General features: G+C 34.9%; 2 protein-coding genes across 7 annotated transcripts; one reads left to right on the top strand and one right to left on the bottom strand.

Moving 5' to 3' along the window:
- Positions 1–10,468: 10,468 nt before the first annotated feature.
- On the top strand, positions 10,469–57,312 carry DHX9 (DExH-box helicase 9). Of its 2 annotated transcripts, XM_003767493.4 has the most exons (29): positions 10,469–10,614; positions 11,911–12,038; positions 12,682–12,822; positions 13,920–14,025; positions 16,400–16,527; positions 17,138–17,286; positions 19,993–20,039; positions 23,163–23,299; positions 23,800–23,889; positions 23,976–24,137; positions 24,284–24,361; positions 24,711–24,902; positions 27,204–27,345; positions 28,704–28,786; positions 30,544–30,700; positions 34,207–34,307; positions 37,181–37,394; positions 37,611–37,705; positions 39,230–39,303; positions 39,730–39,882; positions 42,125–42,285; positions 42,675–42,786; positions 43,754–43,915; positions 44,050–44,177; positions 45,732–45,961; positions 46,085–46,200; positions 46,764–46,964; positions 49,673–50,977; positions 55,800–57,312. In XM_003767493.4, exons 2-28 carry the CDS (start codon positions 11,928–11,930, stop codon positions 49,983–49,985), a joined length of 3,783 nt encoding a protein of 1,260 aa, XP_003767541.1. In that variant the 5' UTR covers positions 10,469–10,614; positions 11,911–11,927; the 3' UTR covers positions 49,986–50,977; positions 55,800–57,312. The 2 variants fall into 2 exon arrangements, with proteins under 2 accessions (XP_003767541.1, XP_012403182.1); XM_012547728.3 differs by lacking the exons at positions 10,469–10,614; positions 11,911–12,038; positions 12,682–12,822; ... (1 more) ...; positions 16,400–16,527; positions 17,138–17,286 and adding an exon at positions 19,035–19,163.
- Positions 45,227–99,525, bottom strand: SHCBP1L (SHC binding and spindle associated 1 like). Of its 5 annotated transcripts, XR_004229302.1 has the most exons (12): positions 99,077–99,525; positions 96,316–96,465; positions 87,974–88,188; positions 85,894–85,980; positions 85,237–85,455; positions 78,506–78,611; positions 69,265–69,418; positions 64,541–64,791; positions 63,291–63,413; positions 60,985–61,047; positions 52,741–52,876; positions 45,227–45,388 (listed from the first exon to the last, which is right to left on the bottom strand). XR_004229302.1 is itself a non-coding variant. In XM_031937012.1 (11 exons), the coding sequence occupies exons 1-11, from the start codon at positions 99,485–99,487 to the stop codon at positions 45,329–45,331; spliced, it is 1,839 nt and encodes a 612-aa protein (XP_031792872.1). In that variant the 5' UTR covers positions 99,488–99,525; the 3' UTR covers positions 45,227–45,328. The 5 variants fall into 5 exon arrangements, 4 of the variants coding, with proteins under 4 accessions (XP_031792872.1, XP_031792871.1, XP_031792870.1 ...); XM_031937012.1 differs by lacking the exon at positions 52,741–52,876; XM_031937011.1 differs by lacking the exon at positions 52,741–52,876 and having other exon boundaries at positions 60,880–61,047.
- Positions 99,526–129,468: the final 29,943 nt, after the last annotated feature.

Here is a 129,468-nt window from a genome sequence, read left to right on the forward strand (position 1 = left end):
TAGGAGCTTGGGGGGTGGAGGAAGAGGAAGAAGCAGAGCTGTAGCCATAAGGAAAGTAAGTCCTTCTGCTGCTATGACGCCCCCCCACATCAACTGAGATGGGCAGAAAGGATGAGATGTGGGAAAAAGAAGGGAAAGGTACAACAGTGGAGTTGGGCTAATTTTCTATAGGGCTGGGAAATTAGGAAGGGGGGGATTGAGGCTAACTTGGAACCAAGGAATGACTGCTGAATGTAGCTTTGCTGTAGCCGCCCAGGTTTATCCAATGTAAAATCATGATCTAAACCCTGTAATCTGGCCCTCCCTATCACTTTAATGCTGTTCTCAACATGTGCAGACCCTGGCCCCACCACCATATGCTGACTGTAATCAAATACCTGCAAAGAAGCCACGTATAGAATAAATAGGAAATAAGTGGAAGCAGTAAAATTGGGAAAAGCTGACTGCAGAAGTGCAACAATAGGAGAGGGCTCAATGATGAGTGCCCAACAGGATTTTGTATTTGATCCTGGAGGTAATGGGAGACACTAGTTAATGAGGTAGAATTTAGGTCACTGATGGAGAACAGACTGGACTGGGGAAAGATTTGAAGCTGGCAGACCCAGCAGTAAGCTATGGCCATGATCAAGCCCCAGCTGGTGGCAGTGCCCAAGAGGTGTATCCAAGAGTTAGGGTGATCGTGACAGAATGGGTAATGGATGTGAGACGCAGGAGGCAAGGGTGATACCCAGATGACCAGTCTGAACGCCTAGGAGAATGGGGTTTCTTTCCACCAAGAAGTCAGGAGGTAAAAGGAAAGGGGAAAAGATGGTCACTTCCCTCTGGAAAATAGATTACTATTGGGCATTTAGGGTGAGGTGTCTGAAAAGTAGTTGGATATCCGAGATTGAAGGTCAGCAGAAAGGTTGGGGGCAAGAGTGGTAGATTTGAGAATCTCAGCATTAATTACCATCAAATGTAATTAAATCCATGGGAGCCGATGATATCACCAAATAAAACAGAAAGAAAAGCGGTTTTAGCATAAAAATTCAATGGGACCCCTATGATTAAAGGGAATTCCTAAATGAGGATCCAGTAAAGGAAACAGGAGGGATGAGAAAAGTAGGGAAAAAATGAATATCCTGAGAACTTAGAAAAAATTCTCAAGGAGATGTCTGTCAGTGACAAAGCTTGCAGAGGAGTCTGGGAGAATAAGGATCCGGAAAAGACAATTCATTGGATAAGATGTTTAAGAGATAATTGGTACCTTTAGAGGGAGAAGTTTGGATGGGATAATAAGGTCAGAAGCCAGATTATAAGTGGTAAAGAGAATGAAATGAAAGGAAGTGGAGGAATCTTTCATAGAAAACCTTTTCAAGGATGTTAGCTACAAGAATAGTTGTAAGGTGATAGCAGGGATGAAAAAATTAAGTGAAGGCTTTTGAGAATGGTGAAAATGAGCCCCAATAGACAAGGGAAAATCTAGCACCCAAATTTTTTAGGAAACTAGATAATATAAGAAATAAGTGAGGAGAGAATATATGGGAGATCATTTTTTCAAAGGCATCAGAGGGAACGTGGAATATAATAAGTATATGGAAAAAAGTTTAACTGGAATAAAGAATAGAGGAAATAAGATGAAACAGGTCTAGAAAGGTAGCTAGCTGGATAACAAATTATGAGTGTTTCAAATGCTAGGAAAAAGAATTTGAATTTTTTTTTTCCCTAGAAACAATAGAAAGCCACTGAAAAATTTCAGGTTCAGGGGTGACATCGTCAGATCTGCATTTTAGGAATAAAAATGTTGTATGGTGGAGGAAATGAAGAGGAAGTTCATTTGGAAAGCTACTGTAATAGTCCAGATTAGAAGGTCAAGACAGAAAAGTGTCTAAGCAGATACAAAATCCATGTTTGCAGTTCAAGGCCTTTCATAACTTAGCAGCCTCCTACCTTTCTAGTTTTCTACCTGCCACATATTCGGTCTTATACTCTTCAGTTCAATTACATTGTCCTCCCTGGTCTTCCAGGAACTAGACACTCCTCTTATTCCAACTTCTAAAAAGCTGTTTTGTTTTTTCTAAGTGTCATATTCTATATGAGACTTATTATCTCTTCCCTCCATCTCTACCTCCCCTCAGATACTGGCAATCATCCCTCTTGAAATTACTTCATATATTATACAAATCATAAAAATCATATAATTCATATATTATACAAATTTTTGGCTTTAAATGCTGGGCAGAGTATATTGAATTTTATCAACTTTTTCAATATACCCAAGCAGCTAAGTGGCATAGGGGAGACAGCCCTGGGCCTGGAGTCAGGAAGATCTGAAGTTAAAATCCTGCCTCACTAGCTGTGGGAGCCTGAGAGAAATCCTTCTTTCACTGAAATTTAACCATACAGGTTTTGTGACCTGCTTGAATAAATGCTCAGAAAGTTATTGTGAGGATCAAATGATATTTCTAAGTGCTTAGCACAGTGTATGGTATATAGTAGGCACCATATAAATGTATTTTTTTTCCCTTCATTTTCTGGTTACTAGCTCCTTGATTATATTCCCATTAAATGGCATTATACTCTGAAAAAATGTATACTTTTAACTTGCTCCTTTTCTTATAAGTTTTTATTAATATCTTGTCCATAGTTAATAACCAAGTATTCCTTCCATTTCCTCTCCCAGAGAGCCATCATGTATAACAAATCATATTTTTATAAGATGAAAAATAAGAGTTCAATTGATCAATACAATGAAATATCCAAAAACATTCAATGTATAACGCCTCTGGACCTCCCACCTCAATAGAGGATAGGAATGTCCTATCATATTTCTTCTTTTGATTCTTGCTTGATCTTTAAAATTTTGTTATAATCACTTTTGGCTTTTTGGTGTTCTTTCCATTTACATGGTAGTTACTGTGTATATTGTTTTCTTGACTCATTCATTTTACATCAGTTCATTAGTTCTTTCCATGCTTCTCTATATTCATCACATAATTTTTTTTTTACAACTGACCTTGTAATATTCCATTACATTCATGTGATATAACTTATTTAGGCATTTCTCAATTGCTGAGTACTGTGTGACAGTCCTGACATAAGGAAATCCCTCCTGAACTACTTCAGTACTCTTATTGACCCTTGCTTTCTACAACTGGGTTCACAATGCTATCTTCCCAAGTCTAGGTGCAGCTGTCAATTGGTTAAGTTCTGGTCTGGGTACCAAGTTTATGTCTAAGCAAAGGCCCTGGGTCAGCCAAAGACCTGGGGAAAATAAACCCTCAGTTGGGTGCTGAAAATAACATGTTTAGTCAAAAACTTTATTATATGCAATGAAGAAAAGGGGGAACAGAAGAGAGGAAAAGGAGACCTTACATACAAATCAAGCAAATTACATACATTAACAGAATATACTTTGCATGAAGGTAACACTGCATTAGGAGATGCAGAAATATGGGTCCATTCATCAGTAAAGGGGTGCTCCATCAGGAAGGAAGGATATAATCTAAATTGTCCTTGTGAAAGTTGGGTTCTTATATTCAGATTTTAGGTAGTTTCCCTGGAATTGGCAAATTTATATGTCAAAGGATAGGACAAAATAGTAGGGGGGAATTATTATCAGTGAGAAAAAAACAAGCTGTTATATTATTTGGGGGACACAGTTGTACTAAGTCTCAAAAATGTTATGTTAATATTTTTCTGTGAGTATGTTCTATAAGCTTACAGCCTCCTTTAAAGGGAGACTGTCATAATGGCTTCGAAATCATCAGGCCCAATCTTATAAAAATGGTTTCCACACATAGATTCATAAGCTAGAACATCCCTTAAGGAGAGATTATCATGGTAGTGTCAAGACAACCATTGGGGTTTTTTTTATTATTGTTATAGTTTTTTATTTACAAGATATGTGCATGGGTAATTTTTCAGCATTGACCCTTGCAAAACCTTCTGTTCCAATTTTTCCCTTCCTTCCCCCCCATTCCCTCCCCCATATTGGTAGACCAATACATGTTAAATATGTTAAAGTGTATGTTAAATACAATATATGCATACATATCCATACAGTTATTTTGCTGCACAAGAAGAATCAGACTTTGAAAAAATGTAAAATTAACCTGAGAAGGAAATCAAAAATGCAAGAGGACAAAAACAGAGGGATTGGAAATGCTATGTAAAGGGACTACCATTGTTTATAACAATAAACATCTACTTTTTTGTTTATAATTTTTTGCTATTAAAAAGAAGTGCTGCTATAAATATTTGGTTATATAGAAAGACTTTCCTCTTACTAACAAATTCTTTGGGATATAAGACCAGTAATGGAATTTCTGGTTCAAATGTATGAATATTTTATTTGCATGATTTCAAATTTCTTTCCAAAAATGTTTGTATTATTTCACATCTCTGCCAACAATTTATTAGTGTATCTATTATTCTATAATTCTTTTAATTTTGACTATTGACTTTTTTTATCATTTTTGCTAATCTGCAGAGTGTGAGATAAAACCTCAGGTTGGTTTTATTTGCATTTCTTTTATTACTAGTAATTTAGAGGAGTCTTTCATGGGTCTGTGACTATTTTGCAGTTCTTTTGGTCACTCTTTGTTCATATTCTGTGACCATTTATCTATTTGGGAATGGTCATTAATTTTGGGGATATCTTACACATACATCTTATATACCTATATCTTGGATACCAACCTTGTCAGAGAAATTTGATATAAAAGTATTTTTCCCTACTCTACTCTTTCCCATCTCATCCTAAATGTCTTAAATTTTGTATGTAAAGAAGCTTTTCCATTTCCTCCTATGTTTTTTGGTGAATACAGAATAGTCTTGCATTATTCAAATTTCTTTTCCTTTGTATTTCAATATTTTTTTTTCCTGTTCGATTGTAGAACTTGTTTCTGAATTGAAGTGTAAAACAAATTTAACTACTATGTGTCTCAGAGTTTGTAGTCTTGGACTTTTTTCTGGGGGTGACCAATTTGTAAACTTTTTTCAATTGGTATTTCTTTTTTTTTTTTTTTTTTTTTGCTCAGAACTCTGGGTAGTTATTTTCTATTATTTTCTGCATTAGAGTATGGGAGGGTTTTTTGTTTGTTTGTTTTCCTTTTGTCCTATTGTGTTGTTCTAGGAGACTTATGATCTTTAGGTTGTCTCTACATGGCCTGTTTAAAAAATCAGTATGTTTTTCTTGAATAATAATGAGCATTTTTTTCTTTTACATTTTTTGCTCTTTTTTTTCTTTCACTTCTGTATATTTGCATTTACAATGTATTTTTTTCTCTTTTGGTTGATGATACTTGCCATCACAGATGCCAGTTTCCCTATTCTGCTTGTCATTTTTCTTTGCAAGTCATAAATTCTACTTTAATTCTCTTCTCTTTTAAACCAGTTAGGGACAGTGTGTTGTGTTTCCATGTTTTCCTTCTATTGCACAAGGTCTTTTACTTCATTAAGCACTGGATCATTTTCTTTTGTATTTTTTCTTCATAGATTCCCAAACTAATTTCCTTTATCTAAACGCCATATTTCCTTCTGTTCTTAATATTTCCTTGTTGTTTCCTTGCACAGTGACCTGTGGGTTGGCAGAAATGAACACAGTTCTATGCTGAGCCCTTTCTCTATGGCTTAGTGAAACGTTACACACTACCACTATACACATAGTATATTGTTTCAACATCCTATCTCATTTCTCCTGTTCTTCTTTCTTTGATCTAAAACTGGCAGTTCAGAACTTTACACTCAGATGGTTCAGGATTCTCTGCCACAGCAGGTTTCTGCTTCTGCAGGACTCCCACTATACTGTCTTGTCTGTCACAGGACAAGTGAACTTATATGATAACCTGGAGAGAGTGTCTCCAACGCACTGGAAAAAGGGAAAGGGGTACCAGAGGGTGAAGCTGGGTTTTGTTGCAAGACCATGTGTTGGGTCTTTGAGTTTCTAATGTAGCTTTACTGCCAGTAGCATGGGAGGTAAGGGGAGGATGTTGGGTAAACTCAGGGTAGACATCAGTTCATGGTGAAGTTTTCTGGAATCTTGAGCATGGGGGAACAGTTCAGGTTGTTTTATCTTTGATAGATAATTTCTTGTTTTAATGAGGTTTCAGCAGTTGTAGAGATCAGAAGAAATATATAGTCTCTTCAACCTCACTTGATACTTGATTTAAATCTTTCTAAATCATGGGATGTTCTGCATTATCATGAATAGCTAGCATGTATATAATGTTTTAAGGCTTGCAAAATGTTTTACATCTCTAAGATAACTGGAATATGCACAGAGTAACACCATGAAATATAATGGAAATGCCTTGGAGAAACTTGACCATACATCTCATTCTGAAACTAATATTGGTCTGTTAACCATGTGCTTAAGAGAAGCCTTTTTTGTTTGTCTGTGTAGCCAGAATTGGAGATGTGCTCAGAAAGACCAGAGCCAACCTGGAGTGTTTCTTTTTTTTCTGAGGCAATTGGTATTTCTGAGGCAATTAACCAACAAGGAATTGGTATTCTGAGGCAATCACACAGCCAGGAAGTATTTAAATGTCTGAGGTCAAATTTGAATTCAGGTTCCTGACTCTGGGGCTGGTGCTCTATCCACTGTGCCATGTAGCTGCTCCCTGGAGTGTTTTATATATATATATATATATATATATATATATAATTGTTTCAATATTTGTTTCATTGTAATCCTATATTTTATTTTATGCACTTAAAGACATTCTGAATCCTACCCAATTCCTTTTATGACACAGATATGGTGTTGATACTGAAACCAGATAGGGTCAAAACACAGAAAGAAAATAATAGTCCAATTTCCCTAATGAATACTGATGCAAAAATCTTAAATAAAATATTAACAAAGAGATTACAATCAATCGTTCCTAGGATAATACACCATGACCAAGTAGGATTTATACCAAGAATGCAAGGCTGGTTCCATGTTAGGAAAACTATTAGCATAACTGAGTATATCAATAACTAATTAACAAGAATCATGATTATTTCAATAAATGCAGAAAAAGCATTTGACAAAGTTCAACACCCATTTCTATTAAAAACACTAGAGAATATGGAGTTTTCCTTAAAATGATCAGTAGCATCTATTTAAAACCATCTGCAAGCATCATATGTAATGGGGACAAACTAGAGCCATTCCCAGCAAGATCAGATGTGGAACAAGATTGCCTTCTATCATTATTAATATTTAATATTGTATTAGAAATGTTAGTTTTGACAATGAGAGAAAAAAAAGAGAATAAAGAAATTGGAGTAGGTAATGAGAAAACTAAATTATCACTTTTTTGCAGATATGATGGTATACTTAGAGAATCCTAAAGAATCAACTAAAAAACTACTAGAAATAATTCATAACTTTAGCAAAGTTGCAGGAGACAAAATAAATCCACATAAAGCATCAATTGATTAATTCTGATGGATGTGACTCTTTCCAACAATGAGGTGATTAAGACCAGTTCCTGTGATGAAGAGAGCCATCAGTACCCAGAAAGAGGACTGTGGGACGTGAGTGTAGATCACAATGCAACATTTTAACTTTTTGTTATTTGCTTGCATTTTGTTTTCTTCCTAATCTTTTTCCATTTTGATCTGATTTTTCTTGTGCAGCATGATAATTATATAAATATATATACATATACTGGATTTAACATATTTTAAAAACATGTTTTATATTGGATTACTTGCCTTAAGGGAGGGGGTGGGAGGGAAGGGGGGGGGAATTTGGAACAAGATTTTGCAAAGGTCAGTGTTGAAAAATTATCCATGCATATGTTTTGAAAATAAAAAGCTTTAATAAAAAAGTGATTAAAATAAAAATTATTTTAAAAAAAGAAAAAGAAGAAAGCCAAAGGAATGTCTTATGGAGGGAGCTGAGGGTGGTGGGTTAACAATCAGACCCAAATGTCAAAACAATCTGTATTGGAATGGTTTAAAAAAAAAGACATTCTGAAAGAGACCCATAGACTTTACCACTCTGCCAAGGCCCTAATGAAAAAAGGTTAAGGACTCCTAATTCTTTTAACAGTCATCATATTTGACTTTTTCCAGTTTGAAAAGTTCCAAGAAGAAGACATCTACCACCTATGGAGGTAGCTCATTTCATTTTTATATAGTTACAATTATTAGGAAATTTTGACAGGCATTAAGATGAAATTTGTCTCTTTCTAATTTCTACCCATTGTTCTTAACTCTTTTCTTTGGTGGAATAGGTCTTCTAACCAAGAGATCAATTCACAGCCATGCAAAATAGTTTAAAATAAAATTTTATTGATAGCTTTTTAATGTTGCTTATATTTCCCAACATATAGGAAGCTATCCCTTACAACAAAGAATAAAGAGAGTAAACATTTTGGGAAGACTCAAAAACTTATAATATCCATATTAACACACAATGTTCCATACACTTAGACCTTCACCCCTGCAAAGATTAACTGACACATACTATCACTTAACTACTCAGGCACTTGAGACAACAGGTTCCAATATTAAAAGCTAACTTTTTTTTTGCATCCTTCCCAGAGCTTATTCTATGAAATCTCAGAATACAAGAGTTCCTTACACTGATATCTAGAAAAAAAAAAATTAAAGTGAAAAGCATTTTTAACTTACATTGTAAATATAAATAGTAATGTACACTTATCTTTTCTAGTGAAAACTTTTCATAAAATGGATTTTTTTCAAAATTGTAATTAGTTTATCATGATTATGAGATATGATTTTTTTTTTATTTAATAGCCTTTTATTTACAGGATATATACATGGGTAACTTTACAGCATTAACAATTGCCAAACCTCTTGTTCCAATTTTTCACCTCTTACCCCCCCCCACCCCCTCCCCTAGATGGCAGGATGACCAGTAGATGTTAAATACATTAAAATATAACTTAGATACACAATAAGTATACATGACCAAAACATTATTTTGCTGTACAAAAAGAATCAGACTATGAGATATGATTAAAACACGATTACAGGGCATCTGAAAAGATAATTGTTCTGAGTTGATTAGTTAAAAACACTTAATTTTTTAACGTTTTGGTCAAGTATACTTATTGTGTATCTAATTTATATTTTAATATATTTAACATCTACTAGTCATCCTGCCATCTAGGGGAGGGGGTGGGGGGGTAAGAGGTGAAAAATTGGAACAAGAGGTTTGGCAATTGTTAACGCTGTAAAGTTACCCATACATATAACCTGTAAATAAAAGGCTATTAAATAAATAAAAAAAACCACTTAATTGTTGATTACAATGTAAACAATTGTTTACAATTGCAAACATCTTCCCTTGTTTACAATTATTAAAAACATTTTGTTATTTTTTATTTTTGTATCTATGTATCTTAAAACTGCCTCCACCGCATTATACCTCTTATTGCCGTTGTAATAATTTACACCAGTTAGTAGATATTTAGTAGTGGCAGCCTCTGTATATCTTAAGCCAACCGCAGCGCATTATTCCCTTTACTGCAGTTGTCATAGTTTGCCGTAGTTAGTAGATACTTAGTCCTTGACAGCCTCTGATTACACTTTTCTTCTTCTCAGCACTCTGCGTTCCGTTATCGCGGGCGCCTGGCCGTGCCCTTGTCCAGCACAGCCCATCTTCCGGCTCCTCCTCACCTTATTCTTTTCCAGGGCCAGCTTGTCCTTTTCTGCCCACTAGTACCTTTGGCTTTCACGTAGCCCGGCCCGGGGCTGTCTGGTCCTGGACTTTCCCTCGCTAAGTACCTAGAACAGCTCCCAGCAGCGAGCGAGTCCTGCACACGGGCCGGCGTGGGTGCCTTAAAGGACGCCGGGAAATGTAGTCCCCTCCACGAGACACCGCCAGGCGGTTCCTGCATTTGATGCGCCATCCGGGGACCATAATTAGAACCTTTTTCCCTGCGACTTTGACGAGTCCCTCAAGTCTCTCTAAGCCTGTTTCTTTATCTGTAGAAATAGTGAGGAGGGGGTTAGTCTGCTTCACTAACTTCCCTTCTGGTGCGCACCTCCGTGGTTAGTGTTTTAGCTTGGGGAAAAAATCGTGGACATTCGGACCCTGGCGAGTCGGCACTACTCCGGACAGAGGAGGAAACTGAGGCCTCGCTCGCCCAAGGTCACGTGGTGGGCCGGCCTTTTCTTGGGCCTGTGCTCGCTCCGTGACAAATGTAGGCCTGTCTTAGTACTTTATGTAGCACGCAGTCTTATAAAGGCAATCTTAAAGATCACAAAAACGCGCTTCAGTTGAGGCAGTGCGACTGGGTCCGATGTCCAAGGTCCTCCCCCAAGGGAGCGGCTACAAACGGACATCGGCCCCGCCTCCAGAGAAATAACGGGCTCTACCACGTTGATAGTCCCGCCCACCCGCGACGCAAGCTCTCCCTATTGGCTTCGTTCTCCCCACTAACCCCGCCCACCGCCGCGCCTTGGGCGTCTTTAGTCCCGTTCCCCGCCCCCCAGGCCACTTAAGCGCACGCGCAACTTTTCTTTCCGCTTTCCGTCTTCCGCTGCAGTAGGAGCCATTTCGCGACGGGCTGCGCGCGAGTGGCTGTGTGTCTGTGGGGCCTCTCTGAAGGAACCGAGCCACGCGCGGCTTTCGGAAGAGCAGCACTTGGGGAGACGGGGAGGAAGACGGTAAGAAAGGGGAATCCCTCCCGCCTCCTGTCGTGGTGAGAATGAGTGGGCGGACACTGTTGTTGTTTTTTATGCTCCTCTGCAGTTACCGCTTTGTCGCTAAGCGCGGGTGAGGGGTGGGGGCTGGGGTAGCCTTCGCAGAGTCCCGGATGTTACTGTGCATGCGCGTTCTCGTGCCTCTGCGCATGCGCCGGCAAAGTACTTCTCCCCCAGTTCAGTGACTTTTTTTTTTACTACCTCAAGTTTGGTGAGAGCGTGCGTGTGTTTTGGGAATCGGGGACCTCTGCCGGCTACTCTTTCTTCCAGATAAAAAGCCCCGTGGTTTGTTTCCCATAAGCTCCTAGCCTCTGTAGCACACGCACAGTAACAAACTCCCGTTGCTGTGGTTGCTGTCACTTACCACTCCTCTCCAGCCTGGTCGGTGAGAGCTCTGGTCTGGTTTGCATAGGTAAATATGGCTCTCGACTTGCTTAAACAGCACAGCCAGCAGTAGATTTAGTTTGCAATGGGCCGCACTTACTTTGGTCCAGCTCTTTATTAACTTTGTGGCAATATTAGGGCTCAAAAGTCCTGTCCCCACTAGATTTGTAGCTAAGGGAAAACGATAGTTTAAGACTTGAGCATAAATTTTCTCTTTCTGTAACATAAGAAAGTCATATTTCTCAGGATTTTGAGATATCCATATTTTGGAGCCAGGTTTTTGGCATATTGTCTCTTGTATAGTGTAAAAGTCTTATTTTTGCCGAGGAAAATCTCTTATACAATTGGTAAATTCACAAACACGTTAAAAAATTAGTTTTTTGTAAACTGAGTAACAGATGCAAAGGCATTTCTTGATGCCATGTAGTTGAGTACCTCTCCTTCCCCCAGGGTATCTCAGTCAGGTATCCAATGTCTTTTAGAATAGACTTCTCAGGTGACTGCTTTACTTCTATTTATAATATAAAATGATGTACTATGAGTATCCTTTTTCTGATTTCGATAAATGTTTCTGATGACTCGGGTGTATGAAAGGACAAGATTTCTAGTATAACACAGGAGAAAAAATTTTAAAGCTATTCAGAATCTGTAGTTTATATACTTAATGCCCTAAATACAAAACTTGTACGTAGACATTGTCTTAAGCCTTAAGTTAGAATGAAAACATAATGAGGTGACACAAAATATTTTATATATACATTTCTTAAAATTTACCAAGTTTGTACTTTTTGTGTTAAAGTGCATCGTGAATGATAGTGATGGGCATTTGGCTGATGTTTTGAATTTATTTACATTTTTGACATTTTCTTTCTCAAGGTTTAACAAGACACATCATGGGTGACGTCAAAAATTTCTTATATGCCTGGTGTGGGAAAAGAAAAATGACCCCAACCTATGAAATAAGAGCAGTGGGGAACAAGAACAGACAGAAATTCATGTGTGAGGTACTAAAAGAATATGATTCTGATTTATGAGATCTCTAAGAAATAAGATTTAAATTTAAAGAAGGGAAATCCTATCTTTCCAACTATTTAAGAGAAATAGTTCAGAAGTGGGATATAGAGGGTAAGAGGGGGTTTCTACATGTTGAATTGTCAACTTAGAAATACTTAAATATTGGCTAGACACTTCCTTGTCTTTATCAGTAGGGTGGAACTAGGGAATTAAGACTAATGAAAGTGCAATTGGCTATCAGCTATATGGTAATTTGTTCTATAACCTAATTTGTTAGTTTAAGTACTCCTGATATACTATCTGCAGAAGTTTTGCTTTGTAAGATACTAAGAAAGTTTTCTTTTACTTGATTATTAAAATTTTGGTGTTAAAGTGTAAGAAGTTTGCTTTGTAAGATATAAAGAAAGTTTTCTTTTACTTGATTACTAAAATTTTGGTGTTAAAGTGTTGTTCAGACACTTTCAAGAGTGGATCTATAGATTTGCCAAGCATTGTAGAGACAAAGTTGGTAGAGAGCTATCCTAGAGATTAACTATTGTTAACATTGGCTAATATATAGATTTTTTAAATTAGTTCTTGAAGTAACTTTTTGTGTATGTGTGGTTTTTTGTTTTGTTTTGTTTTGGGTTTCAGGTTCGAGTGGAAGGTTTTAATTATACTGGAATGGGCAATTCCACCAATAAGAAAGATGCTCAGAGCAATGCTGCCAGAGATTTTGTTAACTATTTGGTTCGAGTGAATGAAGTAAAGAGTGAAGAAGTTCCAGCTATTGGAGTAAGTATAAAATTGCCATTTCCTAATTACGTGGCAGAAACTCTAGGATATTTGTCTACTTTTGAGGATTTAAAATTTTCCTTCAGATACTTTAGCTCACTACAAACAGCAGCAAAGGCTTGAACTAGGTCTCAAAAGTTTTTTGTTTGCTTCTATTTCGGTTTTTACCTGCTTTGTAATCTTGAGGAAATTCCTCAATTTCTCTCATTTATTACATGTTATCAAAATAATATTTATTAAGAGCTTCAAAATGAAAAAAATAAGTTAGTAAAATATATTTTTATCATAAATTAATAATCTGTTTTAGCTTTGGGGGGGGGGGGTTCTGTATGTCTGTTATACCTAATGTGGTTGGAAATAAGCATTTGTTCCATTCTCTTAAGCTGTTTCTTTTTTGCTGATACTTTCTTAAATATAACTTCTTTCCAGCTTTGTTAATATAATTGTCATCATCCTCCCAAACATAACTTACTTCCTAGCTTTCTCTCACCCAGAATAGAAATTTTGACAGCATTTTTTTATTCTTCACCCTCCTCACCTCCAAAATAGATTATATCTATTCAATATTTCCTATATCTTTCCTTTACTACAAGATCCTCCTATTCTGGCCGTTATCTCCTCTTGCCTTGGATTAGTTAATTGTAATAACCTCTTAATTGTTCTTTCTCCTTTCTAGTCCTTTCCTCATGTTACTAATCCATTAATCTTTCTCTGTACCATTCAGAGCTTGAATACAAGACAGTGATCAAAAGACATTTTATATTTTGAAATATTAGCAAGTAGATTTGGCTCTATCAGTGACATCAAAGTAGTACTTTAAAGAAGTTCTTTTATCATACAATAGATTATCTCAACTGAGTTCCCAAACCCCTTTATTTTATAGCAGTTGCTAACCAAGTTGAGGAAAACAGGAGTGTCCAGAATGTTAGTCTTCAACATACTGTACATATTTAACATTATTCACAGCAAATATAATGAGAAAACTTAAAATTTGTCATAAAAATTTATCACAAGAATCTTCTAAGCCAGGATTTAAAAGGATTGGCTATTTTTTTCTAAATTAAAGACACTTAAATTTATAGCTTTCTCTTCTGCAGATAGCACCCCCTGTTACTGATACAACTGACTCAGCAGAGGGTGGTGGTGGAAATTTACCAACTACTTTGGGAGGACCTCTTCCTCCTCATCTGGCTCTCCAAGCAGGTAAGGGTCATAAATTTGTGTCTGTATGTATCTTCCCTTATTGAAAATACTTCTTTCTCAGTATAGTTCTATTATTTAGAAAGATAATAGATAGAGGCTACATTTGTGTTTTAAGATCGTGAATTAAGGATTTTCTGTAAGATGCTTAGCATGATACTTAGTAATTTACTAATAGATCACTGAATGAGGTGGAAAGGATCTTAAAGATTGATTAGTCCAGCCCAAATTCATTACAATATTCTTCATCAAGTGGACAATTATTCCTCTATTTAGAAAGTTCCTACTAAATTGGAATGCCATTAATTCCAAAACAAAGTAACTTTTGAAGAACTCTCAATTGTTCTGTAATGTTGATCTAATTAACTCCTGTGGATTTAATTGCCATCTCTTTTGTCTTCAAATCTACTTAGCCTGCCCCAACCTTTCTTCCAATCCCAGATCTCCAAGGTATCTTGAATTGGCTATTCAGTAAACATTTTAAATTTAATCTGTCCAAAGCAGAATTTAGTTATCTTTCCTACCTCCTACCTTCCATTAACTATATAGGACAACTCCATCCTCCTAGTCAGTTCCTCAGGCTTGCAATCTGAGTGTCATCCTTGATTTTTCTTTTTCTCACCCCCATATTCAATCTCTTGCCAAGATCTGTCACTATCACCTTTATAACATCTCTTGAATATATACCCTTCTCTAACATTTCTACCTACCTGGTACACATTCTCATCACTTTACACCTGGACTACTGCAGTAACCTGCTAGTAGAACTGCCTGCTTCAAGTTTGTCTACAGTCCAGTCTCCATCTTCCATTCAACCATCAAAGTGATATTCCTACAGTGCAAGTTCAACCATACTCTGTAAACTTCAAATTGCCCTATTGCCCTTCAAATCAAACAAAATCTTCGTGTATAAAATCGTTCAGAACTTGATCCTTCCTACTTTTCTAATCATCTTATAACCCTCCCGCCCCCTCCAGATACTTAAGAGGTAAATTTAAATTCTCCAGGAAAAGTCTTCCCAGTTTTTTCAAACAATTCTAAAGTCTCTAGTTCTGTTACTACCCCAGTCATTCTCTTGATAATATTCCTAAATCTGTCATTATTCTTTCATACTTTATGGCATCTTAAACTCAAATTGCTTACCATGGGGCAGTCATGTTCTCAGTGTTGAATATATTATCTCAGATGTGATCTGATGGGAATTATACTGAGATTCTGAATACGGTGCCTATAGGGTACATCGTAAAATAGCTGTAGCTTTTTTGCTTTTATGTTGATTCACTAAGTGTTAAACTCATTTTTGAGTTTTGAGCACTTATTTTTTTCCCTCTAACAAATGGGATGTGGAAATTTACCTCTTTGAAATAATCTCAAGTTGTTTGTTACTTACTTGTATAATGGTTATCCTCAAAGTCTTATTGGAATTAAAACTTTGGGGACACCCCAAATGTTCCTGATACCATTTCTTCCCCTCTTACATTATAGTCACCTTTGAATTAATGCTTTTCTCTTCAAGTACCCGGTACTCTGGTGTCTGGCATGGTGATTTTCACATATAGGTAATTTTCTTTCTTCCCTTTCCATTTTGAAGGTCTCTTAATTAGATCGTCTAGATACTCTAGAAAAATGTCTGTCTTCTGACCTTTGTCAGGTGCTTTTCATTGTTGGTAAAGATCTTGTCATTTTTTTTTTTTTTATCTCATTTCATGGACCAAAAGTCCAAATTCCATTTCCAGATACAGTCTTCTATCAGCTCCTCACTAGTTTAGATCTGCTTCATCTTGATATTTTGAACTCCTACTTTAATTGGATGCAGTGATTAAAGCATTCCTTAGGTCTTCCAACATTTTTCTTTTTTCCCTTCAGTGATTTTTCTAGCTTCTTTATAGTCTGACTCATCCCTCTGATTTCCTACAATTAGGTAAATTTAAGTGTGATGGTTCTAAAGAGGCTTTCTAGCTTATCTTTCAACATGCTCCAGGAAGCATTGTTTTGCTTTTGTTGCACATTGACATGACTTCTTAAATATATCCCTTTAGTCAAGATCATTCCTTGCTGCTAGTTTTTTCTTCAGATAAAGCACGAAATGCCATTTGTTTTGAGGTGCCTGTCGATCTACACTTTTAATTCCTGGGAACCCAAGAGCTACTCAGAAAATTCTTCTTCACTGGGGAAGAATCTGTTGCAAGTTCCAAAAGTTCAGTGATCTCTGCCTTACCTTTTCTTTACTATTCCTACCCTCCAAATACATGACACAACTACAGTGAGATTCCTTTACCTTTTGATTTTCTCTTTCAAATATCTAATTGCTTTTTTCCCCTGTTTTATGACACCCATTTTTACACTATCTGAAAAGTAATCTATTTTTTCCTTACAGATGGTACCCCAGGTTCTGGACTTGGAGGCTCTGGTTATGGTCCTGGTACTGGTCCAGGTGGTACATGGGATCGTGGAGCCAACTTAAAGGATTACTACTCCAGAAAGGAGGAGCAAGAAGCACAAGCGGTAGGCTTGGTTCTCTGGTTTTTATTTAAATTATTTATTAGAGGTCTTAGCTAAAAATTAATGATATTCACAGATTAAATGGGTAATTCTTTTAAATGGCAGTTTGAGAAATCACTTGATGTACTAACTATGCATTCAAACAGAATTAAGCACAAAAGATTTGATTTCATTAGTTTTCTTCATACCATTGTAGATTCCAACTAGATTATAACTTGGTTGAAAAGTCCTATGGAAGTACATTAGAAACCTGGAATTATTCAAGAAAAATTAATAAAAATATTTAATCTGGTAATAGACAGTAACAGTTCTAACTAGTCTAAAAATTACCCTTTGAAGACTTACTATTCTGCTAGTGTAAGTATCTTTAAAGGTAGAATTGTCTAATTGCTAAACTAAAAATGTTGAAAAAAATTTTTTTAACTTTTTCTAGGTTTGTTACTGTATGACATTAACAGTATATTAGAGCCAGATTAAAACTTGCATACCATCAAAAGTGTTGTAAACTTTCAGTTTGACAAGAGTAAACTATTCAGAGTGTTGAATATAAACTTGGACAACATAGCTAACGACAGGGGACAGTTATAATTGCAATAATTGTCTTACTCCTTAGACTCTGGAATCAGAAGAAGTAGATTTAAATGCTGGTCTTCATGGAAACTGGACCTTGGAAAATGCTAAGGCTCGGCTGAATCAATTTTTCCAAAAAGAGAAGGTCCAGGGAGAATATAAATACACCCAAGTGGGTCCTGATCACAACAGGTTTGCTTGTTTCGCTCTTTTCCTTTTATAGTAAGTTAGAATTAAATTTAGGGAATAGTATTGTAGAAGTCTATTTTGTGTACACGTTTGGCTGGTTTGGTTCCTGGATCAGCAAAGGTGACATTTGAAAAGATAATTTACTTAGTACAAGAATTTCCATTGGTCTTTAATGTTCAAGTTGTCATGTCGGCATTTGGAACACATGACTTTAGATGTGATGGAAGTCCATTTCTCAGCAGAAATGCTATCTGTGATGTCAGACCTTAAAGGTGCTGATTTGGGGGATTGGAGACAAAGTTGATGGATCTGAATGGTTTGGTCCTGGCTGACTTAAAAGATTTATAAAGATAATGCCTGTATTGTTTGTTTCCACTGACCTTCATCACAGCCTGGCCATTTTAGATGGTCAGAGGTGACCTTTAAAAGTGGTATTTCCATTGTTTTTTTCTTAACTTCTTAGGTTTCCCAAACATAGGTTAGATTGCACCTGGATGTGCAACCAAATGGCACTTTAACATTTTCCACTTTCAAAGTGGCCAGTCCTCTTACAGATCCCTGTTGAAATTGAGGGCCTTGTTTGAAAGGTGAATAAGGAAAGCCTTGTTTTTGCATGTGTGTTTAATTGGCATATGTAGGGGCATATGGTTTTGTCTATGTTAGTTGCTGGGCTGTTTTCATGAGGATTTTAGAGGCAGCTCCCTCAGTAGTCTTGATAATGACATTGAATACTTTTCAAAAATCTATTGCTGATTATCAGAATTGTAAAAAAAGCTAGATTTGGTGAAGCCTTGTGGTTAAGGTTATGTTAAAGTCATCTATGCTATAGGCCTCCTGTGTGTGGCAGTATTGTTATAATGGTGAATGTAAGGGGGAGGTGGTTGTGGTGGTGACAGTATGTTTCTCAGCCTGCTTGCTGTTCTTCCAGAGAGCATTCCAGGGTGTATTAATTATTACTCCCAGGAAGGCTCGTATGGATTAGACTCTTATGGGGAGCAGCATATTGTGGAAAGTGGGGAGGTTGTGATGAAAATACACTCTGGCATATCCAATAATATCTGGCTGTCTTTCAAAATTTTCAAAATTTGTACATTGAAAGATTTTCCTTGAAAAAGGCAAGGAAAATTAAATTTATGGGGTTATGACTCCCTGAGATGCATATTGCAAACCCAAAAAAAAATTGAAGTAAATTTTTGGATTAAAAGTATATAAATGCTATGTTGAAAGCATGGCTCCCCCCAACTGTTTTGTTTAATCCTGAGAAATTTCAAAACATTTTCTTTCTGGTATCAGAAGATTAAAATAATGATGGAATAAGAAGGTATGTAAAAAGGAAAGATGTAGATCTTCATTCTTAATGATTTGGTTCTCTTGCCTGGAGGAGGAGAAAGAATATTTAGTTTTTGCATCAGAACTGAATGAGCTTAACGCTTGATGGCTTTAACAAGGTATACAAGTGTGACTGAAGCTCATTATTGTAAATATGGTTTCATTATATTTTATAAGTAACTTCTGATACAAAGAATGTGAATTTAAGAATTGGAAGCAGCAAATGGGAAACATAAACAATTTGGGGGATCCACTAACAATCATGGGCATGACTCTTTGTCCTATACCAAAAGCATAGCAGACAGCAACACCAGAGGTCTGTGTTAATCACACATGTGCTGCTGCTTAGGCCGTACTAAGCAATCACATGGGAGACTATTGTAAACTGATTTCTGGTGTCGCTGTTCCCCCTAGGTGGAGGAGAATGAGATTGAGTGCTGACTATAAGCCTGGCTGAGAAACATACTGGCATCGGTGTCATTAATGAAAGGGTGGATGTTGTGCCCCTGAGAGCCAGTGGCCTTTGACCCATGAAGCCGCTGTGCCTGAAGGTCAGTTCACAAGTGGTACAGGAAGGAGTCTAACATTGGTTTTAAAGCCTCATGAAACCTGTTTTATTCACAGCACAACGTCAAGGCTAGGTCCCACCTGAGTAGGAAAAGTGCCAGAAAAGTTTTCAGAGGGCAGCTTCTTTAAACCCTGGATTGATGCCCTATAATTCCTTAGCCAAGTTCAGATATAGTTTCTAGAAACTGGTTTTTATTTTTATTCTCCAGGACACTAAATTAGTGGAATATTACTGGTGCTTTGTGTGCTATCAAGGGCTACTTCCAACTGCAGGCAGATCCCAGAATCGTGTCTCTCTCTGGAGCCACTGATGTGCAGCCTCTGTGTGGGTGTGTGTGCGCGTGCGCGAGTATGTGTTTTGTCTCTAAACAGGTCACTGCTACAGTCAATAGTAGGCTGTATCATACAGAGGAATCTTGTTGAAAGAACCACAGTCTACATTAGCAGAAGAATTGTCAGCCTGCTTTTATTCCTTAGTCCCAGGCCATGTGGAAAGCTCTTTTTGCGCTGAAGCCATGCTGGCTGTTCACTCTTTTCTTTGGGATTGGAGTTAAATAAACAACCAAAACCCAGATTATTTCTTTTCAAGAACAATTGGTTCTTCATATAGACTACAGTTGTCTCGTACTGTTGTATTATTTGAGGCTAATGCACATAATTTGTTCTAGGGTTGAACAGGAGTAAATTTGTTTACAGTGGGGTTTTGCCAAGATTTGCCTAAGCAGTTGGAAAGCCTGGCTGTTTGGGGAACCCTGGGTTCAGTCTTTCTTAGCAGTGGAATCACTAACCTTGTTTGTGTATGTGTTGTTACAGGAGCTTTATTGCAGAAATGACCATTTATGTCAAGCAACTGGGCAGAAGTAAGTGCTTCTATTCCTCTGCTCTTTTAGGGTGGTATTTACAGTTCCTAATAGCTGGCATTCCTGTATTACTTTAAAGTTTACAAACTACTTGACATAGATTCTGTCAAGTTGAAAAATTATTAGTTGAAAAAATCCCATGAGGTAAGTATTACAGGTGTTAACTGTCTTTACTTTATAGGTGAGGAAATTGAGACTCTGGAGAAGTTTAGAGACTTTCCTGTGGTCACAAAACTAGTCTGTATTAGGAAGGGTTCAGACTCAGTTCTGCTGACTTTTAAGTCAGTTTATCAGTTTAACATCAAGAGTGTTTATCATGCTGACTCCTTAAGACACTTTATTGACCTTTGTTGCCATCATTCAATTACTTGACTATAGTATATACTATAGTAGTATATTTATTACAGAAATTCAGAAAAAAATAGAGCCTCATTGTATGTTGAGACAATTACGAGTATATCATTTGTGTAGTATATCGGTGGAGTAAAAGAGTGATGACAGCTATAGATTTTCATATCTGCTAATCTGAAACCTTCAAAGGAAAAATCTGAGTTTATACTTACTGTGTATAAGTCACAGTCACTCTTTTAATTATTTAGGCATATTGAATCAGTTGAATCCAGAAAAGAATCAAAGAGATTACTAACTATATATGGTGCAGAATATTCTCTGATAGCAAAGGGAAAGAGGCAAAATTTTTGAGAGGAATGACCTTAGATGAAACAACAGTGTTATTTATGACATTGAAGAGAGATCTCCTTTAGTCAACTGAGTGTTTTTGTAATTTTAAGAATTTTCTCTTTATGGGCTGACCAAAAAAATGGGGGGATCACGTGACAGGACCCTGGTCAGCAAGGACTTCTAGAGAGTACCATCTATATTAAATGTAACTGGCTACTGATAGACTACAGTTTGTTTAGGCTGAATGAAGAGAAGGTTGCCAGTAATGATGACAAGAATGATAAGATAAACTGCTTTTAAAGAAATAAGGCATCAGATTTTACTAAATGGGCAAGACTGAATTTGTGAAACAACCTGGACAAAAATAAAAGCTCCTTTTCCCTCTGCTTTTAGAGATTATAGGTATAGGACCCTGATACTCAGATATGACTAGACTATTCTTGAGCACATTATGTTACTGAGATTTGATAATCATAATAACGATTTCTGTATCTTCCTAATTTTGTCCATGTTATACTTATGTCAAAATTCACTGTTTACTTTTATGATTGTTAGTGTTAAATGTAGTAACCTTTTTTTTTTGGTTTGTTTTTTTGTTTTTTTTGCTGAGTCAATTGGGGTTAAGTGACTTGCCTAGGGTCACACAGCTAGGAAGTGTTAAGTGTCAGGTCAAATTTGAACTCGGGTCTTCTGACTTCAGGGCTAGTGTTATATCCACTGTGCCATCTAGCTGCCCTGTATAGTAACTTTAAAAAAATGGACACTAAGACATTTTTTCCCTTTGATTCTTTAGTTGACCTATTTCTTGGTGTTGGTATCCTTCCCTCTTTGGACTTTTTCTTTTTTTAATTACAGAATTTTTTTACTCATTTGTCTAGTTAAAACTTTCCATGCCAATTAATTTCTCTTTCATTTAAAAGCTAATGATGTTCTTTCTACCCCAAATAGATTTTTATTTCAATTTGAGAGAACAGAAAAGATACTCATTAAGTTTTCAGGTGACATTGTTTTATAGAGTTTGTTGAAACTTTGTGGGTAATCTCAGTTCACATATAGTTAAATAAATTGGTTCCATGTTCATAATTAATCCACATATAGTTCAAGAAAAAGTAAAATAAAACCACACAAACCTAGCCTTTAGGCTCAAGGCTCTGGCTCTGCCACTAACCAGCTACGACCTTGGATGATGGGTGTTTAATCTTCCTAGGCATTCCTTCATCTATGGAATCAGAGAGTTGAGCTGAATTATCTTTTAAGTCTATTTCATTTCTTAAAATTCAGAATAAAGGATTAACAATGATGGTGGACAAGAAATGACTGAGTTAGCAGTCTGGGGAGAGTAAAGGTAAGCAAGGTGCCAAGATCAGTTATGAGTGGACCCTCTATCACAAGTGCCTGTTCTGGGCCAACTTTGAGATGATTTTAATGTTTCTAGTTGTCCCAACCAATTGATACTAGTGTGACATAATTTAAGCTTCAGAGGAAAGCCATACATGTAATAATAAAAAAAATTTTTAATTAAGCATTTAGATCTTTGGAACAAACACCAAATCATTTAGAGTTGCTTGAGAAAAATTGCTAATGTGATTATTGTACTTACGTTGAATATGCAGACAGATCTTAAGGAATGCCTTTATCACATTTACTAGTTTTGTGACCATGGGCAAGTCATTTAACTTTTTTTGAGCCTCAGGTTTCATTTGTAATCTAAATATACTTGTGATCACTGCCCCTTATTTTGAAGAAATTCTCTTGTAAAATCTTAGAGCATTACATGAATGAGAGTTGTAAATGAAAAGGAATACTGGATTGGGAGTCAAGTGGTCCATGTTCTAATTCTAATAGTATGACTGTGTAGTCTTTTAATCTCTCAAACTTGTCTCATCTCTCATCCGAGAGTTTGACTATGTGAACTTCTGAGGCTCCTATCAAAATTATGATTTTTTTTTTAACCCAAGAGCTTTTATTTAAATTATTTAAATGGAAGAATTTTTGATAGAATAGAATATTGGAATGGCTTTTGAAAAATATTATGTAATGTTTTCTGCCTTGGGGGAAAAAAATACGATGGTGCCCCTGTACTTGATTTGATATCTGTCAACATCTTGATTACGAGAGTTAATTGAAGTGATCTGGCCATTAAATGGGGTTATTTTTATGTTCTAATTTTTTTAATGCCATATGTTTGCATAATAGTGATTTGAACTAGAGAAACAGATTGTTTATATAAATTATGTTTTATATCTTAGATGATACTATATTGTGAAGTTATCTGAGAAGTTTTGGTTATCTAATTAGACAGGAGAAATCCCTCCTGTGCTATGTGCCTTGTAATACTGTCTAAATGGTTCTTCTGAACATAAATACTAATTACTTGGGAAAAAGCCTGTTGACTCAATAACAGTGTCTTTGTAGATTTTAAAGCATACTGTTATGTTACAGGGATTTTTGCACGTGAACATGGTTCTAATAAAAAGTTGGCAGCCCAGTCTTGTGCACTGTCCCTCGTTAGGCAGCTCTACCATCTTGGGGTAGTTGAAGCTTATTCTGGACTAACAAAGAAGAAGGAAGGAGAGACGGTGAGTGCTGCAGATGACAAAGAATGAGGGGTTTTCTACTTAAGAATGTAATGCAGAAAAAGTTGTTTTTATCATCAGAATCTGAGTTCAAATCCTGCTGCTGTTGCTTATTTGTGATCTTAAATAAGTCACTTAACATCTATGGGCTTTAGTTTTCCTCATCAATAAAATGAAGGGGTTGGACTAGAAGATCCTAAACACCCTTCCAACTCCACATATGTAATCTTTGAGATACCAGGTTTTCCCTCTTTTTGTTCTTCCTAGGAATTGATAAGGTACCAACTTTCTGAAAAAAGAATATTGTGCGAACTGTTCCAAGGAATAAAATTGGCCCTACCAATTGCCACAGGAATATTAATAAATACTTCTTACATACAAGGGATGGCTCTGAGCACAAATATTTGTTGAATAAATTATCTTAGTGAAGTATTTTATAAATAGATCATTCAGTGTAGTCTGTGAGCTTTGGAGTTCATGGTCATTGTAATGCATTTTCACAGGTAGAACCTTACACAGTTAACCTATCTCAGGACTTAGAACATCAGCTGCAAAATGTTGTTCAGGAGTTATGCCTAGAAATCCAGCCTCCAGTAAGTATGAGTACTTTGTGTTTTATTGGAGTCAGGTGAAGTACCATATATTCATAACATGACTTCTTATTTTTCTAAACTCATAGCCTGAAGATCCTAATTTTCCAGTTGTACTCAATATTGGCAAACTAGCCACTTTTGAACCATCACAGCGACAGAATCAAGTTGGGGTTGTTCCCTGGTCACCTCCTCAGTCTAACTGGAATCCGTGGACCAGTAGCAACATTGATGAAGGCCCTTTGGCTTATGTGAGTACAGTATGATATTAGAAAATAAACTTTATTGAAAACCATGTGTTCATTCAAACTTAAATATAATATATTTTTTTTTGTAAAACCCTCTAGTGAAGTTATTAATTGTCAGTTGTGACCAGTACCTTCATTGTATTATCCAGGCCACTCCTGAACAAATAAGCATGGACCTGAAGAATGAACTCATGTACCAGCTGGAACAGGATCATGATTTACAGGCAGTAAGTCCGCAAGTATATTTAGAAAAATGTAATGATTAGGGCTTTAGAATTTCCTTAAACATACCTATGTTTATGCTTTCTTTATTATAGAGCATTGTGGGAAGTTGTTACATTCTAACTCTGGAATTCTTCCCTTTTTGGGGGAACTTTAACTGGACTAGAAGATCTTTTCTTCAGCACTGCAGGAGACTTATTAGTGAAATGGCATGATCTGTCGTTCAATGGATTATGCTCTTATTTATTTTGGTTACCAGTCATTAAAAGAGTATGGGAGTTATAGCAGTCCAAGTATTGGTTTAAAAATAAAAGTAAAAGATTATTCAGACCTTCCTCCTCTTTTCCCCTTTAGATCCTTCAGGAGAGGGAGATGCTGCCTGTTAAGAAGTTTGAAAATGAAATCTTGAGGGCAATCCATCAAAATTCAGTTGTCATTATTCGTGGCGCCACTGGATGTGGTAAAACTACACAGGTTCCACAGTATATTTTGGATGAATGTATTCAAAACAACCGAGCAGCTGAATGTAATATAGTAGTGACTCAGGTAAGTTATGTCTTGAGTATTAAAATATAATTAAGTTTTAGGATATAGTGTCTCATGTTTACTCATCTTTAAATGAATGACCATCCATGTAAAAAAGTGGACTGTTTCTGCATATGGGTCTTGGATCCTGTTTAATCCTTTTAGGATTAAAAACACACTTCAGTTTGGTTTCAACAAATCTCCAGCTAAGGGAAAGGGAGAAAGAGAATTCCTTTTTTTCCCCTCAATGCCAAACAAGCGTAAATGCTGACTGAGTCTCTTGTAATGTAGTTCATGTCTTATTGATTGCTTTCACATTAGGATTGCCACTAATCCTTTGGAAGTACATTGTTAGATTTGGTTGAATGTCCTATAAATTCTAAAGGTATCTTTTATTTCATGACTTTTAAATTAGTAACTGGGAATTCAGAGATAAATGGCACAAGCATTACCCAAAGAATTTACAAATTCCAATGATTAGCAAAGAAATACACAGTTTGCTGCAAGGGAGGTAAAAATAATTCTAAAGCCAAAGAAGAGAAAGTTCCAGACTATAACAAATAATGAGAATATCATTACTTTCATAAAGGTGAAATAGGAACTGCTTCATCCAGAAAAATCTTAAATTGACTCTTGAGGGGACTCATTACTTTCCAATTCAAAAAGCATTTATTAGCCACTTAGTATATAAAAAAATTAAAACAACAGTCCCCTCCCCAAAGTTTATGTTACATATGGACAAACAAAAATGTGAAATAAAACTTGAAGTGAAAAAATCTAAACTTAGAAGCATTCTTTTTGGGTATTTCCAGTGTTGAGGCTGTCCTTTTCAGTTTGGATAATTCTGTCCTGATATTCAGTTAGAATTTGTGTATTTCATTTGTGAGTTTTTTGATCCCTGGAGTAATAAAATAAATAGGTATTTGAAGATTGCACAAAAACACTACCTACTCACCTCTTGTTCCCTAAGTTCTTTACACATTGTTCATGTGATGTGCTATCCAGACAATTTAACATTCTGGTCACTGCAAATAACTCCAATGTACCTCTATGCCTCCTAGTACATAGCAACAAGAAATGATTCCTGATGTCATTTAAAGTAGTGTGAGTACATTGAGATTATTTTGGAGAACTAGTTTTTGGAAAAGCCATATCGTTATGTTTGACTCATTTAATTGAAAGTCTAGTGAGACATGTAGATCTTTAGGGGAAAAATAGCTTTTGTTCTGTATTTGGCAAACACCAATATGAGCATTTCTATACACAACAAAAAGGATTTGTGTATTAAATCACAAATCTCTATTATATACAACTTTTTGAAAAAAAAAAGTCCTTTGTGATGGAGAAAACCATCTGCATCCAGAAAGGACTGTGGGGGCTGAATATGGATCACAACATTTCCAACTTTTTGTTGTTGTTTGCTTGCATTTTGTTTTCTTTCTCATTTTTTTTCCTTTTTGATTGGATTTTTCTTGTGAGCATGATAAATATGGAAATTGTATAGAAAAATTGCATGTTTAACATAAATTAGATTACTTGCTGTCTAGGGGAAGAGTTGGGGGAAGGGAGGGAGAAAAATTTGGAACATAAGGTTTTGTATCGAGTTGAAAGCTATCTTTGCATATATTTTGAAAATAAAAGACTATTAAAAAATATGTATTGTCTTAATGTTAGTCATCCCCTCTAAATTTGTTGTCTTGTGAGCATATTTTTAAATACTTCATTGGTATTTGTTTTTCCAGTTTTTTGGCATTAGCACAGTTGGATAAATTACATATAAGAGAATAACTCTCTCATCTTGTCTCCAGATATTATTTTGATCAGTGTTCTTACTTAGTAAGGCAGGATTAACCAGTATTAGGAAAGGTCCCATCAAACTATCTTTCTATAGTATGAATCATGACTTTGTTTTGAGAAAGCCACGTGTCCTGATTATCCTTTTTTAATTTATGTTGGGTCACACTGGAACACTCAAAAATTCCATAAACTTGAATTCTCAATTTCTGCATTTCATATTTGTTTCTCATCTTTAAATTTAGTGGTAAAGTATCAAAGCATTTCAAGAACTATTTGTTTGGCATATGCACTGGGTTTTCCCATGCAAAAGATTCCTTTACAACATAAAGCATGATGCCTTAATTAATGCTAGATAATTTTTACATTTAAAAAAAAGTTTGCATCATAAGGTTTTTTTCAACCCTTGTCCTAGATCGCATTTTTAAAAAAATGTATTGTGCAACAAATTGTAATAATTCTGAAATGCATAGCAGTTGAAACAAAGTGATTGAATGAGTTAATTTTCATTTTACTTTTTCACTTCAGCCCAGGAGAATCAGTGCAGTTTCTGTGGCAGAACGTGTTTCTTATGAGAGAGGAGAAGAACCTGGGAAAAGCTGTGGCTACAGTGTACGATTTGAGTCCGTGCTTCCCCGGCCTCATGCCAGTATTATGTTCTGTACTGTAGGTTCGTACCGGCTTTTTGGAGTCTTTGACTTTGTCTTGTCATTGTCTTATAGTTAAATTGTAATGTGTCCCTAAGAGAAATAGATAAGTGTCATAGAAAGGTAAATTGGGGTGAGAGGCCTTAGTTCTAGTCCATTCCCCTTATTTTTTTTGAGACTGGATCTCCCAGGCTGCACATTCAGTTGCCTTTCATAAATCTGTCTTGTTCTTTTTCTGATTGGCTCGGATCTGTCAATCTCTCTTTGAGCAGTCTGATGATGTACTTCTTCATTCCTTCCTCAGGGGTGACCACATGAGTACCAGACTTGGTATGACCCCTAACTGGTCATTTCCTAACCCAAGTGATCCATAATCTCAGTCTTCCTTCGTAGCAGGAATTATAGGCATGTGCTATATCACATATTCCTTTACTTTACAGATGGGAGGCTCAGAAGTGTCTAAAATCACATAAGGGAGGAAATAAGTGGCAAGATTAAATTCAAGGCTTCTTGATTCTCCAAAATCTTACACTATAATGTCAAATGATGTTAAAAATAGTGTGGGGGACCCTGGTTTGGAATTCATTTGAGAATAAAAAATATAACATTCATTCAGATATCTTGCTATCATGTTGAATAAACAGTAGGATGGGCTGACTTGAGATAATGAAAAACTTGGTCTTTTTACACATCTTTGCTGGATCACCACTTGTCATGTATATTGGAGGAAGCATCCTTTTTCAACTTATAGGTTGAATAGATTGAGGTGTTTTCCAGTTTTCATTCTGTTAAATAATTTCATTTCTACTAGAATATGTAATAAACCTATTGGACATGCTTAAATTAGAGAAAATAAAAATGAAATTGACTAAATTGGGGCTTCCTGAGTACTTTTCAAATCAGGCTTTCATTTCAATTTTGCTATTTTCCAACCACTTGAATATGTTTGTTTTTTGTCCCTTTTTCTGTTCATAATGGTTTAGATTGTTCATCTATTGTCCAATGGGATTAACATTAACATCTATCAATTTTCATCATTGGTTTAGATAAAAGATTTGGAATTGTCATTGCACATCTAATTTTTCTTAAATGATGTTAATATTATCTAATAATAATAGCATATTTATAGTACCTTCATGTTTGCGGAGCACTGCACATGTTTGCTTGTTTGATCCTCAAAACAGCCCATATAAGCTAAATGATATCAGTATCTATATTTTAAACAAGGAAACTGAGATGCTCAGGTTAATTGACTTGCTTAGTTAGGGTCACTCAACTAGGTTGGAGTTAGAGATTGAACGTGTGATTGATCTAACATTGGTATGCTTTTAAATATCAGTCAATGACAACTCAGTTTATTCTGAATTTTTTTTCCCCCAAGGTGTACTACTGAGGAAATTAGAAGCAGGCATCCGTGGAATCAGTCATGTAATTGTAGATGAAATCCATGAAAGAGACATTAATGTAAGTAATTTTGAGGTTTTGCCCTCATCTTCAACTTCAAAGAAAACAAGTGATGCTTTATTAAATGGGGGAGCTATGGTAGAAATTTCCTTATTTTCTAAAGGTGCATATTGTCTCATCTTTAAAGATTTTGTCCTTAATGTGAAGTTGCCTGATCTGTTGAACAAGATACCTAGTATTCTTTTAGCTTTTGACATTTCATAAAGGAGTGGCATTTTTTTTTTTCAAACAGATTATTAACCATGCGTTTTGATAGTTGATAGTATTTTATTGCTGGTCATTTTAAAAGTTTTTTTAGACTTGAGAAAAGTAATTTTTCATTATAAGTTTTAGTCATTTTCTACATCGATGTAAATTATAAAGTGTAATTGAAGTAATAATAAGCTCATTTAAAAAAAACTTTTGATTATTGTCTCTTTCAAAATAGTGTCCTTTGGAAACTATATAGTTGTTCCAGTGGTGTTATTAGAATATTTTTAGACCTTTGTCTGGAAAGCCTATGTTGTTCAATTAAATTTTATTTTCATAGCAAACCAATATTTTCTCCTACTTTGCTTCCTCACTAAAATTAGGGAGAAATGAAATATCTCTGTAACAAATATTGTTATGTAAGACAAAATTCCCAAATTGAAATGTTTTAAGATTTCTCATTCTCTATATTGAATTCATCTCTTCTAAATAGTTCAGTAACAATTTGCCTTCTTTTGAATTATAATTCATTAGTGACAGATCTTCATTTCTTGAAAATGAGTTTGGTTTTGATTCATAGTTATGTCATTATCAAGCAGATTATTATCATACACAGAAAATCCATGATTTTATCATGTATAATAATTCCTTTCATATTGCAATTCATCTATGCCTTAGAATAAAAATCCTGGTAGTTTTCTTGAGGCACAGAGAGGTTGAATTGAACTGCTGGCCCAACTATTTTATATCATAAGAGGGATTTGAACCCAGATCTTTGTTAATCCCATTGGACATAAACTATGCCATTCTACTTATGGTAAATATCATATTTGGCAAAAAATTTCACAGAATGTGTGACCAAGAGAGAATTTTTTTAGTGAATAAGGCACTTAGAGAAGGCACGAAAGTTTTTGCATAAACCTGATCTCAGAAAAGTCAATGTTGATTGCGTTTTGTCTGTTTTCCTTGGAGTTTTCATTTTCATCTAAGCTATGTTTGTCCTCATGAAATATTTGACATAGTTTTATTATAAATTTTCTTCATAGTCATTCTTTCAATATGATTGTTATTTTACCTGTTTATTTGATTCAGGAATTCTTAACCTTTCTCAGAATGTTTTTAAAGACAGACTTTTTTTTTTTAGCCCTCTTTATCTTCATTAACTTTTATTTGGTGTGTTCTGGCTTACATATTTGTTTGACTTGAATCACATTTTGGTATTCTTCCAAATAAAGTTATTGAATCATTTTTCTGAGACATGAAATAATATATTCATCATAACATCCAGTTCACCATACCACATTGTTACAGAATTGGCCAGTCTTGAAAGTACTGTTGGCCAGAGGTGAAGTATGTTGCCATGTTGCTTTGTTATAAGTCACTTGCAAGACATGAAAAAATTTTCATTAATTTTACATCTTTATATAACTTTTTCAAGAAATAATATACATGACTAGGGACAGAAATACTGAGAGAATTAACTGACGAGTAGCTTTAACTAAGTAGTTTTTGGTATTAAAAATAGTGATATGTTCTTTTTCTGCCATCTCGCTCTCCAATTTCTACAGACTGACTTTCTTTTGGTGGTGTTAAGGGATGTAGTCCAGGCTTATCCTGAAGTGCGCATTGTCCTCATGTCTGCTACCATTGATACCAGCATGTTCTGTGAATATTTCTTCAATTGTCCTATTATCGAAGTCTTTGGAAGAACTTACCCAGTTCAAGGTTAGCTATTAAACTGAAAATACAGTGGTCTTTTTTTTTCTTTTGTAAATTATTGTTTAAAACCTCTTCATCATATAGTGATACTGATAAATTTTTCTCCGACTCTGTGATGCCATTTAGAGTTTTCTTGGCAAAGATCCAGGAGTCGTTTGCTTATTCCTACTTCAGCTGATTTTACAGATGAGGAAGTGAGGTAGACAGGGTTGACTTGACTTATCTAGGATCATACAGCCACTAAGTATATGAGACCAGATTTGAACCCCAAAAGGAAAGGAAGATCTTTCCTGACTCCCAGCCTGGCTGTTCTATCCACTGTACCATCTAGTTACTCTTGTACTAATAAACATGGAAGATTACAGTGTTAGAGGTTAATTGCCTTTACAGTTGCACAACATTATTTCTGTATAATATATACTTGTTATGGTAGGTAAAGAAGTTGAAGTCACAATACTGATAATGGCAGTAGAAATTTAATTTGTGAAATTAGTGAGGACAAGTGTGGTCTAAATTCTTAAGAACCTATGACTTAAGATTCATGAGATCAGGGGCTTAGTCTTGGCTTTGCCTCATTTATTGTATCACTTTAAGGAAGTTGGACAACTTAAAGCTTTTTTCCTTTGTCCACAAAAAGATGGGCTTAGATTAATAGTCTCAATAAATTCCTTAAGGCTTAAAAAAACCCAGCCCTTTGTAATTGTAGACCAATATTATCAGTGGCACATTAATGTCTAACATATATAAGTGGATAGAGCAATGGGCTTGGAATCAGGAAGACTTTTTTAGTTCAAATCTGGCCTTAGACTTACTTTGTGATCCTGGAAAAGTAGCTTAATCCTATTTGCCTCCTTTTTTTCATCTTGTCAAATGAACTAGAGAAGAAAATGGCCAAATAACTCGTGTTTGTTTGTTTTTTTTAATAACTTTATTGCCAGAACCCATGCCAGAGTAATTTTTTACAACATTATCCATCCCTTGCACTCACTTCTGTTCCGATTTTTCCCCTCCCTCCCTCCACCCCCTCCCCCAGATGGCAAGCAGTCCTATACATGTTAAATAGGTTACAGTAGATCTTAGATATGTGTGCAGAACCGAACAGTTCTCTTGTTGCTCAGGGAGAATTGGATTCAGAAAGTATAAATAACCAACTCCAATATTTTTGCCAAGAAAACCCCAAATTGGGTCACAGAATTATAAACGTCTGAACAACAAACTACCTTAAGTGGAGGCAGTAAAAGAATAAAATAAAGTTAAGTAGTAAAGTCGTTTTAGTTGTAACTTTTTCTAACCATTACTTGGAAACAGTCATTTTGTTTCCAGCTTTTTAAACTGATTGCATCCCCATATAAGGTTTCAATGATTGTGGATGTTGCAGAATTATGGTTTATTATTAGTAGTAAGTTTTGATTTGCATTTGTCATTTATTTTATATTGCATTTTTAAATTTTTATTTTATATGCATCTGTACCTGGAGTCATAAAAATTTCTCGGACAAAAAAGGGGTCATGAGTGGAAAAAGTTTAAGAAGCCCTGATTTAGTTCATGTAGTAGTATTGATTTTATACTGTTCATAACACTTCATTGTAAGGATAAAAAAAACATTTTTATCTTCCCTTCATAATATTGTGAGATATTGTAATGAAATTTTAAATTACAATGGTTTGAAAAATTAGTTAATCTGAGAAACCAAAGGTTAACAGTTAAAAAGAAGAAAAGTATTGGTTAGCATGTAGACATGGGAATTTTAAACCCATCTTACTGAGAAATTTTAGTTTGTATCCATTGTAAGTCAAGTGATAACCTCTAAACAAAGATCTCTTTAAAAATCTTGCATCTTTATATCACCTTCATTTCCCAGTATACATCTTCCTCCTCTCAGAACCATTGATTTTGTACAAAGAATAAAAAAGAGAATAATGCTTTTGACTTAAAAAGCTTTTTATTAAAGGCTCCTCTGTGCCAGGAATTGTTCTGTGTGCTGAGAATACAAAGAAAGCTTTGTCAAAGAGTTGCTATCAAAGAGTTCACGGTTTATGGAAGAGACAACTCTGTAAAACAGATAATTCTAGCGCTTTCTCTTTTAATTATTTCCTATTTATCCTGTTTTGTAAATTTGTACATATGTTGGCTTATTGTCTCCTCTGGTAGGTTGTGTTCCTTGAGGATGAGGACTGTCTCTTGTCTTTCTCTACTCCTTAACATAGTGCCTAGCACATAGCAGGCACTTAAAAAATGTTTATTGCTACTTTTAAAAATAAAGAGGATATTGAACATAATCAACAGAGGGAAGAGTCCTAGCATTCTATAGGGTATTATAAAGTCTCATACAAGATGAATTTAGGAATATTTATGTGAACAACAACATGGAAGCCTTTGCCATAGTATAATTGTAATAAATGGTGTAAAAAGAGACAGACCAATCAGAAACCTATTTCAGTAGTGTAGGCATGAGGTGATGTAGGAAAGGGGACTAGTATAAGCTGGGATGTGCTGCTAAGTGGTTTACTTCACACTTTAATTTACTGTCATAAATCTATACAGTCAACTAAGTCTAGTCCTAATTTTTAATATTTGCTCATTTTCAATGTATAAATGCTCTCCCTGAAAATTTTGATTTAAAACTAGTTTTTGAAGTTTCTTGGAGCTGATACCATCCAGAAGATTCTTATATATAAGAGATGATAGAACTTGGTAACAACAGAGATCAGGAAGAGGGGTGAAAGAAAGGGAGGAGCTGAGAATGACATGCCCAGTTTATGAGCCTTGGTGAGTGAGAAGATTGGTGCTCTCTGGAAAGCTAGGACATTCAGGAAAGGGAAAGTGTTGGGGGAGTTTTTGGACGTGTTGAGTCAATGGGACATCCAGTATGAGATCCAATAAATAAGCAGTTAGAGATGCAAGACTGGAAGTCAGGAGGCAGGTGAGGGCTGGATAAATAAATTTGGTAATTCATCAATATAGGATCCTAAGGACTCCTTGACGATTAGGAAATGCAGGAATAATTTGACTAACTGGGATGATAAAGATTGCTGTTCAGAAAGCCAGGCAAAGTCAACTCATAAATAACAACTGATAAGAATTTCTTTAGTAAATGATTTGGCTTCTTGAGTATGTCCCATTGAATGAAAGGCAGAGATGTTAGTTGAAAGGCATTGCTGAATGGAGTTGGATGTTACAGACCTTTCTGCTTTATACAACAGGGTGTCCCAAATGTCTTGGTGAAGTTCTAAGCTTTAACAGATTAGAAATGCATTAAGATTTATCCTTGTTAGTTTAAAATGGCCAGTAGGGTCAAATAAAACATGTATGTTGTTCTCCAGGAAGAAGAAAACTGAAACATAATCATTAACACTGATATTGAACCAATTTTATTGGACTTGGGGATATAGAAGTAAGATTATAATAAACATTGAAGAAACATTGGATATGATAGGTTGCTAACCTATTGATTCAGAACAGCTTCATTTTGAAAAATGATTGGTCATTTTGTACTGTAACTGTTCTTTCAGAGTATTTTCTGGAAGACTGCATTCAGATGACCCAGTTCATTCCTCCACCAAAGGACAAGAAGAAAAAAGACAAAGATGATGATGGTGGAGATGATGATGATGTAAGTGGATTTTGTGATGTTTTTTAGACTTCATACACACACAGAAACAAAATTATTTAATAAAATCTTCCTTTAAAAAAAAAAAAAAGCCTGTATCAAATAAGCAATTAAAATAATTTTTGTCTGTTAGAATCTCAAAGTATTTCAGAGTTGTGGTCTTGCTCTTTCTGTTAATTCATGTAAGTCATAAGTTTCTCTGAAACTACCTTTAATATTTTTCTATCATAATTTTTTCAGTCATTTTCCAATTAATGGGCACTCCCTTGTTTATAGTTTTATGTCACCACAAAAACAGCTATTGTAAATGTTTTTGCAAGTAAAGATTCTTTTCCTCTTTGGGGGCGGATATTGACTTAGAGCTTTCCTTGGTGAAAAGGAAAGGGATGTATAGTTTAGTAACTTGATTTTCAAAGTTCCAACCAGATTTTCATAAAAGCTGAAACAATCATTTATTTCTATTTATAATGTGTTATAAGTTCTACTTTGTCAAAAGTAGTATAATTTTTTTTCAATGAATTATTATATATTAAGCATTCACTACATGTCAATGCTAAGTCCTGGGAACTGAAATATCCCCAAAAACATATTTGCCCTTAAGTAACGAAGTCTAATGGAGAAAGCAACATACAAACAAGATAGGATACATTGGAGAGAAATCACTAACATTAAGAGGTACCAAGAAAGGCTTCTTGCAGAAGAGAAGGTTGAATTTTAACTAAGGTTTGAAGGAGATCAGGAAATGGAGATATGGAGAGAGAAAATTTTAAGAATGAGGCACAGCTAGTGAAAATATAAGGAGTTGGGAGCTGCAGTGTCTTATTCTCAGAGCAGCAAGGAATCAAACATCATTGGTTTGCTGAGGTGCAGGGGGAATGACATAAATTGTCAGAAAATTGGAGAGTTAGGGATGTGAGGGTACAAAAAAAAACTAAATTGAATTTTAAAAAATTCATTATAGTGTTCTCTTTTTTAAAAAATAAAGTTTTCCAGATTCTCTTTTGCCCCTCACTCATCCACTAGGAAGGCAAAGAATATATCAGTTATACTTATAAGGTGTGCAAGACATAGTCCCATATTAGCCAAATTCCAAAAAAAAGTCAAGAAAAAATAAATGAGAAAATTATACTTTAGTTTGAATTCAAGAGTTCATCAGTTCTCTGGAGGTTGATAACATTTATTCATCAGAAATCCTCTGGAATTGTCTTGGATTACTGTATTGATTGTATAGCCAAATCTTTCACATTTGATTTGCATTACAAAATTGCTATTACTGTCCAGTTACTGGTCTCCCAATTCTTCTCATTTAATTTTGTATCAGTTCATATATAGGTCTTGCCTAAAACCACCTCCAGTGGTTTCTTTATAGCATAATAATAATCACAGTCAAGCCACAACTTGTTCAGCCATTCCTCTATTAATGAATGTCCCAGTTTCCAATTTTTTCCCACCACAAAAAGCTCCTATAAATATTTTTGTACTTATAAGTCTTTTTCCTTAAGTAGGATTTTATAATTAATCTTGGAACAAGTAGGGAACCACTGAAATTTGGATAGCTTGCCTCTCAAGTAGATGATGGACTAGAATAGGAAGATACTTGAGGTAGGGAGAGCAAGACTTGCAGTAGGGTAATAAAGATGTATATAAAGTAACAGAACCTGTAACATAGGATCTTTGGGGTATGAATGTGAAGCTAAGGCTCATTCCTAAATTTTGAGCCTGACTAACTTGAAAGGATGGGTAGTTTCCTCAATATTAATAGGGAAATTCAAAAGAGAGGGAGGCTGTGGAGTAAAAAATAATGAGTTCTGTTTTGGAAATGATAAATGTAAGATGTCTATAGAACATCCAATTCAAGTTGTTGATTAGGCAGTTGGAAATGAAAGCCTGGAGGTCAAGTTTTAGGATTGTTTACATCTGAGAATCATCTCATAGTGATAATTGAACATGGAAGCTGATGAAATCAACAAGGGAAATTGAAAAAAGAAAAAATTAGGACCAGAGATTTGGGGTTCATGTGCAATTAATAGTCATGGGTGGTCTGATCCTAGTTTCTTAAATTGTGGTTTGTGACTCCATGTGGGGTCTCAGGACTCAGTGCAGAGATTGTGAAATTATGATTTTATCATCAGTAAATGATTGATTTGTATGCCTATATTATAACTTGGAATCAAAAGTGAGAAAAGTTTAAGAAGGACTGCTCTAGATGAATATCCATCATAGGAAATAGAAAAGGAATTATCAGAGAGCAAGCAAACCAAGAGGGGACAGTTTCAGAAAAGCCTGAACAATAACAAAAAGATAATTGGCACTGTCAAAGGATGCAGGTGGGTCAAGTATGATAAGATTTGAGAAAAAGTCATTAATAAGGGATTACTTGGGATAAGCAAGTTTTAATTGAAGGATGATGAAGTCTAGTTAGATTATCAACACTTAGAGGAAAATACTGATTGTAGATAGTCATCCTTTAAAAAGGAAAGGATGTAGGAAAATAATCATAGACTTTAGAGAAATGTAATTCTTTGAGGAAGGCCTAAAAGGGGAATATTTTATTTTGTAGAAGGAAGTCATAGTTAGACATTCCAGAATCCAAAAATGAGAGTTTTTTGTCTTGACAATTTTCAGAATAACCAGAATTAACCACTAAGTAAAGAGAACTGCATAATTGTAAATACTATTCTTGCCGGAAGTGTTTTTGTTCTTAGTCCTTCAACCCAGCCTAAGTTTGAAAGATTGTAAAAATCAGAGTCTTTGGAAATGAGTCTTAAATTGTGAAGGGAAAAAAATGTAATGGCTGTAGTCAAATGAGTACACTTTACTGGGTAGACTAGAAAAGGGACTGTGCTGTAATGATAAATTATAAATTTATCTTTCAGGCAAACTGTAACCTAATCTGCAGTGATGAATATGGTCCAGAGACAAAGCGATGCATGGCACAGATGAATGAGAAAGAAACTCCATTTGAACTCATCGAGGCACTTCTAAAGTACATTGAGACCCTTAATGTTCCTGGAGCAGTTCTGGTTTTCCTTCCTGGCTGGAACTTGATATATACTATGCAAAAGCACTTAGAAATGAATCCCCATTTTGGTATGGCTGTCTTAATTTTTCATTTATCTTACAGTAGTAAAGTATATGTATGCCTCTATTGCAGATAGTCTGGGGACAGGCATTGGGAACTAAATATGGAAAAGATGGAATTGGAATTGTCGATTGATGTTCAGTGTATATGAAAGTGGAGCAGTAGGAGAGAAAATTCAAATCAAGTTCTTGGTTTCAACTCAACATATACAATTTTTGTTTTAGGAAGCCACCGGTATCGGATTCTTCCCCTGCATTCTCAAATTCCTAGAGAGGAACAGCGAAAAGTGTTTGATCCAGTACCAAATGGAGTAACCAAGGTAGATATTAAGTAATAAAATTGACAGCATGCAGTGGCTGTTAGTTATATACTTATGTAATATACATAGCAATTTATACTTGATTTTCAATGAAGACCATTGGAAACTCTTTGAATAGAAAGATTATGCTCTTAGCATAATGCCTTGTACATGGTAAATAACAAAACTCTTTCAGTTTTGTTTTTTTAAGAGAGCAATCTATTTTCTCCCCATAAAGTTTTTAGGTGATTTTTAAAAATTGACTTTCTACTCTCAACACATTCATCCTTTGATCTGTAGTCAGCTGACAAGTGTTGGGAATTTTACCTCCATTATATCCTTTTATCTGTCTCCTTTACATATACATTGCCACCATCCTACTTCAGATTTTCTTTTATAAACTTTTGTTTTGGTTCCCTTTCAGCTTTCTCTGCTAATCCAGTCTTCATGTAGTCATCAAAATAGTCTATTCAGCGGTATTACATAGCTTATTCAGAGATATTACAATATAAAAATAATACTAATGGTTAATTCAAATGCTTATTGAGTACTATGTGGCCCACATTTTGTTAGATGCTTGGGATATTAAAAGAGAAAATGAAATCGATCCATTGCCCTTAATGAACTGATCTCACTGGAGGAAAATATTGTGTATGGGAAAAATGTGTATATAGATGTATACACATTTTGAATAGATAGTTCAGGTCTGACATTATCTCCTTTGTTCAAAAACCTTTGAGTATAATACAGAAATTCTTAAGCCTAAATCTAAGATCCTTCACTGTCATTATCCAAATACCTTTTACAGCCCTTGCTTCACCTTAATTTTCTATATTAACTCTGCTCTACCCAGAATTGTGAGGCAATACTTGTCAGGCAGAGGTTTGTAGTATATCAAATGATGTAATGGATGTAACATTGAGCTGATAGTTAGAAATACACACATTCCAATTCAGCCTCAAATGCTTGCTACCTACCTAATCCTGGATAAGTCACTTTAACCCTCTCTCTGCCTCAATTCTTATAATCTGTAAAATGGAGGTGATAATAATAGCACCCACTTCCAAGGCTGGTTATAAGGATAAAATGATGTTTTTAAAAGCACTCTGTAAATATTAGAGCATTATATAAATGTTAGCTATTATTGTCAATCAAACTATATTATTCTTTGTTTCCCAAGTTCAAATTTGGTGTTTTGAAATTTCATGTATTTTTGAAGGCTTTCCTCTATGCCTGGAATGTACTTCCTCATTTTTTTTTTTTTTCCAGAATTCTTTTCTTTTGAGGTTGAGATCAGATGCATTTTTTTCTGCGCCACTTTTCTTGAGCTCTCATAACTGAGTATTATAAAATACTTTGGAATCATTTTCCCCATCATACTGAAACTTGTTTTGTATTTAATTATTTGTTTAGTATGATATAGCTTTTTTTTTTTTTTTCAAGAAGGAACACTTAATAGCCGTACCTAAGTATATAAGAAAATAATGTATACTTGGTAGGGTCATAATGTTTGTTGATTCAAAATCCACCTCTTTTCCTTCACAGGTTATTTTGTCCACAAATATTGCTGAAACCAGCATTACCATTAATGATGTCGTTTATGTTGTTGATTCCTGCAAGTGAGTTCCTATTGTTGTCCTGAAAGTAATGAATTGTGTTTAGAACACATCAATAATTTAACATCTGTGGTTCTTTGTAGTTTCTCATATTTTCTTAGTTATATTGACATTGTAGACTCCTAAGTCGTTGATAAACATATTTCCTATTAGGATTCCCAATTTGTCTCTGAGCAGTATGTAAAAGTGTTTGTTTTAATGGCTTTAACCTATAGATCTCTAGGAAGTGGCATTTGCTGCTAAAGGGTACTGAAGAATAATGGGTTAAGTTCTAATGCTGTCTTGGATTAGTTAAGGAACCCTTAGTAGCATCCTATATAATTATAGTTATCTGAAAGTCTCCTCACATGATTTGATCACACAAATAAACAAATAATTTAGTAATGTTTTGAAAACTATAATTTCCAACTCCCTGTTTCTTATCTTTAGGCAGAAGGTGAAACTGTTCACTGCTCACAACAACATGACCAACTATGCTACCGTATGGGCATCCAGAACAAATCTTGAACAGCGGAAAGGACGAGCTGGTCGTGTACGACCTGGTTTCTGTTTTCATCTCTGCAGCAGAGCTCGTTATGATAGGTAAAACTATACACTGTGTTTAGATACGATTCCATTTTGTTTTAATATCTAAAAATGTAATGTTTCTCTGAAATACAAAAAGCACTACATTAAAAAATATGTTGTGAGATGATAAAAAATTGAAAAGAGAGCATGTGATATATTGAATGATAATTGAGACAACTGAAAAGTAGTCTTTAAGAAAGCTCAAACCAGTTGTATAAAAATACATTATTAAACCTTCTGGATTAAAAAAAAGTAGATATTCACATGAGTTCTATGATGGCAGGTACTGATTTAACAATATTTTGTCAATTCAAAATTGATGGCTTATTTTTCCACTACCTATATTTCTCAATATAATTATTTTTAACTAACCCAGTGCTGTTTCTTATAATAATCAAAAAATTTTGATTCAGGAAATCTAACCTGTATATCAAATAAGTCCATACATATAGTTTCCCACAAAGGCAAAAGGGAGATGCATTTTGATAATTCTTGGGATTAGGCTTCATTAAAATTTGGTAGCACTATTTTCTTGTTAAAAATAAACATTGATGTCATTTAGTTTTGTTATCTGTGTTTCCTACTATAGTTTGTTTTTTTTTTCTCTCTTCTCCTGTCCCCAGAAATTCATGTTATAAAGAAAGAAGAAACATAATTCAGCAAAGCTTTAAAAATCTGACAAAGTATGGCGTGTTTTTATAGCCATATATCTCTTAATGTCTGCAAAGGAGCTCTTTGTATCTTTGGGGAGAAGCTTAGTTATGTTTTGTGGCTTTCAACTAATATTTAATAATAATAATGTTTGTATGGTGCTTAATGTGTGCCAGGCATTGTGATAAGCATTTTACAGATATTGTCTTATTTGCTCTTCAAATTTGCTACCTCCTTGGGAGGTAAGCACTATTAACTTATTTTGTCTCCAAAGAAGGAAAGTGAGGTGGACATATTAAGTGACTTGCCTAGGATCACACAACAAATTTCTGAGGCTGGATTTGAAGTTTGGATTTTAGTCTTTCTGACTCTAGGCCCTATACTATCCATTTGTGCCATTTAGCTGCAATTCAAAATTGTAGGTATCATGTATGTTCTTTACTTTGTATCAATTTATTTTCATCATTTATCATTTTTTAAAGCACTTATAATTCCTTTCATCTACCATTTTATTTAGGTATTTTCTAATTATTAGACGTAATTGTTTTAATTTCTGTTCTGCAGTGAAAAGAACTAGAAATAATTTCTTTTCTTCTTTTTTCTCTTTCCTTTCTTTTTTTTCCTTGTAGTATCACTGGGGCAAAGGGTACTCAGTTTTAGTGAATTTTGTAGCATTAAATTGCAGTGCTGCTTTAATTTTTAGTCACCTTCCAATCAGAAATATTCTTGGATATTTGAACATTAGATGTGAAGTAGACTTGCTTTATTTGACCTGAGGGAGAAAAGGAATTTTTTTTCTTGTTTTAGAAAGACAGCGAGTGACTCAAGCTTCTTGAAGCCCATCTAGCATACCTCTTACCAAATTCGAAAAGCTTTGATTACAGAGATTTAATGCATATTTCTTTTTGAGTTTGCCTAACTTTCTCAGACGATGGACCATTTGATTTTGTTTTTAAGCTACTGCAACTTATAAAAACCCATTAAAGCATGGAAGAAGGGATTATAGGTTTCCTAGTATATACTAAATGATAACATCTCAGATTTTTGAAAGTTTTAAAATAAGGTTTTCAATTATCAGAATCCGTTTATTTAAAATAAAAGCAAATTTTTAGTTTTCTTTTAAAAATTATCTTTCTAGCCATTTTTAAAAGTTTTTTTTCCTAATAATTTAAGAATTTAATAATTCCTAATAATTTAAGAGAGATGTTGAATATAGTTCAGAAGGCTAGTTAGAAAACGTAATACCAAGTGTTAATACCAATACTTTTAACCCTAAGGTATCTTCTGAATCTCATGATATTTCACCTAGCAAAGCTTGAAAATAGTCTTCACTGCTTCTATATCTTCCTACCTGTTGCTTTCTGATGTTGTATTTAGAGAGCTCTAGAAGTAACTTGAAGCTCTGATGATTCTTGAATGAGAATCTCATCTGGAAAATAGGTTGGGATAATGGCTATTACAAACATAACAAACCCATCACCCTGGATTATAGGAAAGTTGAGGGGTGAAAGGAAAGTGGTTAATTTTAAGGTAGAGGGCCTTTGCATCCAAAATGTTGATCACTTTTAGATATAAAGTTAATGTTTAAGTTTTGGCTTTCTTCTAGACTCGAAACTCATATGACCCCTGAAATGTTCCGAACACCACTGCATGAAATTGCTTTGAGTATCAAACTTCTTCGTCTAGGAGGAATTGGTCAATTCCTGGCCAAAGCCATTGAACCACCACCTTTGGATGCTGTGATTGAAGCAGAGCACACCCTCAGAGGTATCAGCATTTATGCTTAATAATTGGCAGTTAAATGTTAGATAATAATTTTGAAAAGTGTTATTGGTAGGGCACTCACTCTAGGGAACCAGTTAACTTAGCCATTCTGTCCTATGTCAACTTAATATGTGTTTGGTATGAAGAGTTGAAAGTATTATGTCAAAAATCAAACATGAGTCAGTATATATAGAAGAGCAAGATCACTTTGGAGAATGGGACTACTTGCATGAAAGATTAATATAGCATTGATTCTGTTTGATAAATATCTAATAGTTTGATGAATGCAGAAATTTTAACCAACCTAGCCTTTCTTCTACACAGCAGAATTTGTATCTTTCTTTATTAAACAATTTACTCATTCTTTTCTTGCTGAAAAAATATCCCTACAGAGCTTGATGCACTAGATGCTAATGATGAGTTGACACCTCTTGGGCGAATCCTGGCTAAACTCCCAATTGAGCCCCGGCTTGGCAAAATGATGATAATGGGTTGTATTTTCTAGTAAGTATTCCTACTCTTTAAGTGTTAACTAAATGATGCCTTGAAAGGGGGCAGGGTCAGTGTGGAGGAAGAATAATTGAACACTGATGGAGTTGCATAGCCTATATGGACAGATACAACCATATCATTCATAAATGGGTTGTAGTGATAGGTTGGGATTTTTAAAAAAGATATTTAGTAAAAGGGAAGAAATGAGTAACTCCAGTTGTTGCCACTAATATTTGAGTTGAATAGAGCTGTGCCAAGAAAAAAATAATACTAAATAGTCCAGAAGAATAGCTAATCTTAGATCAGTAAACATTAAATACCTATAATTTTCCAGGCACTGTGCTCAGTGTTCTGTCAGAGTTTCCAATCTAATGAGGAAAGACAATATACAGAAGGTTAAAAGAGGGGACAAGGTTAATCTATCTGAGGGCATGGTGGAAAGGGCAGAGATAGCCAAGAGTAGTGCATCCTGGTGAGGAAGTAAGATGATCTGAACTGGAGCTCTCTCTCTATAAACTGAAGATTTTAGAATTAATAGTTTCACCCTCCATTCAGAGGCACTGAGGGTGGTAATAGGTGGAGTGGTCCCAAGATGGCTGCGATGCTATAGGTTGATGAGTAAGATATAGAGGTATTCAGAAATTATATATAACAGAAAGAGGTCATGCTGGGATAATATTTTGGGGTTTATTTTGCTGAAGAGATAAAATGAAAAGGGAAAGCTATAATCAGTAATACCTCATTGCTTTTTACATATTTGTGCCTTACATTATTTCATTTGAATTTCCCAACTATGGGTATTAGGAGTAATAGAACAATTATTTTAAGTGGAGAAATTGTGGCCACTGATAAAAGAGAGCTTCTTTTCTTTTTTTGATTACCTAAAATAAGAGTATCATTATGTGTACCCGCTGTTAACAGATCTATTATGGCTGCTGACAACAAGGCTCCCAACCAATTCTCTCTCTGCTTCATTTAGTGTGGGGGATGCCGTATGTACTATCTCTGCTGCCACTTGCTTCCCAGAGCCTTTTATCAGTGAAGGCAAGCGCTTGGGTTATGTACACCGTAATTTTGCTGGAAACAGGTTTTCGGATCATGTGGCCCTTTTGTCAGTGTTTCAAGCCTGGGATGATGCCAGGTATGTTAATCAAATGAGAGAACCATGCCATACAAGGGGTATTAGAAGAATGTCCTAAAATTTCTATTGTGGGAACTTATTAATGTTCCATTTTCACATCTTACTGGGTTTTTTTTTTTTCTTCTCATTTTTAGAATGGGTGGAGAAGAGGCAGAGATCCGCTTTTGTGAACATAAAAGACTGAATATGGCCACACTCAGAATGACTTGGGAAGCAAAAGTTCAGCTTAAAGAAATTCTGGTTAATTCTGGATTCCCAGAAGGTAAGACTCATAAATACCTAAGATAAATATTTGGGTGGTTATGTGTATGACTTAACAGTGCCCTCTGTGCGTTCAGGCTTGGTTGCTTCTCAGAATTGTTTTGAACTGGGTGCCAATGTTCACATTCCTGCTCCCCTGACAAAAAGAAAGCATTGAAAGACCACCACCATAATTGCAGTTATTCTTATCTATAACTACCTTTTCTGAGGAACATTGAATGTGAATTCTGAGGAATGAATATGAGGAGCATTGAATTTGAAAACTTGGGGCATAATTCATTTTTTCAGCAATGATCCAAGAAAAAATGATGTCTTCTGGCAAGTTTTTAGACTTAGTGAAATACTAATGCTGTTATTAAATTTTAAATAGTTTTAAACATACATTATGGTCTCAAACATACTGCCAGGTTTTCAGTTTGATAATAATTAGAATAGTTACCAAATAATGGCAAGTGATTTATAAATTGAGTTGGACCTGAGCTTTTATAATACAACTCTGTAGAATGGCCAATTGAAGTTATTTTGTTTCTATGATCCCACTATGTTCAATCCTGGTGACTGGGGAAAACAGGAAGTAAAATGGTTTTTCTTTTATCTCTGAAATTTATAATCTGAGTACATGTGAATTATAGTGTGATGAATTCAGAAGTGAAATTTGAAGTGGTACGAGCTATGCATTGAAAGAAGCATCATTGCTGGCTAGTGAGATTGAGAATCTTTTCCCCCTGAATATTTTGTCTTAATTGAAAAAAGTTCTCCTAATCCCATTAAGTCATTTGTTTTTAATCCATTGAGCCAGAATATGATTTTCATGTGAATGTGTTGTGGCACTCAGCACTTTCTGTAACTATTTTTAAGAGCCTGGTTTTAAAAAGGCTTATGCAAGACAATAGTTTTTTGAGACAAGTACTGAGATTTATTATAGAAAGAAAGGTATCTTATTTGATTGGGAGGAAAACAAGTGGGAAAATATTTTCGATTTTAAGATGGTGATTTATTAGGTCATAGTAGGGAGCACTAGGCTGACTTCTGTTGGATTTTCATAATTGCTTTTCAGGATCGGGGTTATGTTCTTCAAATCTAAGGTGACATCAGCACAGAATCTTCCAATCGAATCACTTGTTTCGCCAGAAGTTCCTTTAATTATGGTTCTCATTGTACAAACTTAGGTTTTGTTCGGAGAACTGAAGGAATTATTTTGCCAGCTGGTATCTAAGAGAGAAGTAAAGGGGAACAAACATTTAAGTACTTTCTAGTTGCCAAGGACTGTGCTGCTTAAAAGCTTATAAATATGTATTCTTAATAACAGACTTTTTAAATTAATGATAGCTGATAAAATGTAGCATCTAACAGCTTTAAAACAACTTAAAAAGCATTTCCCCTTGACTTTTTCATTGTAAATTGGTTTGTAATTCAAGATCTTGTAACTAAGAAATTTGTCTAAATATCTTTAGTAAACATTTTCCATATTTCTTAAATACTTTGGAGATAATGATATAAATGTATTGGGAAATATCTAACTTTCTAATTTCTCCCCCCTCAATTTTTTCTGCAGAATGTCTGATGACACAAGTATTTAATAATACGGGACCAGATAACAATTTGGATGTTGTTATCTCTCTTCTGGCCTTTGGTGTGTACCCTAATGTTTGCTACCATAAGGAGAAAAGGAAAATTCTCACCACTGAGGGGCGAAATGCACTTATTCACAAGTCATCTGTTAACTGCCCCTTTAGCAGCCAGGACATGAAATACCCATCTCCTTTCTTTGTATTTGGAGAAAAAGTAAGAAAAAGGCATTTTCTAAATGTTTCTGTTAACAAGCTTCATTTGGTCTATTGCATTACTCCCTTGCATAGTAAATTGCTTAGCATCTGTAATCAAAACTGTTTACTTTCCCTTCTACAGATCCGCACTCGAGCCATCTCTGCCAAAGGCATGACCTTAGTGACCCCCCTACAGCTTCTTCTCTTCGCTTCTAAGAAAGTCCAGTCAGATGGGGAAATTGTGTTGGTCGATGACTGGTATGACTTTTCAAGATAAAGTCTTAGCTAAATGTTTGTAGTGTGCGGCTGATAAGAGGTACCTCAGATTTGATTAGATAAAGCCACTAATGTTAGTCTGAAATCATATTCACAATTTGCTGCTTGATAAATGGCCTCAGAATGCTATCTTTATTGAGATTACTAAAGTTTTGGTGTAATTGGTGGTTTGGTTTGAGGGGTTTGTTTTGTTTTATAGCATGCCTTTTAAAAAATAGTAATTGAGCGGCAGCTAGTTGGTGCAGTGGATAGAGTACCAACCCTGAAGTCCTGGGGACCTGAGTCAAATCTGGTCTCAGAAAATGCTAAGATGTCCTTTAAGCATGTTTTTCCAACAGAATGGATAATGGACATAAAATGCAATCATTTTCCTTTATTGGTAAGGAGGAATGTGGTTGCAGGTGTACACATGTGCACATACTCTACATAACACTAATAGAGGATATACCAAAAGTCTTAGTACTATTCTTGGCTATTTAGAATAATGTGGTATAAAGGGAATTAAAAGGCCAGCATTTAAAATTTCTATTACATCTTTAATTTAGGATCAGACTGCAGATGTCCCATGAGGCTGCTGCTTGCATAACCGCCCTCCGAGCAGCCATGGAGGCTCTAGTTGTTGAAGTAACCAAAGAGCCTGAAATAATCAGCAATTTGGATCCTTCAAATGAGCGCATGCTAAACATGATTCGGCAAATCTCCAGACCTTCAGCTGCTGGTATTAGTCTCATGATTGGCAACGCACGGTACGTTCCCATGTTTTTCTCTTTTAAGGTAACGACAAGGATAAACTAAGAGTCAAAAAAGCTCCAGATAGACCATTTATCAAAATCATTCAGCACCCTGCCGCAAACCCTTTAGAGCTTTCAAGATGACTTTTGAGATGACTTCTACTTTGTTGTTTTTGCTTTTGTTTTTTAGTCCTGTACTTTTTGTATTCTATTACTGCACAAAGTGAAAGTAAAATCACATTGTTTTCTCAATTGGTTAAATATGTTTTGAATAAAAAATGTTTTTCTTTAAAGGGATTCTATGTTTTTAATATCTCGAGCCTTTCACAAATATTCTCATTTCATCACAATGGAGACTAAGAAGGGTTGAATAAAAAGTGGTGACATTTAGGAGTATTTTGATAATATTGTTTACTTTTTAAAAGGAAAAACCAGCTGAACCTTTGGTCTTAAGACACTTAACAATGTAAAGACAGCAAGAAATTCACTTGGCAAATATTCTAATATACATCACCAAAAAGTTCCATAACTACTTTGTCTAAAAAGTTCATTTGAAAATTAAGGCATGTGCTGTTGCTTTGTGACATTGTCTTGCACTATTAACTGTTCATGTATTCATCCCAGTCCCTTTTTTTGTACAACAAACATTTAATAAATTTATTGTGCTCAGAACATAAGATGTAAAGCATTTGCAGGGATATAATGTACTTGGTGGAAAAAATAGTTTGTCAACAATATGAAGGGAGGGTTAGAAAGAGGAGGAAGGGCAGGAAAATTGTTACGAGGTGATAATAGGGGGTGCAATAGATAAAAGTCCTGGAGTCAAAAGGACCCGAGTTCAAATTAAGTCCAGACACTTGACACCCCCATGTACCTCATCTACTACTTCACCCAAAAGGGTCAGTCGCAGGAAAATTGTTACGAGGTGATAATAGGGGGTGCAATAGATAAAAGTCCTGGAATCAAAAGGACCCGAGTTCAGATTAAGTCCAGACACTTGACACCCCCATGTACCTCATCTACTACTTCACCCAAAAGGGTCAGTCGCAGGAAAATTGTTACGAGGTGATAATAGGGGGTGCAATAGATAAAAGTCCTGGAGTCAAAAGGACCTGAGTTCAAATTAAGTCCAGACACTTGACACCCCCGTGTACCTCATCTACTACTTCACCCAAAAGGGTCAGTCATAATAGTGTAGGTAAATAAATGATAAAGAATAATATAGTATGATGACTACAGGACACAAAAGCAGGATATCATCATTTGGGGACTAGAATTGGCTAAAATTGATTGATGGGATATTTGAAGTAAAATGTAAAAATCAGAGATCACTTGCCTTCAGCGTGTGTAGTCATAAATTATATAGTCCTACAGACAAAAAATAAAGTCACACAGCAAGCAACGGATGTAGAGGGAAGAACAAACTTGGTGGTAGAGTTTAGGATTCACAATGTAGATGGAGTTATTTATAGGTAGATAGTTGAAGTTGATGTGAATGAATCAGATGATCAAAGGAAAGAAGGCTCTAAGTGATCACATCCTTAATGGAACCACTCACTTCACAGCAGATGAGAGAAAAATGAATAAGGAAATTAAAGCTAAAAGAATGCTGACTGTGAAGGTAAGGAAGTACAAGAGTATAGAGGTATCAGTGAAAATGCAAAGTAGAGATCATTAGTATCTTGTAAAAGCAGTTTCTCTTGAGGGGTGGGGCCCACCCTAGATTGAAAAAGGACAGTAGCTGGAGCATTCATAAATCTAAGGGAAGGCGTTTTTTAGGATTGAGACTAAATATGGTTATAAACATCTGAGAAAGTAGACAAGAATGTAATCTTGGACATGGGGTTTAAATCAATTGTAAAGATCTCTTTTGCTTGAGGAGAAAGCAGGGAGAGGGTGATGAGGTGAGAATGAGACATGTTTGGGATTACCTGTATACTCTTAGGTATCTTTTTAACTAACTGAAAACTTGAATCCAGATGCTTCTTCATTGCAATCAAATTAAGTAACTAACTGCTAGTCAGTGTTAATATTTTTGTGTCATTGAATAGGTGCATTCAATGAAATTTAAATTGCATGGTTTTTCTTTTTTTTTTTTTTTTTTTTTTTTATTTTAACATTAAAAGCATATATTGTGAACTAGGTGCTTGTTTTTATAGGCAACAGAAAAGGTTGATTTGAGTTGTAGCTTCATTGCTAGCTTTTAGATACTGATCCCAGTCTTTCCAGAAAAAAACTAGAATTTAAATTTGTAATTCCACTAAGCAAAACATCTTTTAAGAGGAACAAGTTACTGAAAGACGTCGGTCATTGCTTTTTGGTCCAGCAGCCAGCTATTTGTTTTTTTCCTTTCACTTTTCACTTTTCATCTCATTTCCTCTGGCCCCTTCCATATGTCTGCCTACATACTCAAGTCTCAGTCCTAATAAAAAGTAAAGAGCCCTCTGGCTGAGCTGGTTACTTTCCCACTTCTCTTCTTTGATCATTTGGGTTTTTTGCAATAATACATTAACAATTAGACACACCATTAAGTTTCAGTAAGCTGTTAAGTTTTAATGAACTAAAGTAAAAAATGCTTTTATTGTAATGGTAATTTTTGTCTTGCCTTTTTTTTTTTTTTTTTTTTTTTTTAATTGATCACTAATTGATTTAGTTTGACCATATTGGAGCCTATATTTATATCTCCATATTTGTTCAAAATCTTTTTTTTTGTTTTTTCCTAGGTATGGAGATGGTCCTCGCCCACCCAAGATGGCTAGATACGACAATGGAGGCGGATTCAGAGGTCGAGGTGGTCAGCGAGGTTCTGGCTATCAAGGTGGAGGATATGGTGGGAGAGGATATGGTGGGGGATCTAATTCTTACCAAGGAGGGTATGGAAGTGGAGGAGGATACAGAGGCTCAGGTGGCGGTTATAGAGGATCTGGAGGAGGATACAGTGGTGGAATGGGTGGAGGAGGATATAGAGGATCTGGAGGATTCCCTCGAGGAGGAAACAGAGGTGGCTATGGTATGGGTTTTGGAGGTGGCTTTTGAGGAAATAATCACCTGCTTTCAAAGCTCTCTTCATCTCCCAAGTAGTCAATACTAAAATATGCATGTTACATTTTTTTTCAAGAGATTTGTTTGCTGCCATTAAGGCTAAAATCTATTTTCCACTCACTGTGTTGTTCAATGTAGTTTAAAGAAAACTAAGTATGTAGGTATATTGGTGATTTTGTTTATTATGTAAAATATTGATGATCTCCTATTACAGAGTACCACAGTTTGTATTATTTTGTTCTTAATAAAGTAAGTTTTGTTTTTTGAAATTAATGTGATATTTTCTTGGCTTTAGTTTAATACTATGGAAAATAAAATATTACACTGAACCTAAGTCATGTGTTTAATCATTGCTTTTTACACATTGAATTATGTTTACAAGTTTTTGGGGAATAGTAGTTATATTCTACTAGTCAAAGTATTAGAATTAATCTAACGCAGACTTTAAGACAAGCTGTTCCAAAGCATCTCTTGAACATTAGAGGTAAGCACTGTTGTGATTTTTAGATTTATGTTTTTGGAAGAGAGTTAATAGGGAGTTTAGTATAAATGTCCTTGAAATAAAGATCTAATATTACTAGCCAGTGCATAATTCACATTGTTTTTTATATCTGCAAGAGACTAACTTGACCATAGTCTAGAGCAGAATTTCTTAACCTTAATCCTTTACATAGTCTAGTGAAGGCTATTGATCCCTTATCAGAATAATGTTTTTAAATGACTATACTATTATCAATGTATCCTTTAAATTCTTAAAAAAATTCTCAGTCCCCCAGGTTAGGTCAAGTCAACAACCATTTGTTAAGGCTCTGTGCTAAGCATTGGGGATAGCAAGACAGAGGTCCCTACTCTCAAGGAGCCAATGGGGGAAAACAACATGCAAACAACCATGTACAGACGGCGTCAACAAGATAAACTGGAGGTGATCAGCAAGGGGGCATCAGGAAAAAGCTTCATGTAGAGGTTTGAAGGAAGCCAGAGGAAGGGTGAGTAGGGAGAGCTTCAGGCACGGGGGACAGCTCATGAACATGATCAGAACCAGGTGGTGAAAGAATAAGCCAGCCAGAATCACTAGATTGGGGGGTGGGGGGAAGGAGGGAGGAGGAAAATTTATGGAGATTTTTGTTTAAAAGTTGCTCAGAATTTATTAGTTTTAAATATTGAGAATAGTTACTGAGATTACTGGAAAGCACATGTGTGATTGATTTGGATAATTTGAAAAGTTTAGGGGGGAGAGGGGATTGCAGATTTTTAGCCCCTCTCCCCCCTAAAATCTGCAATTAATCCGACTTTAGAAGTTGCCCAATACTATTATACCCAATACTATTTTTGTTAAGATTAGCTGATAGGCCTCTTGAACCAGATTGTCCACCAGTGATTGCACCATGAGCAAACTGGAATGTTCCCAAGTGCTCTGGGGAGTTCCAGTATGGCCATGAAAAGATGATTTTGCAAAGGTGGTCACCTACTACTGGCCTGGGTTCAGTTTTGGAAGATCAATGTGTCAGAGAATCACTTGCCCAGAAAAGTACTTATTTCTACAGGAGCGTCTATTGAAAGTAAAACTTAGATTCCCTTAGTAGTTATGGGTTGTTACAATTCTTATCTTTGGATAGTATCATTTATTCGTGGGAATGATGTATATCTTAAAACGTGGATGCTCCTGACCTGGCAGTGAATAGGTGAATCTAGTAACATTGGAAAAAGTTTTGCCTTTTAAAAATGCCTTATAAAAGACATTAGAAATTTTAATAAGTTCAAGAAGGACAATATTTGCTTATTTGTCTCTCCTTTTGAAAAAATGACTGATTTTCAGAACAACATTTGGGTTGTTGCATTCTTTCCACTGCTAAGTTACAACTTTCCCTTACCACTCTATCAGCTATGATTCTTGTCTGATGTTTCTCAAGATCTTCATGGAGGATTTACCCAATATGCTGGAAGCCTGAATTTTTGACCTTGTAATATCTTGAGAATATCATTATGACCTTAGCATCATTTAGTGAATTTTTGCTTTCCTAACCTCTGCATCCCCTTTTAAACTTGATCATACCTATACTTTAATACTGTTTTAAACTTCTTGAAGCCAAGCCATCAGCAATTTAAGTCCCACCAATTGCATCTTTCCATTATCATTTGGGTTATTTTTAACATGTGAAGTGGTGATAATCTGAGTTTGTCCAGTAGCTCATTTATGTTGTATTTTGAAAATGCTTTGCTTTCCCCCCTCTCCCCCGGCCCCCCCCCCAAAAAAAAAAAAAACCCTGGGACTTTAGATATGTTCTCTTTTTATAAATGAGGATAGGTTCTTGAAGGTTAAGAAACTTGCCTATTTATCTAGGAAAGAGTTAGGATTCATCCATATTTCAGGACTGCAAGATCAGTACTCACTTTGGCACTTCAGATGAGTTTTGCCCATCAGCTAGTATGTGATTATTGAAAATGCCTAATTTTCCAAATGAATTACAACTATATCAATTCAAGGTATTTTCTTTAACTTGTCATGCTTAGAAATGCTTAAAGGACAAAGTAAATGATCTCTCAAGCAATGTGTGCAAAATCTGGCCTATGTGCATTTTTCATCCATTTTTGTTTGAATGCTTGAGCCAGTCTTTCATATTTCAGGGAATTTCACATTGTTATGGATATGGAGAACCTCAACATTACTAGGAAATCCTTTTGGCCTTTACACAAAGGCCATGAAAACTCCACTTTTGAGGCCAAATCCCTATTGATAATGAAAACCTACCTGAAATTCCTCAGGGATTAACAAATTCTCCTCTGGCCATACAAACTCTTCCCCTCCCAGTGATTCTGAATTTCTCTCATTCAAACCTTCTGGAATCAGCAACTGTTATATTTTGACTTCAAGGAATATCATGGCCCTATGGAGGGAGAAGGGAGGAAACTACCAGGATGTTCCACAAACTTAGCTTCCTTTTTTGTTTTAACCCATTAAGTAAATTGTAAACTCCTTGAGGACAAGGGCTTTTTTTCTTATTTATATAGTAATACTTAAATGTTGGTTCGATTGTTCCCTATTGCCTGATCCTTTATTCCTATTCCCATCTACCTACTCCCCTAATATCTATTACCTCTAAAACTATCCACACCTTTGATTGTTTTGAAATACCTACTCCATAGACAACAAATTTGGTTTCATCTTCAGTCTTTTCCTTTACCCCTTTATTCTTTATTCTGGCTCTCCCTGAGACTTGGCTTCTTCCTGATGACCCAACTTCCCTGACGTGCCGATGCAGCAGGGCCTGCATAACCTCTCAACTTCACTGGTCAAGATAGAAGACCTCGACTACTTGCTTCACATTACCTCTTCTAGATTCTCCCTCCCTCCTACCATCAATCAGTAACCTCTCCTTTGAGATTCAGCTAGTCAATACACACTATCCACAAATTCTGTAGCTGTTACTTGCTACCATCTTTGATGTCCCCCCCTTCTTCAATAAGATCAGTGCCTGGTTCAGTCTTCCATCTTCTGCCTTCATCCTAGAGGACTACAGATATTTCTCTTTACACCCTTAACTCATAGTTCAACTTATTTTCATGTAACCTGCTTCATTTGCATCTCAGCCACACACCAAAATCATACCCCCCTGCTCTTTCACTATCATCCACAACTACACCCTTATCTGATTCACAATATCCCTTTGCCTTGCCACCTTACTCTTTGTTCCCACTATGACCTCCAATCCCTTTAAACCTTACTTCTTCCCAATCAATAAGCATTTAATAAGTGCCTGCAATGTGCTATAAGGCAAAAGAAAACTCCTGAAGTTTACAGTCAAATGGAGGAGACAAGTATGCAAATAATACAAACTATGTGCAGGATGAATAGGAAATGAAGAGGAAAATCTGTAGAATTGAGAGAAGTTGGGAGAGGCTTTCAATAAACAGGATTCTAATTGGGATCTAATATGAAGTCAGTAAGATTGATAGTCAGAATGGAGGAAGGAGAGCATTATAGCTCTTGGGGCTAGCCAGAGGAAAAGCCTGGCACCTAGGAGTATCTTGTTCATGGAAAAACCAGAAAGCCATTGTCACTGGGTCAAGTATATCTCTTAGGAAATAAGTTGTATTGAAAAGACAAGAATTAGGAACAACTAATGCAGAAAATGGAGCAAGAAATCAAAAACTTTAGTTGTCCCTAGTCATAAAGTTGTGAGATTCTGCTTTCTTCAATTTGACATCTTTTGTTCACTTGCTATCTCTGCATATCTAGTGAAAAATTGAATTTCTACATAGTTAAGATATATTATTAAAATACTGTTAAAGTTTTTTAAGTATTAGAAGCCTGGAAAGATAGGGTCAAAGAGCTTGAGAATTTTATCCTCAGTGCTTAGCACAATGCCAGACATAGTAGATGCCTAATGTTTGATCAATTGACATTCCAAGATGACAAACATTTTTAGAAAATATTTAAATATTAATTTGTCATAGATTCCAGAAGGATTTTGTATGATTTTGACATTTAAGAAACGCTTTGAAGTTTATTTTGCCAAATGAAGTGTTGATTTTACATTGATTACTTTTATCATATAACCCCTACACTTCTCTGGTGTAACCTTAACCTTAGAAATCATTCAAGAAAATTGCTTCTCAAGAATATTACATTCCCTTCTTAAGTTTTTGCCAAAAATGGCCTTATAAAATGCATATTATTTGTAGAAAGTTGAAAAGCAACCATTTTAAGTATTTTGTAGGTAAAATGTTATTTCTTATTGATACCAATCGGAAACCAATTAACAAACATTTGGCCATTGGCTTCATTAATAAGGCCAGGAATACAGCCTGGGAAATAATCAAAGTAGGTGCACCAGGCAGAAATGAAAAAAAAAAAAAAGTGCAGCTCTTTGAAAGGCCCAGGAGTCAATGAGAAAAAGGGCACCCAAATGTATTGAGGAAGGAAGGGGATGTTCCTGGCAGAGTTGATGGTTAGATTGGAGCAAGTGACAACATGACAAAAAATACCTTTGTCACTCTCAAGAATAATTTGCTAATAATCTCCTGGCAAGTACCCACGTGATTCTGAGTGTCACTTTCAAGGGAGCCAAAATAATTTATGGTGTAGAATAGTGAAAAGGATGAGATTTCTAATCAGAGCAACATGGATTTGAAAAAGGAAAGATTCTGTTGTGAATGGACTGTGTCACCAGGGGCTTCAGTTTTCAGACCTAAAAAGAGTGTTTAAAATTCAAGTTTGAAGTCCTCTCCAATTCTAAATCTATTATCTAAGTCTCACTCCTAAAAGGACAAAACAGACTTACTTTAAAGTAACAAATTTCTGTATTCTCTGTACGGCCTAGTAAAATAAAGCACTGCAAATAGGCTTCATTAAATGTTTTTCAGGGACAAACTGCTTGGGGGTTAAGATTTTTTTTTTTTTTTCCATTTTCTGTTCTAATTGGCTTCCTTTTAGACATCTTTTAATTTATACTGTTCTGATAACTGTATATATGCGGGGGGGAAGGGGAGAGAATTGTTCTACTTTACTTTGAATCGGCTCATACAAATTTTGTTTCTCTAAATTCATTTTTAGTGCTTAACAACATTCCATTATATTCATATACCATGGTTTTAAGTGGCTATTTTCCATTTGATGGGTATCGACTTTTGTTTCCAGTTTTCCAATATCATAAAAAATGATATGAATATAGTGGATATTTGCTTGTTTATTTAACCTGAGTATATATATGCCCTTTACTTATATTCTTTGCTTGCTGGACACTTCTGGTTCTCAGACCTTCTAGAACCTCACACTTCCCCCCCATTCCTTTATTGTTTCTGCAACAGGTGGAATCTACTGGTAAATCCTATCTCCAATGAGCCTCTGCTTATACTGGTAAACCTACAGCTGGTAAATCAAGACTGTCTTCCTTTGTTAACCCTCAGATTATATTAATTCACAAAGATTGTGAGGTAAGGTTTTTTAAATTATTTCTCCAGATTAAAAAAACTTGCTTGCTTTGGTAAATATTAATAGACAGGATATAAAGCAAACAACATTTAAATATTATTACCCCAATCAAAAATTCTGCTTTTCAAATTGATTTGTGCTTCATCACATTTCGTATATCGTATTTCTGTGGTTCTTCTGTGATCTTTTCTGCTTTTCAACTCAATGCTATTACAGCTAAAACATGAGGTTTACAGAACCTGAATGTTCCTTATAATCTACAAAAATTCCTAAATTAAAACCTTTTTTTTTTCCAAAGCATCCCAAAGATTAGCATACTTTATAAAGTATGAGGGGTAAATTATTTGTTATTTGCAATTTATTAAGCATTCATCGAGGTAGCGGGAATGTTACTATTGGAGTTTCAAAATATATGGTATCTGCTACTGAATAAATTTGGTTATTTTTTAAAAAACATCACACCACTTTTTTATATTCTCATTAATATTCTTCTACTCATAGGAATTACTTTACTACTTTCTTAAGATTGTGGATTCAAAATAAAAGTATTTGAGACTTTAACCAGATTTTAGAATGTCTATTTTGTCATTTATGAGGTGGAGGTTGTATTGGTATATTTTTACTCAGACTTTTATTCTAAAAAAAATCTTTAGCGGAAAATAGCAGAATAGACAGGAAATTACCTGACTCTTGACAAAAATTTCCCACAAATTAGATAAAATAGGCCTTTATGTGAATTCTTGTGTGAGAGGCAGAAATAATTAGGTTAGGGTAGAGCAGTTTTATAAGATGAGGTTTGGCCCAAAGTGCAAAAACCTACTGGTAGACACTACCAAATGTAACAACAAAGGCTGGGGGCAGCTGCCTCAGCTTCAGAAACTTTCACCTACATTGGGAGGAAGGAGGGAAAAAGAAGTTGGTGAACAGAGGAGGGCAATACTGAAGGACTCTCCATTGTCACTAAATGTGAGGTCCAGTTGTGATGAAGTCCTGGGCTGCAGCTGTGAGTAGGCCAAGTATTCTAGCAGAGAGATGGGAACCTTTCTGGCTGGGGACACTTGGAGGAGAATGGAATCCCTGGCTTGAAGCCCAGAAAGAAAAAACAAGGGAGAGCAAGAGCATTTGTGGTGACAGCCATGTCTTAGGCAGAGAAAAGTGCATAATGTCAACCCTAGACAAGACTAAAGAAAACAATAGGAAAAGTCTGAGGCATTATCCCCCATACCACAAGTCTAGAATCTGACTATATAAGAAGTCACTAAAAAAAAATAAGCAAAAAAGAAAAGTAAGAACTCCATATTTACTGTGGAATAGAAGGGATCTGGGTTTTTATTCAGAATTAGATTAGTGATGTTAAAAAAAAAAGCCACTCCAATTTAAAAGAAAAATGTCAGATAAATCACAAGCTTAAAAATAGTTGCATTATTAAAGCCTTTAAAAATCAAATGAAAAGTTGAGGAAAAATTAGGGGGAAAATAAGAGCACTCCAAGAAAATTGTAAAAAGTCAGCCAATTTGAAAAAGATCCAAAAAGGAATATAACTCCTTAAAAACTATATAGTCATGCAAGGAAAAGCTAATGACATGATACCAAGAAATAAAACAAAATCAAGAGACAAAAAAAATAGAAGAAAATCTGAAACGTCTCATTAGATACTATATTTTAAGAAATTGTTATGGAAAAATTGCCCTGAACAAGAGAGTAAAATGGTAAAGAAAATCCATCAGATCGCTAAAAAGATTACAGGATGAAAACTTACAACTTTATACCCAAATTTCAAAATTCTCAAGTTAAGGGAAAAAATACAACAAGAAAAAACAATTTAAATACTGGAAAGCTATAGTTGGGATAACGTAAGATCTAGCAGCTTCTATATTAAAAGACTGAAGGGCTATATTTCAAAGAGCAAAGGAGGTGGATTTGCAACCAAAAATAATTTGCCCAGCATAGCTGAAGGAAATTGAATGACTTTTAAGGTATTTGTGACAAAAGAGTCGATAGAAAATTTGACATATAAGATTTAGGAGAAATGAGGTAAACATTTTATTTTTTTGGTCAATATTTTATTTTCCAAATACATGTAAAGAGTTTTCAACATTCATTTTTGTAAGCTTTTTATTCCAAATTTTTTTCCCTCCCTCTCTTACCTCGACCTTCCTCCCTCCTCCCTCCCCCCCCCCCCCAAGACAGCAAGCAATCTGATACAGTTTAAAGGAGCAATCAAAAGGTAAACATTAAAGACTAATTATTAGACTTCAATAAGGTCAAACTGGGACTTATGTGGGAAAATGTTACCTGTATGTTATCATTACTTAGATAGTATGATAAGAGTTGAGTTGAGAATGACAGGATGATTATAAAAAATAAAAAGGGGGTAGGGAAAGGTAAAATGGAGCAGTTACCTCATACAAATAAGGTGTGAATGGAAGAATTTAACTAGAAGTAGATTGGGAAAGCTGGTAGTGCTATAACTTCTCATCAGAACTTTGTTAAAAAGAGAATTGACATATCTAGGAAGATAGAAAGTCTTCTAAATTTCAAAAGAAACAGGAGGGTGAGGGGACAGGATAAGGGACTAATTTATTTTTTGGTGAAACAATTTGAGTTAAGTGACTTGCCCAGAGTCAGACACAGTAAGTGTCAAGTGTCTGAAGGTGGGTTTGTCTCAACTTCAGGGGCTGGTGCTCTATCCACTGCAGTACCTACCTGTCCCAAAGGGAGGGACTTCAAAAGTGTGTGTAAATGAAGATATTGGCGGGTAAGGAGAGAGGATAGTTAATGAGAAATTCTTTACAATGCAGATTAGGGAGGTGGTGGTTAGAAGTAAATCAGACTTGTGAGGAGAGATAGCTTAAAAAGAGGATAACAGTACAATAAAAATCATATTAAATTGAGACGATGAAAACTGATTAAAAAGCTAATTGGAGATGAACGGATTAAAGAACAAATCCTAGCAATAATAATTACAATGACAATAACAAAACAACATATTTAAAACCTATGTGGTGCAGCAAAAGCAATAATCAGAAGAAAATCTGTATGTCCAAATGCTTATATCAGTAAAATAAAGAATAGACCAGTGAATTGGATATTCAGTTTAAAAAAACTAGAAGAACAAATTAAAAATCCTTAAACTAAATTGGAAATCTTAAAAATTAAAGGCAAAATTGAGTGTAAGAAAATCTCTTGAAGTAATGATTTTTTTAAAAAAGAGAATAAAACCAAACCAGTTATTCCAAATACAGAAAAAGTGTTACATAAAATATGTTCATTCTTATATTAAAAAAAAAAAAAAAAACTTAAAAAGAAAAAAACAAAAACTTAAAAAGCATAGGCATAAAGAGTGATTTTTTCCTTAAAATGACAAAAAGCATTATTTGTAATGGAGCTACTAGAAGCCTTTCCAGTAAAATCAAAAGTGAAACAAGGATACCTGTTTGTCACCAATATTATTTAAGGTTTTACTAAGAAATGCTAGCAATAGGAAGAGAACTGATAAATGTGTATATGGTATGGTTTTACAGAAACACATTTGTATCTGTCTAATAGGTGGCTTCTAGAGCAAGATGGGGAAGGAGGGAGGAAGAATTAAAAGTGCATAATGGCAAACAAAAGAAAACTTATGTTAGTCTTGAAAATGATGTGCATTCTTTATTACATAGTTTATTTTTAAAAATGTAAATTCATGGTTTTATATTGAATACCTTTTTATATTGTGCTGTGTGCATCAAAAATGTTGGTTTTTTTTTTTTTTTTTTTTTTTTTTTTTTTTTGTATTTATAAGTTTAAAATGAATAAAGAAATTTTTTAAGAACCAAAAAGGGTCTTTTGATAATTATTTTTCAAGAAATAATCAGTGGTGATTCATTTTTCACGTTTTATAAATTATGGATAAATAAGCCCAATTCAGTCAAATTCAGGCAACTTTATGATCCACCCCAACGTTAGTCATATATGCCCTTATAAATTGGGCTTTAGGCTTGTCAAAGTATACAACTTTCTCAATCTGGAATCATAGTTTGGCTAATGATGATTGTGAAGTCAAACATAGAACATAGTGATTTGAGTGGATATTTTATATTCTTGGGATTGTACAACATGGTAATTAGTAGTAGTACTGGTTTGAAAGAAGACTTGTCTCTCTTCTTGCCCAGACTAGGAACAGCCTTGTCACCCTGAATCAAATCTCTCCTTTCTCCAATTCATCTTTGACATAGCTGGCAAATTGATATTTCTAAGTCACAAAGGTGACCATGCTACTACTTTACTCAAGTTGTTCAGTGGCCCTCTTTTGTTTCTAAGGTTAAAAAATAAACTTTTTCTAATTGGCTTTTAAAACCCTTCCCAATTCTGACTTGCAGATTAATTTCAAATCTCTCTCTCCCCTTCATGTACTATGTCCAACTAAATTCGCCTATTTGCTGTTCCCCCATTACATGACATTCCATCATGTACCTCCATATCTTTGTGGAAGTGATTTTCCCACTTCCCTCAATCTGCCTTATAGAATCCTTAGGCTGTTTTCCAATGTTGCTAGTGGTTAGTGCTCTGTCACTCATGAGTGAACTTGGCATATATACTGTGTTATTATCTGGGGCAATTAACATATCTTCTAGTACAATGTAAGTTCCTTACATTACTAAAACAAATTTTTTTCTAAGGGTTCTTGAACAGGATACTCGTTTACTATCCAAAGCAAAAAGCATAAAATGTTAAAATGAATCATTCCTTCCAAGATCATTAATAGAAAAATCTTCATAGTTTAATTAAACAAACTCAGAACTTAATTACAACTACCATTTCCTTGGGAATCAGCAACTATTTATTAAACATATATCTCAAATACGCATCCTCAACACGAATCCTGATGCTTTAACTTGTGACTATTCTGATATCCCCCTTTAAGTTTGCTTCTATCTTATTATTATTCATTTCCAGATTCAGATTTTGCATTACTTTGGAAAGCATATCATCATCTTTTTTATCTCCTGAAGCAGCTCCTTTGTTAAGAGTTCCTTCTGCTATAATAAAAAACTGTTCAGTTGGCTGTAGAATGCTTACTCCATATCCATTGTTGCAATAAATATGATTATTATTCATCTTCAATTTTGGGGCAGGAAGAACCTGTTGGGGTATTAAAATTGATTAGTTTTTTTTTAAAGGATTATTTCATAATCTTCCTTACAAAAGCATAAAGATGAGATAACTAATAGGATATTAATATCTCAATTAAGCCTAATTAATGTATTAGTTAATAGCTCTGTTTCCAGTTAATATTTTTAAGGATAATCTAAATTTTTAACAAGTACTGTTTTTCCTTTCTCTGAATAGTAAAAACTATAAAATTACTTCAAAATAGCCAATTCATCAATTTACTATAGATTTACATTTTTTTTTTTAATTTAATAGCCTTTTATTTACAGGATATATATATACATGGGTAATTTTACAGCATTAACAATTGCCAAACCTCTTGTTCCAATTTTTCACCTCTTACCCCACCCACCACCCCCTCCCCTAGATGGCAGGATGACCAGTAGATGTTAAATATATTGAAATATAACTTAGATACACAATAAGTATATATGACCAAAACATTATTTTGCTGTACAAAAAGAATCAGACTCTGAATTATTGTACAATTAGCTTGTGAAGGAAATCAAAAATGCATGTGTGCATAAATATAGGGATTGGGAATTCAATGTAATGGTTTTTAGTCATCTCCCAGAGTTCTTTTTCTGGGCATAGCTAGTTCAGTTCATTACTGCTCCATTAGAAATGATTTGGTTGATCTCGTTGCTGAGGATGGCCTGATCCATCAGAACTGGTCATCAATATAGATTTACATTCTTACAAAATGTAATTGTGTTTATAAAAAATACTTTTAAAGTGCTAGTAAGTTTTCTACTTGGACTTATTTGATGGATCCTTCTATGTAACAAATCCTTCAGACAAGTGCTATTCTGATGTGACTTTGGATTCTCTAAAGTGATTCTAGTAAATAGTAAGCTCTTAAATTGAAAAACTGCAAAATTTTCAAGCATGAGCTGTCTAAGGACAGACCTTACTGAATTATTACCAGATTTGTGACCACCTGCGTGACAATTCAGAGTAAATGCACTTTTCATTCTATAGTGATAGTGGCAAATAGGGAAAAGGGAAGGATGTTAATACATTCTATGGGCATTAATGTAATGGTCAATACTCAAATCTTTGTCCGATGACCTCAAGAATTTGATACACTATTGGGTAGACACACCAGAAATACCTTGTTAAGACCTAGGAACTACCTTTTAGGATAGAAAGACAAGATGAATGCTGTCTAAAAGGCTTATTTTCCATTAGGATGGCAGATGGTGAGATAAGAGAGGAATACCAAATGACAAACATCCTATTTAGCAGTTCACCTGGCTTATCTTGTCGTCTGCCCTGCTAGTGCCCCCATTTACCCTACTGGAAGTTTACCCAACAAAATGAACCTCCAGAAATATTTTCAGACCTTCAGGATGAGATGTTTTGATTGAGGAATACAAGCTCCTAGCCCACTATATATGCAGCAGGGCCCCAAACCAGACCATTATTTCCATCAGTCATCCACTGCCTTTTTGTCATCTGCTTTGTTCACCAGCATCTCCCCACTCCTGTTTTTCTGCCTCTTGGTATGGACACAATAATTATATCAACACTATTATTGGTTCTGGAAAGGCATTTCATTTGGATAGGAGTAAATGGATTAACTTGCCATCTCTATGACACCCCATTTTAAGTGTCCTTAAAATGTGTGTTGTCTCCATTAGAATGCAAGTTCCTAGAGGGCAGACTGTCTAACAGCATGTAGTCTATAGTGCCTGGCATAAGTCTTTAATAAATGCTTTCATTTATTCATACATCAATACAAGGAATTGAGAGGGAGTATTAACTTGGGAGACTTCAAGGGGACACAATAACTGTCGCTAAACATTAACAACCTGGAATAAATTCTATTTGTGCTATTTGGCTCCAAGCAGCAGAACTAGAAATAACAGGAGGCAGTTGCAAAAAGAAAAGATTTTAGTTTTACATGAAGAAAAACTTCCTAAGAAAAATGGAACAGGCTCCTTTCAAAGAAAAGAGATTAAACCTTCACTGGAAGTCTTTAAATAGAGAGTGGACAACCACTTGTCCAGGAAGTTTTGGTGGGAATCATCATTAGATACAGACAGGTTGGACTAAATGGCCTCTGAGGTCCTTTCCAGCTCTCATATCCTGATACTATGTAGAATAATCTGATGTTCCATCAAGTTTTATTTCAACATTGAATTCTTACAATGAATACCTTAAAATTCTTCCTAGTAAAAACTTAAGATAACTATAAAAAATGAGATTACCTTCATATTCACCCCACCTAAGGTGCTTTTTGAATTGTCACTAGTTCTAAGATTATTGCAGTGATGAATTTCATTTCTTTCCAAAATGGCTATGCTGCCAGGATACAGTTCAACCCCAGCACCCTGCAAATTAAGAACAAGCAAAAAGCCAACAAAAATAACAAGGAAAAAAACCTCATATACTTAAATCTGAAACTTTTTTTTTTTTTTTTTTTTTTTAAAGAAAATGATGCTAGTCTTTGACTTATTCACAAGATGACATTTGTAGGATGGAATAGGTATTTAAATTCTGAAACATTATGGAATACAAGTAAAGCAATCTTTTGCAGAAATTTCCTTTGCAATATAGAAAAGAAATGGCAGTTATGTTTTTCACAATGCACTTTTCCCCATCGCATTCCTGATATCACAAGTTGGCCTAAGAAATTCAATAGATTTTCTGGGAGTTTTGCAGAAGCCACAGAAAACACAAGACAACAGAGCTTGGGACCAAATACTTAACTCAAGTTTTTACAATAAGGTTCTGTAAACACCCCCCAAAAGAAGAAAATCAGACTTCTCTGGTATGAAGGGAAGGCTAAAAATTTTGTGCAGATCTTTCACTTTCAGATCTTAGGGGCACACACCACCTTCTGACCTCCACATTATGTAAGGAATAACAATTCTCAGGCGTCAGTTTAAGCCCATTTTTCTTTTCTTAGTCCTAGGCCTAAAGAGAAAATGAAAGACCTAATAGTTAATGAACTTTCAATAACTCCTAATTTTTTTCTTTTCCAAATTCTTTGTAAATTTCTTATTATATTTTCCCTTCTAAATCAGTAACATTTTAAATTATCAAATGAACTTTTACGTCTTATTTAATCTACTGCTCTGTAGGAGTCTGATACTTAATAAATTATGTTTAAAAAGAATGTGTGTGTGTGTGTGTATTGAATGTAAAGTTTTATTTAAAAGGTAAGAACTTTAATTGATGCACATTTGGCTTTTTACTCAGTAGAACCTTTTCAGTCATATTTTTATGTTCCATAAACTAGTCATTCTCATCTCGAATACCCCTAATATACTTACTCTCTTGAACCTGTTTGTGATTAATTTATTTTAGTTTTCAACTGCTTTTTTTACAATTTGAACTCTGAATCTGCTCTAAATAGTTGCCAGTTATTTGTACATCAAAACCACTTAATTTTGTTCTAAGTATACTCTTAAGTTGTGATATGCTTTTAAAATGTGGTGGTATTAAAATTAAATACCTGAGCTCCAGTAATTTCACTATCAGTGATAGTCAAGGCTGCTCCTGTAAGAACACATACTCCAGTTCCTTCACATTTCAATACACAGTCCTCTAGGGACATGTGACCAGACTCCACGACCACAATACCATCCACAGTCCCTTGTTGTATCAAAGTAAGATGCATCAGTTTCACATTTTCAGCTTTAGATACTACAAAACTGTCACGAGAAGGCTCTGAAGTGATCACAATCTCCTCTCTCTTTCCAACTCCTGATTTACAGAAGAAAATATATAATTACTTAATAGAATAGATTTAATGTCTTTTAATCATTTAGCAATAAAACTTTTCCTTTTCATATTGTAAAATGTTTAAGAAATATCTAAAGATCCTTATCTATGATAGCTTCATTTTTTCCGAATGTTTTCTCAATTATAGGTTATCATAATAGAAATCATCTTTAATTTGTCCATAACTTCTATTAAAAATCCTTCACTTAAGACCTACTTTAATGTCCCACTGAAGTCCTACTCTATTATGGTAGGAAGCTGACTGATTTCTTGAAGATTGATGCTAGCACAGTAATAGCTTTGGTAGTTCCTATGAAGTTGGAAGATATTACACATGAAGTGTCATATGAAGAGCAGAATAGCCAAATTCAGAGAATCTCATCACCAAAAGACTAGCCACAAGATAATGGTATTTTTGGCCATAGGTACTACTTATCTATCAAGGCATGGAAGACTTGTGAGTGATGACGCCAGTGAAAACAGAATAATCAAACAAGCATTTATTAAATGCCTACTATGTGTTAATGTACTCTGGTAGGCCCTGAGAATACAATTACAAAGATGGAAAAAAACCCATTTGTAAAGAATTTACACTAAATAGGAGAAAATGTACGCATATAGAGTATAAACAAAAAGTAAATGTTAAAAAAAAGTAATTAAATACAAGATAGTTTGGGTGGGAGGACATTAAGCAGGTAAAGAATTAAGGAAATTTTCTTGCAGAAGATGTTGCCTGAACTGCATATTAAAGACAAAAGGACTTTATGAGGTAAAAACAAGAAGGAAATTCATTTCAGGTATGTGGGATAACCACTACAAAGGTATGGAGACAGGAGATGAAGTGTCAACAGTATGGGAAGTAGAGGCCAAAATTGTAGGTTAGGGCTACATTTTAAAGGACTTCATGAGCTAACCAATATTCATATTTTACCTAAGAACTAACAGGGACCCAATGCAGTTAACTGATTGCTCTGACTCATATGATCTTTGAATCACTTTGATATCAGAGTGTATGAATGGGAAAAGACAAGGGAGAACCACAAGAAAGTAGTAGCACAAAGAGTCAGCAAGGAAAATGGTATCCAGAAGGAAGAATATGGTCAATAGTATCAAATGCAGCAGATAACGACTGAGAAAAGATGTAAGATTTAGCGGTTAAGATTATGGTAACTTTGGAATTAGGTGTTTGGGGCTCCATGGTAAGAGAAGCCAGATTGCAACGTTAAGAAGTGAGTGAAGGAAAATAGATTTCAAGAAGCTTAGCTACAAAAAAAAAAAAGGGGGGGGGGAAGAGAGTCTAGGTTTTTTTTTTGTGAGGAGGGGGGTTATTTTTTTAAGTTTTAAGAATGAAACCTATTTGAACACATTTGAACAAAGTAGAGAAAAGAACCAACAGGGGGCAAAAGTTGAATAAAGATCAACCTACTGGAAGAGCTGGATCAGGTAGTTAATAAGCATTTATTAAACACTTATTGTATGCCAGGCACTATGCTAAGAGCTCTGGAAATACAAAGACGGGCAAAGGCAATCCCAGATCTTCAAGGACTTCACAATCAACTGCTTATGTGGAAGCCCTAGCTTTGGCAAGGAAGACCATCTCTTCGTTAGAGAATGGGAAAAAAAAAAGAAAGATGTTTATTTTCAAGGAATTTTGAGATGTCAAGGAAAAAAGAATGCCAAATGGTCTCAATTATTTCAGTAAAGTAAGAGGTAAGGTCCTCAGTTGAGAGAGAAAAGAGGAGAAAAGAGTTATAGAATGCTTACAGAGCAAAGAGGTTTGAAATTGTTTTGTAGAGAGTGAGATAAGCAATCATTTAGGAAGGAATAAAAGAATTGTCTTTGCTGCAGTGAGGATCCAATTGTGTAACAATTTTCTAATGAAGTTTTTTAATATGTCTTTTTAAGCATTTTATTTTCTTTTTCTTCCCTCTCCTTGCCAACCCTCCATTGAACAACAATAAACAAAATCCCACTGTAACAAATATGTAAAGTTAAGCAAAGTAAATTCATGCAGTGGGGCATATCCAAAAATATGTTCTCATTCATCTATCATTTAGGAAATACATGGCAATTTCATGTTCATTCCTTTGAAAACATGATTTTTCATTGCTTTGTTTAAGAGTTCTTAATTCTTTTAAAGCTGATTTGTACTGGTTACCAGCATAATTATGAGACCTCTAGCAGTTGGAATAGAGAAGGTGAATTGTGGGAGTATTTCAGAGCTGAGGTTTGGAAAGAGATGTACAAAAAGATAAGAAGAGAAGGGATTCAAAAGCAGAGGACAATGTGAAGCTGAAATGGCTAATAATTGAATCTCCTAATAGAAGGGCAGGAGTTATGGAGAAAAAAATGTGAAGTTGGTGCTAAATTCCTTGAAAAAGCAGGAAAAATTAGGGGGTTGTTACACTAGTCACTATAATATGGATTGGGGGTTAGGAGTAGGTTTAATTAAATAGACTTCAAAGGAAGAAAGGATGCTGAACAACAGGGAGAATCTGGAAGTGACAGCAGAGAAGCAAAAATTATCATGACTTCTCTGAGAGAAGGTAAAGCCAGCACTGGAGAGGGTAATGTCATGTTGTCAGGGAGGAGTCAAACCTCAGTGGCACCTAGTAGGTGGAAGGAGTGTAAGGCAGAATAGTCTTAGGTGAAGGGGTAGGGCTGAAAAGAGATGTGAATATGTAGGGCTCAGAAGGTTGGAATAAGAGTGGGATAAGAGAATCCAGGGAGTTAAGGGAAATGTCTATTAAAATACCTATTATATGAACACTCCTAAAGTCCTATGTTCTACAGTCAGAACATAAAATAAGGCATGAAAATATTTTCAGAACACAAAGGACTGTAGGCGATTTTTGAAGCTAATGTAGCCATGCCTAAATAAAGATATATGCCTTCAGTGGAATGTATTTCTTTACTAATTTAATGTTTATAATCAAATATCAATTGGTTCTAGAGAAAAAGCTAAAGTCATGAAAAAGATCTTTAAAAAAAAAAGACCTAAGAGGAAGTTATACATCTTGAAATAAGTCTCAAGTGTAACCCAAGCTAATGTGACTTCTTGTTGATGTTTGCCCTTCATTCTCGAAGAGGACCATGACCTCAGGGAGGTGACGCCATGACACACAAATGAATTGGATTTCAGTGAGAGGGAGTTGGGCAAAGTCCCATGCCTCACTTTCCTGTCCAGAGCCATCTGGGTCCAGTGGCAAAATATAGATCAGGATGAGTGAAGATGACCCTGGATAGATGCAGTGGGAGACTGTGGCCTTTTTAATCTAAGGTCTATCAACAAGTCTCAGTTTGACTGAGGGAGTCGCATTCAATAATTAAAGCTAGATATAGAGACCAAGAATCTCCCAATGAATTTGAGAAGGGAAGACCCTCAGGTTTCTGGCCAAAGCAGAAGTAATCACTATTTACATTCAACCTGAGTCAATTGGGACCCAAACAATGAGCCAAGGGAACCTGGCCTAAGACTTACTGGTGGCAACAGTGTATTAAAAAAAAGAACTAACAAATAAAAAACCCAAAATTCTGGGCATTTTTGAGTCAACAAACTTGAATTTATATCATAAATATCGTTTTTATTATTTAATGATCATGGACAAGTCTCTTAACCTCTCCAACTTTCAGTTTCTTTATCTGTAAAACAGGGCTATAAAAATACATTCCTTATCTTACAGCTCTGTGAGAAAGTGATTTGTAAAAAAATCTGGTGACACTTGTACTAGATACACACACACACACACACACACACACACATTTTTAATATGTAGTGAATGCTGAAGATCCATCTGTATTCAGGACTAGGACAAATAAGTAGTTAATACCTGTTCTAGACCTAAAAAAAGAAAAATCTGGCTTCTCCATTCAATTTAAGAAATATTTTGTTTTTATGCAAATTTGTTAGTTTTTTTTTTTAAATCAAACGAGATTAATAGTAGGAGAGGAGTTAAATTCAAACTTTTTCTCTGATAGTGAAGTAGGAATACTACAGAATATAGCTGTAAAGGACTGTAAGTCATATCAACCAACCTTCTCACTTGCCTGGAAACTAAAGCCCAGCCTCATACAGGCAGTACAGAAAAGCTAAAATTAGAACCCAAGTGCTGACTCCCAATCCAGTCCCTTCTCCCTTCATCCAATAATTGGTGGACTTTGGGGAACTCTTTAAAACCCAACACTTAAATAAAGGGATTGTCTGCATTCTCAAAGAGGGAATTCTCACATTAATACAATCACATGTCCTTGATGTAGTAATAAAAGATACACACACGGGGAAAAGTTAAATTCTTAAAACTAATTTCTTGGGGGAAAAAATTGCATCAAAGTTGACACAAAATTATATCTCTAGAATTTACGTTTTCCCCATTTCTAACTATAGAATTAAGCCAAAGTTTTAGAATATATCATTAACTCTAATGTCAAGAAGAGAAAAAAAAGAGTTAGACTAACCTTTAATAATGATGTCATCAGTCAATAAGGCAAGATTGGTAGCTTGATATTCTCCTGGAAAAATGACTACTGTGTCACCACTGTAACAGCTATCCAAAGCCAGATCTAAATCATCATGTTGTTGGAGAAGCGTGTCTGAGGATAAGTCTTTAACCTGCAAAGAGAAAAAATTAACACTGGATATCTAGTAGTAGATTACTTAATGTACTTATGTAGGATTATGGGATATAGAACAAGGAGGTAATTTAATAGATCACAGAGCCTTATCCTTCTTCCACCTTCTGATGAAGAAATAAAGGGAAGTGATTGGCCCAAGACCAGCAGGCAGTAAGGCAGAGTTCAGTCTTAAACCCAAGTCCTTTGACTTTGAATACCACTTTCAGTAAGTCACACCCCTACTTTCTGAGTGCCCTCAACTCCTTGATCCTTCTTATATCCCCCACCAATAACTAATTTCTTACCAAGACCTTTCCATTCCCAATGCTATCGCCCTGGTTTCTTGCCTTCTGGCTAGTCTTCCTTATCTCCCCACTCCAGGCCATCCTCTCCTCAGTCATCAAAGTGATCTTCCTAACTATTCAATAAATTCCAATGATTTCTGGCTGCCAGGATCATATACAAAAATCTCAACCTGGTTTTCAAAGTTCTCATCCCTATCCATCATCTCCCAACTGCTCCCCAGCATATAGGGAGGCAGTGGCCTCCCCCTGCTCCTCCAATCCCCACCCCCACGGGCTTTTTCTCATTGTCCCCCAGGCCTAGAATTTTCTCCTTCCTCCTCCTCCAATCCCCTTGTTTTCTTGGCTTTGTAACTAAAATCCTTTCAAGGGGCTCTACAAGAAGCCTTTCCTAAACTTTCATGTCAGCTGCCTTTCCTGTCTCCAAATTTATCTATCTTGTATTATACAGTTGTTTTCAAGTCATCTTCCCCATTAAATGGTGAATCCCTTGAGGGCAAGGGAAGTTTTTGCCTTTTTTTTTCCCAGGGCTTACTAAAGTTTCTGAAACATAGTGTGTGTTTAATAAATGCTTGTTAGCTTATTAAAAACACAATTTGAAATGTTTTTTTTTAATTTTAGGAATCATGTCTGCTATAACTAGTAGCATATACTGTTACTTCAGCAATTATGTCATCCTAGATAACAGAAAATTTTTTTGAAAGCCAAGGTCCCAAATACTAGACATGGGTTTAAAAAAAAAAATATATATATATATATATATATATAAACTAAACTGAAAAAAGAAAATAGGAGGGTTTTGAGGATCAGAGTTTTAGGTCTTGAAGGGACTTCCAAGATCATAAAGCCTGAACTCATCATTTTATGGAATAGGAAACTGAGGTGCATAAGGGGAAAATCACTCATCCAAGTTCCAGAGCAAATAAGTGCTAGAGCTGGGATATGAAGGTCCATCCTCTGACTTCCCAAAAAAAGAAAATAAAAAGAATTTTAAATGTTAGAAGGGATGAGGGAAAATGTGGACATTTAAATACACTATGTAATGTGGAGCTGTGAATTGATCCAATAATTCTGTAATTTGTAACTATGCCCAAAGGGCTATTATAACTCTGCATACCATTAAGCCTTGCAATAATATTACTAGTAGAGATCTGTATCCCAAAGAGATTTTAAAATATATCAAGTATTTTTATGGTAGTGAAAAATTAGAAATTGTGGAGATGCCCATCAATTGGAGAATAGTTGAAAAAGTTGTAGCATTTGAATGTAATGAAATACTATTGTGTTATAAAGAAATGATGAGCAGTCAAACTTTAGAAAAACCTAGAAAGATATGAAAACTGGTGCAAAGTTAAGGGAACATAACTGGGAGACCATTGTACAAAGTAATGGCAGTATTATATGATGATCAAGTATGAATGTCTTAGCTATTATTATACAAAGAACTAAGACAATTCCAAAGACTGATCATGAAAAGGAACCAATGGAGTCTGAATGGAATTTTGAAAACACTTTACTTTTTGTTTTTTTTCTTGAGTCTGCATTTTCTTTCTCAGTGTAACTAATAAGTAAATATGTTTTGAACCTATTTGTACTTTATTTTTATTTTTCCCCTCAAGGCAATTGGGGTTAAATGACTCGCCCAGAGTCACACAGCATAAGTGTTAATTAAGTATTAAAAGTCAATTTTGAACTCAGGTTTTCCTGACATCAGGGCTGCTGTTATATCTACTATGCCATCAGCTGCTGCTGGAAATGTTTTGCATGAATTCATATATATAATCCTATGTTAAAATTGTTTTCATATGTAAGTAGAAAAAAATTAAATTTTTAAAAAATTTGAAGAGTATTTTATTTTTCTAATTACAAGTAAAAATAAATTTTCAACACTTAAATTTTTGTAAGATTTTGAATTCCAAATTTTATATCTCCTTCCCTTACCTCCCCCTTCCCAAGACAGCAATGTGATATAGATTATACATGTACAGTCATTTTCAACATACTTCCATATTAGTCATACTGTGAAAGAAAAATCAGAACAAAAGGGAAAAACTATAAGAAGAAAAATCAAATAAAAAATGTAAAAATAGTATATTTCAATCTGCATTCAGTCTCCATAGTTCTCTCTGGATATGGATGGTATTTTCTATCTCAAATCTATTGCTTGGAATCACCTCATTGTTGAAAATAGCCAAGTTGAAGCTGATCATCATCACACAATCTTGCTGTTATTGTGTACAAAGTTCTCCTGGTTCTGCTCATTTCACTCAGCATCAATTCATATAAGTCTTTCCAGGATTTTCTGAAATCAGCCTGCTCATTATTTCTTTTAATTTTTATTTTTCCCATTTACCCAACACTTTTTATTACATATATACACATCTTTTTTTTTTTTTTTTTTTTTACATATTTCCTTATATTGGGAGAGAAACATAAGAACAAAAAAGAAAAACCATGAGAGGGAAAAAAAAAAGAAAAAAGTGAACATAACATATATTGATTTACATTCGGTCTTTATCATTCTCTCCCTGGATGCAAATGGCATTTTTCATCCAAAATTTATTGGGATCACATTGGCTCAATGACCCCCTGAAAAGAACCAAGTCTGTCATGGTTATTGTCTCACAATCTTGCTGTTGCTATATACAATGTTTTCCTGATTCTGCTTGTTTTGTTCAGCATCAGTTCAGTAAATCTTCCGTGACCTTTCTAAAATCAGCCTATTCATCATTTTTTATAAATAAATAATCTTCCATTACTTTCATATGCCATAACTTATTCAAACCATTCTCCAACTGATGGGCATCCACCCAATTCCTTGCCATCACCAAAAAAAAACAAAAAACAAAAAAAACAACACAAAAACAAAAAAATTGCTACAAGCTTTTTTTGCACATGCAGGTCCTTTCCTCTCTTTTATGATCTCTTTGAGATACAGACCCAGAAAAGTGACACTGCTGGATCAAAAGGTATGATATAGTTTTATAGTTTTTTGGGCATAGTTCCATAGTGTTCTCCAGAATGACTAGATCAATTCACAGTTCCATCAGCAATGCATTAATGTCCCAGTTTTCCCACATCCCCTCCAACATTTATCTTTTCCTATCATCTTGGCCAATTTAATGGGGTCGAGGTGATAACTCAAGAGGTATTTTAATTTACATTTCTCTAATCAATATTGATTTAGAGCATTTTTTCATATGACTATAGATGGTTTTAATTTCTTCATCTGAAAACTGTCTGTTCATATCTTTTGGTTATCAATTGGGAAATAACATCTTCTTATAAATTTTAAATCAGTTCTGCATATTTTAGAAATGATGCCTTTATCAGAACTTGTACTTGCTGTAAAAATTATTTCCTGGTTTTTTGCTTCCCTTCTGATCTTGGCTGCATTGGATTTGTTTGTGGAAAAACCTTTTCAATTTAATGTAATCAAAATTACATTTTGTATTTTACAATGTTCTCTATTTCTTGTTTGGTCATAAATTTCTCCCTTCTCCAAAGATCTGACAGGTAAACTATCCCTTGCTCTTCTAATTTGCTTATAGTATCATCCTTTATGTCTAAATCATGAAATCATAAACTATTTTTTCATTGTATTGAAATAAAGATGTAATTTTTTCCCCAACCTAGTTCATAGAGATTCTCTGAAATTCATGTTCATGGGCTTTAGGTTAAAAAAAATTTGCTACACGTAGCTTTTATTCTTTGCTACTGTCCCAACTTATTTACAAGCCAAGTATAATTTTAAAGTCATTTGGATAAGCATTTCTTCATTTCAATTCTTCATTTGATAATTCATATCTGTTTATGTAAAACATAAGAGTTTTAAAATAGTGAGAAAAACATAGGTTGTACCTTGTCAATTTATTACACTCAGTTACACAACATCAGGTTAAGAAAGAACCTCAGACTCAGATATCTTTGTCATGGAAAAAAGGGTAAGGGAAAAACTGCTGAAATTATTGCTTACCACATTACATCACGATCTACTTGCTACTCTTTCCAAATTATGAACTTCCTAACTGTAAAACTTTCCAAATTCTTTAAACTCCTTAAAAAACACTATACTATGAAATTAAATGAGTTGTCTGCAAAGGATGACTAGTATGTTCTGAAATAAGGAAGAAACTTTTAACTTAAGAAATGAAAAGTTGGGACAGCTAGATGGCACAGTGGATAGAGCACTGGCCTGAAATCAGGAGGACCCGAGTTCAAATGTGTTCTCAGACACTTAACACTTCCTATCTGTGTGACCCTGGGCAAGTCACTTAACCCCAATTGTCTCAGCAAAAAAAAAAAAAAAAAAAAAAAAGTAAGAATCGAGCCATTTTTCTTTCTTCCAAAATTATAAGACAACCTACATAATATGCTATGTTCCCTGTGATGAATAATTTACATGAACAGAAATAGTTTAATTGGGCATATCTAGGACTAAATCTAGTTCAAAATGGTCAGGATTAGCTGAAATCTTTCAGGTGTAAGCTAAATGCTTTATTTAAGCTACATTTTGATTGTCCAAGTGCACTTTCCAATACACTTACCATGTTACAACTTTTCTCCTCTTTTTGGCGTATTCTTATTAGGTATTTGAAGTTACTTTATCGAGGAGGGTGATGTGCCGGCAGTGTGTACGCACCCTATAGCCTATTTCAATTATGCTCTCTATTCTTAATTTACTACTAAATCCTCCTTCATGTCTTTGTTTCAATAGACAATCCATTGTGTTCTAACATAGAAAATGTAGCCCACTGATTCCCCCATTGCTACACCTTGACCTAACGTTTTTATGGTTTCATGATTTTGCTCACTTTGGAACCCTGTTGGGGTGAAGCTGACAATGGCGGTATATAGACTGATAAGCGAGAAGGGGTGAGGTGTATCGGGTTTTATTGATTATAGAACAGGCTCCTCTAGGAAGCTCTAGGGCACTGCCAAGTCCTTTGAGTTTTAAGCAGTGGCTAGTAGTTCTCTGGCAAGTAATTTTGTTATTTAATTACCTCAGTTTACAGCTAAGCATAGGGGGGTTTGAGGGGAAGGAGGGGAAAAATTGGAACAAAAGGTTTGGCAATTGTCAATGCTGTAAAATTACCCATGCATATAACTTGTAAATAAAAAGCTGTAATAAAAAAAAAAAGAAAGAAAATAATGGTTTTCCATGTTTTGCTGCCATATAACAACACCAAGACAAGTGCCACAAAAATAAGCCTTTGGTTTTATAATATAATGGAAGAAACATCATCTCCAGGGCTAAGGGTCCGGCAGATTTATAGATTATCATTATTTTTAAAAAATTTATCCTGGATCTTTTTGGTCAACTAAAAACTGATTCTTTGCTTAGATCTGGAGTTTATTTTATTATGTTTTGTCTTATTTCTATACTTTTAAAGCACAGTGTAATATTACATATAATTGAAAATACTAATAGAAATGTATTTCTTTTAAAATGACCTATAACAAAATTCATTTGGAAGAACAAAAAGTCAAGAATATCAAAAGAATAAATAATAAATAGGTGCAAAAAATAAAGGAAAAGAGGTTTAGCAGTACCAGATCTTAAACTGTGTTATAAAGCAATTACTGCCTTATTATCATACATATTTCACATATCACATATGTTTCATATGTCTCATATATAAAATCAAAACTATCTGATACTGGCTAAAAGTTAGAAAAGAACGCAGATATACAATACATAGTAAATTATTTTAGGAGAACTTCACTATTTGGCAAAAATTGTTGGGAAAACTGGAAAGCACTCTGAAAGATACTGGACATCGCCCAATATTTCATACCATTTACCAAGATAAAGTCAAAACAAATACAGATTTAGTTGTAAAGGAAGATATAATAAGTAAATCAGAGGCTCACTTGGCTCTAATGACTGAGAATGAGTGTAAATAACAACTGATTCTGGTTTAGCCAGAAAACTCTGAAGGTCTTCCCTGCCCCAACTGATTCTTTTCTGAAGGCAAAGTAAACCATCTTTTCCTCAATTCTTACCTAGCCTTTTAATTACTGAAAGGGTGTTGCTCCAGATAAATTAAAATCTGGGAAAGACCTTAAGCTTAAAAAGATCAAGGTCTCCCACTGAATCTGGGGCCATCCTACATCTCACAAATAGGCTCAAATGACTCTGGAGGATAGGAGTAAAACTTTGCACAGTTCTGCCTCAATTAAATCCAATTTGCTTACAAGTCAAAACATTACCCTCCTAATGTTATTGAACCTCTTGGAGGACAAAGGACAAACAATAACAGTAAATAAATTAAAAGAACAATGAACACATTATTTGTCAAACTTATGGACAGGAGAAGAATTTATGAAAAACAAGAAATAGAGAGCATTGTGGAGTATAAAACAGATTAGCTTTGAATATCTGAAATTAAAAATTGTATAAACAAAACCAATGTTGCCAAAATTGGAAAGAAAGCAGAAAATCAGAAAAAAAAATTTCATCAACAATTTCTTAGAAAAAGGTTTCTTATCTGAAATATACAGAGAACTTTATTAAGTTTTTAAGAATGTTATACCCCAATTAATAAATTGCCAAAGGTTATAAAGAGGCAGTTTTTAGTGAAGAAATCAAAGCTATAACTAGTCATATTTTTTTTAAAAAGTGCTTTAAATCATTACTGATTATAGAAATTAAAACATCTTTGAGTTATCTCATATTTATCATATTGGCTAGTGACAGAAGAGGAAAGAGACAAATGTTGGAGGGAATATGGAAAAATTGGAAGACTAATTCTTTGTTGGTAGAACTTTTAACTAATCCAACCATTTTGGAGAAGAATCTGAACTTATGTCCAAAGAGCAAAAAACTGAGTATACCCTTTGACTTAGTATTACCACTTATTAGATGTATTTCTCAAGGTGATCAGGGTAAAAGGAAAAAAATCGATATGTTCTAAAATATTTAAATAGCAGTTCTCTTTGTGGTGGCAAAGAACTAAAAATTGAGAGGATGCCCATCATTTAGGGATTGATTAAACAAGTTGTGGTATATGATTGTAATACTAATGTGCTATAAGAAATGATGAGCTGGTTGATTTTAGAAAAACATGAAAAAGACTTGCATGAAATAATGAAGAGTGAAATGAGCAGAATAATGAGAAGACTGCACAGTATGAGCAATACTGTTCAAAAAATATCTGTGAATGACTTAAGTTTATGAGTATTATAAATAAATCAACTACAATGGACCTATAAATCTTCATGAAATACACAAGTATGATTTTATACTTGTGTTTGTGTGTATATGTATGGTGGCCTTCTCTAGTGTGGGCAGGGAGAAGATACTTCAGAACTTAAAATGTAACTAAAAAAGTAAATTTAATTTTTAAAAAAATGAAAAAAAATCTAAATTTTTTCTCCAGTAATTTAGAAGGACTTTCCTGCTCTTCTCTCCAATTAGGGTCAATTGTCAAGACTTTATGTATAGTGAGAAAGTGAAGAGAGCCTCTACTTCAGCATCATAAAAATTCAATTTTAGGTTGTCTGAAAAATGATGATTTATTTTTGAAGGGGAAAAAAGGGAAAGGAATGAAAAGAGAATAAGTATTTATATTTGTGCTAAGCATTGCACTAAGCACTTTACAAATATTGTCTCATTTGATCCTCACAACAATCCTAGCAGGTAAATGCTAGTAGAATTCCTATTTTATATATGAAACACTGAGACAAAACAGGTGAAGTGGCTTGCCCAGAGTCACGCAGCCAATAACTAGCTGAGGCTGGATGTGAACTAGGGAATCTATTTATTACACCACCCCATTGCCTTTTTTGGAATTAGATGATGGACAAGCAGTATTATTATTATCTTATCACATTTATCCTTAACTTTCACTGTGCCCCTTCAGATGACTTCATTTCCTTTGTTTCCCTCTCCTCCTTTTGTAAAGGTCCTCTACTTTTTCTAGGCCAAATTTTAGTAAATAATCCTATTTTTATCATATAATTTCTGGGTAGTCTTTCAAACAGTACTGACTAAAATGCCCTTCGCATCCCAGGTAAAATATATTACTTTCCCACCATTTAAAAACTTTCAAAGATCCAAACTCCTCCAGGAAATTTTCTCCAACCAATTAGAGGGAAAGTTAGCGATTTGATCACCAACATTATTAAATTCCTAGAATTTCCTCTTTCTTTTCCATCTCCACTAAATACTTCTTATTGAACTTATTAATACTTCATCTATCTGGATCCTGTTAAGCTTACATTTTAAACTTCCATAAGGCAACAACACTCCAAATGTCCTTTTAACACTATTTAGCATTGTGTACCACAGGCAAAGAAATATTTAATCTATTCAGTAATGATTAGATAGTTAAATCTGAATTAACAAAAGCCTAAAATATACTTCTTACTGATAGGACTGTCTTTAGCCCTTGCCTTATACCCTGTCTTGTGGAAAACTTGACCACTAAAAAAGGCTTTTGGAGGGGATTCAGGATGTATGTGACTAATCATATGTTTATAACCCTAGCTCTTTGAAACATGTAGCATAACCCAAGCATACTCTTGAACCCCTCTGGATGGGCAATTCCATCCTATTTTTCTGTACCTGATGGTTACCAAAGAACTAATTCAGCCCATGACACATGACCCAGAAACTGGTATAAATATGGGATGCTTTGTCTAGGTTGCTGCTGGTCCCAGAAGGATTAAGCCTACCTTATTGTTCACATTAAAATCTGCCTTGACTGAGAACTGACTTGCTCCCAGAAATTCTTTTCCCAAGTGACCCGAACTAATACTGACCAATCCTTATCACTTACCATTTCGGTAGTCATCACCTTTGCTACAATATGAGTTATAGTTTTCCCCAATTCTCTTTTTCCTTTCCTACGCCTCAAAATTCTTGGGAAGAAAGGTCCATGTACTCTGTAATTTAAAAATTCATATATTTATTTTATTTTTAGATGCTTTTATAGATAAGTTTTAGTTTTTTCATCTCCAACACACACACAGATACACACAATCTATCTCTCCTCTGTTTCTCTCAGACCTTTAATTGTTTATTCAAAGGTTTAATAAGATATAAGATAAAGCTATCTGTCAGTAGGAATACAAAGTAAATAAATTATCAATATTATGGTAAAATATATTTTCTTTATAAAAAACAATGTAAATAATAGATTAGTCCTAATGTATGCATTTTTGAAACTATCAAGTCTATAATAAAGTTTTTTACAAAAATAATTAAGTATTCTCCATTGCTGAATTTCCAGAAACAAGTTATTACAAGTTTGAAAATCTAAGGTATTATATAAGAGTTCTTTAAATTGTATTTGATAAGCAGCTAACCTAACCACATCATACACTCAAAAAAAAAAAAAATAGAGCTGCTTTTATCCAAAGGTGATATAAAACAGTCATTATAATAAAGTGGAAAAAGAGCCCAGAAACTGTTTTTTTACTCACTATTCATTACCTTGCTAGGTAGAAAAATAACAATCAAGGGTAATGCTAATTTAGAACATAAACTCTTTTATAAAACAGTAGGGAAAAAATTAAAGAATGACAAAAGACTAGAAACACTATTGCATTTGGTTTTACTGACAACAAAAAACAAAGAAGGGGAAAATAAGACTACAGAAATCTTGGTAGAGATGATTGTTAAATTTTCATTGTGAGCATTTACACCTCAGAAATAGGTAAACAATACAAACCAGGGATTGATTTATTTTGTTTACTGTCTAGATTGATGTTAATTAATCAGTGTCAATGCACATTTAATTTAAAAGTATGTCATGTTCAGGAAAGATGGTGAGGTAGGTCAGAAAACTTTTAGCCTACACAAAGACAGAACATGGCTTCAGAGCAGCAGAAATAAACATGCCTTAAAACAACTGTTCTAAGACAGTTTGAGAAGTCTCCAGGAAAAATCTGACTGAAGGGAAAGGAGGTTTGACCTGCGTGAAATGTAAACACCTCCAGTCCAAAAAACAAGTCTTTGGGTACCTGAGTGGAAAGATAGCCTCAGCCTTAGAAACTTTCATTTTGAAGGCAAGTCTGATGGAAAGTAGAAGTAGGAAGATGGAAAAGAATAAAGTAGAAGACCTCCCATTGTAGAGAAATGCCAACTACATTCTGTGCTGATCAAATCAGTTCCAGGCTGACTGTGGGGGCTGGCACACACCTAGTGAGTGCAGTAGAGAGGGCAGGGATCCTGACGGCCGTGGGCACTTGCAGGAAAGCAGTTTCTGGTTTCAGTGTCAGGGCAGAGAGGACAGCTGAAGGGATGGCAGGGAGCAAGATCATTTGCAATACAGCATGTCCAGGGGCTCTATCTGTGGCTTAAGAGTAGAGAGGAAAACCCAGAGACAGACCTCAGAAAATAACAAAAGGACTTACTTGACACTTGCAGCATCATTCCCCATATCTAGGGACTACAATTTGATTATACTAATAGCTGCTAAAAATAAAATTAAAATAAAAGTGATACAAGCAAAAGAGAAAGGATCCAACCATAGATAAATACTATAGGGATAGAGAAGATCTGATCATGTTCAGATGAAGATAATGGAATTATTAAAAAAAGCCACCTTTTTTTTTTTTAAATGAGAAACACCAAATAGTCCCAAACACAAAAAGAGTTATTGAAAGAATTTTAAAAGGACCTTAAAAATCAGAGATATTGAGAAAAAATTAGAGCAATCCAAGAATATCAAGAAAATTATGAAAAGAAAGTCAACCAACTAGAAATAGAGAATCAAAAACTTAAGGAAGAAAATTAAGTCCCTGAAAACTAGAATTGGACAAGAACCACCAAATGACATTCTAAGATATCAAGAAATCATAGAACAAAATAAAAAGAATGAAAAAAAAAAAAGGGAAAGCAAAACATTATCATCAAAAAAGCAACCAATCTAGAGAACGATGGATCCTATTGGATTACCTGAACATTACAATTAAAAAAAATCACAACATAATTATTACAAGAAATTATCAAAATTGCTCTTAAGTTCTAGAACAAGAAAGCAAAACAGAAATAGAAAAAAAAAACACTGATTACCACCTGACAGAGATCCCAAGATTCTCAAGTTTTTACAGGAATATAGCCAAACTTCAAAGCTCCTAGGTTAAGGAGAAAATATTGGAAGCAACCAGAAAAAAAATTGTTTTTTAAATATAGAGCTACAATAAGGATTACACAAGACCTAGCAGCTACTCCATTGAAAGACCAAAGGTATTGGAATGCTATATCTGTAGAGCAAGAGTTGGTTACAATCAGGGGTAACATACCCAGCAAAGTTAAGTATAATTCTGAATGGAAAATTTAACAAACTCAAAGACTTTTCAGGATTTTGTGACAAAAACTCCAGAATTTAAGGGAAAATTCATTATATAACATCCAGGAGAAATATATATTATAAAGGAGTATAATACTATAATATTATATATTATAAAGGACTTAATAAGGTCAAATTGTTTACTTAATTTATGTGAAAATATTATCAGTACTCTTGATTATCATCATTATTTGGGTAGTCTTTTAAAATGGGCTAAGCTGAATACGATGGGATAATTCCAAAAAAATAAAATAAAGCTGTGTGGGAAGAGATAAAAAGGAATCATCATCTCATACAAATGAGACACAAAGGGAAAAAGTGATATAGAAGCTAGTAGGAAGAAAGATAAGTAATGCTGGAGGCTTTATTCTCATCAGGAATGAGTTTAAAGAGGGAATAACACATATATCTAGGTTATAGAAATATTTTAAATTCAGTTAGGAGTAAGAGGGTAAGGGCAGGATAGGGGAAGAGGATTGGTAGGTTAAGAAGTTAAGGTAGAAATAAGAGAGCAAAGTAGTGGATAGAAATAAAGCAGAGAAGTGAGAAGGGATAGGGTAAAAAGGTGAGAAAAATAATGAGGAAAAATAGGAAGGATGAAAACACACAAGTAATTAGCTTATAATGTGAATGAGACAAATTTACAGAAACAAGATAGTGGATTAAAAATATGAATCCCACAATATGTTGCTTTCAAGAAACATGATAAAAACGAAAGAGACAAAGATAAAATAAAAGAAGAGTAGAATTTAGTATGAAAAAAATGCAAGGATAGTAATAACGATCAGAAAAAGTTAAAAGTTTTATTCAAAAGTGAAAAATAGAGAAGCTACATGTCAGCAATATTATTCAATATTGTTTTAGAACACTTCAAAACCTAGACACCATAAAATACCTGAGAATGTATACTTGCCAAAACAGACACAGAAGATATGACAGATATGAATATAAAAAATACTTTTTATAAGAATAAGCTCAGATATAAATAAGTGATATTTATTGTTCATGAATAGGTAAAATCAACAATTTTTAAAATGACAATTTTGCCTAACTTATTTATTCACTGTCATTCCAATTAAATTACTAAAAAAATTATTTTACTGAGTTAGAAAAAATAATAAGAACGTTCATTTGGAAGAACTTGGTCAGGAACTTCAAAGAAACCAAGGGGTAAAGAAAAGTAGATCCCACAGTATCAGACTGTAAGATGAGAAAAAAAAGCATAATTCTGATTTTTTAAATTAAAATTTTCTTGTATAAATAAAATGTAAGTAGCCAAGAATAGAAGGAAAGCAGAAAATTGGGGGGAGGGGGGAAACATTCCTAGATAATCTCTTACATAGGATGTGACTGATTGGGTTGGCATAATGCTGTAATATAAAAAATGAGCTAGTTCATTTAGAAAAACAGGGAAAGACTTGGACTCATGAAGGAAGATGCTACCTACCAACTTCAGGGAAACAAATAGGAGGAAATAAGCATAGCACAGTCTTACATATAGGTGTGTGAGTATTTGTGTGTATGTTTATAAATATCTATATCTATTTCTATGATTAACTGTAGCATTCTTTAGGATGATGGGGGGAAGTAAAAGAAGAAAAAAATAAAGTAAAAAGCAACAGTAGAGAACAAAAGAAAACCAACAAGGAAGCAAAGAAAAGTTGAGGAGCTTTTAAAACAATAGGTTTTTCTCAAAATGGAAATTTATTGTTGAATACTGAATCCTCTTTTATGGTCTACTGTGTACATAGCAGTCTTTTTTTTCCTCTTCTCATTTTGAATTTAAGTTTAAACTTTTAAAAATTTGCCCCCCCCCAAAAAAAACCCCAAACCCGATAATAACCACCACCACCACCACACCCAAGTATAAAATGTGGCAAAAAAAATATCAGTCAAGAAATCTGATAAAACAAGTGAATGAATCATGTTGTAAGAGTAAGAGAACAGATGGCTAGCCTAAGAGGCTGCACTGGTACCCACAAAATGTTTTAAAAAAAGACCCCATAATATACCAGGTAAATCCTCTAAATAGGATCTTTGGAGAACATGAATGAGAATCCCACTTTGATTATAATTTTGGAGCAGATCACTGAACTTTTAGAACCTGTAAAAGCACATATATCCTTGGTTCTCTATGGAAAAAGAATTGGATTTAGACGAGTGGAAATTAATACGAGAAAAACTAAGTGAATACCACAATTCTCATCCAAACTCAATTTCCAAAAATATACTTTATACATACAATTTAATACAACTGGTTATAAGAAAGTTATTTAAGTGTTAGAATGAAGAAAAAGAAGAAAGAAGAAAGTGCAGGAAGGGGAGGTGCCAACTAAACTAGGTTTGAAAAGCAGGAAGAATCAGATAAGAATGGAGTTAAGTACAATTCTAAGTGTGATACTTCACAGCAGGAGAAATTAGATCATTCCACATCTCATGACTTTTTGCCCTGATCCATCACTGGATCAACTATACAGTAGTATAGTAAAGTATTAGGATAGATGCTAAGTTTTTTGAGGACATGGATCATTGTCATTGTCTTTCTATCTCTAGCACTTAGAAGAGAGCTTCAATCAATCAACAGATATCAAGCATCTATTATGTGCCAAGCACTGCCCTAAAATCTGGGAATGCAAAAAGAAGCAAAAGCCAATTCTTAGTCTCAAGAAGCTCACAATCTAATGAGGAAGACAACAAGCAAACAAATCCATACCAAAAGAGCTATACACAGGATAAAAAGAAAATTAAGAGGAAAAGCATTAGAATTAAAAGGGGTTAGAGGACAGACTTTCTGTTTCAGTTGAGATTTTAGACTGTACTTAAAGCCAGGCCTTTTTTGTGGTGGCAAAGAATTGAAAATTGAGGGGATGCTCCTCAGTTGGGAATGGCTGAACAAATTATGACATTTGATGAAGTACTATTATGTGTGTGTGATGAAGTACTATTATGCTATAAGAAATAACTAGGGGAATGGTTTCAGAAAAACATGGCAAAACTTATATAAACTTATACAAAATGAAGTGAAAAGAGCCAGGAGGATCATTGTGCATAGCAACAGCAATGTTGTAATGATAATCAACCGTGAAAAATTGGCTACTCTGAACAATACAACCATTCAAATCAAGAGAGAGAACTGATGAATTCTCAGTGAAAACTGAAGTATAATTTTCTCACTTTATTTTTCTTCCTTAGTTTTGACATATGGCTAAAATGGAAATGTTTTGCATTTTTCATATGTATAACTGATATACTGCTTGCCTTTTCAGTGGATAGAGGAGGGTTAAACTTAATGTTTGGTGATTCATTATAAAAAAAATAAAACAGCAATCATTTTCTCTGACCAATATTAAAATAGAGAAAAAATGACAGGAGAAAAATCAGTTTTGTTATTTATAACATCCTGTAAGAGGCAATAAAATTCCCTTATTAAAAGTTGTGGAATGAATTTTTAAATTCTATGACATACTAAGGGATTATTTTTTATAAGCTATACATCTATTCAAAGATAGAGACCAGACCTGTGAAATCACTGATACAGGGAACTACTAGATGAGGAAAACTCCTTCCAATGCAGGTTGGTATTTTCTCTGCAAATTACAGTCTCAAGAGAATTGTGTAATGCCCCCAATACACTGAGGACCTCGCCCACTGTCAAATAGCTAAAATGTATTAAGGGAGGAATTGAATCAGCCCTAAAATGGTAGAAAATGTAACTGTAAAAAAATGATAATTTGAAAATGCCCATCATTGCTGTCTTTACAAAGGCATCCCCCAATTCCTGGAATTCTCTTTCTTCTCAATTCTGCCTCTTGGAAGGCATAACCCCTTCAAAACTCAGTTCAACTATGACATCAAAAGACCTGTCCTGATTTCTTCAGTTGTTAGTACTTTACTCCCCTATAAAACTTTTTTGTAAGTTTATGTTTATTTATATACATTCCTCCCCCAAGAAATGAATATAATTTCTTGTTTCCATTGCCTACAGTAAAATAAACGCCTGTTGACTTGAATAAGAATGGCTAAAAAAAGTAGCATATCAATATAATGTAAGACATTATTATACTTAATTGCATTAAAGTGGAACACAAAGACATATGGAAAAGCATAATATATATATAGTTTACTTGATTTTAGCTTGAAAGTTCATAATAAATAACTCATTAAAAAAAATCACTCCATATTTTATTGCTGTTTGCAATGAAGTGGATACTTACCTGAGGCGTAAATCTTCCCACATCTTCAACAACCCACATAGCATTACAATTTCATAGTATTTTTTCCAACATTCAACAGCTTCTGCTGCAGATGGATCTTCTTTAATATTGCTTTGGTATTCAATTAGTTCCACGCGCTTGTTTTTGTACTTCTCCAAAGTTTTTTTAAATCGCTGTGCAATAGGACCGGGAATTGTACCATCCTGGATATCACACCACCTAAGAAATACAAATATAATATAATTTTTATTTTTTGAAATATAATTTAGATTGCAAAATTTAAGAGCCACAAAGGAGCTTGGTGCTAATAATCTAGCCCAATCTTAATTTTGCAGATGATGAATCATGGTCCAGATTGATAAAAATGATAATTTTATAAAGTCCAAAAGTATCCTACAAAAGTTGGGATTCAAATCCAAGTCTTGTGACTAAAAATTCAATATTCTTCCCATCAGATCAGAGGTGTCAAACTTACAAAATTCCCAAATATAAGATATAAATCTATCCCAGATTAAAATGTAATTGGGAAATGCTTAACAAGATAAATAAAAATATAACAATGCTAATTTGTAATTTTCTACCTTAATATGCTGCCCATAGGGATCCACTTATGAGTTTGACACTGTTATACTAGATCATTTGTCAAAATATACTTACAGATTAATTCTTTCTTCAATTAGGGCTGTATAATTCTCACAGCTTTCTTCATCATCCCAGTCTCTCCAAAGGAAATCATAGAAAAACCTAAGATAAACCCAAATTTTCTTCATGATTAAAAAATTTGTCCAAAAATATGAGGAATAGTTAAATAAGTTGTATGATTATATTAACAATGAAATACTATATTGTAATTAAGAGAGATATGAGATATCTATAGAAAACTGTGAAATAATGCAAAATGAAAAAAAGCAGATAGAGAAGGATGGAGAATATACAATTAAATTATATAGGAAGAAAAAAGTAAACAGAAAAAGTGTTCCTGAGGACTAAGAGACTAAACTAAAAAATTGTCATGATAATTTATATATTGAAATTAAACTAAACAAATTTAGTTGGTTATACTGAGGTTTTATATTCATCTTTTGTTAAATTTTTAAACATTTATAACCTTAAGAATTATCAACAAGTTGTAAAATGTAAAACTTTGTAAGCTTTTTTAAGAAATTAAAACTTTGAAATATTTTTCAAAGGCACTAATGGAGATACAGGCTGAAAAATGCTAAGTCCAATGTTTTTCCTTAGACCATCACAAATTCCTGTAGGAAAAATACCATTATTGCTATTAAAAGAAAGCTTCAAAGTTAATAAAATGTTATGGTTTTGTTCCCAGAAGGAAGGATTAAGAAATGGGAAAAATAAGAAAATAAATCCACATAACCTACTAGCAGCTCTGACAAACCTCAGATGACATGGTCATGTGATGATACAGGTGAAAGAAAGAATAGTGAGATAATTGAAGTAAACATTAGTTTGACAACATATAAGCAAGGTCTTGGGATAAGCAGTACAAGTGTCCCATGAAGCAAGGAGCTTTACGAAGAGAAAATGAAGAAGGCACAGGAAATGTATAATTGGCAATAGGAATAAGTGGTACTAATAATCACATATTGATTATCTTTTTAATATGTTTAAATGGAGACAGGATTTTTGTAGTTTATTCCCTAGACTTATAAATAAGTTTTAATAGAAAAATAAGCTCTACAATTTGGAACGATGCTCAAAAAGCTATCAAACTGTGCATACCCTTTGACCCAGCAGTGTTACTACTGGGCTTATATCCCAAAGAAATCTTAGAGAAGGGAAAGGGACCTGTATGTACACGAATGTTTGTGGCAGGTCTCTTTGTAGTTTGTGGCAGGTCTCTTTGTAGTGGCCAGAAACTGGAAACTGAGTGGATGCCCATCAATTGGAGAATGGCTGAATAAAGAAATGACCAGCAGGATGATTTCAGAGAGGCCTGGAGAGACTTACATGAACTGATGCTGAGTGAAATGAGCAGGACCAGGAGATCATGACTTACTTCAACAATAATACTATATGATGATCAATTCTGTCGGACATGGCCCTCTTTAGCAATGAGATGAACCAAATCAGTTCTAATGGAGCAGTAATGAACTGAACCAGCTACACCCAGGGAAAGAACTCATGGAGATGACTATGAACCACTACATAGAATTCCCAATCCCTCTATTTTTGTCTGCCTGCATTTTTGATTTCTTTCACAGGCTAATTGTACACTATTTCAAAGTCCAACTCTTTTTATACAGCAAAATAACTGTTTGGATATATACATATATTGTATTTAACTTATACTTTTAACATATTTAACATGTATTGGTCAACCTACCATCTGGGGGAAGGGGTGGGGGGAAGGAGGAAAAAAGTTGGAACAAAAGGATTTGCAACTGTCAATGCTGAAAAATTACCTACCTATGCATATATTTGTAAATAAAAAGCTATAATAAAAAAAAAGAGAAAAAAAATAAGCTCTAACCACAGCAAAGTTTCTTATCCCAATATATATTACTGAGAGAAAGAACAACCATAAAGTAATTTCAAATACTGCAGAGGTTAAATAGGCACTGGGTGAATTGAACGTAGTACTACAGAATCAAAATAAAATAAAACAAACCAAAAAAATATTTATCAAGAACCTTCCATGTAATCTTTACTGAAAATCAAGTAAAATCAGCACAATGAATGTTACTAACTTAAAACCAATGAAAAATACTAATACCTTACAACTTCCAAGGCCAGGGCAATATCATGTATATCATCATCTTGTCCTTGAACTGGATAAACTTCCAAAAGAGGTACACTGTGTTCTAATTCTTCCAAGGTTTCATCAATCAAATCCCTTGGAATATTTGCAATATTAGATGAAAAGGGTTCAGCAACAGATACAGTGACTTTGAAACAAGATGATGAGCTTTGGCGTGGTTTACAAGTTACCTAAAATAAATGTTAGTAGACAAAAAATTAAGGATTTTGTTTACTTTTCTAAAGTATTTTTTTTAATGTGGCCCAATTATGTAATTTTTAAAATTAAAGCTTTCTGACTTAACAAATTCGTGTAATAGTTATTTAATTCTAATCATGTGTCAACTAATTTCATTTAAAAGTAGCTTTTTGTTTACAGCTTGTACTTTAGAAATTACATTAGCATAAAGGTACATGAAAGCACTGGTTACATATTTTCAATGGTATTTCTAAAGCGGCAAATATATTCTTAGTAAAAGATTACAACTTCACTGAAATTTTTGGAGGTATTAACTATTCATTTACTAAATATTTTAAATGTAAATATATGCAATATATTCCAATACTAAATATATCTACACAAATTGGAGATTTCTAACCAGATATGGAAAAACCAAGTTAGTGGGCAGGAAATACCTGTGTAAAGCTTGTACCAAAGATTACATAAAATTTTCTTAGGGGGAAAGAACTTTAGAAATTATATGAGTAGTACTTGCAGGCATCAGGCCCTTTGCCTCCATAGCTAATATTTATTCCATAACACCACAACACCTTTTTCCGGTCAAATTTGTTTCACAAATAACTGTTTACACATCAATAACAATCTCCTTTCCAATAAATTCATAAAACTCAATGTTAGCATCGATTGCCCAACTTCCCAGTTTTACTATTTTATAGAAGTACTGATTCCTATAATGGATCCCCAATATCTTTTTACCAGAATTAAAACCACTAGATAGAGGATCTAGACAGGTAGGGGGCACAGAAGAAGGTAAAGAGCTGGATCTGGAGTCTGAAGGTCCTGAAAAATCTAACCTCAAACACTTGTCCGCTATGTCCCTTGACCTGTCTGCCTCCCATCTACAAAATGGGGATAATAATAGCACCTACCTTCACAGAATTGTTGTAGGGATTACATGAGTTAATAACCGTAAAGAGCTTAGCACAGAGGTATATACAGTAATTGCTACATAAATCTTAGCTATTATTGTTATTACAGATTATGCCTCTGTTATATAGATTTCATAAAATGAACTTCATAATACAAATCCATGAAAGTAGATGTCTGGGATGAAGATTTACTCAACTGAAGTAAAAAATTCTTCTATCATGGTGTTAAAAATCCCTAGGGGCAAGTCATTTAACTCTGAGTGGTCTGTAAGATGTGGAAGTTGAACTAAATGATCTAACCAAACCCCAAATAACATGACACAATGATTACTGTTTATATTCAAAGAACAAATGTTTCTCCCAAATTGATCATGAAAAAAAATTTAGATATGGAACATTATTTTCTTATTGAATTCAAAACTAAAAATACAGGCCTTTAAAATAAAATTTTCTGGTCATAAGATATAACAAAAATTATACAATTTAATTTTAATTTTAAAATGGTGAATTTAAAAGTAAATTGATCAATTTAAAAACAAAAATGCACAATAAATCACAATCATACTCAAACTAAATATGCTATTGTTCATTATTCCCCATCTTATTGTGTTAATTTTTCCCTTCTGCTATTCCTAAAGAGCTAAAATCACCTTGGGCCTCATAAATTGCTGTATTATATTTCTTTTAAAAAATTATTTAGCTGAAGTGGTGCAGTAGATAGAGCACCAGCCCTTAATTTAATTTGAATCTGGTCTCAGACACTTAACATTTCCTTGCTCTGTGACCCTGGACAAGTCACTTACCCCAATTGCCTCGGCCAAAAAAAAAAAAAAAAAGACAATTATAATATATAATATCAAATATTACATTGATTATATGATTTTTATATATATATACACATATATACATACACACACACACACACACACATATATATATATATATATACACATACACACACACATATAAATAAAGCTGAAAAACAATGTGCTTTAAAGCAAAAAACAAGCAGTCACAGAAAAATGCATTTTTAGTTTCACAAACAAAACCAATACAGCCAAGAGTAGGAGGAAAGGAGGAAAACTGGAAAGAAAATTTTCCATCAAAACTTTCTGATGAAGGACCTACATAAATTGAAGTAACATAACCAGTACTTAAAGAACAATATACATAGTAGTAACAATATTGTATAATAATCAACTGTGAACAACATCGTTATTCTCAGCAATACAATGATCCCATACAATTCTAAAGAATTCATGATTTAACAGGCTATCCACCTCCAGAGAAAGAACTGATGATCTGAATGTAGATCAAGTATGCTTTTATTTACTTTTTTTGATCTTTGTTTTCTTTAACAACACAACTAATACGGAAATATATTTTGAATGATTGCACATATATAACCCCTAAATTGCTTGCTGTTTCAAGAGAAGGGAAAGAAAAGAATTTTAAATTCAAATTTTTTTAAATGTCAAAATTATTTTTACAAAAGACAACATAAAAATAAGCTGTCATGCTCAACATTTCTTATAGCACAAAAATATTCCATCACAATCACATACAACTTGTTCAGTCATTCCCCAACTGATGGGCATCATCTCAATTTCCAATTTTTTGCTACCACAAAAAAGAGCTGTTTTAAATATTTTTGTACATGTGACTTTTTCTTTTTCTCTGATCTCTGAGATCCACATACCTATTAATGGTATTGCTGGTTCAAAAGTTCCAATTTGCTCTCCAGAATGGTTAGATCATTCACAACTCCACTAACAATGCATTAATGTTCCAATTTTTCCACACCCCCTCCAACATTTGTCATTTTCCTTTTCTGTTTTATTAGCCAACATGAAAGGTACGAAGGGGTACCTCAGAGTTATTTTAATTTGCATTTCTCTAATCAATAGTGATTTAGAGCATTTTTTTCGTATTATTTTAGATAGCTTTGGTTTTTTTCTTCTGAAAATTTTCTGTTCATATTCTTTGACCATTTCTCAATTGGGGAGTGACTTGTTCTCTTAAAATTTGACTCACTTTTCTTTATGTATTTGCAAAATAATGCCTTTAACAGGGAAAATTTGTGAAAATTTGTTTCCCCAATTTGCTTTTTTACTTCTTGAAAGGAAATCTTGCCTGCATTGTTTGTTTCTGCAAAACCTTTTTAATTTGATGCAATCAAAACTATCCATTTTACATTCATAATGTTCTTTGTTTCAGTCATAAATTCTTCTCTTATCCATAAATCAGACAGGTAAAATACTCCATTTCCCCCTAATTTGCTTATGGTATCACTCTTTATGTTTAAATCATATATCTATTTTGGCCCTTATTTTGGCAAAAAGTGTAAAAATATTGGTCTACACCTAGTTTTTGCCAAACTGCTTTACTATTTTCCCCAGTAATTTTTTTTTTTTCAAATAATGAGTGTTATTCCAAAAGCTTCAATCTTTGGGTTTATCACACACTCACTCACTATGGCCATTTACTACTATATATTGTCAATCTAATCTAAACCACTGATCCACCATTATTTCTTAGTACCGATTTGTTTTGAGAAGTATTTTTTAATGCAGTTTTTACTGCATTATGGTCAGAAAAGGATGCTTTTAATATTTCTGCTTTTATGCATTTGATTATGAGATTTTTATACCCTTTTACATGTTCAATTTTTGTGAAGGTGCCATTCATTATTGAGAAAAGGTACACTCCTTTCTATTCCCATTCAATTTTCTCTAGAGCTGTCATATCTAAGTTTTCTAAACTTCTATTCATCTCCTTAACTTCTTTCTTCTATTTAGATTTATTTAGTTTTGAGAAGTAAAGCTGCAAAAAATGAGATGATGGCTATGCTTGCTTTTTTTTTTTAAACCTCAGCTGAAACATAAGATTTTGGTACAACCCCTTATTTTTAATCTATGTGTGTGTGTCTGTTTCAATAATTTTTCTTGTAAAGAACATTTTTTGCTGGATTTTTTAAAAATTCATTCTGCTCTGTGCTTGTTTTATAGGTAAATTAATCCCAACTCACATTCAATTAAGATTACCGTGTATTTCCCTTCATCCTATTTTTCCCATTTATCCTTCACTTTTACTTTGTTCCTCCCCCAAAATCTTATTTTGCTTGACCTAAATTATTTTCCCTTAATCTGCTATCCCTTCTTTTAGCACCCCAGCTCCAACCCCTTTCCCTATTACCTCCTTATAGGGGGTAAGAAAGATTTCTATCCCCAACTGAGTGTTATTCCCTATTTCAAGCAATTCCAATGTAAGATTCAAGTACTGTTCCTATTCCCCATTTTTCCCTTCCACATAAAAGCTCTTTCTTTCTTGCCTCTTTTATCTAAGATAATTTCCTCCATTCTTCCTTTCCTTTTACCCCCTCAGTACATTCCTTTTTTACCCCTAACTTGTATTTTTTCCCATTATAGTTAACCCACACTTCTTCCCTTTATTTGTACTCTTTCTAACTGCCCTAATAATGATAAAGTTCTTAGGAGTTGTAAGTTGTATTATTTTCTTGCATAAGAATATAAACAACTTAATCTTAATGAATCCTTTATGATTTCCTTTTCATGTTTACCTTTCTATGCTTTTCCCTGAAGTCTTGCATTTGAAAACCAGGTTTCCTATTCAGATCTGTTTTTTTCATAAGGATTATAACTCAGTTTTGCTACATAGGTTATTTTTGTTATTTCAGTCCTTGCTTCTTTACTCTCTGGGATATTTCATATCCCAAACCCTCCAATCCTCTAATGTGAAAAATCTTGATAAATCTTGTGTGATCCTTACTGTAGTTCCACATCATCTGAATTTTTTTTTCTGGCTGGCTGCAATATTTTCTACTTGATTTGGGAGTGCTGGAATTTGGTTATAATATTCCTAGCAGTTTTCATTTTGCTTGCTCTTTCAGGTGACTGGTGGTAGATTCTTTTCATTTCTATTTTCTGCTGGATCTAAGTTTCCTTGGGCAGGTTTCCTTGATAATTTCTTTAAATATGATGGGTAAATTATTATTTTGATCATGGTTTTTAGGTAGCCCAATAATTCTTTGACTATCTTTCCTCAGTCTATTTCCCATATCATTTGGTTTTTAATGGAATATTTTTCACTTTCCTCTACTTTTTATTCTTTTCACTTAAAAAATGTTTCTTGATTTCTTAAGGAATTATTAGCTCCCATTTGCTCAATTCTAATTTTTAAAGAATTATTTTCTTCAATGAGCTTTTGTACCTTTTTTAATGTTGCCAATTCTGCTTTAAAATTAGTTTTTTTCATGTATTTTGTGCCTTTTTTAAAACTATACTGTTGACTCTTTATAATTTTCTTGCATCACTCATTTCTTTTACCAATTATTCCTCTACCTCTCTTACTTGATTTTGAAAAACCTTTTTGAGCAAGCACTTCCAGGAATCCTTGTTGGACTTGTGCCCAATTCACATTTTTCTTTGAGTTTTACTTATAGGTGTTTTGACTTCACTGTCTTCTGAGTTTGTGCCTTGATATTCCCTGTCACCTAAGTAACTTTTTATAGTCAGGTATTTTTTTTTGTTGTCTCTTACACTCTCCTCTTGGCTTTGGAACCAAGTCCCCTACTCTCCTGGATCTGCAAGTGCTACTGCTCTTTTCTACCTTGAAACTATGACCAGGATGCCTATTCCCTTGTGAGCAACCTCAAGCACTCTTCTCTGCTCTGGAACTGTGCCCACATCCCTGTGTACCTCATCTCCAGCACCCTGTTCCTCTTTGCCTTTGAACTTCAACTCAGAACTATGTCTGAGCAATGCAACAAAATTCTGAACCCCATGCCAGCAAAGGGTCCCCAGTAATCTTTCTGCTCAGTTGTCCTCCCTCCCTCCAAGCCCTTACCTTCTGGGGGCAGAGAGCCCCTCCAAAGCCTGCAGCCGGTGTTACTGCGGCCCAACTACCACTCTTCTCAGATAAGAACTCTGCTACTAACTTCCTAAGTTGTCTTGAGCTGGAAAAAGTTTTATTCTGACCTTTTGTTGGCTTTGCCATTCCAGAATTCACTATGAAGTATTATTTTAAAGCTGACTGGAAGGAAATCTGGGAGAGTTCAGGTGTACTCCTGCTTCTACTCTGCCTCGTTGGCTTCATTTCTTGGAGGTTTTTAAGCAAAGGCTAGATGACCAGAGTTCCCCCTCAAATTCGGATATAACTAAGGAAGACGGTGCAACAAAATACAAAATCAGGTCACTGGGGAGTTGATCTTGCCATGGGCCTCATTGTATGGATCTCTGAGATCTAAGAATCAGTAGGATAGCTAAGGAAAACCCAAATTGTAAAAAGTTGAAATGAGAGTAGTAATAAAATTGAAGAATTAGGCATGGACAACTTTATCAATATGTTTAATAAGGAATAGGAAGATACAGATCAGAGTATCCATATTTAATAAAAGCGTCAATAGAACTGAGAAGACCTGGGCATATTTATAGATATCAAGGACTAAGTGAAGAAAGAGGATGAAAATGTTTCTGGAAAAAGTAATAGCTACTAAAGGAAGGTTCTTTAAAAAGTAAGAATAAGGACACAGAGAGTAGTTAGAACAAGACACAGAGAGCAAAGACAAGTTGTAAGATGTAGCTTTCACATTGAGTCAATGCTTCCCATTATTTGAAAACTGACACTGTCAGAAAAGACTCAAAAGGAATCAGAAAGATATGGGCTCAAGTTCTTTCTCTGATGGGGCAGATAACTGGAACCATGAATACAACCCTGTTGTAGAATCAGAAATCAGAATCAAAATCAGAAAAGACTTGTCTTTCTGCACTCGCATTGAAACTCAGACACTTCCTAGCTATGTGACCCTGGCAAAAAAAAAAAAAAAAAAAAAAAAAAAAAAAAAACCCACCTTGTTTGCCTCAATTTTCTCATCTGTAAAATGAGCCAGAAGAGGAAACGGTAAACAGCTCTAATATCACTGCCAAGAAAACCTCAAATGGGATCATGAACAGTCAGACATGACTGAAATGCAACTCAATAACAAAAACCTGCCTCTGTCACACTGTCCACGTGATCCAAAGCAAGCCACTTTAACTTCCTAGACAACGAAGAGTAGAATCAGCAAAGGTGTGGCCCTACCTTAATAGAGAGTATTTCCTTGAAGTTTCCTACACTAATGAAATCATGGGTCCAGGAAAAAGAAAGAGAAAATTCCCAAAAGAACTATAAGAAAGTTAACCAAAATCACAAACCTCTCATTCTTTGCTTAATAATCTGTAGGTTCAGAGGTTCTGTGTGATTAAAAATCTTTTATATGAAGATGATGCTACCCCCTTTTTGCTAAGAGAAGTTCTGAGTTTTCTAGTAATAACAGTGAATTGTAGTCTATGAATTGTCCAGATTCTTAAAACCTGTCTGCACTTAACTAAAAGCACAGATTTTCAGAATGAATAAATATGCTCCTACGAGTGACTTCGGGAGTGAGTGGGGAGAAAAACGTGATTTGTGGAATAGATTCTTTCCATACAAACCCTGAGAAGAATCAAACCCACAAACCTGTCCTTTGAAGTAGCTTATTCTAACCAACTAACGGGTCTAAACTATATCTGGTGAGGATAAGAACTCCAAGTAGAAGCCTGCCCCTATAAAAGTGCTAGAAGATAAGAATTTTACTAAAGAATACTGTGATCCTTTACTTTTTATTCCAAATCTGAATCTACATAGTAACCCAAACTAATTTAACAGACGAAAATTAGACACCTTCCCTACATCATATGTTTTAACCAATATAAGTTTTTAAATTGCAATATAGTTTGCAAGTAGAATAATGTTCTAAAGCAGTGGTTTCTCAAACTTTTGTTTTCAGTATCTTTATCCTATTAAAAATTACTGAGGATCTCTCCAAAGCGTTTTTGTTTATCTGGGTTATATTTATAGACATTTACCATATTGCAAATAAAAACTATTCTTGAATTTGTAGACCCTCTAAAAGGGTTTCAAAGATCCCCAGGATTCTCTATTCCATACTTTAAGAACCATTGCATTATTAAAGGATACACTAAAATTTTATTTTCTAAAGTTAAGTATTAATTAACATTAATTTAAAGCTTAATAACATGCTTAAAAAAATTTGTAAAAAGACATTATCCAAATTCTACTAAAATAAACCACAAAATAGTAATGTCCAAATCAAGTTTTAAGAGAGCCTGATAATTTTATTCAAAAAAGAGTAAATTAAGAATTATTTACCTCAACAAGAACTCCAACAAAAGGTATGGAAGCTTCTTCATATTTGATGAAGAACAACTCTGGATTTGTCTTCCAGACACCAAGCCATTTGTCTTTCATCTTTAATTTTTCTGATAGATATTTGCTCATTGCTTCATCAGCATCCTCTGCCTAGCACAAGCATTTTAATAGAAAATATTAATACCATTGTATTTATGACTAAATTGTCTTGCTGATTTTGATTTAATAAAAATTGATGAAAGTAAAAAGGAACATTACTTTTAAAGAGAGGAAATTTGTAGAAACAGAAATCAAAGTAAATACCACTTTATTTAGTTTAGACTTAAAACAAACTGGAAAGAAATATATAAGCATAATAATATAATACTTTGTGATATACTGAAGATGAGCCTTTCATTCAAAATAGAAATACTGTATATTTATCCAGACGCAAAATAACGTCGTTCCTCTCTAAGTAAAATGATCATTGGGAAAAAAAAAAATAATTCTTTGCTTCAAACTAACTTGTGCAAAGGGATATTGTTTATTATTGAGAGGACTTTTCAGAAACTATTTAATATATGAAAATCTAAAGCATTTTTTCATTGTATAAAAGCAAGCATCAACATCAAGCAAAGTGTCTGGCTTTGAAGTTGGCACAATTTAAATTTAAATTCAAAGATGACAAATGACATTTTTTTAAACTTGAAAGCAACCTGCTTTACAAATAAAACAATAACTTACATACTTTTATTTTACCAATTCCTATACTAATTTAGTATTCTTTATTTACTTTCATATCAAATGCATTTGGTTCATTTAAAAAAAGTATTTTAACTTTAAAATTTTTATTGAAACCTTATCCAGTATTCACATATAACATCTATGGGAATAGGCAAAAAATCTAATCTTTTAGAAAGGTACACTACAAATGTTTATCTTCTGAGAACTAACTATTCCTAAAACAAGAATTCTGGCCTATTTGCACAAAAATCAAAATTGAATTTATGTTAATAAATGTCCAAACTTTTAATAGTCCAATCTTGGAAAAAATGAAATAAAAAAGTCTATCAGTAATTCCAGGTGTTGCAAATCCACAATGGCAAGGACACATGCCTTCAACTTTTAGGGACCACCAATTAGAAAAACCCTTAGCAAGGCATCCCTTTACTTGTCAAAGTAAACTTCTACACCTGTGGAAAAATAATGTAACAAGTTTATACTGCAGTAATGATAATAAAAGTCATTACAACACAGTAAAAATGTAATGAGAAGAACTAAGAGAATGTATGAGAACAATATTACCTGAAGAACTAAATTATTCTGAATATTATAATTACTCAAATTAACTACAAAGGACTTATGAAGGAAGATGCTATCTATCTCCAGGGAAAGAACGGATAAAGTGAAGTATGTGTCCATGCACTGGAGAGAGACACAGAGAGAGGGGGGAAGGGGGAAGGGGGGAGAGAAGGCAGTAAAGGGAGGGGGTGAGAGAGAGAGACAGAGACAGAGAGACAGAGAGAGGCAGAGAGATGGGAGAGAGAGAGAGAGAGGGAGAGACAGAAAGAGAGAGACAGAGACAGAGAGACAGAGAGAGACACACACAGAGAGGGAGAGACAGAAAGAGAGAGACAGAAACGGAGAGACAGAGAGAGACACACACAGAGAGAGGGAGAGACAGAAAGAAAGAGGGGGGCGAGGGAGAGACAGAAAGAAAGAGAGAGAGAGAGAGAGAAAGAGAAAGAGACAGAGAATGAGAGAGAGATAGAGACAGAGAGAGAGAGAGATACTAAAAGGTGGTCCTTAAAGGCTTTACATATTTTCATTTCATCCTAACAGAAATTCTCTCAGAGGTGCTACTACTACCACCCTCCTTTTACTGATGAGGAAACTGAGGCAAAAGAAGATTAAGCGTCTTGCCCAGACTCACAAAATTCATAATTGACCAGGCACTCAATTCAGTATGCAGAGATAGAAGAAGAGGCAAAAAGCCCTTATGCTCAATCTAACGAGGGAGGCAAGCAAACGCGCACAAGCTTTAGTGCAAATAGAGGAAAAGGCTGAGCAGGAAGGCCCTACAAGCCACGAGGTTAGGAAGGCTTTCTGTGGAGGCTGTTTTAGTTGGGACTTGAAGGAAACCTAGAGGAGAAGGCAGGGCCGGGCCCCGGCCCACAGTCTGGTCCAGGAGAAGGTGTTCCGGGGCGGCAGGGAGCCCCGGAGAAGACTTGGTAGGGTGGGTGAGATGGCCCGGCAAGGCCCGGGCTTAGGGGGAATTACCCCCGAGTCCCAGCTCAAGCGCCACACGAACTTTAACTGTTGCCACTTGTCACCCGGCCCGAGGCAGGCAACACCGGCAGCCAAAACTCGCCCCTGGGTGACCGCGGCCGGGCTCCTTCCCAGCCGGAGCCCCGCGTCCCCCGCGGGCTCGGCGCAGGGCGCCGCTAGGCCCCGGGGGAAGGGCCCCGGGGGAAGGGCCCCGGGCTGGCCTGTCTCCCCAAGAGCGGCCGCTTGGCGGGTTGGAAGAACCCCGCGACCCCCAGGCTCCGCCCCGAACAGCGCCCCTCTTCTCCGGAGCCCCCCCCCCCAGGGCCCCCGAGCAGCTGGAGGACCGGGGCTTGGCCCCGGGCCGGCGCATCAGCCCCGTACTAGTCGGCTAGCCCGGGCAGCGCGGCCAAACGTGCCTGCCTCGGTTTCCCGCAAGGTGAAACGGGGAAACTCTCTACGAGGGCTGCTGGGGGGCTCGGGCCTACACCCAGCCCCTCCCCCGCCGGGGCCTCACCTTACAGCCCTGCAACACCTGGTCGCAATAGAGCGCCACCTTCTCGTCCCGCCACATGCCCCTCATGGGGGACGCGCAGACCGGCGGCAGGGGCTGCGCCTCCTCCTCCTCCTCCTCGTGCACCGAGAGCAGGCCCTCCTCCTCCTCCTCCTCCTCCTCCTCCTCCTCGCCGTCTCCGCCGGGGCCCTCGGCCTGGGGCATGGGCAGCAGCTGCAGCCGCCGCCGCGCCGCCTCTCGGCCGGCTCTGCCCTTCACGGGCCGCGGCGAGGCCACCACCGACCGCACCGGGGACAGGCTGCTTTTGGCGGCCCCTTCTTCGAGGACCGAAAAAACGACCTTCTCCCCGCGCCTCCCCGGGCTGATCCCCAGAGGCGAGTCTTCCGTCTCGGTACTGTCGGGCCCCGACGCCATCGCGTCTGCAGCTCGGCCTCGAGGGGGAGCCGTTAGCCACTTTTCCCGCCCAGCACAGGGCTGGCAATGAGCACGCGGCACGCGCCCTGGCGCCGCAACGAGCGGCGGCGGCGGAGACGGCGCGCGGCGCGGCTGGCGGGGAGCAGCCACGTGGCCTACAGGGCCCCCCCACCTTCTTCCGACGGCCTGTGCGCGCGCATGCACAACCACCTTCTGCGCATGCTCCTCCGCTGCCCAAGGGGGCGAGGACGCCACAGCGCCTCTTCTTTTCTGCGAGGATCTTCCTCGGGAGCGGGTCTTGAACGGACTCTGGTCCCTGGCACCACGCACAGACACCCAGGCCCACGGGTACAAGTCCGCCCGCAGGGCTCGGGCCTCTACACCGGCTGCTGAGCTGGTGCCAAGGCGGGGCCCATCGATAAACCAAAGGGGCCCGCGGGCGCTTCGACCCTTCGGGAACGGGCCGGGGAGCTCCGCTGATCTGGCAGGATGGGCCTGGAGGAAAGACAAATCCGGACAGCCCGGCCCGGGGAGCTTGTGCTGGAGGCAGCGGAGACGGGAGTCTGCCCACCCCCCCCCCCCCCAGGCGTGAACGCAGTGGCCCCAAGGGCGGCGGGAGGGTCAGACGCCCCCAAATGACTGAACAATAATGTGGACACATGTGCGTGTACGTGCATAGAGGCGGCGCGGGTGTGTTGTTACAGGCTCTGCACACATACCCCCGGGCCGCGTGACGCGGGCGTGCCGTGTCAGCGTGTCAATGCGCATGTGCGTACACGCATTATAAGTGTGGGTGGGGGTGCATATGCTTATGGGTGTGTGCCAATGGTATATACACACTAACAGCGTTATCTACTGCATGCGTATATGCATTGTATATTTATGTGTGTTTACATAGGCATGTATGCATGCATACTGTGGGTATGTGCATATTTACATGGGTGTGTATATATACACATTATAAATAACAGCGTTATGTAATATATGCCTATATATGCATTGTATATTTATGTGTGTGTACATAGGCATGTATGCATGCATACTGTGGGTATGTGTATATTTACATGGGTGTGTATATATACACATTATAAATAACAGTGTTATATAATATATGCATACATGTGCATTGTATATTTATGTGTGTTTACATAGGCATGTATGCATGCATACTGTGGGTATGTGTATATTTACATGGGTGTGTATATATACACATTATAAATAACAGCGTTATGTAATATATGCCTATATATGCATTGTATATTTATGTGTGTGTACATAGGCATGTATGCATGCATACTGTGGGTATGTGTATATTTACATGGGTGTGTATATATACACATTATAAATAACAGCGTTATGTAATATATGCATATATATGCATTGTATATTTATGTGTGTGTACATAGGCATGTATGCATGCATACTGTGGGTATGTGTATATTTACATGGGTGTGTATATATACACATTATAAATAACAGCGTTATGTAATATATGCATATATATGCATTGTATATTTATGTGTGTGTACATAGGCATGTATGCATGCATACTGTGGGTATGTGTATATTTACATGGGTGTGTATATTAAAAATTATAAAAAGGTTATGTTTATGCCTATTTGTTGTATATTTTTGTGTGCATAGGCATGTTGGCAACTGTGGGGTATGTTATTTAATGGGTTATAACAATATAAATAAAGTGTTATTAAAATTGCTAATTATTGTATATTTATGTGTGTTTTAAAGGCTGTATATGTGGGTTGTGTATTTTTAAGGGTGTATATAACAAAAAAAGGTTATTAATATATGCCCATATTGCATTGTATATTTATGTGTGTTTAATGGCATGTATGATAATGTTAGTAATTTTTGGTGTGTATATATACACATTATAAAAAAGGTATGTAATATATGCCTATAAAGCATTGTATTTTATGTGGTTTTAATGGCAGTATGCATAACCGGTTTTTAAGGGGATATACAAATTATAAATAAATGTATGTAATATGTCAAAATTTTGTATTTATGTGTGTGTCAGGCATGATGCCATACTGTGGTTGGTTTTTTTGGGGGTATATAAACATAAATAAAGTTTAATAATATATATTTAAATTATATTTATTTGTTACATAGGGCCATTGCATCAACTGTGGTATTGTATATTTACGGTGTATATAACACTTATAAATAACAGGTTATAAATATATGCCAAATGCATTGTATATTTATGTGTTTACATAGGCATGGCATGAAAGGGTATGTTATATTTACATTGGGTTATATAACATTAAAAAACCAGCGTTATGTAATATATGCCTATATATGCATTGTATATTTATTTGTGTGTACATAGGCATGTATGTACAACTGTGGGTTGTATTTTAATGGGTTTAATATTAAATTATAAATAACGCGTATTTAAATATTATAAATGCATTGTATATTTATGTGTTTTTACATAGGCATGTATGCATGCATACTGTGGGTATGTGTATATTTAATGGGTGTTATATATAAATTATAAATTGGGTTATTAATATATCCATATATGATTGTATATTTATGGGTGCATAGGCATGTATGTGCTCTTGGGATGTGCATATTTACGGTGTGTATATAAATAAAATTGTTATAATATAATATGTCATTTATATTTATGTGTTATACATAGGCACATACATAATACTGTGGGTATGTGTATTTTACATGGGTGTGTATAATTAACATTTAAAAAATTTATTAATTATCATATATGATGTATTTTATGTTAATAGGATTATGCATGCATCTGGGTTGTGTATATTTCATGGTGTGTATATATACACATTATAAATAACAGCGTTATATAATATATGCCTATATATGCATTGTATATTTATGTGTGTGTACATAGGCATGTATGCATGCATACTGTGGGTATGTGTATATTTACATGGGTGTGTATATATACACATTATAAATAACAGCGTTATGTAATATATGCATATATATGCATTGTATATTTATGTGTGTGTACATAGGCATGTATGCATGCATACTGTGGGTATGTGTATATTTACATGGGTGTGTATATATACACATTATAAATAACAGCGTTATGTAATATATGCATATATGTGCATTGTATATTTATGTGTGTATACATAGGCACATATGCATGCATACTGTGGGTATGTGTATATTTACATGGGTGTGTATATATACACATTATAAATAACAGCGTTATGTAATATATGCCTATATATGCATTGTATATTTATGTGTGTGTACATAGGCATGTATGCATGCATACTGTGGGTATGTGTATATTTACATGGGTGTGTATATATACACATTATAAATAACAGCGTTATATAATATATACATATATATGCATTGTATATTTATGTGTGTGTACATAGGCATGTATGCATGCATACTGTGGGTATGTGTATATTTACATGGGTGTGTATATATACACATTATAAATAACAGCGTTATGTAATATATGCCTATATATGCATTGTATATTTATGTGTGTGTACATAGGCATGTATGCATGCATACTGTGGGTATGTGTATATTTACATGGGTGTGTATATATACACATTATAAATAACAGCGTTATGTAATATATGCATATATATGCATTGTATATTTATGTATACATAGGCATGTATGCATGCATACTGTGGGTATGTGTATATTTACATGGGTGTGTATATGTACACATTATAAATAACAGCGATATGTAATATATGCATATATTAGTATATATTCATTGTATATTTATGTACATACATGCATATATAGATACATATATTATGAGTGTGAGTGTATGTGTATAAACACATGGGTGTGTATATATAACACATTATGAATGATAGCGTTATATAATGTATGCAAATATTAGTATATATATATGCCTTGCATATTTAAGTGTATATACGTATGCATATATACATACACATATGACTGCGGGTGCATGTGTATATTTACGTGGGTGTGTATATATACACATTATAAATAACAGCGTTATATAATATATGCATATTAGTATATACGCATTTTATATTTATGTACATACATGCATATATATTATGTGTATGAGTATATGTGTATAAACACATGGGTATGTATATATAACACATTTTGCATAATAGCATTATATAATGTATGCATATATATATGCATTGTATATTTATGTGTGTGCACAATGCATATGTAAATACATATAATGAGGGTATATGTGCATGTTTACATGGGTATATATATACATTATAAATAACAGCATTATAGAATATATGTATGTAGTAGTATATATGCATTTTATATTTACGTACATATGTGCATATATAGATACATATATATTATGAGTGTGAGTATATGTGTATAAACACATGGGTGTGGATATATAACACATTATAAATATGTATGCATATATATGCATTGTATATTTATGTGTGTGCACAGTGCATAAGTAGATACATATAGTGAGTGTGCGTATATGTGCATATATGAGTATGTATGTACACAATACGCATAAGGTATTATATATGTATTCGTATAGTGGTATATGTGTATACATTCCATGGCTATATGTGTACATGCTTATGTACATGCACATATGAATATAGGTATTTATGTATTACATTTGTGTGTGGGTATAGGTATATATACCCATATATGTATCCAAACTCTATATCCTGCTCAGGCACATGACCTTGTGGATTTGGTTTGGAGATCAGAATAGTCAAGGTCATCTGTACTGGCTAACTCACTCTGGGTAAGAGCAGACAACAACTTCGGTCACAGAAACAAAACAGTAGAATTACAGAGTAGAAGAGAACTTTTCCAAGATTACCAAACAATAGTAGAAACATTTGGCTTTTTCTCTCATTTCCCCTCTCAGAAGCTGAGAGCAGTGGAGAGGTAGCAACGTTTTACAAAGGATTGAAACAGATGATGGAGCAGAAAGGATGGTTTTGTTCTTTGTTTTTGAGAGCAATGCATCACTGGAAAAGAATGTGCCCTAGAGTTGTAGTAAGATCAAGGAATGACAAGTAGACAACCCTTAAATTCCCTAAAGAGATTCAAAATATCAAAAGGGCAGGGGAAGGCCCTAATTAGTACATTTGATGGATTCCTGGTGGAGTCCAACAAAAGAAGAAATGAACGAATGTAGTTTACGTGTTCATAACAATGAGATCACAGATTCTCAATGGAGTTTGACACATAAGGGCCGTGATTCTCAGAGAGGTTATTTATGATAAAATAATTTAAAGAAGGACAGGATCTCAGAGGTTTTTAGCTCAACCCAATAATTTTACAGAAGAGGAAACTGAGTCCCACAGACAAGTCACAAAGGTAAATCACTAGAACTGTGATTCACACAGTCCTCTGGCACCAAATCTATGTTCTTTCCACTACACCATGGCCTTTTTCCCCTTCTCTCTTGTGATGTACTTTACAAGCAACTTAGAATTCTCCCACTGCAAAATAATTGGGATTCAAAACAAGGTCAGGAATTTTCAGCTGAGAACAGTCAGAGGAGTGGTATGGGATGACATTTGGATTGAAAAATTGTTCAAAGTAATACACAATGGAGAAGGACAGCACAAAAATAATTTCTGGTGTTGTTTTCCTACTGAATGAGTGCCGTATTGGTTGCCACAATTTCTATTTACAATTTAGCAACGAAAACATTGGAAGTACTGACGTCACCATAGCATATTGGGAAAACACCTGCTTTCCTTCATACTCATCTGGAAGAACATTTTGTTAGGATTTGAGTCCAACACAAGGAAAACATTAGCTATCATGTTAACACAGTTTAGGGAACAGTAACAATACTCATCATGATCTGGGGTAGTCTTAGTCTGGCCCTTTTATTAGGAAACCCAGATGTTACTATGTCAAGATGCAATCACACAGATTCCACTCTCTGAGAACAAGAACTGTTTTGATATACTCTGTTCCCAAATAAGTTTGTTTCTCATAAATCCTACTTTCCTTGCTTTTAGTCTTAATAAATAATAAAGTAACAAAGAACATCTGTTCCAGAAGGCCCTACCTATGTGGGCAGAGCAGGAGACTATCTCTGTCATGAAAGTAAAACAATATTAGAATTTTAGAGCTGAGGATGATCTTAGAAAATATTAGAGATTATCTAATATGCCCCTCACTAGTTTTAATTTTTTAGATTTAAATTAAGAACAAGAAAGACTTTTTTAAAGTTAAATATACTTTTCAATGAACAAAAATCTAATTTCTAACTTTCTCATTGGAAAAGAAAAAGAATAGCCTTATAACCAATATGCATATTCAAGTAAAACAAATATTAAAAATAAAAAAATATTATGCATTATTCTACATCCTGAATCTATCACCTCTCCATCAGGAAGCAGATAACATGCCCTATCTTTAGTTCTTATGGATTCAGACTTAGTCACTGAGTTGATCAGTTTTAAAATCAAAGCAGTTCATTTTAAGAGTGTATAAATTGTTCTGGTTTTGTTCCTTTTATTCTATATTACTTCATATATATCTTCCCAGCTTTCTCTGAAACTTTTTTTTTTATTTCTTAGTACAATTCCTTTTATGTAGTAGGTGCTTAATAAATATTCATTGATTGAATCATGGCATAATAGTATTCCATTATATTCAAATACCACAGTTTGTTCAGTTATTTCCAAATTGATCAGAATTTCCCAAAGTTTCCAGTTCTTTTTGAATATAAAAAGAACTACTATAAGTGACTTTGTACTTTTGGGCGCTGTTCTACTTTCTTTGATCTCTAGTCCTAACAGTGGTATTTTTGGGTCAATTTAATAACTTTTTGGTTATAGTAAGAAATTGATTTACAGAATGACTGGACCACTTCACAGCTCTACTAATGGTACATTAATGTTAATGAGACTGTAGGCAATTATTAAAGTAGTTGTTTCTATTAAACTTCAGGCAGACTGTATTAGAGTACAGTAATTACTAGACCAATATGGCTAACTAATGAATAGGCAATTAGAAATTTTTACATCTATTTGGAATGAGCAGGTAAAATTTGTTATAATTATACTCTATAGAGAAAAAATAATAAATGAGTATGAAAGGTATGTGGTTATTAGATCAACAAAAATTGTTCCAAGTTTTAATAGAATAGCAGGGCTATGCATTTTTCCACAGCCCAATCAATATTTGATGTTTTTCTTTTTTTGAAAACTTTGCCAATTTAATGAGTGAGGTGGAACCTCAAAGTTGATTCAATGTGCCTTTCTTTACCAATGGATGATTTGGAGCATGTTTTCATATGGTTTGGTTTCTTCTTTTGAAAACTGATTACTCATTTTTTTTGATCATTTATCAATTGAAAAATGGCTACTATTATAAATTATTCAAATTATGAATGGGAATCAATTTTAAAAATATCTTGAGAATCAGACTTTTATCAGAGAAACTTGCTTCCAATGATTTTTTCCCCAGTTACCTCCTTCCCTTCTAATTTTAGCTACATTGGTTTTGTTTGTGCAAAACCTTACATTTTTTATGTAATCCAAATTGTCTGTTTTATCTTTTGTGATTCTCTCTATCCCTTGTTTTATTATCTACCCCTTCCATAGATCAGGAAGGTAATAGCTTTGTACTTTAATCTTTTTTTTTTTTTTAATTTAATAGCCTTTTATTTACAGGATATATACATGGGTAACTTTACAGCATTAACAATTGCCAAACCTCTTGTTCCAATTTTTCACCTCTTACCCCCCCCACCCCCTCCCCTAAATGGCAGGATGACCAGTAGATGTTAAATATATTAAAATATAACTTAGATACATAATAAGTATACATGACCAAAACATTATTTTGCTTGTACTTTAATCTTTAACGATTTCATCCTTTTTCTCTAAGTGCTGTTATTCATTAGAAGTTTAACTTGATATATCGTGGAAGAAATTGATTTATAACTAGTTTCTATGAGACTGCTTTCCAGTTCTCCCAGCAGTTTTGGTTTGTTTGGATTTTTTTTTTGGGGGGGGGGTCAAATAGTGAGTTCTTTTCCAAGGAATTAGCTTAGGAATTTGAGTTTATCAGACACTAGACTATTATGTTCTTTTGCTTCTGAATCTTGTATACCTAATCTGTTCCACTGGTCAGCCTCTCTGTAAGAAGGTTAAGTGTTTGAATTGCTTGCCCCAAGGTACCAAAAGCTAGTTAGTGACAGAGCCAAGAATGGAATCTTTATCGATTAACTCCCAATTCAGTGCTCCTTCTCTTATGTCATAATGTGATTTGAAGTAGAAACCTCTCACAGTCCCAAATATCTCCCTTACTCTGTCTGATTGTGCTATAGCTCACATTTTAAATTACTTTTTGGGGGAAAGTAGTAAATATTTAGGAAATCCCATTTAAATTTGAATGTTGTTTCTATAGTCATTAGTACTAAGATCAAATTAGCTCTAGCTTTCATTTCCTAAGACAACAATCTAGAGAAAATGGGAAATAAGCATTTATTAAATAGTTACTTTGTGCAAGGCACTGTGCTAAGTACATTACAAAGATCATCTCATTTGATCCTCACAATTATTATTCTCATTTGACATTTGAGGAAACAGAGGCTGACAATGACTACCTAGGATCATACACCTGGTAAGCGTCTAAGGCCAGATGACTCCAACACTGCAGATTCCATCCCAGCTGGGTGAGAGCAGATTCATTTTCATGAGTGGAGGGCTAGAGTGAACTGACCAGAAAGCTCGGGGCAATGATCAGGGAGGTCAGGCTTAAGCACAGATCACAACCAGGAGCAGCCCAAAGTCTTTGTGGATAAAAGGGAAAATATGAACCAACTTTGCCCATTTAATTTTCCTTAGTCTAGGCAAATGGACGTTTGACTTATTTTTGCCTGAGGGATTGGGAATGAGTAACTTAACCAGAGAAAAACTTAGAAGAGAAAAAGGCAATACTTGAATTTTTTTTTCAGACATCAGCAACCTAACTATAACATGCTATCCAAACGGCTCTGTATTTCCTACCGTATTGGGTTTGAATCTTGATACTAGTTAAGTGACCATAACCTCTAGTTTCCTCTAGCAGGGCTTCTTAAACTTTTTCCACTTGAGACCCCTTTTTGCTGGAGACATTTTCTCATGATCCCGGGGATAGAGTCTATAAAACAAATCAAAGACTTACTGATAATAAATCCTATTTTTGCTACCCCCCCATTCAGTGTCATGACCCACAATTTAAGAATTTTATAGGACTTGCCTTACAAGCATTACCAGTATGTGCCAGGGAATGCCCTAACATCCTGGAGTGATCGTGGGGTGGTGGGGAGTGATTAGTGCAGCTGCTGCTCCCGACCTTGAGGCTCCCAGATTCAGCCTGCAGGGCCCGTAAGGACACCAAGGACAGGAGGAGAGGGCCCTTGGCCCAGGAGGCACTAAAGGAAGACCAGGAAAAATGTACCAAAGGACTGGTGGTGAAGAGCTAAGCTGTGCAGGCTGTCTGGCCTCAGCTTTCAGTGCCTTCAGGGAGCCGATTACCTCCTCTTGACTTTGTATCTGTCCATATGTATAATATAGTTATTTACACATGATTTCCTCCATTAGAATGGGAGCTCCTAGTGAGCAGGGACTTGGTTTTTGCCATTCTACCCCCAGCAGTTAGCTCACTGTCAGGCCCATAGTAAGCTCTTAAAAATTGTTAGTTGACTTCACTTGATCATTGGAACTTCTTGTTCCCCTCAAGGAAAGCCACACAAGCATGTTCTATGGATATATTTACTCATAGAGTGGTTGTTAAAATCAAACTCTGTCTCTTTCTGTCTCTCTCTCTATACACACACATATATAATATATAAAATATCTAAAAATTACACATTACATATGTATATATGTATGTATGTGAGTGTGTCTCTGTGTGTGTGTGTGTGTGTGTGTGTGTATAGGATATATAGATAATATGTATATACTATCCTAAGGGCAAAGGAGATTCATAGGTGTGAAGTGATGAGGACCTTGTACCAAACTGGTAATTTTAGATGCTAGAAAGGGAGAATCCAGAGATTCTTTCTCACCATGAAAATGTAAAAATAGAAAAAAACACAATAAGTTGGTCATTAAGTATCATTTTAATAATAGAATTGCTTCATCCTTTCCACTCTAATTTTTCATTAAGGAAAAAAATTAATCTTTTGAAACATAAACCAAGTCATAAGTTTTATATTCAGAAGTGTGAGAATTGGATGAGAGTTTAATTTCCACAGAGTTACATAATAAAAAAATCAGAGAAATGAAATTTAAATTGGAAAAATGCAGAAAAATGAAACTTAGAAAATTAGAGAAATGGAATCAAAACCTAAGAAATGAAACCTAAAAGTTAGTTGCCATGGAACAAAGGAAATGAAATTTATAGAGGAAAGCCATAAATTAGAATAAGAAACAATATGCAGAAGGAGTAGATGTACACTGAAATAAGGGTAAAAAGAAAATAAGGGATAGGGTTATTGAATTACAGGGAATAGGAGTTGTACTTGTTGGCTGAGATTCACGTGGGATAGACTGTAGTACCCAGCCGATGGGGAAACAGAGAAAGGACTTTGAATAAAAGACTGTGCTAATACGCTTCAAGAAGGTGCCTACTAGCTGGACATCTGATCTTGCAAGAATGTAAAATACAGTTCTTTTCCTGGATTCATCAGTGAGTCAGTTGAGTTCTTGGTAAGATGCTTCTCTTTCTTTTTTTTCCTATGATCTCCTGCTCCTGCTTCTTTCTTCTTCTTTTCCTCCTTCCCCTCTTCCTCTTCTTCCTCCTCTTCCCCTTCCTTGTCCTTCTCTTCTTCCTCCTCTTCTTCATCCTCCTCCTCTTCCTTGTTCTCCTCCTCTTCTTCCTCTTCCTCCCCCCCTTGTCCTCCTCTTCGCCTTCCCCTCTTCCTCTTCCCTCTTCTCTTCCTCTTCCTTCTCCCCCTCTTTTCCCCTTTCCTCTCCCTCCTCCTCTTCCCTCTCCCCTCCTCCTCTTTCTCTTCTTCTTTTACTCCTCCTTTTCTGCTCCTCTTCTCCTCCTCTAGTCCAATAAATCCCCTTATTTTAAGATGAAAAACAGGCCTCCAAAGGGGAATTGACTTGCCCAGTATCGTGCTGATAACAGAGTAAGAAAGCTGTGCTTCTAATCTTCATCTCTTGACTCCCAATTTTGTGTTCTCCCCAATACACATGGTCTCTAAAAATGAATTTTTTCTCTTCCAACTACAATATTTATTTAGGAAGCAAATTACAGTTTTAAAGGTTATAACTTCCTCTCTCTTCCTTAATTTTCCTCTGCCTCATAAATATTTATATTCCTATCTTCTCATCATTATGTACATAGAGAAAAATCATTTTTTATTTTTATTATTTTATTATATAATTATTATTTTTTGCAATTTATTCTTGATTTTTGTATAGTGAATTCCTCTGAATTGGAGGCCAGTTGATAAGAGGAAGTCACAAAATGTTAGATGTGAAAGGAATGTTAGATTATCTCATCCTGACGCCTCATTTTACAGAAAAGGAAAATGAGTCTCAAAGATGATAAGGCGGGTTGAAACTGCATGTCTTCTGATTCATTCTAAGAAGCTCTTTCTTGTTCCCATCTTCCTTAAAGTTTGGTTTTTAGACCATTATCTACTGTGTAAGGATATTTGAATTTGGTTTTGATCATACCTGTCAACAACAATGAATGTGTTTCTCTGAGCCAGTAGAGCTGTGGAAGTTGTGTTTTTAGTATATTGTTAGACAAATATTTGCTGAATGAATGAGTATATTGTTGAATTATTTGAAATGCTGCTGCCATAGCCCTGGGGTGTTTGCAGGAATTTCATACTAATGGGGCCCCAGAAATAGTTATGTGGCACATAAAAATGTAAGTTGTTGAAGGGCAGGGAGAAGGAGGAGTATGAAAAGGGAGTGGATAGAGGCAACATTCCCATTTGCTCTATGTAGTTACTGGAAAACCATCACGATTCTATAAGTGATTTTAGGCAAAATAATGTTTGGTCTGTGCAGACGCTCTAGCCCATTGCCTTTGGAGTTCTTTTAGAGTGGTTATTCCTTTTTTCAAAAACTTAGAAATTTTCCAAGTAGAGCTTATGAATGGAGTGTACTTATATATTGGGTATTTTTTTTTTTCCATCTTGTAACTCCCTAAATTAGAAATTATTGCTAAATACTACATAATTGTATGGGCCTAAAGTCAGGAAGAAGTGATTTCAAAATGGCCTCAAACACTTAATAGCTGTGTAATCCTGAGTAAATCACTTAAGCAGTGCTTGCCTCAGTTTCTTTATTTATAAAATGAGAATAATAACTAGCACCTACCTCCCAGAGTTATTGTGAGGATCAAATGAGATAATAATTATAAAATACTCAGCATAGTGCCTGACACCTAGTAAATGATATGTGTTAGCTATTGGTATATTTTTATAACATTAACCTTAATTATATTTTGATATAGCAATACTATAATAAAATTAATGCATTATTAATATTATTTAAAAGTTCATTTACACAGCTCTTTTTGTAGTGGTAAGGAATTGGAAATTGAGTGGATGCTCAATTGGTCAAAGGCTAAGTTACAGTATATGAAGATAATGGAATATCATTATTGTATAAGAAATGATGAGCAGGCTGATTTCAGAAAAGCCTGGAATGAATTACATGAACTAATAGTGAGTGAAGTGAGCATAACCAGAATAACATTGTACATAGCAATAACAAAATTATGTGATGATAACTGTGATACACTTAACTCTTTTCAACAATGAGGTGATTCAAGGCAATTCCAATAGATTTGGGAAGGAAAATGTCATGTACATTTAAAGAGAGAAAACAATGGAAACTAAATGTGGATCAAAGCATAGTATTTTCACTTTTTTGTTTGTTTATATCTTTCTTTCTTATGGTTCCCCTCTCCCTCTGAGTTTTCTTGCCCACCATGACAAGTATAGAAATATGTTTAAAAGGATTGCACATAATTAAATTATAGCAGATTTCTTTCTCTCTTGGAGAGGAGGGAGGTAAGGAAGAGAGGGAAAAAATTAGAACACAAAGCTTTTAAAAAATGTTGAAATCTATCTTTACATATATATGGAAAAATAAAATACTATTGGAAAAAGTTATTTCCATTAACTTAAATTTTTGTCCATCATTATACTTATTTTCCCTCCTTTGTCATTAATCCCAAAGATCTGTGTATGTTCCAATTATGTCTGCAGAGAGAAGAGAAATTGATTTTTTGGGAAGAACCTCTCTCCTTATGTTGGCCAGAGGAGGTCACTAGAGAACTTCAGAGCTGATTAAATGCCACATTCCCAAAGGGCTGGGCGGTGCCCAAAAAATTCCTCTGGGCCACGCTCTGAATTTGCACTGAGTTGTACACTGTTTTGCTGCAGGACAAGCCTAGACATATTTCTTAAATGTTTCAAGTTTCTTTGCCCTTCAAGTGATATTCTGCTAAATCTCCAGCATCTGGCAGTTTGTTTTCCTTCAGCATTTTCATTTTGTATAAATTTCTTTCTCTCTCTCTCTCTCTCTCTCTCTCTCCCTCTCTCTCTCTCTCTCTCTCTCTCTCTCTCTCACTCTCTCTCTCTCTTCCTTTCTTTCTTTTTTTCTCTCTTTTTCTAACAAACAATTCAACTTTATATTTCATTCTAGATAAAATTACAAGTACTTGTTATGTCCAGAGGCACTCTATTAAAGAAAGGAAATGGAAGTTAAAGACCACGCTCAACCTAAAGCCACATAATATAGGGTTGTCCTTTAAAAAAGGGAAGAAATAGACACTATTGTTTCCTGACTCTGGAGATGTTTGGAAGGAGGTCTGAAGAGCTGATAAAATGTCTTGGATCTGTTGGCCAGCAGTCTAGATGCCTTCATGGAGAGATAAAAATTCTTCTTAATAGGTGAAGAAACTAAGGTTAACAGGGATTGAGGGCTATGCTCGAAGTCAACCATCCTTTTAAGATTCATGTTTCATGGTTCACTGCCTCTTACTTGGGCAAAATAATATTTTGTCATTCTATTATTTGGTATTATGGCCTGCTGACACAACATATTCATATTACAGGCTTGAAAGTTTCACCTCATTTGTATGTGCTCCAAACATCCTTGCTACAAATATAATTAACGCATGATAGGGGGAAAATTCATAAATTATTGCTTTAGGGCCCAGAATTCAATCTTGTGCTACTACTCTCCTTTTACATATAAATAATTATGACCAAGAGGCAAGAATCTATTGAAAATAAATGTGAATATTCTAAATAATGCAGGACACTACTCTCATATTTCTCATAGCACTTTGTCTAGACCCTTTATCACATTCTACCTTACATCATGCTTCAGGATTTTTTTTAATCTTTGTGTCTTCGTTAGCATAGTAACTTATCAATGGACCTATACAAGTGACTTTGTTGGAATGGGAAACTCCCTTTAGCAGCAGAGCAACTATTTTGGGAATTATAATGGCCAGTATCTGTCATCTGAATCCAAGGCTACTTCTCTATCCATTTCATCTTATATATAACAGTGCTTCAGGAATATTTGTTGAATTGATTTGAATTGGTAAAGCAAAACTCTGTTACTGGTATGAACGTAATTTTTTTTTTAATACATTTCTCAAGTTTTTAGCTCATAAAGAAAACCTATCTCAATTGAATTTGTAATCTTCTGCCTTTGCCTACAACCACAGTCTAAAATAATAGTTAATATGATCTGCCAACAGATAAAATTTCTCTATGAGAGGAGTCTTCATTCTATATTGCCCAATTAATTGACCAAAGTATTTTTGAACCTCTTAAAGAGATGTCCCACATCATTCCCTGGATCTCCTGATTTATCCTGGGATAAAGAGTATTGGATTGACTGTTCTATCTATGATACTGGGTATTATAGAGTGCTGGGACTTTTAGGATGAACTTTTGGATGAAAGCTTCTAGAAATTTATTGACATCCTTTGTGATGGGTACAGAAACGGTAGAAAGAATATGAAGTACAGTAGCAGGAATTCCTTCTTCTCCCTTTCCTGTACCTCACCCTTCCGGAAAAAAATATAGACAGTAGTACAGAAAAAATGTCTACATGCTAGCTATAGTAGTCATATCCTGCTGGGAAAAAAATTAGCCCACAGACCAGCTGGGGGTAGAGATGAAAGCAGAAAGATGATTTTAGAATAATTTTTATTATTATTATAGCTAACAATAGTAGTAGCAAGTCACATTTATGTAGCTCCTTATAGTTTATAAAGAACTCTTTTTATAATAGCCCTCTGAGATAGAAAGTAAGTTAGAAAAAAATTAATTTAATTCAACAAAAATTTATTCTATCTACTATGTGCAAGGCAATATACTAGGCAGATACAAAGACTTAAAAATTAGTCAGGAAATTTACATTCTACTGAAAATAAACATTGTATTAATGCTCGCTCCCAAAAAAAAGATTACTCTCTATATTCTTAGACTCAAAGAATCATGAGATTGTAAAGAGCTTTAGAGATCAACTAGTACAGCCCTCAATTTCATGTAGAGACCATGTACAATATGGCTGACAAGTGGTCATTAATACCTACTAAGTCATCCCATTTTAATTTTGGACAGCTCTCTACTCTTTGAGATCCAGAAGAAGAAAGCTATTTCTCCTTCTTTAAGACAAACTTTTAAATATCTGAAGAAAATTATCATGTCTTGACCTAAGAAACAGCAAAGTAGGGATATGAACTTTGATTAGAATGGATGCAGCAATGATAATTGACAACTCAGAGGAGTCAGAGCCATTCAATTATTTTGGTTTTGTTTTTTCTCCAAAGGAGAGGCTGTCTGATATAGTGGATAGAGAACTTGTTTTAATGTCAGAATGATCTGAGTTTAAGACCTGCCTCTAATATATGAGTTAACCTCTCATTGCCGTAGGCAACAGTTTTGTTGAGAAGGTACTGACCTTCATTAATAGACATATTACTTCAGCAAGAACTTCTTATACCAATGAAATCACAGGTTAAACCCTAATCCCTCATTCACTTTGTGCCTATTAAATAACTGCTTTGTGGGTCATCTATGAAAGTTGCCCTATTCTGTACCCAAAATTATTAATATGAAGGATACGGAGAAGTTTGTTTGCTGGTTGAGATGTTTTCTGGGTTCTTTTGGCCTCTTTGTTATAGTGAGTGTTTCACATCATTTAAAAATCTCAAAGATGATGGTAATAAATGTTAACATTTTTATTTATGTTAAATTTCCATTTTTTTCAGAATCAATAATTCATTTAAATAACTTGGATTTAAGCTGTTATAATTGTATTTAAGGTCTTTTCATATCCCACCCTTTTAATTTCAAGTTAATTTTGACCTTAACTCAACACTTTTGCTTCCACAATGACAGTGGAATGGCAGGAAGAAAAGCAGAGGGCTTTAAGAAACCCAATTTTTTGATCTAGAAATATTAATTTAATTGTAGATACTCTGAATGTGAGATCTCTGTCCAATGACCAGTGAATTTCCATATTATTGAAAGAAAGAAATGACATTAATTATGATAAAGCCAGAAAACAAAAGAAGTTGAAGTAATTGGAAGGATGGTTTGTAAGTTCTCCTTGGAGAGGCAAATGCGCCCAAAGGTAACCAGAAACATAATTTCTTTGGACATTTGGTCATTTTAAACATAAGCAAAAAAGACTATCATGTAGATAATTGCTGATCATGCTCTAGCATATGTAGCAGTCAAGCACTTAATTAAGCACTTACTATAAGTCAGGCATTTTTCTAAGCACTGAACATATAAACAGAGTTAAAAACAATTACTGCTCTCAAAGAGTACAAACTAATTTGTGGTAAAGAAGAGAAATTCTATGAAGAATGTGATAAGATTCCAAAACTAAGACCATTTATATTTTGATATTCCATACTCTAAGATGGCCATAGAAGAGGACAGAGAAGATGTTGGAAAATTTGTTTCAGATTTGAAAGAAGAAAAAATTCAAAGGCCATTGTACATTAGTATTGAGAAATTCCAGACCTATATAATATGAATATTTTCTTCCAGAAAAGAGTTAGAAGGTGTTGGATGTGACAGACACCAAAAGAAAATGAAATTGACTGATTTCAACAGATGACAGACACGGTTATTGATGTGAGGTCTGTAGTTTGATCATAAATTAGATAGGGAAAAGGTCAAAATTAACATTAAATTGGGGTTTGGAACCAGGATGTTAGAGAAAAGATAGGGACTCACTTGAGCTCTCCCAAATTTCCCTCCTACTAACATCTTTATTTCTTATTTTTTTAAATTAAAGCTTTTGATTTTCAAAACATATGCATGGATAATTTTTCAACATTAACTCTTGCAAAATCTTGTGTTCCAATTTCTCCCCTCTTCCTCTACCCCCTCCCCTAGAAGGCAAGTAATCCAATATACCTCCTGATGTTTTTAAATAATACCTCAAACCAAATTCTGAATTGGCAGAATCCACAAGAGGATGGAGTGAAACAATTTTCTAGCTCAAGACAACTTAAAAGGTTGGCAGGAAAGGTCTGTCACACTAAGGTGAGAGTAGAGCCAGTTCAATGCAGGTTGTGCCCCAGAAAACCAGCAACAGGCCATGGGGGTGACTGGATCAGCAAAAGGCATCTTTCAGAGCTTCTGAAAGGGGGTTAAGGGGTTGTAACAACCAGTCAGAAGGAGATTAAAAGGGTATCTTTTCTGGCACTGGAGGCAGGACTTCATTTCATTGCCCATGTACTGATCTGGGTTGTGCTCCAGGTCATATCACCAGGGTGAAGAGGAGCACTAGCATAACAGAGCTTGTGGCTGCAGAGAAGCAAGGACATTGGTCAAGACAGACCAGGAGAGTAGTAAACCCACCTTTCCTTAGATCATATCACTTTGGAAGAATTAAAAACATACAGATCTTAAGAAGTAGTTCTGAAATCAGTTGCACAAAAAACCCTGAAACTTGGGACAATGATCTCTCCACCCTTGGAGAACAATTCAACTTTAAATCAAGTTAAAAGTCAAGAGATAGCTGAGGAAAAAAAAAAAAAAAAAAACGAATAAGCAATAAAATTAGCATTAAATTAGAAGAAAGGATAAATATGAGCAGATCCTAAACAACTGCAACAACTTCAACCTGCCCTTTTCAAATGAATAATTGATGTTGAAAAGCAGGAAATGGAAAAATTGACTTTATCAGAAAAGTTTAAATGATATAAAGCAGTTATCACAATGAGGAGGCTCAGATAGGTACTCTTTTAGCTCATTTCCTTCCACAAGGACACATGTGGCAGTCAAGTATAAAATATGTTTGGAATGTAAACTCATTAGTAAAACACGATAGAGTGGGATATTGGAAGATTATAAGCTGCATAATCCTACAAAATAGAAATAAAGAAATAGAAGTGGAAGTTATTTCTAAAGAAGCTTTGGTGTGGAATTCTAATGAGGGTACTCCTAAATAAATCTATCAGGAGGAAAGACATAGAACATCTCTTGGTCAGGATGAATTTGTCACAAATTTGCCAATGTTTTTGTGTAAATGTAGCGGTAAGGCTGCTATGGGCTTGTTACTTTTCCTCAATGGCACCCTCCCTAATGCTCATCTTAGACTTTTCTCCCATTAAAAATAAAAACATTGCACAAGATAATCCAAATTTATGTTTTCTCCTTGTTATGGGAAAATTTAAAAACATAAATCAATATGTCTCTTTTGTTCAACTTAAGTCCTGAGTAAAGATTTTCCCTGATGAATTTTTGCCAGTTTTAAAAAATTCATTCTTTCTCCCTTTCCTTTTTACCTTTCCTCTAATGCATTGCAGTCATCTGTGCAATGGTTAATCACCTTTAACTTACATAAACTGACTTTAAAACAAAAGTCAAACAGAATACAAACAAATTCTTAAGAAACAGAGATTGGGGAATGAGGATGATTCTTCTGAGAAGGAAGCTATGAGTTGAAAGAGAGAAACCAGAAGCCTTAGGTCTGTGGCTGGCTTTGCTTACAACTAGCCTCCTGTTCCACTGCTAACCTCCTGCTAACCTTTTAGTCCCTGGGTACATGTTTCTGGGACACTTCTCTGGAGCACCCACTTGCTCCAGGACTTCTCTTGGTCACCTTGAAACAATTCCTAGTAGTGGTAGTAGCTCAATCCACCTCCTTGGGGTATCAGTGGGAGCAACCACAATTATATGCTTCTCATGCTCAGATTCAGGTCCACAACTGGGTGTGTTTGATTGAATAGGGAGAAACTATTTTCACTCTTTCTTTTCTTCAGGATAAAAAGACTCAAGTGTCAATAAATATGTGTTAAGTTCAGAATAAAAATCAACGTATATTTTTTAAATTTCATCCTGCAGCACACACACAAAAAATAAAACCATGAATAGAAATGTTACAAAATAAAAATAAGAGCATAACACAGTACATAACGTTTGGTGAACACTTTACAAATTTTTTTTCATTTTATCCTCTCAATAATTCTGAAATGTTGGTGTTAATATTATTTTCATTTTATAGATGAGGAAACCAAGATGAGAAGAGTTTAAGTGACTTGCTTAAAATCACAGTTAGTAAGTATCTGAGGCCAGCTTTGAACTGATATGTTTAAGGGGCACCTGGAATTTTGCTGAAGCAAAAATTATGCTGTATAAAGAAAATTAGAACTTTATGTGAAAGGGAAAGATACAAACACACACACACTTTAAAACAAGAATTGAAAGTGCACAATTTATGAGCCCAGATTTATATAGAAGAAAGAGATTTTATCTGGGAAATTGAAATCCTTCTAATAGTGTGGATTTTATTTGGGAAATTGAAGTCCTAATGGTTCAAAACTACTTCTTATCTTTTCAATTAATTTATTTGCATGACAGTCAATGGCTCTGAGGCTTTCTTCAATCACAGTCTCTATAAAATTAAGATAATTTAAAGGGATAAAACAGTCTTTTGGCAAACATACACTTGGCTTTTGAACAATGTGGCCAGCCCAGGAGTTGTGCTCTTTGCAGTAAGGTTGGAATGCTTGGCAGTTTAGTTCGAGAAAGGACCCCAGTGTCTGGTATTTTTCCTGCCAGATGCTCTTTAGAGTCTTCCTAACACAATTCAAATGGAAGCAATTCAGTTTCCTAGGATGACACTGGTACACAGTTGTCCAGCCATACAACAGTGAGATCAGCATGATGACTCTGTAGACCTTCAGTTTGGTAGTCAGTCTAATATCTCTTTTTTCCTATACTTTCTTTGGAAGTCTCCCAAACACAAAGGTAGCTCTGGCAATGAGTGTGTTAATCTCATTATCAATAAAGCACAAATAAGGTATGGCATGTTTCCATGACCTATGTGCTATTACAAAAGGCAAAAGGATATCAATGAAGAAATATCAGCAGTGTGTAATGAGGCTATATTTACTTTTCCCAGTAATAATTATAAGTACCTTTTGTCTTTTATAATACATTGATACAAAATGCTATTGCTCCCCAGTTTTATCTGTGTATAAGCGAGGGCTATGAGAACAGGAAAAACATACTTGAGCCATGAGAATAGGAAGGCAGGAACCTTAACAAAGCTCTAACAAGATCATCAGTGTCTCTCCTACTCTGAGGCTTCTTCCCATAAGGAGAATCTGGATCACTTTTCCTAAAACAGTTTTTATAGCATAAGCTGATTGTGTGTTGAAAAGTGGGAAACAAAAAGACCTGGATGAAGCAAATAAGATTCTGAGAGGTCTCTTAGCTGATTTTTACATTCTCTATAATAATCATTGGAAAAACTCTTAAGCATTGGGCCCCCTATGGCCTCCAGATCAAATGGAAAGCCCTCTGTTTATAAATGCTTTATAATCTAGTGCTTTCCCCCTCCTTTCCAGTCTTCTTATCTTACTCCCCAATATATACTCTTTGATCCAGTTCTGGCCTCCTGGTTGTTCCACAAACAAGCCACTTCATCTCTCAATTCTGCTTATTTTCTTAGGCTATCCCCCATGCCTGGAAAACTCTCCTCGACTCTACCTACTGCCATCTCTGGCTTCTTTTAAATCCCAAATAAAAATCCCATTTTCTATAAGAAACCTTTTCTAATCCCTCTTAATTGTAATATTCTTCCTCTGCTAATTTTTTCCCTATTGTTTTTGAATATATATTCAATACATATTTGTACATATGTGTTTACTTGTTGTCTTCCCCATTATATTATGAGTTCCTTAAGGACAGGGACTATCTTTTATTTTTATGGCTTGGCACAGTGCCTGGCACTGATATATAATAATAAGCTTAATAAATGTTTTTAATCTATTGATTATTATTGTCTTTCCTAAAACAATCTTTATTACACAAGCTAATTGTGAGTTGAAAGAAGGGAAACAAAAAGACAACTCTTGACAACTCTTAAAAATTTTAAAGGCCATTATTTTAATCCCACTAGGTTTTTTTTCTTTTTTCTTCAGGTTAAACATTTTTAGTGCCTTTCACTGATCTTCATGTGGCTTAAACTTTGCCATAATTGTTGCCATTCTCTGGACAGTCTCCAGCTTATCATTCTTTTCTAAAATATGATGCCCATCCTGCCATCTAGGGGAGGGGGGGGGGTAAGAGGTGAAAATTGAAACAAGAGGTTTGGCAATTGTTAATGCTGTAAAGTTACCCATGTATATATCCTGTAAATAAAAGGCTATTAAATAAAAAAAAATAATAATAAAAAAAATAAAATAAAATAAAATATGATGCCCAAAGAATTACAATCTGAAGCATGCTGTTCAGTTCTGGATACCACATCTTGTATACAGAGTACTCCAAAAGGCTAAGAGTTAATAACTGTGTTGCAAGATCAACAGATACTGGCAATGCTTTGTAAGGGCAATGTGATGACCTTATCCCAATTCAATTGGGTATTTTGATGAGGCTTTAATATGGTAACAAGGCATTTAACTAACAGTAAAATTGTGACCTTGCCTTTTTGAGGTACAGACAAATCTCCTGAATGAACTGGTAGAGTACAACATGACTTGCTGAGAAAAGAAATTAGTCACATCCCTAGAGATTTTCAGTAGCTAAGTCCTGGAAAATGTAGGCTTGAGAGAGCTTAGTGGAGGAGACTCTTATAGGAAAATAGGGAAAGAAGAAAATTTCTCTCTCCTCCTTCCCAAGACTTCCTTCTGGTGTTGAGCAGCTATTTTTCCAGAAGGCCCATTTAGAAACTCAGGTTTGTCAGTTTTAGAATGTTTTGTGCACAATTGAAGGAACATAGATAGACACTCTAGATAAACATGAATAGAAAACAAGAGTCACTTGAAAGAAGAAGTAACTTCAAGGAATGGCACAGTTGTGCTAGCTTTACAACTGAGAAGTGAGCTGTGGAAAGGAACAGATCCTGGGAATCGAGTATACAACTCAACCAAGAGAGATATTGAATCCAGGGGAAACTGAATGAAGACTCTACTAAGAGAGGAAAGGCTTCAAGACTCTGAAGTACCAGGAGTTATGAGTTGCCTCTATCACAAATGTATCCTACATAAGAGCCTCATCACCACTGGACTGCGAAGTTTGAGTTTATTTTTCCTCTAGATACTCTGAATATCAGGGATGTGTTTTATAAATGGTATTTTTATTAGCAAATGCTTTTTCTTTTTTTTATTTAATAGCCTTTTATTTACAGGTTATATGCATGGGTAACTTTACAGCGTTAACAATTGCCAAACCTCTTGTTCCAATTTTTCACCTCTTACCCCCCACCCTCCCCTAGATGGCAGGATGACCAGTAGATGTTAAATACATTAAAATATAAATTAGATACACAATAAGTATACATGACCAAAACGTTATTTTGCTGTAGAAAAAGAATCAGACTCTGAAATTAGCTTGTGAAGGAAATCAAAAATGCAGGTGGGCATAAATATAGGAATTGGGAATTCAATGTAATGGTTTTAGTCATCTCCCAGAGTTCTTTCTCTGGCGTGCTGGTTCAGTTCATTACTGCTCCATTGGAAATGATTTGGTTGATCTCGTTGCTGAGGATGGCCAGGTCCATCAGAACTGGTCATCATATAGTATTGTTGTTGAAGTATATAATGATCTCCTGGTCCTGCTCATTTCACTCAGCATCAGTTCGTGTAAGTCTCTTATTATTATTTATTATTCCAACACTGTGTATCATGGTTTTTTGGTTTTGTTTTTTTAAATATCCATGTAGTTGATTGTTTATTTTCCCACATCCTTCTTTCTTATCCAAAGGCATGACCATCTATTGAAAGAAGAGCTGATAGAAACAACACTTGTACCTCCCAAGTTCTTTAGTTACTAGTCAGTATTATACCTTTTTTCCCCTAATAGTGCTATTTGTTCCCATAGCGATAATCAATTAGTGGATTTCACAAGTCTTGGGAGATCACATCTCAGAAAGAATACATTTCTTTATTAGCTATGTCAAAGCTAAATGAGGCTAATTCTGTACACTTGGCAGGTAAGAGTGCCTCTGTATCAACAGATGAGAACAAAGGAACTCTTTATATATATATATATATATATATATATATATATATATATATATAAAGAGTTCCTTTAGATATATATATATATATATATATATATATATCTTTTTATTTACAAGTTATATGCATGGGAAATTTTACAGCATTGACAATTGCAAAACCTTTTATTCCAATTTTTCCCCTCCCTCCCCCCAGATGGTAGGTTGACCAATACATGTTAAATATGTTAAAGTATAAATTAAATACAATATTAGTATACATGTCCTAACGGTTATTTTGCTGTACAAAAGGAATCGGACTTTGAAATAGTGTACTATGTAGTGGTTCACACTCATTTCCCTGAGTTCTTTCGCTGGGCGTAGCTGATTCAGTTCATCATTGCTCCATTGGAAATGATTTGGTTGATCTCGTTGCTGAGGATGGCCAGGTCCATCAGAACTGATCATCATATAGTATTGTTGTTGAAGTATATAATGATCTCCTGGTCCTGCTCATTTCACTCAGCATCAGTTTGTGTAAGTCTCTCCAGGCCTTTCTGATATCATCCTGCTGGTCATTTCTTACTGAACAATAATATTCCATAATATTCATATACAGAGGAACTCTTCTATTAGATATTTTCCCTTGGTATTGGTAACAGGTTTCTTCGTATCTGCTAGCATCTATAGGTTTTCCTTATTATTTCCTAATTTCTTTTGAAATCCTACACGTCAATAGATACAATTTTTCTCCTTTACCAACCACTTCATTTTTCTAAGTCTCTTGAAAAGCAGTTAATAATGGTTATTGTTACCTATCCCAGTGAAACAAGGGGAGAATTTTGAGAGCCAGTTTATCCTTATTCATTGGGGGGTTTGGAAAACTAATTAAGTTACTGATGCATAAAACTTAGAGAGCTATAAACTATATCTATATACTATAGATAGATTAAAAACAGTTTTATCAAAAGTATATTTGTTTCTGGACACCAGGAATTCAAAACCCTATTTCCTTAAAAATTCATCTTCAAGTAAAGATTTATTTCAGATGTTTTAAAATCTAAGCCATAGGCAATACTTTAAAAGTCAACTCATTGGTTGAAGACTTTAAAATTTCACTGAGTTAAGCAATTACTGTTGGCTGAGAGATCCAGAAGTACTCTACTGATGATTCTGGGACTCTTGCCAACTAAGGGTTAGCCAAAGGTACTCAGGCCCTGGGGGACCTGAGGTGAAAAGGCACCTGTTCAAGGCAACCACTCACCCAGCTCTCTTCCGTAGATATATCGCTGGGGGGTAACATACCTAAGACTGAGAAAAGGGAAAATGGGCTAAAATTTAGATAAGGAATAGTTTGACTTACACATTGCTTCCCTATATGTATCTCTTTGATCTTGGAGGGTGTGATTAAGAACTTGTACTTGTAGCCAGAGTATGGAGGTGGAGGGAAAGTTAGGAAAAGGAGAAGTAGGAAAACATGGGAATTATAGAGGAGAAAGAAAGTCTTTGGCTCATAAACGTCTGAAAAAAAGCATCATGGTATTTACAGATTTTTTTTAAAAGCTAGTTAGAGGAGATCTAGTTCAATGACTCTATTATATAGATAAGGAAGCTGAACTCCAGAGAAGTGGAGTGATTTGCCCTGAGGTCACACAGGAAGCAAGTGGTAGAGTTGGGACACAAACCAAGTTCATTTGATTCCAGATCTAAAGCTTTTCGACTCATTTTATTATTCCCTCATTTTTTGAGGTCATTGAAATTACCATCTAACTTCTCAGACAAAACCATAGAAACAGGACGGTGAAAAGTCCTCTAGTCAAAGGGCTAAACCGATATATTTTTCAGGTGTCCTTATTTCTTGACCCAATTTGAAAAAAATTATAATAGTATTTTATTTTTCCAAATATATTTAAAGACAGTTTTCAACATTCATCTTTGCAAAATCTTGTGTTTCAATTTTTTCTCCTTCATTTCCTCTTCCTCCTCCCCAAGATAGCAAGCAATCTGATATAGGTTAAACATGTGTTAATTCTTTTAAACATTTCCATATTCATCATGCTGAGCAAGAAAAATCAGAACAAAAGTGAAAAAAAAAAAAAAACACATAAAAGCAAAAAAGAAAAAAAAAAAAAACAAACAAAAAAAAAACGAGCAAACTAACAACTACAACAACAAAAAGTGAAAATAGTATGCTTTGATCCACATTCAGTTTCTATAGTTCTCTCTCGGAATATGGATAGTATTTTCTATCCCAAGGCTATTGGAATTGTTTTGGATCACTGTATTGTTGAAAGGAGCTAAGTCTATTGTAGCAAATCATCACACAATCTTGCTTTTACTGTGGACAGTATTCTCCTGGTTCTGCTCACTTTACTCAGCATCCGTTTATTCTATGTTTCCAGGCTTTTCTGCAATCAGCCTGCTCATCATTTCCTATAGAACAATGATATTCCATTCCACTCATATATCATAAGTTATTCAGACACTCCCCAACTGATGGGCATCCACTCAATTTTTAGTTCCTTGCCACCACAGAAATGGCTGCTGCAAATATTTTTGCACATGTGGATACTTTCCCTTTAATGATCTCTTTGGAATCAGATCCAGGAGAGACATTGCTGGATCAAGGAATATAAACAGTTTTATAGCCCTTTGGGCATAATTCTGGATCAAATTTTACCATACACTCTAGCAAAGTTAGTACTTTTCCCTAAAGTGCTTGACTTAACTACTGAAGAGGAACCAATGGACTAAGTCAGTAGTGCTCCTAATGAGGGAATTTTAGAGTCATAACTACAATCACCATTAACCAAAAAGCTATATGATTATTGTGTGCTTGGCTGAGTCTAGTTTATTAACTATTATAAATATTATAGTATTATACTACATCAAGGCTTCTTAAATTTTTTCCACTCATGACCCCTTTTTGCGTGAGAAAGTTTTACTAAATACCAGATGTATAGGTATATAAAATAGGTATACAAATCAAACATTTACTGATAATAAATCCTAATTTTGCAACTCTCATATTCAGTTATATAACCCTGTAGAGAGTTGCGACCCACAGTTTAAGAAGCTGTCTACTATATATGATATAGTATAATCATATATTCTAACACGGAAATTATAGTCTTAAAAGAAGTCATAATGTTTGTGGCAGCCCTCTTTGTAGTGGCCAGAAACTGGAAACTGAGTGGATGCCCATCAATTGGAGAATGGCTGAATAAATTGTGGTATATGAAAATTATGGAATATTATTGTTCTGTAAGAAATGACCAGCAGGATGATTTCAGAAAGGCCTGGAGAGACTTCCATGAACTGATGCTGAGTGAAATGAGCAGGACCAGGAGATCATTATATACTTCAACAATAATACTATATGATGACCAATTCTGATGGACCTGGCCATCCTCAGCAACGAGATCAACCAAATCATTTCCAATGGACAGTAATGAACTGAACCAGTTACACCCAGCAAAAGAACTCTGGGAGATGACTAAAAACCATTACATTGAATTCCCAATCCCTATATTTATGCACACCTGCATTTTTGATTTCCTTCACAGGCTAATTGTACAATATTTCAGAGTCTGATTCTTTTTGTACAGCAAAATAATGGTTTGGTCATGTATACTTATTGGGTATTTAATTTATATTTTAATATATTGAACATCTACTGGTCATCCTGCCACCTGGGGGAGGGGGTGAGGGGTAAGAGGTGAAAAATTGGAACAAGAGGTTTGGCAATTGTTAATGCTGTAAAGTAACCCATACATGTAACCTGTAAATAAAAGGGTATTAAAATTTTTTTAAAAAGTCATACTTTGCAGTAGAAGAATCTGACTGAATGACTATAGGCATTTGAAGATGGGAAATTAGCTGTAAACATAAAATAGTATGATATCTTCTTTGGCAGTGTTCTAGAATATAGTGGTCAGCACACTATGGCCCAAGTGCTAATTTAACTATCTTTTGTTTTTATAGGCTTCTCAGCTAAGAATAATTTTTGCATTGTAAAATGAAGTTGAATTTTAAAATGTAAAAAACATTCTTACATTGCAGGTCATTCAACTGTCAATGGCCTAGATTTGGCCCTTGTTCTAGAATTGTATGGGCTCCTTGCAAATAGAATGCACAGCTCCTGGCATCAGATGTTGTTTTTCAATTGTCTTTGTATCCCTAGCTCCTAATACAATGCATGGCAAATAACTGCTAAATAAATGCTTTTTATTATAGGAGTGATTGTTGAGAAGCTGTTTGATCATTTTCCCAAACCCCATTTTCAAGATTCCTTTGTCACACTTCATTATATCCATCTTTTTTTTTTTTATCAAATAAAAAATAACTCAATAACTTAAGCTAATTAAAACAATGTCTCAGTTCAGTGGTTGCCAAACATATTTGATTGGAATCCTTCTAAGACTGTTAAAAAATATTTCCTGGCCCCTTTCCTTCCCAGCTGTAAAGCCTTTAAATGGAATTCGAGTGGAATAGGTTTTTTGTCTTATTTCACTTTCTACAGATGTTGCTCCATATCTCCCCACCTAGATTGTAAAAATTTCAAAGGCAGTGATTTGTTTATTCTGTGCCTCATTCATGTTTATATGCTTGGTGCTTGAATAGATTACTGGACTAACTCAGGAAGACCTGCATTCAGATCTCACCTCTGGCACATTAACTGTGGGAAAATGGACAAATCCCAAGAGCCCTTTGAACCTCAGTTTCCTCAGATGTAAAATGAGGGGACTCATACCTGGAATACCTACCTCACAGGGTTATTGTGAGCTTCACAGAAGATAAAGTATGTGAATCACTTTACAAACTTTAGAGCCCCTGTACAAATGTCCCCTATTATTACATCCCTGAACTTATCCCAGTAAATATTTAAATGCTGAATGAGACCAGAACTATTAGGCACATTCCTATAGCAGTACTGCTACCCTATTGGTCTGGATTTTTGTAAAGTTTTATCTATATCTATTGTTTATGACTGATCACATGTTTAAAAAGATTTGGGTATCAAAAACCAGCCAAATTAAATGTGATTAGAATTCAGAGATTGTGAAATCTCTTGCATAATGAAGTTTTAGCAAAGATAAATCCTCTCATGATTCAGGACAATTCCAATAGACTTGGGATGAGAAACACTATCTGTAACCAGAGAGAGGACTATGGAGACTCAATGTGGATCATAGCATAGTATTTTCACCTTTTTTATTGTTGTTTGCTTGCTTTTTTTTTTTTCCTTTCACATTTTTCCCCTTTAGATCTGATTTTTCTTGTGCAGCATGATGAATATGGAAATGTGTTTAGAAGAATTGCACATGTTTAATGTATATAGGATTATTTGCTACGTAGGGCAGAGGAAGAAAATTTTGAAACAAGGTTTTTAAAAGCGTGAATGGTTCAAAACTATCTTTAATTGTATTTTGAAATATAAAAAGTTATATTTATGAAATCATTGATGATCTTAGGACATATGTAAATGCAGAAAGATTGAATACAGTCTTGCTGACCACAAAAAAAATAACTCCTCTGAATTTACCAGACTGAATTGAAATGCTCCTTAGAATATCTAACCAAACTCAAAATTCCTTTTAGATTTTGCCCTTTGAACTTGGTTTGTCTTAATGATAACACCATTAAATGAATTGCTCTCTTGATCTGGTTCTCACCTGAAAGGAACAACTGGTTACTGAAGAAGAAAATTATGGGAATCTTGGGGGCAAATAGCCTCTCAATCTTAGAATCCATAATAGGGACAAAGAGAAATGTTTAGGGATCATTGGACATTCACCCTGTATTTTATGAGAGAACATTTCAAAAATTTCAGGGAAAGGAAAGATTGGATCCCATGGCCATATTGTCCCAGGAGGGAAAGAATGACGTTTTTATCACATAGGAAAAAATTGCAATGAAGAAGAAAAGTGAGAATTCTATGAAGAGGATTCTGGGGAATTACGGGAACCCATCATCAACCTTAAATTTGGGAAAAAAAAGTAAATGTAAGAGACAGAAACAAGAGAAAGGAAGGCGAATAAAAAAACATAATGTGGACCTCTAATAAAACTAGTCATGCTGAAGAACAGAATGAGATTGGACAAGGAACACTAAGGACAACAAAAAGGGCTTTTTGCAAACTATATTGGGGGAAAGAGGACATTCCAAACGAGGGAGACCACAGCTGTTTGGGATATATGAAACAATGATAACTGTTTGACAGCAGATAGATATTAGAGCTGCCCAAATCTTGTTTTGCTGCTTTCTCTTCTTTGGAAAAATGATCTTTGACCTGAAAAGGACAGACAAAAATAGTAAGTAAGGAGCTGAAGCCCAAAATAGAGGATAAGAAGGCACCTAGATGCCCTTGATGAGATTATTGCTGGCTACTGCGATTGTTCAAAGGTCTTTGAAAGGTCATAGAGGATGAGAAAAGAGGACAAATGTCCCAATTTTCAAAAGAGAAAAGATAAGGCAGTTTGCAAATAAAGGGGAAAAAAGTGCTTCAATCTGCACTCAGAGCTTATCACT

The sequence above is a fragment of the Sarcophilus harrisii genome, chromosome 4 (assembly GCF_902635505.1).
Source record: "Sarcophilus harrisii chromosome 4, mSarHar1.11, whole genome shotgun sequence".
Taxonomy (NCBI): Eukaryota; Metazoa; Chordata; class Mammalia; order Dasyuromorphia; family Dasyuridae; genus Sarcophilus; species Sarcophilus harrisii.

Bases quoted from the DNA above. Each gene is read 5' to 3' on its own strand.
- DHX9 (XM_003767493.4), top strand. From the start codon at position 11,928: ATGGGTGACGTCAAAAATTTCTTATATGCCTGGTGTGGGAAAAGAAAA. The intron at 12,039-12,681 runs GTACTAAAAGAA...TTTGGGTTTCAG, and splicing joins GACAGAAATTCATGTGTGAG to GTTCGAGTGGAAGGTTTTAA. The intron at 16,528-17,137 runs GTAGGCTTGGTT...CTTACTCCTTAG, and splicing joins AGGAGCAAGAAGCACAAGCG to ACTCTGGAATCAGAAGAAGT.
- SHCBP1L (XM_031937010.1), bottom strand. From the start codon at position 99,487: ATGGCGTCGGGGCCCGACAGTACCGAGACGGAAGACTCGCCTCTGGGG. The intron at 85,456-85,893 runs GTAAGTATATTT...TGTATTTCTTAG, and splicing joins ATTGAAGAAAGAATTAATCT to GTGGTGTGATATCCAGGATG. The intron at 63,414-64,540 runs GTATTTAATTTT...CTTAATTTGCAG, and splicing joins GTGAAATTACTGGAGCTCAG to GGTGCTGGGGTTGAACTGTA.